The sequence below is a fragment of the Clavelina lepadiformis genome, chromosome 7, assembly GCF_947623445.1.
Source record: "Clavelina lepadiformis chromosome 7, kaClaLepa1.1, whole genome shotgun sequence".
In the NCBI taxonomy this organism is placed as follows: domain Eukaryota; kingdom Metazoa; phylum Chordata; class Ascidiacea; order Aplousobranchia; family Clavelinidae; genus Clavelina; species Clavelina lepadiformis.
Genome location: NC_135246.1, coordinates 4,370,989 through 4,510,069, shown reverse-complemented (window position 1 = coordinate 4,510,069; position 139,081 = coordinate 4,370,989). Strand labels below are relative to the sequence as shown.

Here is a 139,081-nt window from a genome sequence, read left to right as displayed (position 1 = left end):
AAACACATATGACACTACATAATAAGGGCACTAAAATTTACACAAACTGATATTCAAAAAATCATATCATATTCAAAAAATCAGTCAACCTTGACTACAATACACATACTTAATTGGCTGAGATTAAAGCTGATGCGCGACTAGATAGTGAATTAGAATTTTGACCTTCTGACGGCCAAATTGTCGCCGGTTAATTTGATTGCCGGCCAATTTATCGACGGTTAATTTCATCGCCGGCCAATTTACGTCACGGTTAATTTGATCGTCGGCCAATTTGTTGTCGGTCAGTTGTCCACTACCAGTTGTCGCTGGTTATTTTGTTCACGGTCACTTCTCGTGATCCCGTTCGAAACCATTTTTTGGATGAAAAAACTGTGGGATTCAATGGAGATTATGACCAGGGTTGTCAACTGTGTAAATTTACAGACCGTTTGTAAATTTTAATTCAGGGGAAATTATGGAGCAACTTGCGCATGACACATACCAAGAAAATAAAAAGCAAGTTCCAAATGTGAACCAGAAAGAAACACATTATACAAAGTTTTAAACAAATCAACAGTTTATTTAGATGGAGAATAATTTACATACAGTAATATGGAGCAAGTGTATAAGCTATGTGTCAGTCACAAACTAAAAACGCTTTTTAACGTATATGCTTGTAGTATATAATCACTATTTATCTGAGGAACGCTCTTAGATATGATGCAGTGACATTCGTTTTGCCTTCAAATAAAAAAAAAAACAAACTAATAAATAACAAGAAACATGGATGTGCAACATGTATTTATGCAAAGTTTTATCATTAACCACGTTAAAGTGACCGTAGTTTAAGCATCTTTAGGGTTTTATTGCTTTTTCTTGACTGTTGATTTTCATTTGTAGGAATGTTTTATTGGATAATACTATCGTACAGCATTATTAATAATAATATTTAAGCATCATAACTACTATACAAATTAAGGTTGCTTGATGTCAAAGTTTATCACAACAGGAAAACAAGAAGCTGTTTTAGGTAAGATAATGTAATTAACTCAGCCAATTGCAAAGGTTTTTCAACACAACTTGTAATACCTTAAAATTCATACATTATATACTACAGTCAAATGGGGTCAAATTTTATATGTACATGAGGTTATAGGCATTCACACCTCCCCACAACGCTTGTTACAGAGGGGCAGCCACCACATTGCTCACAGTTAAAAATTCCCTTTGCCACAGCACAACATAAAACGTAGATCAAGGTGATGCACTAATTTTGCATACCATCGGCTAAACTTCTCTTGGTGGACCAAAAATTTTGCTCGATGTTGTGACCCAGACTGCAGAGTATGACAAGGGCACAATTGAGAATTTTTTCCAAAATAGCATTGTGCACCAGGGCAAATCGAGGTCTCCTGAAAACACACAGGAAACACTAATTTCTCAAAGAGATATTCCTGATTTCTCTCATAGAGAGCTGCAACTTGCCTGCGCAGACGCTGAGCAGCCTTGGACCACAAGTCACAGTGCACATCAGCTGCTTCCTTGCAAATTGGAATTTTGCTTCTGCACAAACGAGATCTCAGCAAAAACTGCCATACTCTGCAGTCCTGGTCGTGACCGCTACTGTCAATCACTGCAATCTACAACTTTTGTCTATCCAGCTTCATATAATATTAACAAAAAAAAGATAAGTAAAATTAGACATGTCCTGGGTCTTTCGTTTTAAAACAATTGTTTTGAATGTACTTGCTATTACATGGAACATTTTAGTCGCGCTAACAAATGTGAAATACCACATACAATATTTGGATGGCGTTCAAGTACAATGAGGGAAAAAGAATGGTCTTGTATAATGTATATAAGACGAAACTTTCGTAGCAAGAAAAAAACATGAGGTAGCGAAGACAACTAGATCAACATATTTGAAAGGTGTGAAAAACTGCCCATCTTGTACAGGTGATCGCCAGCTTTAAACAGACAAGTCTGAAGAAGTCGAAAATTACACCCTTTGCAAAACATGGTTACTAGATAGCAACTTGGCTGGAAAATCTTTTTGGGGGTTGATGATAGTGTTGTTGTGTAAAATATCAACACCCATCATTATAAAACAGGTTAGGGTCAGCACGGGCATGAAAACCGAAACTACAAAACACATAGTTTACACACATTAAAATCAAACCAAGTTTAGCTGATAATTTGGCAGGAAATAAACGTTATGTCACAGACAAGATGGAACGGACCTGTGTGTCTGGATGAAAGAAGAAAAACCTCAGTAAAATGAACTTGATCAACGGGGGTCCTAGTCCTAGTGTAGGGTTGCCATATGTCAATTTAGTGTTCAAATCTGAGTCAGGGAGAAATGCTAAAATGTACTTAAAAGTCCGGGAATTTTTACAATTGTATTTTAGTCCAAATTTTTCTAGGTTGCCACCTTTTTACAAACTTCTAGGTTCTAGGTCTCGAACATTCTCAGCTCATCAAAACTGTCGGCTTTAAATCTGTCTGCAACTCGTTTATGACGTACCATATTTTCTTGAATAGAAACCGCCCTTGAATAGAAGCCGCCCTCGAACAGAAACCACACGATTTCATTAAAAATAAAAAATAGAGGCCACAGAACAAAATGATGAAATCGCTTTGGTGTAATGTAAAGGCTGTCATTGAGAGCTTGCACATGCGAAAAACAGCAGTTGTCACATTACAGTAGTGATCGGATATTAATAAAATAAAACCTTTTGTCAAAAGAGAGCGCAGAATTTTATTGTCACCTAATCAACACTACCGGTACTTCATGTAATAAAAATAGAACCCGCCTTCGAATAGAAACCGCACAAAACGTTCAAAAATAAAGAATTGTAGCCGCGGTTTCTATTCAAGAAAATACGGTAAGTTGTTTACTACCTTTTAAGATAAGATTTAAGATTTTTAAGAAAGAGATAATAGGACCATTGCGTGAATAAAAGGAATTTTAACATTTCAGTACAAAGCATGTCTTGTGGAGAATTTTATGTGCTTTTGAAGTCCAACAAGAGCTTGTTGAAAGAAATCAGATCTTCAGAAAAGTATGATTGGTATGAGGGAGCTTAGAATATTATTCATAAACTGTTATACGTTCATTACTTGTAATTACTTTGGAGCGTATTTTGTTAAAACTGTTTCGTATTTTGTTTCGTATTTTGTTAAAACCTTCGTTTTCATAAATGTTACTGTATGGAAGAAAAACTTGCATTCGTGTATTGCAATGCAACATGCTGTTTTTGTATTGTTCCGTGTTTATCCTTTTTTCACAAAAAAGCTATGGCGGCAATGTACTTTGGTAATATTCTAAAGTTGGTCAATGAAACTGAGGTAAATTTGTCAGGGATTGCGTATTATCAAATATGGTAACCCTAATCTAGTGTAGGGTTACCACATTTGAAAAAGCTAAATTCCTGACAGTCTCAATGATCAACTTTCGCAACATCAAAAAGGCGCCATATGTTATTTTACAGTATATTCTTATATCCTACCAATCCAAACGTTTATTTTTTTACAAGACTGTCACTGTCATACTGGGAAAAAAATACGAAACTGCCACATTTGTTTAGTCCAACAACTTAGTTTTATTAATATTAGAACTTTTTCCCACTTAAAAAATTAAGACCAATTTTGCTACATCCACTACTTAAAAGTTAGAAAATACGAAGATAGGTCTGGTTACTATAAAGCAAACAGCAAAATTGACCCCACAAAATAAACTAGCCAAATCAAATGACTCGAATTATTATGTCACAAAGTAAAGTTTAAAAAAAACGCTCTAGACTGGCGTTAGGGCGAGGTCTTGCAGTGTAGTTGATAGATAGACAAACAGATTACAGTGTATATATAGGCCTAGAGCCCTAGAAGGAGCTTGCCTGCATCTCGTCAGTAAATTTACATGTTCACTTAGCCATTTTCAAAAGACGAACAATAACAAATTTAATCTTTAACACTAAATAAATTCTTAATGTGAAAATAGTGCCAGTTAGATTTCACAAAATCATTCATTCAAAAATTCCTGACATTTAAGCACTTTTTAACATTTCTTCCTGACGCAGATTTTAACACTAAAACCCTGGACATGTCTGGGAAAATCTTGATGCATATTGCATGGCAACCCTAGTCTAGTGTACAAGTGCTCAACCAAAGGATACTTTTGTATACTTGCTCCAGCAATTGAAAGAGTGACGTCATCTAGTTGTGCACTTGTATACTTGACCCTACTAGGCAACTTCCGACTTCCGCTGTTTTGGAACAAAATTTTGTTGTTACTCTGTACAAAGAGATTTAAACACATGAGTAGAAACTTCTTTTTTGCGCATGACGTCATGTTTGTTTCTTTTATTCTCTTGGAGCATATTCTACTTTCTCCACGGTCACGGTTCACTACATAACAATAAACATGCAGACGACGACAATGATTTTCAGATCTGTTTGCTGCTGGAACAGATTAGTCTTATTATTAGGGTGCAGTTGTTGGGATCCATTGGGTGTTAATTTTAATTGAAATTAATTATTGAAATCAGGTGAGAGTTTTAGGTTCAGCAATTAACTTAGTTTCAGTTCCTTGAACTGATAATGCTGCTGTTCTGTATCAAGGCATGGCTTAGCCTACTTGAGTTGCGCGGGAAGATTTTTTTGTTCACCACATTTATCTTCGACCATGCAGGCAATTAGCAACTAAACTCATTAGCATAGGCCTTATGTTGCAGGTGTTGTGTCATTAAAATAGGCTACTGAAAGTCTGATTTCAGTTCTTGGGATCTAATGGATGTCAACTTGAAGTTAATTATTGAAATAGATTGTGACCCAGAAGACGATGCAGCAAACTTCATGTAAGATACGATATGCCTATTAATCAATCAGCCAACTGCTGTTGAGCTTGTCCTGTATGGCGGTCACCCAGAGTGTACGTTCTCGCCAATTTATAATAAACAGCCAAGCAAAACAACAAATTAATGTAAGTCGTAACGAATATTTGAAGTAATGCTGTACTGATATATTGATGTCATTTAATCTGATAATGAAAATATTTATTTGCAGATGTGGACAATGTTTGCGTAACTGCACAAGTAATGAAACTTTGCTGGCTCATCAAAAAACTGCTCACGGTATATTTGTTTGAAACTTATTTCTTTTTGAGCTCTATCATTGGCAGATTCCGATTAAAAAAATCAAACAAACTTAATTTTACACTTGTCTTGCAGAATCTTCTTGCAATAATGTTACAAGAGAAAAGCTGATGGAATGGTGGGAAACAGTGGGTGGCGTTAAAACAGATCTAACTGCAGATGCGGTTAACTATTTTATGAAGCTATTTTCTTCGTACAGTTCACCGGATGAACTGTTTCATAAATTCTCATGTGATGGAATTACGTGCATCCCATCACTATTTTTCTTGCCAAGAAAATTGTTACTATGTTTAACACGAAAATTGTTTGATGTATTTTTATCACACGTTACCACTGTTGCACACAACAAAAAGGGTAAACACTTGACATTACACAAGTTAACCCGAGACGAAGAATTCATAATTCAGTACATAGGTGGTTATATTTTGCAGAAACTCACTAAGCGCTGTATAAATCCGAGAGAAATAGATCTATTGTCTTGTTTAACTGATTATAGTAATGAAACCACTAATAGTTCCTTGATTTCCGCTTTAAATAATAACAATTATGGACATCTTGCAGTTCCAGCGAAATCACTAGTGAAATTGTTGATGTATGTAGAAAGTGTCTTTAGGAAACAAGACATAAAGGAGCACATCATGGAAAGTTGCATGTCTTCTTTGAGTGTTTGTAACATAAAAGATATATTTGAAAATCTTGTTTTTGATGAATGTTTGCAAAAATTGTGCATGAAAATATGTAAATTTTACGTGAAGATTAGATGCTATCAAAAAGCCAATCATTTAAATTCAGTACTGCATGTAACCTCTGATCAAAATGTAGGTCTGAGAAAATCATTAAAATGAATGTACATTACATAGTTGTCTTCTTACATGTAGTTCGTCAGTTTTAGCTCAAGAAGGATTAAGTGTTACTGTATTGTAAGCAGACTGTCAAAACACTCGAAATCAAGTTATTTTTTTCGCTTCGGCATTGGATCATCGCAAACATCACCATGTTTCCAGTCAATAACGTGATTTACATTTGACCCCTTAAGTGACTTGATATTCTTTTTACACATTATCACATTTTCAAATTGTGCATATTGGTGAATATCAGGCACTTCATTTCGACGGCCAGTTTGTCTCATATGACCGAAATAGGCCTCCAATGGGTCTTGGTTTAAGCGCTTAGTTACGACGTATGAACCTTCTGGGCTGTTCTCCAACAAGAATTTCAGCAATGGCCATGGATGTGGAAACTAAACCGTCGTAGGTTTGATGGCTCAGAAACTGCTTTGACTGTTCGGAAACGGACCCAGTTAAACTGCTTTTCCATTGTTTTAACTCTGAAAGGAATGTATTAAGCCATTTCAGACAAGGATCATCAATCGTTGTATATGGTTTCAAGTCAGGGTTGTATGAATAATTTAATCTGGTGTTCATGAGGTCAAACCACTTATTCATCAAACCAGCAAACCACGCACTCATCTTCATTTCTTCTCCACCACGACTCTTCATTAAACTGGAGACAGTTCCAGAGAGCAATTGTGCGGCATAGCAAACCCGCATTTTTGCGTAACTCTTATGGGAAAAATGGCCATCAGTCAACTTGCAACTTCTCAACTCTGAACTTTCAAATAGGTAGGGAACATGGCAAAAATGCTTCCACAAAATGAAATGTTGATTGTACTTCATCATTCTAGCTCCACCTGGACGGCTGGATCTCACACAGTTACAGGCTGTCTTCAGCAAGTGTGGAGGGTCACTAATCAAATAAATAGGCATTTCTGGCTGATAAATATTAATGCACTTGTAGGGGACGGTCAAATTGGAATTATTGAGCAATTGGAACAATTTTCGATTGCAGGATGCACCATCAGCAACAAGTGCTAAGACTGTAAAACCACATCCGGCCAAGGATTCAACCACTTCCCAGAACATGCTAACCAAGTGAAATGCGTTTGTATTCTTGGTGGCATAAAAAACAATAGGCCGGGAAAAATTGCTGAGGATACTCCTACCATAAAATTGTAGGGCATGTGTGGCAGGAGCTTCATTATTGTATTGTCTGTCGACACCCAGATCAACAAATCCTATTATTCGGTCTGTTGCTGCATTATACACAATATTTTCTTTCACTGTAAACAAAATAAGCAACAGGTTATATCTTGTGCATATACACTTAATAACTTGTGTCATTGTTTTGTCATAAAGGATGAATAAGAATCTTACACAGTGTGCTTAATAGTGTTAAAAATTCCAAGAAAAGTTTCACCTTTCATTTCATCGATTGATGTAACGAGAAATCGTTCATGTGATGCTAGACTGAGACTTTTGGATTTCAGTTCTTCTAAAACATTATCTTGAATGCCAGGTGCAGTGCAGTAAACGTTTCTGAAAACAGTACAAAAGTGAGCAAGTGAAACAATTGCTCGTAGTTAGCTTGTAGTAGCCAAATTGCAGAGAACAGAACCCATACGCTACCGGTAGTCATTTAGATTTGAAATGCAATTTTGTTTCAAAGATACGCTTCTTCGGCAGCTTTCTTGAATGTACCTGCGCCAAAGTCAGCTTAGGCAAAGACAAAGTGGGTACTGCTCCTTCACGTAATTCTTTACGGGAACCCTCTGCAAAAAAACTCTTTATTTGTGCATACATGAACATTTTCAATTTTGATACTTGTAATGGTACATATATTAATCTGAAACCACAGTGAAGGTTTGCACTAATAACTTGTTACAGATGCAGTGTTATGCTGTGCTCACTCGCTAGTAAATTTAATGAAGTTCTGCATCAAACCATCTCATGGAAAAAAAACACTGCATCAAACGCTAGATATGCCATTACATTAAATATCTTTCCTCAATACACTAGTTACACTACATGTAAGTCTATGTAGAACAAATTTTACTTAAAACAATGTCAGATCTTTCAAAATGCACTTCACACATTTTCACAGCATCTCGAGCAAATAGATTTTTTATGTGCTCGTCGCTTCTGCAAGCCAGCACGATACACTCCAACCTTTCTGCCCAGCTTTCCTTCTCCTTTTTTACAAATTTTCTCGAAGGTATCTTAAACAGAGTCACGGCAGGTGACCTGTTGTTGCACATTGGTAAACAGCACAAATTTGCCATTATTTCAGACTATTTAGCTTATTTCAATAACTTAAAGCCTGCAACATAAGACCTGTACTATTGAGTCTTAATCTGTAAAGTTTTTATTCTGTGCGTGGAGCGAAATTTTATGCGCAGATGAAACAATACAATATGACTCGGTCTATCTAAATTTTTCATCCATTCATTTTATTTTTCACCTTAAATGTGGTGAACGAAAAAATCTTCCCGCGCAACTCAAGTAGGCTAAGCCATGCCTTGATACAAAACAGCAGCATTATCAGTTCAAGGAACTGAAAATAAGTTAATTGCTGAACCTAAAACTCTCACCTGATTTCATTAATTAATTTCAATTAAAATTAACACCTATTGGATCCCAACAACTGCACCCTAATAATAAGACTAATCTGTTCCAGCAGCAAACAGATCTGAAAATCATTGTCGTCGTCTGCATGTTTATTGTTATGTAGTGAACGTAGTGTTATGTAGTGTTATGTAGTGTTCTCCACGGTCACGACCGTGGAGAAAGTAGAATATGCTCCAAGAGAATAAAAGAAACAAACATGACGTCATGCGCAAAAGAGAAGTTTCTACTCATGTGTTTAAATCTCTTTGCTCTGTATAACAAGTCATTGGAGCGGTCAATTGCGCATCATTATAATTTATGTATATAGGATGTCTATAAACTTTTCTCATTCGTCACGCATCGATGATTCTCTACATTTTTCGGTGCTTTTGTTTTGACCTTTTTCGTTAATATGATTAAGTCATGACGGAGTCCTCATGCTTCATATTTTACTTTTACGCCAAGCATTCTAGATAGACATGGATATAATCTTTAATGAAAGAATAGATTTATTATATTAAGTGGTTATTTATTTGAAATCTAACTTAAAGCTTATATAACGCCAAGAGGAGAAAAAGTGCATTTGAAATTTATCTCGGGTCTGCAGGTTCCACGAAATACAAACCGGTAGATTGCGCCAATGAAGGGAGAAAACACAGCATCGCGCTCGTGTCTCACTCTCATACCCAACCCTGGCTGACCGACCGACCGACCGGTTAAAATGCGGGTCGAATAGACCTAGACCTAGGCTAGTCAGATGTCGCTTATGTTCTGTGTTCGATACCCAGTTGCATTATACTGTTGTAATACCCATGGGCAAGGCATTAACGACGCTTTAAGTTAAAATACATACTAATTTAAAATTAAGATAGCATACTTCTTGACGCTTTAGGCCAGTGATTCTCAACCGCGGGTCTCAACTGTACATTTTGCGGCTCTCACTAACTCAGTGAAAAATTAATTAGTTGTACCAGAATTGCAACAACAACATTATTCTACCGGGATCACTTCTAATAACTAAATTGCTGGACCTGCCGACACCAAAATGGCGGCGTTCTATTGTAGGCCTTAGAGGGATAAAATGCTGAGCAGTTGCTTTAGTGAAGAAGATAAATTTATATTCTGTAATAATATGGAACAGTGGTTTTTAAACTGGGGGGCGTGTAAGATTCATAAGGGGGGCGCGAGAGATAACAAATGTGCATTATCTTCTACAAAGCCTCGAATTAAACGTTTGGTTTCCCACAAACAACTACATCCGTCACATTAATGAAAGTTAATTGAAAATAAATTGTTGACCGTGACCATGTCCTCCTCCCATCATTGCACATTAAGTTGGGATTGATGAAGCAATTTTTCAATTCATTAAAATGGTTTGAGCGCAGAAAATATTAAGCGATGAATATAAACGCATGTTTAATATTCTTCATTTTGCATACTCAGATTTACCTCATTTCGCATTTAAAGTGTTACTTTAAAGGCCAATAAACATTAAATAACTGTTTATTTGTTATCAACTTGTTAAGTACCAAACAACCTTTTTTCATAACTCAGAAATGTGCCTGGGCTTACTTCCAGCTATCTAATTAACGACACAGTGTTTAATCTATGGGTTTGCGCAAATGCGGAAAACTAATTTCATTTTATCTCACAAACTAGAGACAATTCGAAAAATTAAGTCCATTTTCATAATCAAAGGCACTAAAATATAAAACCACTCTCACATTCCGTTCAAAAAAAACTTCAATTCAATTTTACGATCTAAGCAAACCTGTATATTTCGGAGGCACAAATGCTGTGCAGCTTCGGATCACGAGTCACATTGCATACCAGCTGCTTCCATAAACAGTAGATTGGAGTGTAGTATGCAAGTGCACAACCAGATGACATCACATTTTGAGTAACTGGGGTCTGGTATACAAAGGGGTACTGCAACACTTTATCGAACGACACTTTGTCGAACTACAATTAATCGAACGACAATAAATCGAACCGACAGTTGATCGAACGGCAATTAATCTAACCGACAGTTGATCGAACGACAAACTTTGGCAATAGCTTCAAGCAAAATTTATGATATCACACAGATGAATTATATTATAGGTGTAACATCTTAAGCCTCGGATCTTAATTGCGTGTTTCTCAAACATTGAAACAATAAGCCATTGTGATGTGTGGTCTTTGTAATGGTGTGCATTAATGAATTGTGATGTATATATCATAAAGTTGACGATTTATATCTATATTTTATATTTATATCATAAAGTTGACGTTTTATATTTATATCAAAAAGTTGACAATTTCGCATGGCGGCCGGCCCGCCATGCGATATCATCCGGCCCGAAACATATTAATAAGTTATCACAAGAATACGGCCCGCCGTTTTTTATTGAGTTTCAGACTGCACTGTTTGAAAAAATTGTGGTATTGCTACGCCGCGCCCCCGCTGTGCGAAAAAACAGCTGACTGCGAGAAGAGAATAGTTAGTCAAGTTATTGGTGCGTACATGAGTACAGTCGAAATCGGTTAATCGCATAGCATTGCATAATCCCAAATCATTCCCATTCACTTGTGAAGAAAATTTAACGGTTAATCGCATAACGGTTAATCGCATAAATCGGTTAATCGAATAGAAATTCTGGATTGATTTGTAGACTTGCATCACTTAACCGCATATTTCCTTTGATGAAGTGTTAAGTGGCACGTTAATGATTTGAACAATAATGTGAAACTTCACGAAAAAAGGCCTTCTCTACTGTGATTATGAACCACAAAACTACGTTTGATTTGAGGATTGTTACATCACAATAGGACAACAAGACTAATTGTTGTTAATTACCAGGATTGTTACGTCGCAAAGCGCAAACCACTGCAGAAACATAGCGTTAATAACATAGCATAATTAAGAGTTATTTTAATAAAAATTGATTTCCGTTTTTGTTTCGTGTTTTTTTTGTTTGTTTTTTTCGTTTTTTCACGTGTCGAAATGAAAAGAAGGAAGCTCACTTGTTGCATCATAATGCAAGAATGCGTGCGCCGGTGTTTAAAAAAGAGAATAGCGGAGAAAATGTAGGAAACGCATACATCGGTTAATCGCATACATCGGTTAATCGCATAAAAAAGCTTGGCAAATTGACTATGCGATTAACCGATTTCGTCTGTAATACGCTTCAATGCGGAGAGAGAGCAAAATTATATAAATATCACAATATCTCAAAAATTACAAAATCCAACTTTATCAAACAAACATGGACAGATAGCTAAACTTTTTTTAGGAAAACTCACCGAATTTCAATTTTCTACAGCAAACAATGCAACTGTACGCCACGTTTTGCTATGACTGTGTGCGGGAGAAGCCACAGTCGATTCGATCAACTGTCGGTTCGATTACTTATCGTTTGATCAACTGTCGGTTCGATTACTTGTCGTTCGATCAACTGTCGGTTCGATCAGCTGTCGTTCGATTAAGTGTCGTTTTATAAACTGTCTTTCGATTAAGTGTCGCGTCACGATACAAAGGCATCCTTTGGTTGAGCACTTGTACACTAGACCCAAAGACTGAATAAATCAAACTGTGTACGTTACTGAGTAAGTGTGCTTCCATTGCATCTGACTATTCTTGTGCACCACAATTGTCATTTTTGGTTGTTTGGCGCAAATCTTGCTGAAAATGACCATTTTTTGCAATCCAGCTGTAAAATGAAGCTTATGATTTGCTGGTTTTCATTTTAAAACGATATACTAAATTTTCCAAAGAGTAATATAAAATGAAAATTTTTCTCAAGTCTGAATTAATTTAAAACTAATCTCCTTCATACCAAACTCCTCCTCTCATGACTAAATTATCGTATTTTACGGACCGTAAGGCGCAATTTAAATCCTTTTTTTTCCTCATAAATTGATTGTGCGCCTTATAAGCCGGTGCGCCTAATGTATGTGCGTGCGCCTAATGTATGTGCGTACGCCTAACGCCTATAATAAGGTATTAATATATAATTAAACCACCGTCTTACACAATAAACTATGGTAAAAGCAACTAGCAACTCATTTTTTCTTTTGCTCATTGTACCATTGTGAGTTGCTTACATTTATTACGTAACAAGTTACGTATGTATGAACAAAAAACTAATCAAAGCAATTTATTGACAGTGCACCTTATAATCGGGTGTGCTTTATGGTCCGTAAAATACGGTACATCAAAAATAAAATTTGGACAAAAAAAAGTCAAACAACAGCAACATTCGAACTCATAACCTCCAGCATAAGAGCCTGATTGTTGACCACTACGCCACTACATTACTTTCTTCCCCTATTTCAAAACGAGAGTGATAAACCATCAGCGAAAATCTGCCAAACAAGAAAATTAAGAGAACTGAGGAGACAGGTTTTCCAAATATATATGCTGCAATTATACCAGTACATACTGCTAAAAGTTAATGCTGATTTACCACAGTACTCAGCTAATTACTTTACCAATTATATGTCAGTTCGTAATTCTAGTTTAAGAATATTTGTAGTGATCTTTGAAGCTTTATATCTAATTTTAAACAAAACTTACAGATTTTCAACCAAACTTAGTAAAATTTTAGAATGATGGTTTTATTCAAAGAAAAAAAACTTTTTGCCAACACCCTGAAATATTGCCCCAAAGTCAAGGCATTAAAAAAATTAAAAAAAATTTTCAAACCCTTCTCATCTAAATCTTTGTTTTGGCATTATTTTAACCCCAAAAATGATAATACACATATTTTTATTGTAAAAATCCTTCAAAATTTCAAAATACTTTATCTCGGTTTCTGGTGGAGGTATTTCAAAAAAAATTTTCTATGTGCTTAATTATTTAATCTCCATTACATATACAACAACAAACAAAATCCCTTTCCAGTGGTTACAAAATTTAAAATAAAATGATGATTATAAATGAATTGACCCATACCCATTTATACCTATATGTAAATTTTTTAAACTATTAAAATGTTACAATGGTAGTGTATGGCAGAAACAATGATCGACAGTAAAAGAACAAATGCCCTGTGTCACATAGCAAGGTATGAAGGTTGGATTGCATATAATTGCAGTTTAGACACTTCGTTACCGCTCTTTTAACTATTATTTTCTAGCTTCATGGGAATTTAAACCGGTGTAAAACAATACTTTTTTTAGACTTTCTAGTGCTATTTTTTGATAATCATGACCAGTGTTTCTGATGAAGTTGCGAAGAATTTAATGTCTTCAGCTGATTCATCTGCATCTATCAGCAATGATTTACATGAAAATGCTATCACAAACTCCATGCTGGCAGAGGAAGAAAATTTACAGCACAAAGGTGAAGAAGATACCAAGACAACAAAACAGCAAGCTATTGAACAATGGTGTGAATTATCAGAAGATGTGCGAATCACACAACTGAATCATTTACTTGAGAAAAGCAGTGTTTACGCAAATTTTTTGGTGAGTGTGATAGAAAAAACTAAAGCTCGCAGAGCTCGGCGAAAGCATGTCAAAACTTCAAAAAAGTGTGTTGAAAGTAGTGAGACATCTAAAAATTCCAAGGATGTCATGTCATTAGAAAGTAGAAAAAAATCCTGTTATGCTACCAGAAAAAGAAAGCCTGAAACCGAATGTCACATCCCAAAAAAGCGTAAAAAAAAGTTTCATGGGACATGTTCTGGTGATTATGCAGAAAATTGCACTTTGTACAAAATACAGGACATTGTGCATGTTTGTAAAAATAAACAAAAAAAAGATTTTATGAGGGCAAGAATACTTGATATGAAGCACATAAAGGGAGAAGTGTTTTACTATGTTCACTACATAGGACTCCAAACATCAGATGACGATTGGATTGCCTCTTCCTTAATTGTCGCTGATACATCTGGCTCTACAGATGCATCCACAGGGGCACTTAAACACAAGAAAATATCCCTGGAAGAAGAGTCTCTTTTAAATAAAAAACTTCATACAGGGGAAGAAAATATGGAGAAAATGTTGTTTGTTAATAATGCAAGGTATTTCAAAGGAACACGTGTTCCAGATTCTCAGCCTAAGCTTTTCACGGGTGGAATTCTTAGAGAGTATCAAATTACAGGTTATGAATGGCTAAAAGTTTTGTTTGAAAACGGTGTAAATGGAATTTTAGCTGATGAAATGGGCTTAGGAAAAACTATTCAATGCATTGCCATGCTTTGTAATTTAGTCACATCTGGTTTTCATGGTCCATACCTTGTTTGTGCACCACTTTCAACCATTTCAAACTGGATTAATGAACTGAAACGTTTCGCTCCACAGCTCCCAGTCTTACTTTACCACGGTACAGCAGCTGAACGTGCTGTTCTGCGACCATGCATTGCTGATGTTCACAAAACATTGAGCTGTCATCCTGTAGTAGTAACATCATATGAGATTCTAATGAGAGATCGTAGCTTCTTGGCCAAGTACAGTTGGGATTATCTGATGGTTGATGAAGGTCATAGGTTAAAAAATATGAATTGTCGTCTGCTGAAAGAATTAAAAATGATTCAGGTTACGTGTAAAGTATTACTTACTGGAACTCCACTTCAAAATAATTTACCTGAGCTCTGGTCCATGTTGAACTTTTTGTTACCGGAAGTATTCAATGACTTAAGCTTATTTGAAGCTTGGTTTGATTTAGGTAAAATTCAGAAAACTACTGAGATTTTTTCTTCAAATAAGGAAAAAAATGTGGTTGGTATGCTGCACAAAATTCTTGCACCATTTCTTTTACGGCGAATAAAAGCTGATGTGGATATCAATCTACCTCCGAAGCGTGAGATGATCTTATTTGTACCATTAGCAGCTAGTCAGTACCAATTTTATCAAGCCATTGCTAGCAAATCTCTGCAAACATTGCTGAAAAAAGGTCATAGTGAAAATGATAAAGAAAACAGAGGAACGTGCACTTCTTATGAAACTTATAATGAAGGTCAAAACAACTGCCTTGAAAGACAAACACGAAGTTCCACCTTACAGTCAAGGATCATAAAAGAAAAGAAGAATTTCTATCAGTTAGAAAGTGATGCTGAGGTTAATGTTTCTTTGAATAATATGTTGATGCATTTGCGCAAATGTTGCAACCATCCTTACTTGATTAATTACCCTTTAGTACCTGGAACTAATATTTATAAAATTGACGATGAGTTGATCACATCATGTGGAAAAATGCAATTGTTAGATAGAATGCTTCCTGTCCTTCGCAAAAATGGGCACAAAGTATTGCTTTTCAGCCAAATGACGAGGTTATTAGACATACTTGAAGATTACTGCAGTTACAAAGATTTTACCTACTCTCGTTTAGATGGCAGCACAAAATGTGATGATCGAGAGAGGAATATAAACAAGTTTAATAGTGATAAAAACCAATTCTTATTTTTACTGTCTACGAGAGCTGGTGGTCTTGGTATTAATTTGACTGCTGCTGATACAGTAATAATCTACGACTCTGACTGGAATCCACAAAATGATTTGCAGGCTCAAGATCGTTGTCATCGTATTGGACAAGATCGGCCAGTTATTGTGTATAGATTTGTTTCAGCCAATACTGTAGATCAGTATATGGTTGAAAGAGCTGAAGCTAAGCGTGTTCTGGATTGTTTGATTCTAAATCGCTCAAAATTTAAGGGAAAGTTGGCAGAAGATATGACCTCTACCAATTCATCAGATTGCAGTGTGTCTACTACTTTACTGTCTATGTTGCAAGCCTCTGCGAATAGAAGAAAATGCATTCAGCCAATCAGTGATAACGACCTTCAAAAGGTTCTTCAAAGAAACATAGTAATGTCGTGCACTAACAAGGATATTACATGTGGAGTTTTTCAGGAGACTGGATAATGTTTTTCTTTTCTTTCATTATGGTACTGAATTTTAAAATGTAAGCATATTAGACTTGGGCACTGTTTTTTAAGGACTCAACCGAATCATATTTTGTCGTGTTTTCTTTGTGACATCTTTCGTAACATTTTTTGCTTTTCTCACAAGTTTATTAAAAAAAATTTAACTCGCCACACATGTATTCATTTAAAAATGTAATTATTGTTTCATTGCTTTTCTTTAGATTTGAAGTTTAATAATATATGATTGATAATTTACTTATGAAGCTTAACAATGAGGTTAAAACTTGTTTGGAGGATTTCTACACTGCCATTCTTTTGGAGTAATCAAAGACGATGTACTGGGACATTTTGTCGACTCAGTGGAAAAGATTTATGGAATTCTACATCACCGGAGAACAAGCGCACAGGCAGAGGAAAAAGAGCTCGCATACAAAAAAAGAAAGATTTTAGCAAAAAAGTTTTCGGTGAAGGTGATGCTGGGGTAATGTGGCCTGGTTTAAATGAAGTCCACACAGCTCAGGCACGTGTAAGAACCCCTGAAGAGCAAGCTGTATATTTGGAGGAGAGAAAAGCTTTTGAAGAAATGAGAAAAGCCACCAGAAATAACACTGTAAGAGGTTGGACTGGGGGGCATTGGGGTGGAGTGGATCTAGGTACGCCAGCTCCTTTAAATGGAATAAGTTTTGATGATTTCAAATGTACTATAATGGATGTGGCCCGAGTGTCTCATATGTCTGATAGAATAGGCCGGGTGTATGGAAATAGAGCAATGGTGGCAGTTGGAAATGGCAAAGGAATGATTGGCGTGAGCAGCTCTGTAGCAACAGACCTATCTAGCGCTCTTCGTAAAGCAAGAAACCGGGCTCTTAGTCGCCTAAAATTTGTTGAAAGGTATGTTAGCATTGATTCACAATTGAAACATGTTTATCTTACTGCGTAATTAATATATTTTATAGAAACTAATTTGGCTACTAATATTTTTTGAACCAACTTAACTTGTATTTCTTCATTTTAACATCACCAACTTGAGGCTAATACTACATTATGTTATTGTATGTAATTGCATGTTATTATTACAGGAGTCAAGTATTGGTATATTGCCTAATACTTGGCATCTTGCATAATGTTGTTATACTTTGGGTTACTGTAAACTGCCAACGTATATTTCAATTGTATGAACAAATATTTAGTTGCAAATTTATTGCCTTGCCATAAGTAATGCAAGAATATTTTTGTATTTGCACTGTGGCATGTATAGGACTTGTTGAAGTTTTTCAAAACTAGCACTGGTACTTGTTGTTTTATTGCTACAATACCGGTGGTCCAAAATCGTTATGTAAAAAATAATCACGATCCGGCAGCCTGTAGACAATAAAGAGATTTGTATGTATTGTAGCGATAGCCAATTTTTATTACAAAAACTATTTAAACATGATTACAGTTTGTATTCACACAGTTTAGTTTTTAAACACATATTAAGGAAAATTTTAGTAACATTTGTCAATCATGTACCATAATGTATTTTATTGGCCTAAGTCAACAAAAGGTATAGCCAAGTGCTAATGCTTGGGGTACCTCTATTTTATGCTTGTTCAAAGGGTGTAGTTTTGTGCAGATATGTGCTAATTTTACCAATGCTGGTTTTGAGTTCCTTAAATATTTTTGTATATAAATAAATCATATTTGATATATATTCATCATAAATGTTTTAAGTTACACTTAATTTTATTTAGTTAACAATCTTATTTTATGCATGTATTTCTCGCTATTCCTTTATTTCTCTTTATGACTTCAGTTTGATCGGAAAGAAATTATGTATCATTGATGGACAACGGTCATTCTGTTAAGTAATCAGATTTTTGAATGATGATTAAGTCCCCATATGCTAGGATAATTCCCAAGCTAGAAAAAAACCAACCATATCACCCTTGATCTATTTTAGTTGGTATGGTATCATAACTTTTATCCTTGGACTGAGCAAAGTCTTTCTCACGTGGTCATCAAGCTAGCCTTTGTGCACTAAGAGTATACGTACATGTTCTGGGGAAAATACCAAAGTGATTTATTTCGAACAAAACGTCTATTCACAACATTTAACAGGCATTTATTTTAGGTTTGAAGAAAGAACTGTATTTGAAGATATCTATGTTAATCATCACAGAACATGGATGTCTATTAGAAAACAACCTCTTGGTTATGGTCTGCGTTGTCATCGGGCTTTAGCAGATATGTGCAGACTTATCGGTACAGTTTGTAGAATTACTTACATAGATTTAGAGAGAACGATAGTGCGCTATTAAATATTACTGGCTGAAAAAATGCATCATTTGTCATGTCTATCATTTTTATTTCAGAAGGAATATTTAAAATTTGTTTCAGGTATCAGTGACATTTACATCAAAGTGTTTGGCTCTACAAGAATGCTAAATTTACTGAAATGCTTCGTAAAGGGAATGTTACTACAAGAAACCTACCAAGCCAAAGCTGATCAGCTTGGATATCACCTTGTTGAATTTGATGAACTGAATCACAATTATCCAAATGTACTTGCTTCTCCTGTGAATGGCAAAGTAAATGATCAACCGTATGATGACTACCAAGAATACTTGGATCAGGAACTAATCACGCGTGATGTTAGATATACAGAAAACCCTCCGCCTGGTTACCGAAGACCTTTGTCAAAACATAACAGAGGTATTCCGGTACCTGCCTCACCTGCAGTACCTCAATTCTTAGCAAATATTAGAAACTTTAAAATAGATTGATTTAATACAATGAATTGATGCTGTATAATATGTGTAATTTTCACTGAGTCATTGAAGCACGAACTGCTAGGGTAATCGCCAGGCTAGAAAACAACACCAACCATGCTGCCTTCTGATTGGTCTGATCAGGTTTTTTAAAGCTCTAAGTAAGACGTCCAACAAAATCATTGAGATCTTAGTTTTAAGCGTTTCATGCCTCCTTAATCGAAAAATCTCGCCTGCGGCTCCCTGAAATTTAGTATGTCTTAGTTAGGACAAGGTTATTATTTCATGAAATTGTAATAAAATCACACATCTCTAACTTATGCAATAGAATGTGAAAGTCAAGACGGCAATTTAGGGCCAAAAAAGTCAAATTTCATCAATTTTTACGTTCAATTTAAAGTAACCTAATCATACGACCTGGAAGTATTTAACGACTGTTAGCTAGGATAATAACCCCCACTGAAAAGAATATCGGCCATGCTGTCCTGGGATTGGTCTAACACACAATCATTTTATTTTTCGTCAAAATCTCGATGGGGACCAAGATTCAAGCCAGCTGCTACTAGCACGCGCCAATGAATGGGAAAAAGTGGCAAAGGCTTAAAACGTGCTCAAAAATAATCAAGGTAATTATAATCGTTGTCAACAACTAACATGGTCACTAAACACTTTTTCTAACCGTTACGTGGAACGTCCAACATTTTCATGAAAATCGAAAAATTTCAGTATATACGGCTACTTAATATCTTTCCAGATAAATATGGATAACCTAAGTTTGCTTTTGTTGGCCAGATCTTGTTCAGTGGCGAAATGGTTCGGGCACTCGACTTGCATTATTATTGCTGCGGCCCGGGTTTGATACTCACTAGCGCTCCCATTTTAATACCCTTGGTTCAGTGGTCCTCGTGATCAGTTCGGGCAATACGAATATAAAAAACACAATGTGTGTGTTTATTGGAATCTGCATAGAGACTTGCTCTGGAACTAGGTCTCGAACGATAAGGAACCTTGTGTGGTAGCTGTTTCATACAGCCCCATTTCCAGTAGCGTATTTAGGATTGCGTTGAGAGTTGACCCAAAAGTTTTAAATGCTAGGTCAAGCATCCCCGGGTTGGTCCGTAGTAGATGTAAATTTCTTGTTTTGCACTTCAAAAAAGCTTGGAAATAGTAATATGAATTGTAAAAAACGTCTATTGTTCCGAAAATTAGGATCGTGAAAGGGAGGCAAGGCCCAGTATAATTACACCTCCCAAATTCGCTAATGTTCATTTCAGCTCAAGCAAATTATAAAGCTCCGTGTTCAGACCTCATGTTTGCCACATACACCATTTTGTTCTTAAGAAGATATTGAAAATGTTACGAAGAAAGAGATTTCATTTGAAGGAAATGCGAAGCTACACACACATTCCTATCGCTTATTTTTCGTAATTGTCGTGGAGAACAAAAAGTAAAACGCTAACCAATATAGTGTGATAAATTGGAAAATTCATCAGCAAACAATATACGAGATAAAACGGCAAAGCCCAAGTGCTTGAAACATGCAAGAATAAGGCATATGCCAAGTCCAAAGGTTTCCCAAGAACGTCACCTTTTTTGTGTTCTCACGAACCACAGCTTTACTTTTGGTTTTACCGGAACGTTTGCTTTTTCCATCACAAAAAATATAAAAAATAGTAAGTCTCAATTATTGTAGCCTAGTATTTTCTACTGGGTACGGCTGGATTAAGGCCCGTTGTGGAACCGTATATGCGATTACCACGAAAAAATTGTGTAAATACTAACAACAATTTGACGATTTCCATGAAAATGCTGGACAATTTACATAATGGTCAAAAAAAGTTGTGTTAGACCAATCAGAGGCCAGCATGGCCGGTGTTGTTTTTCAGAGCGGGAATTACCCAGCAACTGGCACATTTAAAAACTCCCAGGTCGCATGTTTGGGTTAGGCCTACAGGCCCTACCCTAAACCTTAATTGAAGGTGAAAATTGACTTTTTTGACCCAAAATGGTAGTATTGACTTTAACATTTCATTGCAAGAATTATACTTAGGTTTTCATGAAATAATAGTCAAAGGCATAGTCTACTAAAGTGACATACAAAATTTTAGGGAGCCATATGCGAGATTTTTTGAAAAATTGCATTTTTAGTAATTTCACAACGTGAATAACCGTATTTTGCTTTTACAACTCGACCAAACAGTAACCAATTCCATATCAAAAACTGCAATGCTCAATTTGCATTGTTGGAAGTTGCCTCTTTAGAAACTTTCTCTCGATGCTTGATAACCAGAACCATAAGCAATCTGTCGTGTTTCATGACCAGCCAATGTTCTTCACTTTGGTCATTGTGTTCTAACAACGCTGTCTGAAGTTTTCACATCATAGCATCGTACTTAATATACAATATTGCAGTGGTTATTATAACAATATAATACGCAAAGGAAAAAAGCAATAAACAAAAAAACGTGGAAACACGTATACGTACGAGCAGTGTTATTATTTTGGAGGTATTTTTTGTGACAATGTGTAGTGAGCCAGTACAGGAAACAGTTTCACAGTTGGTTGTGTCAGCTTTTTCCAATTGCCTTCTTTTAGGTTTATTAACAAAACTATTTTAAACCATCACATGCTAACATTTGCCATTTTGATGTAACTTAAAGCTGGACACAAGTCGAACGTTTTCGGAAAATCTCGATTTCTGCAATTTAACTGCGCCTAAAACTATAATGCCATGCTTATCTAATGCCCTTGTGCAATCTTACCAGCATTACTTCGTTATATTAGCCAACATCAATATTGTTAAAACGATCATACCGATACGATTATCGTTTCAATAGTTTATTACGCACGACAAAAATAGAGGCAACGAAAAACAGCTTTCGGCAAAAACTTTTCTAAAAAATAAAAACTGCAATTGGAAAAGCGCAGGATCGCGAAAATGACACTAAAATCGAAGCAGATGGTTAGAGTTAAAAATAGACATCATATTGCGAACGTTAGCGATGGTTTAACAACAAAAATAATTTAGCGAGAAATACGATGTATATAGGGCATTAAATGAAATGATATATCCATGCCGAAACGGGATTTCAACAGCGGCCATATCGGCGAAGAGTGAAGGCGAGAAATATTGCACGGTTAAACGGCGTTGCAATCTGGAAAAGTGACTGTATACTGTTGGCACGAAAAATCGTTTAAGAAAATTGGACTGTCATCGATATAGGACATATTGACGCAGGTAAAGTGGTAAAGGTAAGCTTTGAACACGATTCAGGTTGTTTTTCCCAAGACACATTCGTATTCTTCTGCGGCAAAGCTCGTTTAACGGTAGCGGAGCAGCTAAAAATAAAAGTATTATGAAAAGATTGTTTTCAGGAGTTGATCAATGATCACATCAACGCTAAGCCTAACTTTGGACATATGTAACACATAATTTCACACATTTTCAACTTACGTTTTAAACCATTAAGGTATTTGATTCCCACTTCACAATGCCCCCAGACGCAACTGATGGTAGGATACAATGTTTTTCCTTTCAAACCGCGAAATGCAACACCGAGATATTGGTTGTCAGCCACAAAACTTAAAGTACCTTCCTCCATGTCGAGTACTACCAAAATTTTTTCAGGAACAACAAAGCTCTCGTCAGAGTTTAAAAAGGCTGGATAAGTCCTTTTCTCATTTTTGTTCCCTTTTCCGCCATGGAAAAGTTTATTTCTTCCTAAATCCCAACCCCAAGAGTTTTCGTTTTGACCGATGAGCGATTTATACCCAATGCAGGTTAAAGGAGCATCCACAGTGCACACACCTACCATTGCATGTGTGCCTCGTTGTCTTGCATTCCATGATATTTCCCAGCAATGTAAACCTTTAGAGTAACCAAATCTTCCGCGAGCACCATCGGTTGATTGAGCAACAGGATGACGATGCATAATCATGCCATCATCTTTAACGAAAACATTAACACTCTTGTCCTCCGGATTCCAACCATGTTGCATCTGGATTTCCGGCCCTACAGATGGCATGTCTAGTAAGACATCCAACCTGGAAACATTAATCCTTTTAATTGGGGCTAAATAAGTACAGTAACAAAAATCCTTATCATTATGTATTATAACTGTAATGCTTCCGCTTAGAGGGAATCAGGCTTTGAGGCTTTTAACAGCATATTTAAAACGAAAGTTAAAAGAGAACACAAGTGTAGAAACAGATCTACCGGCATGTTAGCACATTGGCAAGCGAGCTGGGCCATTATGGGTAGAGATTAACCACAATTGGCGCTATTTACAGTTAGCAAACAATCTAACAATAACCTTCTTAATACATCTGCTACAATAACATGTTATATATTCATAACCTACTCTTAAATCTTTATGGTGTACGTAGTATATACGTCAATAATTTCCCTATTCATGTAATTTAACTACACATACAATCAACAAACTAATCATTTTACTGGCTGCTGTACTTTAAAACAAACTTCATACTAACGCAAACGTTAAGTCTAACTCCAAACAACACACAAAAAAAACGATCACTTACCTATGAGGACATTCTGACACTATACCCGATGCAGAAAGACATTTTCCATGGGATCGATTACGATTAAAGCTTTGATGAAAATGGCGGTGACTTTCTCGGTCTCGATGACCAGACCTTCTATTCTTTAAAGGGGAGTTGTTTTCGCGGCGTGCACTTCGACTTCCAACCGCGCTATTTCTTGCAGTGGCTCGAGATAAGAAAGGTTCAATGAAAGACAATTGCCTCGCTGATGGATCTCTTGATACTTTTTGTCCCATTTTGATAAACTTCACAATTTCAATACAAATTTCGTTTATTTTAAGCCAACAGGCTGGTGACGTCTGCCTACGTGGCTACTCGAACGTTTTATACAGCTATGGACCCTACAGTCGAAAAAGATCTACGAAAACAAGTTTTTGTATGATTCAGCGACAAGCAATAAAGGCTTAAAGGCCCAGCGGTCTTGTTTACGTAGAGCTAGAGGTTGACGCTGTGCCATTAACGCTCGGGTGTTTTTGCCTCACGGCAGACCAACAACCCTTTTCTCAATACTTTCATATTGCGAACAACATGTGCGATTAAAGTGACGTGCTAGACGTCTTAAGCTAGCTGTCATAGTTAACAGTCTGGAACTGAATTTTCAGCTTCTGTCTTCAAATTTAAACGTGTTAGCACACTTCAACATATCTCTGCAACAAGTTCGTCAAATTATTAAAATAAATCATGCAACAGTAGATAATAAATAACGATTGTTAATTTTCTTCACTCCACCAACGTTTTGGCTGGCACATCTTTACTTCTTATTACCTTTTATGTTGTAATCAGCACTATTTGTTAAAGTAGCCAACATATCCCAGTTTTAGTTAAAAAGCTAATAACTATTTAGCTAATAACCTAAACACTTCGTTCATAGTTAATACTACAGTCAACTAAAATATCGTAGCAGAATACTGAAACAGCTTAATTAAACTTGAAAGTTTCTTGACCAATACGAAATCTGTCACACAAGGCATAAATGAACACCAGCTATGTTCGAAGATTCACTAAAAAAATAGAATCTCAAAAATGTACTGCAAGCAACTCACGCATCGAAGTTCCACCCTGTCTACAGGCTGTAATAATAAGGCACTGCGCTGCACGCGACAACAAGTCTTACATCACAACGGAATTTTCCATTACGTCAGGGAACAAATGATTCATGCGTCAAGTCTCTCAAAATCAAAACGATCATAAAGCGAAATCGACTATTTATTAAGCTGGTCGAGTTCGTGTGTTTTTCTTGTTTATTCTGATAGTAAATTGATTATATTGGAACAGGTTACTTTACACAGGTATGAGTTCTATCCTGAACAACACTTGTACAGCATACATTTATACTGACAGAAACTGGTTACGGGTTTTCTTTAACACAATCAAAACAAACCATAATAGAATACACAGAAAATAATTTAGATGGATGCTCACGTCGATTTCATCAAAGAAATTAACAACATGAGATCAAAATCAAAAATGTTAGAATAAAATTGTCAATGGATCGAATAAGACCAGGACCGTATTCAGTTGAAAGTATAGAAAAGAAACAAGAACTTTTTGTTTTGATGGAAATTTTCAGGCCTTGTTGAACTTTTTAAGCTAATAAGATGATGAAATTATTCTTTTCTTAATATTAAAAACCATTTCGATTTACTATAGATATGTCGCTCTACCGCTTTTGTACAGTATATAAGCATAAAGTAAGTAACGTTCCAATCATTAATATCTACAAAGAGGAAAAAATTACAACATGCTCGTTAAACGCACAGATAAACATGTGGCTATTAACTTGCAATGTTGTTAAACGCCATACTCTATACGTAGTAGTCTAGTAGAGAGTCTGCGGTAAAACAGCGCTTAAAAGCAAAAACATCACGTAGACAAGGTTGTGTTTTTAGTTGAGTTGTCGAATAAGACGACAAACATCGATGTTATGTTCAGAATTGCACAATATTTGCTTGTCGGAACTGAGCGCGAAACAACACACCAACTTGCACTCTGTACCACAGTAAATTGACAGCAACTACTTTAATAAGCTGTCGCTATTTCACTGGAGACAAATCTAGCGTTCCAACTTTTTTCACCGTTTCTTGTTAACGTAACTTTGAAACATAGTAACCGAACCTAACATAAATCGCTGTTCTATTTTACATCTAGCTTGTAATAAACCCTAAATAGCTATATTATCAACTTTGTGCATAGCCTACTCATTCTCCTTACTTTACCGTCTACCGTTAACTACGGGATGCGTGTGTGGGCTACTCTCGATAAAAATTCCTACCGTTTAGTCACTTGCATTTTAACAACACGATCGTGTTGTTGAATGTTACCATCACCCATGGGCGGTCATCCTGGTGTACGGTGGTCAGGAGTGGCTTTAGGGTGGGTTAGGTTAACAAGGCGGTCGCCTTCCTACCCCTTATTAAGGCCTCCCCTTTTTGTATATAAATGCTATAAAATAACAAACATTGGATACGAGCATTATTGCTAACTACTCACAGTTTTTTAGGACGGGAGTCCTTCATTGGTTTATGCTGATTAGATGCATGAATTGAATTTTGACTTGGAGAAAGTTGTATAAATCAAACCTCCGTGTGAATTAATCACTTCATGCTTAGAAATTACTTTCGTATAGCTTGATGCATAAACTGTCATTTAAATTAAAACATCATGCCAAGACCACAAAAAGCTGAGTTCTCTTCTGGCAAACGTTTCAGGTAAAAGGCGCTTGATTGCAGCAAAGAAATGAAGTGTAAGGGTGTTTGATCTTGGGGGCTACAGAGTAAAATTTAAGAAGCGAAAAACTAAAACGAAATGTACAAGATATATCGGACTGTTTGTTTTTTGAAAGAAAAGAAAACTTTATGCATTTTAAGGTATGAAAATTCAAACTTTTCCTGGGGGAACATGACCCTGGTTATTCTACTACACGGATACGTGTCATAGACAGGATAGCTATATAAAGCCACGTAATACAAAATGCGCATGTTTTGAATAGGCTAACCGATTTTTCCTAGCTGGAAAACACACAATCGCTTACTACAAACGCCAATTAATTATCTAAATTATTACAATTCACTGTTAAAATCGTCATAAACCAATCAGCAAATTCATTAATACCTCTTCGAACTTTAGCAGTTGCATTATAAGCTAATGTTTTTAAAGTTGGTGGAGATTTATTATAAGATGTTGCATGGTTTCAATACAATAGTTTTGATATCAGGAATTGATGAATCTAAAATACTTCATTGATCCATCTTTTTACATTATAACTAATAAGGTATTTTATTTTAAAGTCATTTTTATACTTTAGGAAATTATTATTTATAATTGCTAACATAATTAATAATAAGTTATAGTTTTTATATGTTTTGCTATTTCCCCAAAATACTGGAACTTTTTTCAATTCTAAATATTTAATGTGAATATGGGAGCCTGCGAGCATGAATGGCCAAAATGTCTTGGTTGCACCAAATACAATACTACTGGTATATAATCCAAGACAATGCGAACGTGAACAAAATAGAACCGTTAAGAATCCAGATGAACAGCATTCACCTGAGCAATTAATGTAAATACAAAGAAACAAGTAAGTAGCAAACAATAAAACATGTTGTGTTTCTAATCGGAAAAACGTTTCGGTGGAATGATTTTGCGACCAGTCCGAGAAGTCCTGACAGTGGCAGAAGAGGTTGTGGTGACGTCTTCATCGTCGTCTTCATCATTTCCGTCAGAAACTCAACTACTCTGAGCTGGAGCCATTGCTGTCGTTGTTGTTAAATCAACTTGTTTACAACAATAGAGTTAGCAGTAACAGCCACATTGAAACACGTCGAAAGTTTTCACTAGAAATCAAGAGGTTGTTTAGCGTTAGGCGGGGTAACACAAAGAAGAGCTGGCAGTTGCGCCCACAAGGATTGAAACAGGCCGAGATCTGTCACCAAAATGAAGAACTGCTTTTGACTTATCAAGGTATCTGACTTATCGGCATACCTGTTAAATTATCTGACTCCATTGTTACGTGCGGTTAGAATAACTCTGTGGCTGTCAATTGTCTACAGGTTGCAACGAATATGCTTATAAGTGAAGGTGTCTATTTGAAGTTATGTACACGTTTTGACCCAAGACCATTAGGCCAAGTGAGTCGCATCCTGAAAACTAACGTTCCAAAAGTTCACCCGATTCGTCTGCTGTCCTCCCGTTAAAATGGGTGAAAATGCGGTAATGTTTTCCCATTCGAATGACAGGAAGTATGCCTTTCTTACCCTAGAGTAAGATATATGCCTTTGGAATGGGGAGATGTTTACTTCGGCACAAATATGGTTTCTGGGAAACCCCATTGCTGAACGCAGGTCTATTTTAATGGGCGGAAAAATAGACGAAATGGGGTTCACAAACCATACTTGTGCCGAAGTAAAATTCTCCCCATTCCAAATGCATATATCTTACTCTAGGGTAAGAAAGGCATACTTTCAACCATTAAAATAGGAAAAAATTCCCGTACTCTAGACCATTTTAATGGGCGGAAAGTAGACGAATGGGGTGAAAAGTTTTACAAGAGTTTATTTTTACCGAATCCGACACATATTGGGTCAACGACCTCTGTCTCTCTTTGTCAGTCTGATCGCTGATAAAAGCGTGAGCGTTTATATAGTGTGTAGATAGGGAGATGGAATGTGCGACGCAGTAAACAACAGGTGTCAGGTGCATGGGGAGTTGAAATAAGATTTTTCAAAAAAACCGTATTTATAAATGCTAATCAGTAGGAAAACGCATTGCAAGAACGAGATCACCCAAGCCGCTACACTGTCGTTTTTATACTGTAAGCTCTGTGTTTTGTCTGCGTTTGCATTTCGTCGTACGGAACTTGCCTGACGGTATGTCAGTCAAGTAAAAGTTTGAAAAACAAACCACGCACTAATAAACTTTTGCGGTAAACATGCTTATCTTTTATAAAGGCGTTCTTATTCCAATGGGCCTATTTCTGCCGTTAGGGTTGGATCTGCAGCCCCATCAGCATCCTTAATCCGCTGATGGTTATAATACTTTACCTAAACCTAGCGCCACTATATACTGCAGTTACCGACGTTTCGTAGGTCGATCAATTTAACCCCAGGGTGATTCAACACAGGATGACCCAAACATCATATGTGGGGTAAACAGTCATTGGGTTAAAACGTTTGTGAGTTAAAACGACCAACTATCATGTAGGCCCCGTATATATGCTTGTAAAAATGCCTAATTTATTTGTTTATTTTATTATAAAGTGAAATTGCGACCTGAGAGTTTTTTACGCACCATTTGCTAGGATAATCCCCGCACTAGGATAATCCCATCTGATTGGTCCAACACACTTTTTTTAACAATTACGTAGTAGAACGTTTAACAAAGTTATGGAAATCGCATAATTTCAGTATATACGGCTCCTATACTGCATTTGTGCTATAGTACCGCATTATTGTCGACGATATTTTTTTCAACAAAATCACGGTTGGATTTAGGCAGTTTAGGGGCCCAGCGTGTGATATTACTGGATTCGGATACAGCTTGTTGGGACCGCGGACAAAGACCTACGAAAGTGCAACAGGACCACAGCTTTATTCCGGGACACGTTTAAGCTTAAGAAATGCTCATCGTGTAGCGGCTATTAAATATTTCTAGCTTGTCGCTGTCACTATAATTAATTATTGAATAGGATATGAGCGAAGGCAAGAGCAGCAGCCTTTAGCGTCAGATATGTCAGATCTACTTCTCGATCTGCATACAACAACCCAACCCAAACCTCGTCGTATATCTCAGTCAAACAATAGTAATAGTCAAATGAATTAATAAAAACCAGGGTGTATCCTTATTATTAGCGCACTGCAATCGCACAACTTGAATGCTGAACATATTGAAGGGTCATTATCAGACTCAAGTACGATTTATCTGGGTCTGCTGTAGCCTACATATCCGGCAGACCCATACCTGACGCCTATCATTCATGTATAACATTCTACCTGTTTTTTCCAACAAGTTCATAGAAACACTATAGATGAAGTGTATCATCAAAAAAATTATGTTTCCATTTCTCCACTTTAAAGTGTTTAATTTTGGACATAGTGGCCTACATGTGAAAAAAACGAATTGCCTCTTCTTTTGAATAACCGACAAAAGAATTTATTGATTACAAACACTGAAGCATGAAAGATTCTATAATTCCTTACGATTCAATTTTATACAAATTTTTGTCAATGTTTTCGATTTTACAGCTTTCTTTGCCAAATGCCAATATACCAAATATACATGTATCATACGAAATATCAGTGTGCTATTTTGACGCCAACCGGCATTCAAAAAAGGATGTACCTAGTGCAATTTAAGCTTTAGGCCTAGTGCACGCAGCGACTTCAGCATGTGTAACTTAAATTGCATGGGGAAAATCTGATGCACACTTAAATGCCTGAATAAAATAAAAGAAAGATAAAATAAAGATAAAAAGATAAAATAAAAAAAGAAATAAAAGAAAGTTACTTGGATGGTTACGCTTAAGCTTAAAGCAAAGTTAGGCTATAACAGAAATACTTTTCCTAATGGCCCGTACCTAACCATCGTTAATCTCGCCATTTTATTACACAAGAAACAAGACGTACTTGCAACATATCCTATCGGTAACAGATGCTTCAGTTACCGCTCGGTATCAGAGACACGTGCCAGCGACAACGCTAGGTATCTGAGACACATGCGTGACATGCCTCAAGGCAGGTGTTTTGTTACGGCTCTTCTTCGAATTTCGATTACAATTTACAACCCATGAAAATCTTCCGGAACCCCAGATAGGCAGAGCAGTGTCACCACTTTTGATGTTGCGACGCCACATTTGGTGTTTTGGGAATTTTTTTGATAGCCTACTTGTGTTTTAGACCTCAAATTTAATGTTGAAATGCCATTGGATGTTTTGTCTAAGTATATACGTTACATTACATATTTGTAAAACAGACGGTTGGGAAAAAGTACGGTATAGCCTATAAAGTGCATAGGCACAGGACAAAATTACAAAGAACTTACTCCATCTTTGCTACGTTTTTTAAAGCGAATATAAAAGAGAGACCTCATTATGCTAGGAACACAGGAATATAACTCACCTCTAGGCCACTTCACTGGAATAATCCCGGATTACTTAGGCCTTGAAATCAAAGTCATGAGCCAGGTCGGGGTGGTCCAAGTCTGCCAGCATACCATAGCGGAAAGTGCGGCACATGCATGCCAAACTTTCTTCACGCTTATATATATAACAAATAAACAAAGAAAACCTAGTTGCTTGGAGCTTTAAACACCAATCCAAGAATTGATGCTTAAAGTGCATGACATCATGCCGGCTTTGTACACACAATTTCTCGTCAAAAACTGAAGCGCTTTCCAGACAGGCAAGCATGGAGGACAACATTAACGCTTAAAGGAAAACATTGCGGGCCGCATATAGCTGTACAGGGGAAAACTTGAGTGTAGTGTAAGCAAATGACTGGGCTTACCGTACTAATCTGATAGTGGTTGACCTGTAATGCTTTGCTGTACAACTAATAACGCACTTTGTGATACTTTTTACTTGTTTGTGACTGCATCTGCAAGAAAAAGCAACAATCATCGCATGTGTGTGTCCTCACAAAATACTGTGATGTTAGCCTTTAAAAATCATTGTTACCGCATAATAGTCACATAGGCCTATTGATTTGCACTTCAATGTAAGGCTTGTAAATAAAACGTAGTTTGTAATCTAACAACTGCTGAATTTGCAACGATTGTGTTCCCTCGCCACAAAATCTATTTGGACCACACTGCGCCAGGTCATTTATATGTTGCCTGTTAGGTTGTTTTTACACCTCAGCCTTCGTTATCTTTGTTGATAGTCAGAAACGTTTACAATCAAAATGGGTAATTTGGGTCGATTTAATTTGTTTTGATTCTTTATCTGTTAATGATAATGTGTTATCATTTGTTGTATTTGCTGTCCGATCTGCGATTTTAGCGCTCCACCAGAAAAACATACAGTATCTTTTTTGAAGTTAAAGGTTATAATCGAAGTTAATGTTTCCGTATCATAAGAAACACTTGACAAAGTGCCAGCTACCCCACAGATGGCCACAAAGATTTTTGGCAAAGGTGTTGGTTTTCTGAACTTTTCTCAATTACGCGGATGGCGCTATATGAGCCTATAATGAATATCAGTACTGAAACAATCATGACATACGATAAAGCATTGAAAAACAATTTTTTGTTGTAACTGGCAATATTTCCGATACTGTAAAAAGTAAATAGACCTGCTTTGATCATCAAATTCTTAAATTAGTTACAATACATAGCATCTAGAAGACAACAAAACTAGTGCCCCTAAAATAGCCATATGATTATTGCCTGCAAGCCATGGCTTTGGAGCAGGCGTAAATGTTAAATTGCTCCAGCTCCGGAGGTCATTGATACTACTGCTCCGGCTTCAGCTCCATTACGTCAAAAACTGAGGTTTAAGGATGAACGCTCAATGTTCATCACGGAATTTCTAGCTCAATGGCTCAGTCAGTAGTCAGTACCATCAGTTGCATGTATGAACATGTGACTGCTCTGCTGTCAAATCCCCAGTAATTCTTAATTTTGTGAAGGGCTGCTGGTAAATTATGTCAATTCAGCCAATAGTAGTAGACTAGTAGCATAGAATCTTGTGAAATACATCGGAGCCGGAGCTATTTTTCAAACAACTGGCTCCAGCTCCATTTGAATTTTACGTAGAGCTCCAGCTCCGTTGAAAATGCACGGCTCCGGCACCAAACCCCTGCTGCAAGTGCAAGTCTGTGCCACCTACAGATGTCTTATATATTATATATAAATACTGTATGGGTCAATTCATTATTACATGAATATTGGTTTGAACCACCCTAGGTATTTTTTTTATTTGCTTAAATGACTCTATTCAATTTTCTAAGATGAATGAATTTGACAAAAATCAGATTAGCTGTTTTCGAGTTTGCGCAAAAATGTTTTTGACTGCAAGCTGGCTTCAAATGAAAGAGCTACCAACGAACTGAAACATTTCGAGATCCGCTCATGTATTTGGATAACTTTTTGATCTAACCCATGTTTTCAAAGATGGGCTTTATACTTATCCACATGAAAATGAGCTGCAGTCTTCACTTTTCAAGATAAAAATTTTTGACCCCCTATCTTTAAACGACAATAAAATAATGATGTTGAAATTTCTCAAAAAAAAATTTTTTTATTTAAAAAGAGGAAAGGTATATTGTTACACACTCACTCTCTTTTCACTTTATAATCATTGCAAACTACATAACATTGTCTATTTTTGTAATTTTAAGTGTCGTCTATTGTAGCAAAAAGTTTTGTTATTTTATTTTGTCCTTACGAAACAACTTCTTTTTTGTATTTGTTATTTTCATTTTTTTGTAGTTCATCTTTATATATGATGTGACCAACACTGCACCTTTCATACATCTACATTATAGTGCACAACACATTTGAAAATTTGATTTAAAATAAATTCTTACCTATATGATATCGCTTGTTTTCAGTAACAACCTATACTAGACTAGATACTCTCAGTTTCAACACTATACAGTTTCAACACTTAAACACTATACAAGCTACATTTGGTAAGAAATGCTTCAGGTATTGTTTTTAAAATTAAAAATTAAAAAAATTGTTTACATTTGACATTGTTGAAATTGAAATGCACAAGTTCGTCCAAAGGATGCAGATGTTTTGAGGATAGAAAGCATTGATGAAATGTACATAGCATCACACACACACACATCATTCTCCTCTCTGAGCCCAAAAGAAAGAATGCAAGAGCTTACCAAGATACATAAACCTTGTAATTAGTTTACTCTCATTTTGACTATTTTTTGCCACTAGTAATGAAAAATTAATTTGTGATGTTATTGAGCGAGTGATTAAGAGGAAGCTGGCCAATGAGAGTCTGGATCGCCCAAGAAGTGGGAACATACTAGCACCTGCTGATGCATATTGGCAATGGAAAAACAAAATTAAATGCATCAAGTTTTTGTTCCTTGCATGTTGACCATCATTGAGTCTATTTAAATGAAGAACGATTTTTCAAAGGCAGCAATGTTCCAGGTATCACATAGGTATCATTTTTTACTTCCCCTGAAGTTAGATCTGCTATGTTCAAACATATGTCTAATGACAACCAATTTGCTGGTGGTCTCAAGTTTTGACTGGAATCCCTGGGGTTAATATTACAAATCTAAAACTGTCAACATAAGCGTGTATGTATGGTGGGTTGGCATCGTTGAGAGAATTAATCGAGATGAGAAGGAACTTACTGGAAACTTTTTGCATCCTTATGAACCTTGTTACTCTTCTGGCCTTCGAGAGATGGCATGTGTTATGGACATTTCACCGATGCTTTCTGCCTTTGATCTGGTATCGGCCGCCGCATTAAAATAGGCCAATGCCGAAATGTAGCATAACGGCTCCTATTGTGGCCGATATAATCGGTCTATCTCTATTCAACATGAGAACAAAATCCAAACTTTTGAAATAAGATGAAAACAGTATTTAGTTATGTATGAAAAAATATATACCTGAAATGAAATAAGTCTGTGCTACACAAGTGGAATGTCAGAATCAGCATTTGTTACTGTAACAACATTTGATTCCTTTGAATCTGACTATTCCGGAAGTTGTGTGATTTTTTACTGCTTAATACATACACAGACGGACATTAACAACAAAGTAAGAAGCAGCTATAAACTCTATTTAATTGATAGAGTATGAGAAATTTTAAAAGTATGTGTTAAGAAGACAAAGAACCGTTAAGAATAATGCGTGAGCAATGAATTAGAAACTAGAAAAAATTTAAAGAAAACCCTCTTTAAAGGCATTCCACCAGTCTTCATGTGGCATGACATGACATGATCACTAGGTTGCTGTTGGATGTCTGCCAAAAGCATTTTGCTTATTACATCAGGTTTCTGTAAATTTTTTAAATTTCTGGTTTAAAATTACATCTTCACAAATACCAAGCCTTGAAATATATCTTTTTTTACTGAACAGGTAAAAAATATTACCTTTTTAAAAATATTTTTAAAACAGTTTAAAGCAGGAGTTTTGTATGGTCCATGGATCTATCAGGGAAACTTATCATTAAGGCCAGATTGGGAAGTGACATTCGGCGCATACCAATTCATAATGAAGATATTACTTATGATGAACTTATTTTAATGATGCAACGTGTTTTTCGCGACACATTGCGTCCAGATGAGGATGTCGTTTTAAAATATGCTGATGAAGGTAATAATATGCTGGCTGATATTTTACAAATATTGCTGTACTTTTTATCTGATGTATCCTTATTATATTACTGCCCAGTGAAAGCTTGTTAATTTAACTGCGCTCAAATTTTGATTTGGGATACTTAGAACTAATTTCACCACTTTTGGCAAGATGCCTATTAAAATGTGTCTAACTATCGATAACTCAAAGGTCTCCACCTCTTATGTCGTAATTAGCTCCCGTTTTCCTGTAGATAAGTGAAAAATTATTCATTGTTACAAAAACATCAATGTTGATTGATTAATAGGTTGTTCTAGGTCAGTGGTGGCCAAACCTGCTTCATGTACAAGCCACATTTAGTAAAACCAAAATTCTCTAGAGGTGCAACATGAAAAATTAACAAATATTTATTCATTAACAAACATTGAAGTTTACAATCATAGCCTAAAATATGACTTTTTCACTGCGCAGCAATCCATTTTACTACGGTGAGATCAAGGAAGACAGTTGAACTGGTGACTATCATGTACATACCTAGAGTGATCGAAAACTAGCACAATGCTTAGAGCATACATACTTTGTCTAATTTTTATATTGTGAGGTTATATATGCAACCTTGTCACAGCCAAGTGTCTAATTTGTATAATTTAGCCCCTTTAAGCAAACTGTGAAATTTTCATTAGCTCATTTTTAAGGCGTTAAGGGGATAGGCACTGATCAAGTTGTGTAATAACAATATAAACACTACACAGGTGTTTCAATAATTTTATATCATCTATTATCCCCTATTTCAGTCACTTAACATAGTCAGGAAATAAATAGCAAGGAGATAGAATAAGAGAGTAAAGCAAAAAAGAATAAAGCAAGGAGATAAGACCATTGTTTTATTATGATGTGATTTCAACATGCTATGGTACTGTTGTCTTTTATTTGCCACTATAACATTGTGCATGCTCTTCTTACTGGCCCTGTGTTATATGAAACTTTTTAATTTTATTAACCATACTGGACTTATTTGACGATCACTACAAGTTGAACATTACGGACATTACCAATGAGCATTACCAACCATCGTACAACACTAGGGAAAGCAGAAAAGCGCCAACCCCGAATCGAATGGCCAGACTTCCACAGCCAACCAGTATTGCTAAAGAATGTTTGTAAAATTAAAAGAAACTCTCAAAAACACAAGGAAAAAAATTGTTCATTAACAAAGATATATCAAAAACAAAAAATTTACATTACTGTTTAATCAAGTAGGTATCAACATTTCGAAAAGATTAACAGACAGGCAATTTATGTCCACGCAGTGTTCGTTACATGCAATACACTCGTTTTTATACGCTCTAGTGTATACAGACTCGTTTACTGGCACTGGTTCAAGCGGCAAAAACTGTTGATTACAATAAGTGTTATAGGACTGATTGCTTAAGTTATTATTTGGTTGTATTCTTTTAGATGGGGATTTGATTACAGTCTTTGATGATTCGGATATCAACTTTGCTATTCAAATGAGTCGAATTTTGAAGCTAACACTTTTCAGTAAGTTGTTTGTTTAGTTAGGTTGTAGACCTGAATAGAGTTTGCAATAACAGACTTTTATTAAACAGTATATGTCGCTTATAGGCCTATATTTTAACAAGTATCATCTATAGGTGTTGTTTCCTATAAGGAAAAACCATGCACTGTCTGGAATTCTGTCTAAATCACGCACTGGTACGGCATCATAATCTTTGTTCTCAGACTGTCTGGAAAATTTTCAGATTCGCGTTGCCTGGATTTTTTATGGCAATGATTCCTATGCCTAATATTTATAATGAAAATAAATGATATTGCATATGTGTCGTAATTTTTCAACGCTCTGACTGTACTTGGCATTAAGCCTTGTGGCAAGATTCTGACATTGCTAAAGATGAGTGTTGGTGAAGCTCATGTTTAAAAGCATAAACTTGAGCGTTATTTTTGTATGATATATTCTGCTACCTGCAGTGGACTAAGCTAAAGATAGCATGTTTAAAATATATCATACAGGTTGATTATATTACAATAACGGTCCGAGAAATAATGTGTGATAAAGGTAACCGTTTAGTATAAAAGAATTATTTTCGAAAATTTGCTTCAATATTCTGCAAAATGAATTGTGAATATGTAGTGTCCAAAAAGTTATAATAGGAAGAATATAATTTAAAAAAAAATAGAATGCTAACATTTTTAACATAACGAAATGCTTTCTTTTAGGTTTTTAACAAGGTCTATGCAATGTCTTTGCATGACAACGTAATAGCGATATTGGTTTACTCAGTGAAACGTAACAAAGACATTTTGCATCACCCTGGGTAAAGATACAATGAATATACTGTATGTTGAGTGGTTGTAAACAGCTGGACCAAAGAAAGTAAATAAAACTACCCGGATGTGTAACCAAGATTTTCTTTAGCCAGGAAACTTACGGTTTCGTACCCATGATTCCTACAGTCAGACGGGCCTTAAGCACGTGGTCTCCCATGGAGGCGATCCACGTCTCGTTGTAAAGTGTTCATTTGTGTTTTTTACTGAAGACATAGTTTTGTCAATACTGGAAATTCGGCCTTGAATACTGTGGTTAAACGATTTGATTTCGCCACTTACCTTTGCAATTTCATTCTTCATCAAAACAATCGCTTCGTCCTGGCTGCTTTCGTTTCTGTGTGAAAGTCGAGTGACGATGAACACGCCTGAACACGCAGCCTTTTCATAGACGTCCAGGGCAATGGCTCAGGCGCTGGTAGAGAAGTCTCTGCTGATTTCTAGGTCTGCGGCTAAGGTTTCCGATGATTTGCGGTTTCTCAAACCCCGGATCAGCACCAAGTAGAGTACCTCATTTTTCACAGGTGATTGATCGGCACCAACATATGCCATGTCGCCCTGCTTCCGTAAAGTGTGGACAAATGATTGTGTAGATCCCTCCGGTTCTTGTACCCTATCCAAAATGCTATTGTTTAATATGCTGATTTCAGCCTTTTATTGACCCGCTTCTGAAGCCCTTTTCACCAGCTCGTCAAACTCTAAGTCGTAGATGGAGGCATCTTTTCCTTGAATTTCTCAGATAAAATCCTTATCGAAACTTTCAACGAGGAGGTACTTCTTAAAGTCTTGATTTGCCTTAACGCTGGCGCAGTAAAAGTTAAAAACTTTTAGAAAGTCCTGAAAGTCTTCATTGGACTTATATCTCAGCTCGGTTGAGGCAACGTCACATTAAAAGCCATACCGTTAAGCAATATCTCGATACCTTTTTGGCTGCGGGACATTGGCGCGCTCGCCAATTGTAACCAAGATTTTCTTTAGCCAGGAAACAAGAAAGCTCAGATTCCATTGTTGTCACGCAATGAGAAAATAAGCGCGGGACACTAATTACCAATTAGGCCCTGGGGGTAGCGATGTAAAAGGTCACAAGAAATAGATTAAAATTATATGTACATATGAATAGGTAAAGAAATGCGGCAGCACATGAGCAAGTATCATTTTCTAGTGCTTTGCTGTTTGCAGGGATTTAGTTGCTTTGTCCAGCTCATCTATGGAAGGCAGTGTATTAACTTCGGTAGGGAATGTAGTTAGTTACTAGTAATTTCCCTAGTATTTTGTAAGGTAACCCCTGTTACAATGTTCCATTCATTATATATGCTTTTCACATTATCATGGTCAGCTTGTTTATTTTTGCAAACACCGATCCAGTAATCATAGGGACGTCTGGCAGAATGCTGCAATGTAATGCAAGTTACCAGTAAGCTCCAAATGGTCAGTTATAACCTGTTGTTTGTTGCTAAGACAATAGTTGCATTTGGAGTAGTACTCCATTGTTATTTGATGTGCAGTATTGCTTGCTTAATGTATAAAGTGAGGTTACCAAAGTTTTTGGACCGTTGGTCCTTAAACCTAAGTGATGAGAGGAAGAGGAGGAAAAAGGAAAAAAACTAAATTTAAAAAAAAGTAGCAGCTGATCAAGTGTAAAAGGTGATGAAAGTGAACAAATAAAGTTGTTAGCAAATGTCTTAACTATTGGGTTGTAGAAAGGATTTCATTAAAAAAGACCAATCGAAGTTTCAAAGCCAAATCTGTTTATTAAATATTCATTTCACCAGTAATATTATCCCGCCATACAAGTCACAGCCGGAACCACAATATAAAAGCAGTTCACTTGTGGTCAAAACGGGAAGTGTAACAAGCCCTGTTGTGGAATTGCAATCGTAATAAAAATTATTAAATGCTTCATAATCAGTGAGCGGCACCTGCTAAAACAGGTTGTATCGTGGGCTGCACTAGTTGCAGGTTGGGAATTCTGGTATAAAAAGATATATTTTGGATTCTTAGAAATGTATATTTTATAAAATGTAGCTTATTTACTTGGAATTTTTATGTATTTGTTTTTTACATTGCCTTATTATGATCTTATAGCAAAAAGCCATCCACAAGAACTGCAAATCAATAAAAATGAAAACATATGTCATGATTTAATTCAAATTCGTGACCAAGTAAATTCAATCTTGGATCGTTTGAAGCTTGATGCTACAAAGAGTGAGGATATTGAAAAAATCCCGGAAAATGCAGAAAAGAAACTTGTGGTCAACAATGCACCTGGTTAGTTTGTTTTTGTGTTGGCTTTATTATTTAATTTGCCTTTATAGACAAAAAAATATGTTTCTTTATATTTCTTCTGTATAACATGTTTAAATTATTTTTAAACATATGACTTAAGCTGCTTTTAAACATATTGATTGATGCCAGTTTTAAAAGCAGGTATCATAATGTCTACACGGAGGTTTTTGCTGGTAACCACATTAAGTATTTTCCTTTCTAACTTACCCCAACACTATTTACACACCAGTGGGTGTACAAAAGGCAATCATATAAGTTTCAATGTCATGGCAATTTATTATCGTTTGATGCATTTACTGTACAGTGTAGTACTTTCCTGGCTCTCATCAGTGTCTATGAAAACAAACTGGTAGATTTTTGACGGTTTTTCTTTTCGTCGCGTGGTCCACAGTATGATCACTGATCCTGCTTCAAAAGTTGGGACGACTCTTTCAGCTAAATAATTGTTGACTGTCGCTACGTGTCACCAAGCGCCATCAACATTCTACAGTAGGGGACATTTTTCGACCGCTTTTTTATGCAGTGCGCATTATCAGACCTGAACACCTGTGTTTTTTCTATTGGTTTGGCATAACCGTTTCTGAATCGCTGCATCAGAATTGGGCAAGGCTTCTGGGTTAAAGGGGTGATGTGCACGGGAAGAAATCTGCTGCTAACAGTTTCATGCATATTAGCAGGGATTGCGATTGTTTAGCTAAACAAAGTTTGACTGTAGTTAAATTTCATCTACAAGGTAGTTGCTAGTTGTGTAGTAAGTACTACTATGTATACTCTCCTAGTTAGTCATGTATAGTTTCAAAAATAATTTTATACCCTGAGATATACAGTGACATAATGGTGGAAGAACTTTTTACACAACCCTCTCTAAGTTAGGGACATGTCATGCAGGTTCATTTAATGTTTTTGTTATATTTGTGTAAATACCACATTTTTAAAAAAGAATGACTCAATGTAAGTCACCTAATTTATAAGTATACATTTCTTCTCCCTTTGATGCTATTTGCGTAAGTTCTGTTCATTTCTACCAAGTAGGGAAACTTGTCGAACTCAGCAACAACACTGTTCGGGTAACTTGAACATGTCATAGAATAAATTGCTAAATCAGCAAAGCTGTACGATAACTTATTTAAATCTTTTAGTGATATCTGGTCCCTCGCTCTCTTAATACTGGTAGCATCTACCCAGTAAGGGCAGTTCATGATTTAAGGTTAACTTTTTTCAACCCCCTTTAAGTGCGTCAATATGTGCCATGTAAGCGAGTCAAGTGAATGCTTGAAATCTGCTGCAACAACTTGCTTTGCTTGTTTCTAATTCTTGAAGTCAGGGAAGGTCATGTGGAACTAAGCGAGTTAACTCGCTTAAAATACATTGGATTTAATTCGCAGGTAGATAAAAAAATTAATTACCGAAAGTAGTGTTGCATGCCACTGAACTTTTTAGTTTATGTCAATTTTTAAACTCCAATATATACAAAACAAATCTGAGAGGTAAGGATGATTGAGGTTGGTTGATTTTGGATGGAATGATCCATACCCCTTGACAAGCTTAGACCACATTTTAACTATGTTATACTTGTAGCCAGGGCTGGGGAGCCGGAGCCGGAGCCTGGAGCCTTGGAGCCAAGCATTTTCTCCGGAGCTGGAGCCTTTTTAAACATTTCTTGTGGAGCCGGAGCTGGAGCTACAAAATATTTATCAGCTCCAGCTCCAGTATTGAATATAACAAACTTTAATCACTACGTAACAAAATTTAAAAAAATTTTTGTTTGGCTACATTTATTAAGTGTATCTGTATGATTTTCAAGCGCTAATTTCAAAAATGCTATTCAAATGCTTTATTCAAAAATGCTTGGAGTTTTCTGTCTACTTTGAAGTTTTTGAAGACCTTTGCTATTGCAAAGATGTAGAAGGCCTGTTTGGTGCTGTTGGGATAGATCATGATCCTACTCAGTGGTGGCGTTTCATTGACAGTTCTACCAAAAGTCTTAAAGCAGTGTTACCTCACAATGGCAACATATATCCATCAATTCCACTTGCTTATTCCTTACAGATGAAAGAAGATTATGAAAACGTCAAGCAACTGCTCATTAAAATCAATTACACTCAGTTTAAGTGGTATGTTTGTGGTGACTTTAAAATGTTGGGAATTTTGCTTGGTCTGCAGGGTGGTTACTCAAAATATTCTTACTTTCTGTGCTTGTGGAATAGTAGAACTGACGGTGAGCACTATGAGAAAATTAATGGCCGACATGGGAAAAACTAAACCCAGGAATGTACAACGTTATTAGGGAACCTCTTGTAAGCCGGGAAATAGTTTTACTGCCTCCACTTCATATCAAATTAGGTCTGGTAAAACAGTTTGTCAAAGCTTTGGATTTTCAAGGACAAGTTTTTCAAGAAATCCGTTCAATGTTTCCCCGACTATCACTTGCCAAAATAAAAGGAGGAATATTTGTTGGTCCTCAGATAAACACAATGTTAAAGTGTAAAAGCTTGGAAGAAAAAATGAATGAAACAGAAAAAGAAGCGTGGCAAGCATTTCGAGGTGTGGTTGATGGATTTTTGGGAAATAAAAGGGACCGAAATTACAAAGAGTTGGTGGAGAAACTGATCAAAAGTTACCAAAACATGGGTTGTCACATGTCTGTCAAACTTTTTTTATGTTCGCATCTGGATTTTTTTCAAGAAAATCTAGGTGACTTCAGTGAGGAGCACGGTGAGAGACTTCATCAGGATATTGAGCCAATGGAAAAATGATATAAAGGCCGCTGGTATAGTGTAATGATGGGAAACCACAATTGGTCTTTAGTAAGGCAAGACAGGAGTAGTCATAAAAGAAAAACTCGCTCAAAAGTACATTTTTGAACGACTCTTACTGTTTGACAAAACTATGTTACATTTATATTCAAGTCTTCCTTACTAACGTTTTTAAACTGGTTTTTGCGTTTAATAAACCAAACAGAACCTTGATGTGGAGCTAAAATCTACTGCAAGAGTAGAACACGATTTGCTGTACTTACAGCTATATCAAAATTTGAATATCTCAAAAAGTAACGATGGTACGAAAAAACTAACTGGATTTTTGAACTCAGCACCCAAAAATACATAAAGGGGCATTAAAAAAAGTAGCCAAACAAAAATTGTTTTACGTAGTGATAAATAATTTGTCTTAGCTGCTATTTTTAAAACCTATACCGGAGCCGGAGCTGGAGCCGGAGCCGGAGCCGCTGTTTAAAAGTTTATAGCTCCGGAGCTGGAGCTAGTGGATGAATGCTTGATAGCTCCGGAGCTGGAGTCGGAGCCTATGCTTTTTGGAGTGGCTCCCCAGCCCTGCTTGTAGCATCTGAAATTATGTGCATTATACTGTAAGCAGCATGTAAATTTAACAACATCAATTTATATTTTCAGCGTCTGATTTTGTTGCAAAAGATGTATCTTTGATGTCTTCTGTGCAACCACAGCTAAACACTTACGACAACTCATTTGATCCATTAACAGATCAAACTTCAAGCAATAGCTCAGTTCCTGCAACTCCTTTAGCAGGTATAATAAACACCCTATTCTTTTGGCTTCTACGTTTTAATATCAAAGCTATTTTGTAAAATTGTAGGCCTTAGGTCATACTGTAAAAAATATGTTAAACCAACAAAGTTAGTACCGTATCTTCTTCTTACAATTTCCAATAGAGAAAACTAAATTTATGGTGTAAAATATGAAGTAAGCATGATCAACCGCACTAAACTATAGACTAATATAACATCTTTTTTAAAAAAAAAAACATTTTAAAAAAAAGCTAAAGTTTTGAAAAACATCAAAAACAGAAATCAGCTGACAAAAGTCCTTCAAACAAGTTGAATTGATCCTACATCATTCACTTCTGTAGCACAAAACATAGATCTTTAAAGTTATTTAAACAAGACACAAATGCCAGCGTAAAATTTGAGAAACTTACAAAACTAAAACAATGTTGTCCTTGTGTTGTACAGTTAGGTAAAAGACACTGATTGTAATGAAAGTTTCAAGCATGAATCAATTAGCACAAGTTGTTTTGGTAACATTTCGATGTCATGCTTTCATTTGGCCTGTAATGATTTAGATAGTTTTTGTAGTTCCAACAAAGGTTCGACAATGTCTGCCATGTCAGGTGTAATTCACAAGCATTTTGGCTTTGGGAGCATTAAAGTTTTCAGATGAATGAACCCTTTCTACTTGTTTAAGCTCATAATTACAACCGAAAAAGAAGCACATTTATCTACTGATATTTCAGAGAGCTTGAAGTACCCACGAGAATCATTTATTATTATCACTATGTTGTGTCATGGCAGCAACAGAAACAAACTTGTTACATCCTAATGCAGCCCAATGTGTGCATTTTGTTCCCAAACAGGATGAAGTAGTCCATTGATTGATTAAATATAACATTATTGCATACCATTTCCATAAAGCTTCTACTATTTTAAGTGTCTTTTTTTGGTGAATGTAGTGATTGGAATATAACGAATGATTTCAGTACTATTGTTATTATAAATGAATTTTATTACGCAGCAGATCAAAGACCAATCACCTGCAGCGCACCAAATCCTCCAGTTAATCAAAGCATGCCCCAGTTTGCATCATCTGAAGTTTCATTTCCTATGTCTACACAATCACCTGGACATGCAGTTTCAACTAATACCGGCCATCTTTATGCTGATGCCATGAAATCCACTTCTAATCCTAATCTTTCTGCCACTACAACTGGTATTGTTGAAAGAACTTCAGTAGCAAATGTACCACTTCAGCAACAACAACAACAACAACAGTTTGTTAGCGCCTCACAGGTTACAGCTCTTGTTTTCTTGAAAATAGTCTTAAAATTATATGCAATCAGCTTATATATTGTTATGTATGTCTATTATCTAATCATTGTTCGGATGGTATTTTTGAATTAGTTCTGCTTTCACCTTTGCAGGTCCACCCTTCAGCAGCTGTTTCTTCACAATTGCCGTATAATACGCACCAAGGCCCACCACCAACAATGACTGCTTTAGGTTCTATGCCTCCTGCTTCACAAAACCACGTCCAACCAGACTCATCCCAAGCATTTAAACCCCAAATGGTAAGTTATTAAATTATTAGTGTGACATTTTAACTTCATTGTTTGCTTTTAAAGGATACTGCAAACTGCTTTCTTGCCCTAGCATAAAAAAAACTTCATCACAAAGAAAGTGCTGTTTTGTAATTATTGCCTATATATTGCTATTTATTTTTTAGTAGATAAGCGACCCTACATCTTTCTTAGTGATTGTTACTCATTAAGTTCTTTCAAACAGGTTGTTTGAAGAATTTGTGATATCTCGTTTTTGTGAAGGTTTTTAGCTGCTAAGTTTGCTACATCAGAGGCATTACCATGACAATATGGTATATTAGGCAAACAAGTTATCCTGACATCGAGCTATTGACTTACTCTATGTTGCCTCTAGTATAACAAGAACTTGCACGATGGAATTTACAGCAAAATGTGCTGTTTATTCAGAAAATTTAGCATATCTGTATGATACAACACTAACAAATAGAATAAATGCCCTCTGTCCAAAACTCACTAACAATCCACATCCCGCTGACTCAGGTTAGACCAAGGGTGTCCAAACTACATCCCATGGGTCAACTGCGGCTTGCCACTTGTTTTTTATTGGCCCACAGCCATTATTGGGCTCACTTGTGACTTTAAACCGAAGATAAAGCTAACGTTGGAAGATCATGTTTAAAAATTTTATTTCGATATGACTAACAACAAACTGCTTTACAAGTCCAAATTAATTTTTCAAGCATATAAATGATAATTGTAAACTTGCAGTAAGTTTTTGTAAGCTCACCTAAGGTACTGTACACAACGCCATCAAAGCCATTGTTAATTCTATTCACGATTTTCATTACGTTATGGGTAAAGCAGTGTAATTCACACATAATGTTTGGCCTGGCCACTGGTTAAATTTGTAGTACATGGCCCTCTATGAAAAATGTTTGGACACCTATGGGCTTGTATATGCCATTATAAAAATGTCATACGAAACAGAAAAAGTTAATGATGCGATCTCACATTGAAGGGAAAGGAATATCATGATTACTGTCTGTTAAATCGTATGCGGTACACATGATGTTGATGATGCAATGAAATGTACAAATCAGTACAAATATTTGATACTTTCCCCCATTTTCAGCAAAGTCTTTGATTAGTACCAATATATCAACAAATTTTAAAAAGACAAACACAAAAAGTAGGAACTTTAAACATAGTAAGAAAGTCTTTGAGATAAGAACAAGTACTAAGTCTAAGTCACTCTAACTGAGTACTAAGTTGTTGACAAAATTGTGATTTTGAATTTGTAAATTTGCTGAAGTGTACGGCAAGGACAACATAATTTGTGGTTTTTCATCCACTGATCAAAAATTTCAGTTAAAATTTTGAATAATTAAGAGCAACTTTTCTAATCCAATCAAAATTCTTAACTGGGTCTAACTCGAATTCTTGAGTCTCAACAACTTCAAATTCAGTCAACTGAAGTGTTTTTCTGCCCCAGGGCTTAAATAGGGTTCATTACAGCAAAAATAGTCACACTCGCACAATTCACTTACCACTTCTTGTGTTAGAGTGAATTTTTCAGAACAAAAACCTTTTTGATTCCGTTTTTGCCAATTGCTCTGTGAAGTCCGTCACAAAATGTTCAATATTCTATTTAGAATGCTGGATGTCACGGCATTTGTTACAACATTATATTTCTTGGAAAGTTTTATGGTTGTGTAGTAGATGATTAGTTTAATTGATTTGCATTAGCTCTTGTTGTGAACAGTTATCCTTTAACCAGATTAGTGTTGACATTTTGACTGCAACCTGCTACATTCCAAAACTAATCTGAAATTCCAATAGCCTTCTTGCTGCAGCATAGCAATGGGAGCTTGCTTTCTCTATGTCAAGCGGTTTTTCTTCCCGTTTTAAGGGTTCTAGCTGGGTTAGGAAAAATTGTAAACTACAGTACATACAAAATGCCCTTCCAATGTAATAATAAATGCTTTACCGATTCAAAAGTAAGGTTCATGTTGTCATAAGCCCAAGTCGTGTAATGGAGGAAATTTCCTTTCACTATGACTTTAACAAGTATAATCTTGCTTCGCATTGTGGCGACATTTAAATTATTATATGAAACAAAGTTTAGCATTGTGACTAAAAAATGTAGTCCATTGTACCCCTTTGTATGCAAATTTCACCGCCATTTGAAGGGCTAAGAACATGCCCACGCTTGAGTGCAATCACTTTAGTTCTTGTATTTTTACTGAAACCGGTCATATTCCAGCTGTTTTTATTTTTTTCTGTTGAATTGCACTGGAATTTCTCAGGACATGGTAAATCCAAGATTTAGCACTGCTTCCATCAGCAACAAAATTTCTCTGATTTAAAAGTGACATGTATTTCAGTAGTTAATAATACTTGGGCACGTGTAAACTACAAACTTACTTAAAATAAAAACTTAAGTTTTGTTAACCATGGACTATTTTTGCACAGCAAGGTGTGATGCCTGGAGTTGCCGGCCAGAATCAATATTCTCCAGACAACATTAGAATGCAAACTGCATTTCAACAACAACCTACACTGGCATACCAGCAAGCCAGTTATCCACAACCGATAAACAGCGGAAGCCAGCAGAGTTACCATCCACCTGGTATTCAAAATCCCCCTCGACCAAGTTTTTCAAATCCCCATCGTATGTTTGCCCGTGGAACATATCGTCCTCGACAGCCAGGACCTGGGTATCAATAGACATTTGAAATTGTGGGAATGGTGCAATGGTATTCTTTGATCAAGCTCTTTCATCATATGTTGATCTATTTTATTATCATCTTTCTGACGCTGTTTCAAAGATCGACTCCCGTAAATAAGATGTGCAAACGATGATTCGTTGACGAATATGAGTGTGTAATAAGTATATGTGTATAAAATTGCTCAAACAACGTTGCCTGCGTGGAATATGGCTGCCCTCCACTTCGTATCTTTTAGTGTCCTATATACGTGTGCATTTACGGTAATCTATACCAGGCTGGTGAACTGTACGCGTTGCCATTTGGATTTCGTGGTACATTAGCTTATTGTGTTGTAACGTATCCATGCGATGCGTACAGATCCATCGATGTAGGCTACCTTCTACAATTCCGATAATAATCTAATTCCTTGAAGGGCGTGTTCACAGACGGCTAAAATGCTAAAGAGGCGCGATATGAGAAAGTAATCAAAATCAAACCGGTTTTGTTGGGCTACTCTAGATTCGTGTCACGACTTAAACTCAGATTGGTTTAAAATGAAAAAGCCAGCTTAACGAAACTATCAGCACAACATAACGTAATAATACTGTTGAACACAGTTTATTAGGAGCTAGTGCTACCACGATAGAGAATAACAAGTTACACACAAATGATACTTTTTATATAGCGTAAGATTAGTCAGCGTTTTGGTCAACTTGCTTTAAATTCTACCGGATTGTATGAGAGTCTAATAATTAGACTACGTCATCGAATACCAAATTCACTTGTTGGTCCACCCCGTCCAATTGGACGATACGCCAGAATGTTTACTTTTGCACATCAAAAACTGCTATGAAATGCTTCAGAATGAAATGTCTTCTCACGTTTATATGAACAATAACTTATGATGTAGGCTACCCGGTCTATTTGCAATCAAGAAAATGGAATGAAAGAGCCGTCAAATGCCATAAAAGAATTATTCAACGACTTCACTAATAACGGAATTACTGGAAAAATTCCACATGGAAATTTCTGAAATGTTGCACATAGTTGTAACAGGCTTTGGACTAACCTTCTAAAAAATGCCATTAAAAGAACAAGTTTCTGACTTCTGTAACAGAGGCACAAAATCAACACCAGAATCTTTGGCCTAAAAACACAATTTTCGCAGCTTCCATGGCAATTTGTTATTTTTTTTTTTTTTCAGTCTGTATGCGACCTAGGAGTCTGTATGCGACCATTCAAGCACGCCAACTGGCAGAGTAATTGTTAGGCTAAAAACAAGACGAACCATACCAACCTCTGATTGGTCTAGCCAGGTATTCAAATGCTTTCGTAAGACGTCCACCATAACCATAAGATTTCAATTTTATCCTGTTTGACGGCTTCTGAAACTAAAACATTGTAAAAATTGGGTTTGTGTGTCTGTGAATATACGTATCATATTTGAAATTGTATTCTGTAAAAGCCAATAATATTTATATGAAACAAAGTTTTATAGCAAACTAGGTCGCTTTATTTGAAAATGTAATTCTAAGGTTAGAAGTTGTGCAAAAGTGTGTTTTTACGGTTTTTATTGAACGTGATAGAGACATTACTAAAATATGATAGAGACATTCTATCGTTAGTTAAAAGTGGTCACACACTCCATCCCACGTCACTGCTCTGCATTTTACAAACTGTGAAGAAGAAAGATGGATGACGTAGGTTACGTATAATGACGTCTTACTCTCGCTGAATTGCATATTGCCGGTATGCAAGATGTGCCGGAAAATAACAACAAAATAACGTTACGGTACAGTATATGGAAGCAAGAAAGAAAGAAAGAAAGAACCAGGTATATTTGCAGGAAAGTATCAGCCACTTTGCTGAATTTTACGATAAATATTGTTTATCTTGTACAATCGGCTCTGTGCTGTTATGATAACTTATAAACGTGCTGGTGCGAAATAGCAGTATAGGCTACAACTAAACGCGGACGTAACCTATATGCCTGAAACGTCGAAACTTTCTGATTGCTTCTGTTGTGGAGTGTGTCGTTAAGAATGATATAAAAAGTCACATCTTTAACGACACCGTGCATAGAGAGTTAATTAATTGCTAGTTTGCGGGCTCCAGAGAGAAAACGTCTTTCATTTATTTTCTGGTTTGTTCACCTTGTGTAGTAGGTGTACATGTAGGCCTAGGTCGCAAATTCCCAGCATTTTGCAGAAAGTTCGTAATTTTCTTAGGCAATGGACAGTGAAAATGTGTTACAACAAGAACGTGCAATTGAAGAAATGAATACGGATCAATACGCTCAACGGGAAAATTCAACACAAGGCTGTCGTTTATTCATATCTCATCAATCCGTTGACATCCTACCAGCTGCAGACGTTTATCCGCACAGAGAAGTATATCGGTTTTATTCAATAGTTTTACTGTAGTGTTGTTTAAGGCAGGGATTCTCAACCTAGAGCGTGGATAATACAAAAGGTATGATAATAATTAATCGGTATCCTCAGTCTGAGGAAATCCTTTTGAACGATATAAACTCGGGACAGTCCCTCAACGCTCAAGCCCCGGTTACCGAGATAGCCTCTGTGCAAGTTCTGCTTGGAACACATTTTTTATTTTGGTTTTATAATATTGCTCGAATTTATAACTGTCCAACAGGTCCGCTAAACAGGAGCAAGTACCGTTAATGCCTTGCCAAAGGGCATTGCAACGGTATAGCGCCACTCGGTATCGAACATGGGACACGCAGAACCACTCTACTAGCGCGCCGACATGTGGATCGTGTGGAATGCGTTCTGCAGCTCTAGCAGTGTCGAAATATTTTTTGTCCAAAAAGTTCTCGTTATTTTAGCAAATGTACGAAGCAAGATTTGATAACCTTTTCAGCTGGAAATGTAGTGCGTCTGTAAACCTTGTGCCTTCGTAATCATTCTTGAGTTAATGGTGAAAAGACTATTATCAGTACATAATAGGCCCACTCTATCTTATACACAGTTTTATTTTCACACTATATCTGACCCACGTATTGTGAAATTGCTGCAATGCTAACCTAATCATCAAGTAATTTCTTTCCTGAACCCACTTGTTACGTTCTTAAAGTTACCTTCATTGCTGGTAGGTATTGAAAACAATATAGGCCTACAGTAGGCCTAGTTTGTAATATTGCACAAACTTGACGTAAGACTAATGTTAAAGGAACCTGGCTGATTTTTCTGAAGAGATTTTGGGGTAATGGGCTCAAAAAAGGTTAAGAACCATTGATTTAATTCTATAGATTATAGACGTTTGTTGATCGTACATACCATTTAAACGGTATATTAACCACCAGTATTTAAGAAAAAATGAGGCAAAAAGTACATGAAAATGGCAGATAGCCTACGGTACACCGTAACCTCCAAATTGAGGGAATCTCTAACTTATATGACGCTAAGCGGAAAGTCACCCGTGATGAGCTATTCTGAGAAAACTGCTCTCACTCTTAAACGAGATCTACTTTTTCTAATCTTTTTATGGGTTATGTTATAGATAAGGCATTGCGTGAAATTAAGCCCATGAGTTTAATAAAATTTGTGGTTATTTGTTGAGCGACTCACAAAATAAAAATGACTTTTTTGTCCATTATCTTGGTTTTCCATGTAAAGCGCATAAATTCTTAACAGTAATACTTTGCTTTTTATTAAGCAGTAATCTTAAATAAATTGCCTTTAAAATAAAATCGCTTTACTAAAAACAAAATTTGAATTGACTTTTGCAATGTTTAAATGTCAAACGCACGAATAAATTGATTGATCGAACAAGTTGTGATAAATATATCAATTAATGTAATATAAAATTGTGTACTACATAGAATTCTCGTCTATCGAATCAGCGAAGCATAACACTGCGTGACGTAATCGATGCTTCCCCTGTGCGTGCATTTTGATTCATTCAGTCTCTTTTGGTTTCTACGTTCAACGCCGCAACATGTCTTTATGCTGTTGCTGTCACAATGTTCTATCTTGATTTATTCATTCAATGAAACTTCAATATAACCAGATTATACAGTTTTCGAGGTGTACAATTGATTCTAAGATTAAGAGAAGCGAAACAACGACCTGAGACTCATTTCATTTCGAGGACATTAAGCAATTCTACAGACAAACATTGTAATTGAAGTGGTCGTCCTTGCAGGCCAAGTAACGATAAATCACCATTTCATTACAACGTTATGGTGCCAACGAGCTCGGTGAGAACTACGCTTTTCTTTTATCGAGGAATCTATGAACAGTTACATTTGAGGTTGAGAGAAGTCTAGTGATCTCAGACTACAAGTTTCGAAGATATGTCTCATCCACAACCCATACAACACTCATTGGATCTAGCCGACAGACATCTCGACAATATGACATTCGAACAAATCAACTACAACGACGATGACGAAGAATCGCCTGGACTTCAACCAACTTCGAATGCAAGAATGACCGACGAACAAAGCACTCCAGTGAAAACACTTTGTCGGTATTTGGACATTCAGTAATGATTTTTTTGTTTGTTTTTTTCTCTATGTAGTATATATTATGGCGTTATTGTGTAGTTTACCTTAATTGATGGTGGCTTAGTTGCCATACTCTCTAACGGTTCAACCATGCCGGAGAGAAATTTTTCTTTGTGTTATTTTGTGATGCTTTAAAACATAGCGGTTGTTTTCGAAGGTTAAACAAATGCCCAAGGCTAACACCGATACACTATGTTGAATGTCAATTACAAAACGTATTTGACTAATTTTTTATATATTTTGTAATTTGATTATTTCCAAGTGAAATGTTCACACAGCTATACTGGTAAAACCAGATGCTGAAATATTATTAAATGGTCTTGTGATGATAAGACGAGATTAAACTATGCAGAAGAAATAATGTATAGAGTTTTGTTTGCGGAAATCAGCATCAAGAAACGTGAGATGAAAAATTTGCTGACGATTTCCTAACTTTGCGAATCTGCTCAAACAAGCTAATGCGTTGTGTGTCAAATGACATCCTGCGTTCTGTTTTCTATTTAAAGTCGTGACATAAATGTCATCATTGTTTGTTTTGTATACTAATTTTGAGATACAGAAAACATATTACTATCGTTTTGCGAATGTATTGCCAATATGAATTGTATTGTAACTATGTTTCAACGTTTATTGTTATGTGATCTACATTTAACGTGTTATATTGACTTTTGTTATCAACACTATTGTTTTAATTATTGCTTATCAAGAATTGTTTCTATCATGATTAGAAAATTGCTTTAAAATTGCATTTTAACGCGATTTTCTGGGGGGAGGTTATGTGATAAATATATCAATTAATGTAATATAAAATTGTGTACTACATAGAATTCTCGTCTATCGAATCAGCGAAGCATAACACTGCGTGACGTAATCGATGCTTCCCCTGTGCGTGCATTTTGATTCATTCAGTCTCTTTTGGTTTCTACGTTCAACGCCGCAACATGTCTTTATGCTGTTGCTGTCACAATGTTCTATCTTGATTTATTCATTCAATGAAACTTCAATATAACCAGATTATACAGTTTTCGAGGTGTACAATTGATTCTAAGATTAAGAGAAGCGAAACAACGACCTGAGACTCATTTCATTTCGAGGACATTAAGCAATTCTACAGACAAACATTGTAATTGAAGTGGTCGTCCTTGCAGGCCAAGTAACGATAAATCACCATTTCATTACAAAGTAATAAATATGATTTTCTAAAAATCTGTGTGGCCGTTTCTTTCCTGCATTTATCGTTATTAAACATAAAATGTAATTTGTTTTTCTTGGCGTAAGGCAAGCTTTTTTCAAATTTTGTGTGGTATACTATAAACCACTTAAAGTCAAAATATTTTGATTCCATTTCACCTATAGAATTCGAATTTAGGCTACCAACTACAATTTTGAAAGATTGTTTATTTAATGATACTGCTAATTATCTTTTGGTTGCGTTGTAAACGGATCCTTTTAAATTTTAAATCCTAAAAGATTAAACGCATGAAGCTTTGCGGATAAACAAATTTTCCATCTAATGTTTTCCATAACAAACTGAACATGGTGTTTGTTCTATGTAACCCTACGCATTTTGTATTTAATCGTTCACACCGATGGATGGATTTCGATGGATTTGTATTAAATCTGTTTTAAATACAAACGTTGCAATCCAAACTCAGTCAAAAGATATAAAGATATAACTTAGAAATCTGTCTCAACACCATAGAGGTATAACATAGCTCCTCAAGTGGAGGCAATTTGTTCCATCTTAGAGTATCCATATTATTGTCAATAAACCATTTCTATAATGACAAACCGCTACGACTGCCAATTTTTAAAATTTGGGGTCCTTTTTCTTTTTATTATATTAGCTCAAAACACAGAGTAAGCTACTTTTTTATTAGTATGTCAAAAAGAAGGCGACAATGTAACGGTTTTAATATTGCGCCACCTTGTGGCTGAAAGAAATTATCGTGCTGTCCCGTCTTGAACACAATGTCCCATCATGGGTGATTTTCGTCGAATTAAAAGGAAAATTGTTTTAGTACATTGAGTGTTATTTGTAACAAATTTAGTTGAACGCAACCTTTAACAGTACTACTAAATCTATACTCAATAAATTTACCATTTAGTATAGTTTATCTAAAAATATTAATCTAATCGAGTGTTAAATTAAAATAATCTGGCTTACTTCAGGAAATGTGTTTTTATTCCTTTGCGAACCATTGGGGATGATTAAACTTTTGTGGCATTAACAAGTTCTGTGTAAACGTCCTAAACTTTTTTTTTGCTGTAAGTTTATACTATCATGTAGTCCTACAAATAATAGTAAAACTTATTTTTTCTGCTAACTAGCAATTTCTATATAACTGATTGAATGCACCAGCATATGCTTACTTTGTACTCTTGCTATGGTTCAAATTTAAATAACCTTCTATGACGTCACAAGACATATTTTCGTTCGAAAAAAATTTGATTGATTCCTGTCGCTATATATTATTAATTTATTATCTTTCTGTAGTAATTATTTCATTCGTCATTGTTTACGGGCATTGTGCACTTGTTATATTTTTTTGATTCCATTTGGCATCATAGATCCGAAATGGATCCAAAAAATAAAGAAATTAACTATTCATTCATGACGTAATAAAGCAAATTATGATTTGGAATACCATACGCGGCGTTGATACAAATTTATTAACATGTTTGAAGCCAATAATCTGGAAATTTCAAACAGTTTCTCTGATTTAGTTCATTTGATCGGTTTCTTACAGGACCAATGATGCGAACCGAAGTCACTAAACTTTTACAACAAAGACATTATATTATTGAACTTTCTTGACGAAAATAGAAAAGTTTTGATCAAAGGAAGGTTGTCAAGAAACTTAGAAGCAAGTGCATATTCAATATAATTATTTTAAATGTTTTTTTCTGATGACTCGATTTTTTATGCTGGATCCACACTGAGATTATAAACGGATCGGGTGTTTGGTTTGTTGAGCTTAACTTGCAGGCGAACGGGTTGGTTAAGTTGCCATTAAGACTGAGCACTGCATAAAGTGAGACATTGAAAAAATTACATGTTATTCTGTTGTCCTATAGGTCATTTTAAGCAAACAAATTATGCTTTACTCTGTCACTTATTGGTCAATGAAAGAGATGAATCTCTTAGCTGATACAAAATTATGCTTACTAAAATAACTTGCAGCGATCCAGTTGTCTTTGGGATTTATTGAACAAGGGATTCAGTCCAACTTTGCTTGCAATTATCGGATATGGAAAAATAACAAAAGTGTTTGATATAATCATATACCCATATACGTTGGTCTTGGCGTTCCTCGTAGCCAAGTAGTTGACCAAGCATTTTGTCATTTATATTACAAACTGGTCAACAGGATTTTACGAAATATCACACTACGGTAATTTAGAAAAACTATAGAAAATTACGCAACATGACGAACAATGCTGAATTACCTAACACAGTATCATGTGTTTGTTTTTACACCGATTTTATATATGCCCTATTATCACGTCAGTTGGTTTCTTGTTAATTACCTTAGGTTAATCTCAAAACAATCTTTTTTTATTCCCACCATAAAATTAGCCTCAAATCAGTCAAAAAAATTTAGACGTTCAATTTAACTTAATTTTTTATGAGACTTTTTTCTATTTTGTGCTTTCATAGTGTTGATGAAAAAAAAAGAGCGACGAGCGGATAGCCCTAAAATAGGAGCGTGCTCCCGTTCAAGCTCTTAAACAATGAGCACGCTTGCGCCCATCTCTGTCCTAACGACATCCACGGCAGTGAAACCTGCGTTAAAACGAAAATTACTTGCTAAAAGTAACTAACATGGTTACAGAATTGTCAGCATTGTAATTATACAAAGATCCATAAAGCTATGTCATTTTATGCAAATATCAACGTATTTTTCAGGTGGTAAATGGTTCCAGTACAGATCGTGGTGGTCAGTTTCAACGTGCCAGAATCCGAAGATTGTGCCGAAGGTGCAAACTTTACTCGTCCATTATATGTCTAAGTTTCGGGGCAATCATGTTTGTTGCAGCTATAGTTTTCTTTACTCTTCAGTGGAACTGGATAACAGGAAGTGCTTTTGCAGTAGCGTCCATTGTTTTCATTGCATTGGGTTTCTATTTTCGCCGAAATAATGGTAAAAGTATAGCTTGCTTTGTTTTGGAATAACCTAATCTTTAGCATTAATCTTACTTTCATGTTAGTGATTTTTACCTTTACCTTTTTAGCTTTTGGAGATAAAAACTTTGCATATTTGAGATTAGGCGCTACAGCCAAGTTGTTTCACTAAAGTATTTTAAACTTTTTCTGTATATTTTGAAATTTTTGATCTTGTTTTTTTTCCTTTTGTTAGTAATATGGGTAGTTTCCATATCATCCCTTGCAAATATTTGCAAGTAATACCAGCCCATAAACTATAATTAAGTGACTTAACGCATACAACAAGGCAGGTAACTAATTTAGGTCAAAGTTAGCTATTTTAACCACTTTTCAGAAGAATGGCTTGACCGTGTCTACTCGTCAGTTTCTATTAGAAGAAGTGGGAATGTCACAAGAAGTGAAATTTTAACAAACCAACCAAATTATGAACAGTCTCGTTCGAGAAGTTTAAGGATCACTTTTCCCCTTCTTCCGAGAAGATATACTGCGACACCATCCAACGAACTGCCATCTTACAACGATGTGATCAGGTCTGACATAACGTTCAGATCTACGGAGAATGGAGAAGCTACTCGTGAGTTGTCGACAGGAAGGAGAAACAGTAGTGTTGTTGAAGATGAATTACCAGATTATCAATCCGCTGTACAAAACATCAGAAATCAGAATTCTGTTCTTGACTAACGGTTTTAGTGTAGCCTACACTGATTAATAACCATATTTAGGTCAGACTGCAGTGTTTCTCAAACTTTTTGCGATCGCGTACCACTCATTCGTTTTTTTTGCTACACTGCGTACCACCTGGCTCCTGAATGACTTATTTTACTCAAATGTACCGGTATTTATTAGTTATTACCGTTATTACTATACCATAACACCAATGAATAGCAAGAAAACACAATTTAATTTGATAGAAGCAACTGTTTCTTCTGCACAAGCTTGTCTATCCGGGGCAACACATTACTCACAGCACATCAAAAATCATGTTCAGCGGTACGCGGTACCACTTAAAAAGCTCTCGCGTACCACTAGTGGTACGCGTACCACAGTTTGAGAACCACTGGGTCAGAGGAATGCGCTATTTTTAAATTGTCTTGATATACCAAAAGTTTATTTAGTGTATAGATGATATTCCGATACCAAACCAGGATATGTTTTTTATATAACCGAAAACTGAAAATAAAACATGAATACGAACCGAATACTGAAGATAAAATGAAGTGAAGCAAATATTCAGAACAACAAGTTGCCTATAAATGATAATATAGTTGGAAAGAAATTCCACCTACGCCTCCTATATACTGTATTTATTCTTTCAAGAATTTCCGAAAAGACGCGACTTCATGGAAGAGAGCAAGTGTCCGCAATGTATCTCAGTAATGTAAAAGTTTAATGCAAATCAAGCGACTAACAACAATTAAGGACGACATATGCATTTGCTATATATCCGTTGTGCGCAGTGATTTTGCTTTCACTGTTAACTTAGAGTTGTATTGTTATTGTTAAGTACGTTATTTCTATTGATAGGCAACTTAAACTGCACTTCAGTAAAACGAAATTGTGATGCGGTAAACAAAAGATATGCCAACACTGGAGGCAGTGTGCGTACATTTCACTGGTCTTGATTTACATGGCGTTTGTTGAAAAGGAGCTGGACAGCCTGAAATTGGGATAAGTTTGGATGGTATGTGTCATATTTGATATAGTATATGATAATTTTAATCCTCGGTTTGAGGAAAGTCTTTGCTCGACTTAAACCGACAACAAATCTACATTGCTACAGCCCCAGTTACCGAGCTATACAGCCTTTGTGCAAGTTCTGATTGTCACTACAGGCCTACTTAAAGCGATAGCCAGAAATTCTGCAATGGATTTCAACCTTCTTCATCCACGTATACCTGGAAGTGCAACAAATTTATCAAGACGGGACCAGACTTGTTTACGTAAAATTGGAGGCAAAAGAAGGAAAAGTAACGAAACGCTTCTCTTATCGGCGGCTTTGATTGAAGCGTTCCTGTTGATATCAAACGCGTGTTTCCGCGATTTTAAATGTTCTTTTGAGATAAAGTCTCAATTTTTGTATCCGACTTACTTGACAAATGTACGTGATAGTGAACAAATAGAAGATGTGCAGACGCATGTGACTTCGAAACTATCATGATAACAGCTTTTACCCGTCTCAAAAAACGTTATCAGTTTTACTTGCTAACGCGTTTTGCTACCGTTTTGATAAAAGATTGATTTTGATAAAATATCAAAGGGTAAGTTCGCGAAATTTCAGTTTAGTTAGATCAAAACCTGGGTAACCCTTTTCAAATGCACTAACTTAATCGATTTTACTTCCGGTCAATTGATTTCTATTTTATGTATGCTAGGTTTCCAACAGTAAGCAAAATTAATAACTACAATAACACTAATAATAATAATTGTAATAGTTCTAAATACTTTTAATACGCCAAAATAAATAGCATGCAGCGAACAAGTTCAAAAAATTAAGCTACCATGAACCGTTATTTTCCTTATTTTGCTTGTATTATACAGTATAGCATTTTGTTAATTGATTGATGAAAACGGGATGGACTCTGTCCGTTAACACAGATTTTAGGCCCAATCGTGCACAGAAGTAAAAATGTGTGGTTTCACAATGTGTTGATAGTTATCTTGTTAGCCTGTATGCTTGAAAGTTCAACAAAATCAGCGAAATGGAACGGTTCACGTGACTAGTCACAAGAATGATGTTTTCCGACATGCGGCCCGAGCAAAGTGCTTTTCCACGTCGAAACAGGGAAACGTGACAAAGATTTAGAGGCGAAATTTCAAAGTCCAGAGCATGTAGGTTTTCGTTGGCATTTGATGAATTACTATAGCTTCTGAGAAATCGTAATGGTGTCTGTAGGGAATTACTTTTTTATGTCGAAGGCTATGACATGATGCATATTAGCATTGTACACAGGCAAATTTAAACTAGGACTTAATTTTTTTCTTTTAGTTATACCCAGTATCTACAATTTACTTCGAATATTGAAAAATAATGCAACAATCAAGAGCAAAATAGTCCTAATCAAGTTTATCTGCATAGAAAGTTACTTTAGCTTGATTTCTTCTGAAACAAAACCGTTCACAAAATTATGATTAAACATTTAATAATTAATCCAGCGCACTCGGTTGCATTTGCGGTAAAAAAATCAATACAACATAACTCCCACAAAGAAGGATTTCAAACTAATCTTTCCGCAATGGTGGCCACTTTCGTTCATTTTCATTCAGATATCGATGACGTCACAAAAAACGATGGTCAAATTTGACGCAAGGCCGATTTTGTAAAGCGGTATGCAATCGGCAAAATAAAATGCAGTCTCGCTCTCCGTATGTCAGTATGGCCGCTGCCGTTCCTATCAATGAAATAAATCCCCAGCGGGCCACGGAATAAATTACAAAATGACGATTACTTTTTTGACTTGACACGCTTTCCGCTGAAGTACTCTTTTAGGATGGGTCCACGACACATGCGTCGACCTCAACATGACATAGTTTTTATTATAACCTCTAAACCTAAATTTATGCTAATAAATTGCAGTTTCGTTTAAATACTAAATATATACTATTTGAATTCTGATCAAATTAAATATTTAATTAGCACCTGTAGATGAGGTGTCAATTAAAAGCTTTTAAACATCAATGTACCACATGTTTGCTTTTCTACAGAAAACATATGCTTTTGCAAGTTTCCTTTTATGCCCGTATTGTTAGCAAAATATCCGTGAAATTAACGAACCATATTTTGAAAAGTGCCAAACGTTTTGAGTAATTCTGCAGTTAAGATCTAAACTCTAATGCTTTGTTTGTTTTATAGAACCGTTATTAACAGTATACTATAAAACAAATGTTGCTTAGCACAGCTTTGCTTTGAACATTTCATGGCAATTTTATTCAAGAGCCTATAGTTCTAGCCTACTTTAAAACTTGGGAAGGTCAGGCTCTATACATTACTGGAGTTTTCCTTATTTAGGACTTCATATTGACGTGCATATAAACGTCCTTTATACCTTTTCGCGTAATGAATGCACAGTTACGCGCTTAAAAGTTTCTGATAACTACAAACGACTTGCTCATAAACAACAAAGTATCGCACAAAGCCCAAAAAATAGCCTGCTGCGGGTGTCTAGACTCTAGACTGTCCTAAGAAACAAGAAAACAATACTAATTGTCTAATTCCCATCCAGCAAGGTCGACTATACTTTGATATTTGCTATCAGTGATTTTGTCTTTTGACTTTGTTAATTATCCTGAGTTGATAATACCAATTTTCCATTTTCCGCCTAGCATGAAAAGTAATTTAAATAGCTTTTAAAATCGTAATCCTGTTTTATCCAGTGACTTATAATCTTCAAACTGCTGTGCTGTTAGGGTTTCCCGAAGCGTTGCGAAAAATAGCATGCCTGTATATGAGATTGGACCATTTTAAATACTAAAATACATAAAGTAACCAATGTACAGTTATTAATGTAGCCCACGTAACTGATGTATATAGTTTACTATAGTTGGGTAATATTTCTTACTTAACTATGTTAGTTGCATTAGTAAAATTTAGCAGTATTCGTTACAGTAACTGTATCAGTTTCAATAACTTCATTTTGGTATTTAGTATAACTTTATTAGTTGCAATAACTAAATTAGTTATATATATTATTGTAAGTACATTAGTTATAATAGCTGAATTTTGGCATTTAGATTGATCTCATGAGTATTCAGCTAATTTTTTGTAATGCAAAGTATATTTTTAAAACTTGTAATCAACCCATTTCTTGTATCTGGGTTAAATAAAAACTGGATGCGTTGGCTGTAGTTTGCAACAGATGTATGTATTACTCAGCCCGTTGGTTATATCCCACACGACAGAAGCCACGGCCACGGACCGTTTGAAGTGCGAGACACAAGCCGCCACAAACCACATAAGTAGACCACCCTTACGACAATCGGTACGTTCAATGTCTTTTTTCAAGCAGAACAATCGAGCTGCTGCTGCGCACGTTTCCAAACGCAAAATGTCAGCAATACCAATGGTGACAAAGCAATAAGCATCTGACAGCCACGCTCTTCGGTGTTTTGATGCGAACGAAAACAAGTCATCGGCTGATAGTTGAACTGCTAATCATGTAATCACTTTGGATTTGCTAAGGCTTGTTACAAACTTTGATGATTTGTATAGCTGCCGAAGAATTTTGTCCTTTGCTGACCTTATTCGATCATTAGCTTGTAGAGGAATTCATTACAAATAAATAAATCGTGCGGTGTACCAATCAATTTGTCTTCTTTTGTCTATGGCGCAAGATCCTTGTGCGTTAATAAAAATCGTACTTTCGACGATTGGATCAGAAACAAGTGGCGACAGGATGTTTATTAGAATTTATTAGGATTGAACGCGAAATAGGCCACCGATCTTTCGCTATTGATCCGCAACCAATATTGGTTGCAGACGAGATTCTCCTGTTACACATACTTGGTTCAAACATTTCGTTACCACCTTTCATTTGTTTTTTGCTGTTGTGAAATACTATTTACATTTAAATGTTGCTGTTTGTATGGAATTGCATATTATGTAGCCTATTATAGTTTGTTTGTTTGATGTTGGGTCAGAATTCGGCTCTATAAGATAAATAAATTTTGAGTATATCAAACTTTTCTTTTTGTTGACGATCTGATATCAATAATTTCAGAAAATAAGCCTGACCTAATTACTAGTTTAAATTCTTTTTAGGCCGAAAGATTAAGGCATATATTCCGTTATTAATTTTAACGCACGTCATCTCAAGATAGATTATGTTGTCATCAGCTTTCGGCAATCTTCTCAGGAGGGCAAAAATCTCAACTGAAGTGACACTTGCAGCGTATTCGAAGGCTTTACGTCTACCCTTGTCAGGCATTAACGCAAGGGTGCTGGGAAATGCGCTACCAAAAGGGTCAAAAACGTTTACTAGAGTTTCAGCAATTTCTGTAATTTAGCATTTATTTTATTCTTTCGGATATGTGTAACAGTTTTTATGTGTGCTCAATTTTTCGCTTTCAATCTCCTTCATTGTGTAGCGATTTACTTTTCTAAATACAAATAATTGGCGAGTCTGATTTCGCTAATGCATGGTGGAGCCTTTAACAGCCTTGATTCCACAATGAAATGGTTCGAGAAAGAAACCAGAAACTTCCTTCTGCTGTTCTGCACACTTGACGGCGTCCAATTTTCTGACGATTTATCACGCTCGTTAGTGGATCCTACACTACTTTCTCTATCATTTAGCTCGTGTTTTGCGCCATGACAAACCCATTGTCCACGCTTTCCAAGACCATACTAAGGTCAGGCACCTCTCTCAAATGCGAATAAATTTACCCATGGTCTTACAAAATCTGCATAAAAATGTCCTTCCAAAATATAAATCGGAAACATGCAAAAAGCCATTTTTAAACAATATACATACATTACTCTTATTATTCCATGTAGTCCCAATTAAAATGTGCGATCAATCTACAGCAATGGTGTCCATACCAAATGTTTGTATACTAAGTTATACGCAAAACTGATAAGATAAGTATAATAAAAATGTATTACTGTTGTAGGAGATCTTCTAGCTGCAATATAATTTATGCGCAACTTTCACATAAGCACTTTACTTTCATTTTATCTTTGTGAGTTGGTATCGTGTTATTATGAAGATATTAAAAAAAAACATAATTCAAAGTTTTTATATACTTCTGCATAATTTGTGTGAACATCAAGTTTCGATGACAAACAAAAATTCTGTGGGTATGTAGAAAAGCGTCTGATATGTATGTATTATTATTTAATCAGCATTTGTGACAAAAGACAAATTTATCAAGAGGCTACTTTAGTACTAAAAATTGTACGAGTAATATGAACATGTGCATGATTTCATGGGAAAAGCGAATGCCACAGTAAAAGCCTTTAAAATGGCTTTTTCATTGTCACTTCTGTTGTATCTCGCTTATAACAAACTATATTTATGACGTTGTTATGTAACTTCGTCATTTATCTGTGTTTTCCGTCAATCAATGTACCATCAATTGACCAGATTGTGGGAACCCAAGTCAATTCCCATAGAAAATAAGGCGCTTGATTAAATATACATCGCTCGATGAATTGTCAAAGCGAACTAATTCGGTCTATGTATAGGCGGATTCCAGTTAAAAAAAACGCAGATAAGAAATATTAAATGGTTTCTTTGTTAAAAAAATTAAATACTTAAATTTACACTTATATACTGTATGCTATCACAATTTTGGAATAAGCTAAGAGGAACACTTCTATCTTACCTGTTAAAGTATTTGCTGTGAACTCTAGCCTTTTACGTTTTACAAAAACATTTTATTTACATTATTTCCTGCAGACTGATATGGAAAATGAGTGCATGCATTTTTACAAGCATCGGAACCAAAAATAAGTCTAAAGATTATTTTATATACGCCCGCGTCTTATATCATCGTGTTCTGTATTCAGTCCATGTCCAACATAGACTTCGGTTTTTAGCTCGTGTAAGCATACGATTTAAGTCACCGTCTTTTCTGGCAAAAGAGGTGAGGCTCTACTAGACTTAGAAACAAAGCGAGTCAACCAGCGGGTATATTCTTTCTTATTGCACGCGTACAGTAAAATTGAAAATAGCAATAAATTTTATTGTTTTACGTGGACTGTGAAAGTTGGTGATTCACGTTTATAAAATTATTATTTTTGGTCCAATTTGTTGTCACTCAGTAAACATCCTGTTATCGATTATGTGAAGGAGATTATTTGGATAAGAAGAGGAAATTTGATAAAAAAATTGAATTTTTCAGTACGATCAAAACCAATTGTTCTAAGCAAAATTAAACAAATTTATCCAGAGAATGTTTCTCTCAGCAAATAAGATACCCGTTGCTAATTACCAAGCATTGTTTTTTCCGAGTTTATTTTATTTACAGTGGAGATTAAGCATTTCCGCTTTCACTGAAAATATGAAATTTCATGAAAGCATCAAAATGCTAACAGGGGTGTAGTTGTATGTATATAGATGCTTGCCAATGGCGTATTCTTAACATTGCAAGAATGTGGTGTTAGTATACTGTGGCATTTTTGTTGCACTAAAGATCCTTCGTTAATTATGGTAAATAACTGTAAACAAATAGACATCTATCGGCGTATATTCTTTGGTAATTTCCAAATCGCGATAATAATGTTTTAATACAAGCCAAGCAGAATTTTGCGATTAAGTCAAGCTTACATGAGAACAAAACCTTTCTACAAAAGCCGGTCCGTTTTGAACGAACTTTTATATTGTTTTCCAAAACCAAACTCTATTGAGTAACAAAGCGAAATCATTCGTTTCCGAAATGTGGTTGATTGTTTTTGTGCTCTTGTAAAATAAAACAACCAAACAAGGTCATTGTGCATTTCTTTGGTATCATGCCCTTACCCTGTTGTTTTCTCTTCTCTCTTTTTCGGATCAGCAGGCGATTTTCAACCTTACTGAATATCTAGGTCGTGATGTTCCTCCATTAAAATTAATTAACTACACTACGACAAGCAACCGTCTAATCTGTTTACTGAACTTTATCGCTTTTAGTGCTGGTTTGCACGCTGCCTTCGCTCAAAGAATCTAAAAAATGTTCTCATTGTTTCTTAGCCTTATAGAGGTTGTGTTAATGTATATACCCTACATGTACACATTTCTAGAATGATATCTGTATATATAAGTTATATATATATAACTTCATATAAATATATATATATATATATATATTTATACATGCTGTTATATACAAGAAAATCTAAATGTTTTGAAAATACTATGCTCCTTTGTGTATAATTGTTTGCCAGCACATTGATATCAATAGTTAAAATTACAAGAAAGAAATTGTGTCAACGTATGTTACTGTTTAATAAATTCTGAAAGGTCATCGAAGCCTTTTCAAAATTGATAAAAAATAGTTTCCTTTCTACAGTCAATATTTGGGCATCACAATTTCTATTCGCCGGAGAATTCAATCGATTTTCGCTGTCGTGAAACGGTAACAGAAATACAGTGTCCACGTTTCGTACGGGATACGTAAAATCTGGTTACAAGAATATCCCCAATAAAAGGCTAACTTGCAATGCCAGTATGACGTCTTTTATCTACAAACATGATATATCTAAAATTTCAAAAATCACAATCACATCGCTGCACATAAAATACGCTGACGCAGAGTATCGATTTTAAACAGGACGATTGGCTTTTTTGGAGACAAACGCATTAATAATTAATTACACGAATATTTTGCTTCACCACGGCTCCCAAATCCTATGTTTTGTTTCTTCTGCTTATACGTCATTTAGAAACTCTTGCCAATAATCCGTTTGAATACGATTACTGATATAGTTTCTACCATACTTTGCAAAATCTTTTAAAAGATGAAGCAGCGGCCACATCGCAACACATTAATTAATTATTTTTAGTTAAACTGCTAAATTTTCTAAGACGGAAAAATTAAACAAAGTTAAAGTATTGTAAGGCTACACTGCGCTGTATTTGCAGGAAGTATTTGGAAATGTTAGTTTTTACGCGCTAGATAAATAAGCAAATATATTTTATTTAATGTTTGTTAGTGCTGTAGGTCGGTGGTTTTCCGGCACGCGCTTAACGCGAGACCAAAGCGCGACATATGACCAACGCGACGCACGTGACTTTAAATCCACAGAGTTTCAAGAAACAAGGCTGTAAACCTTTCAGCTTGTTGAAGGCGCAATTGAAGGTCCTTGATACGGTTGCTAAGTGAATGTGAATAAAACGATATTAAATCCACCATGCCGAATGTGGTTATCTTATGTAAGACGACGAATACTTACTGAATGTTTTCAAAGCTGTGCAAAGCGTTTTGTCGCAGAGAGCATGTATTCGGTACATGCAGAGTCCGTGATGAAATTATAAGTCTGTTTTCGATAGCACCGAAATGAAAGCATTTGAACCGTTTTAGGCTTTGTATCAATAAAACTTTTTACCTAATTGGGCATGACATCACGTTAAAAGTTGGACACGCGGAAAAGATCAAAGTTGTTCAATTCACATCAGGGATTCCATAATAAGATTTGGAGCGAAGAGGCGGACAAACCTAATTTCACCGAAATGGCGTTGGAGTATTTTTGAAATTTTAGCATTTTCTTTTATGTTGGTCAAAGAGCGTTAATGCGCTCTCAAAAAGTTAATAAAATGTTTACATACAAGGGTTGAAACTAAATTTTATTGGTTAAAACAAGCCAAGAAGGCTGAACTGTTTTATGCATATATCGATAAAGTTACATTGTTGCATGTTTAAGGAACCAAGATATCTTAAGTTTGAAAAAAGTTTTTCTATGTAATAACCACAGCAAAAGCATGCAAATTTGCCTAAAATTGAACGATCGGTCGGTTTTATTTATGTACAAAGAATCTTCGTAAGATTTATCTCGCTATATGCGGTTTTTTTTGACGTTTAAGGCCAGAAAGTATTGGATTGACTAGAGAGAACCAAAATCAAACCGCCTGCTGCGAATCCCAGTCGGCGATCGACTTCGTACGTTCAATGGAATTTCTATTATACGCGTGGCCATTTTCCCAACGCTGGCGATCTAGTTTTGAGAACAAATGGATTTTCACCGTTAAAAGGGCTTTGATGTCATTTAACTTCACTCGACAAAGTTCCATGTGCCACGCGACTCAAAGCGCAGCATCCATTCAATATAACAGGCCTAAAAATACCACTTTCAAAGCATTAAGTCTCATACAGTTATGGGACCTGACTTGCTATTTTTGTTTTATAGCAGAGACGTTTCGATAACAAGACGAGGGTGTCAACTGCCAAGTAAGTAATTTTGTTCTTATAAACATCTGTTTGGTGTATTTATAACGTTTATAGAAAAATTATCTTGTGAATTGTCAAGAGCCCCAACATAAAAAAAATCAAAAACAGTAGCGTAGCTGTAACCTCAGGGAGGCACTTGCTTTATGTTGCAAAACGCCTTGTATTTCATTTCATGAAATATTTCGAAAAACAAAAGGAATTTAAATTTCAAAGAGTTTATTATTTAAAAAGGCAAAATATGTGAGCGAGAAACGTTAGCGACAATGTCGGTTTGCGGTAGTCATGCTGTAGGTATAAATATTGGCACAATTACACTATACATTTGTCGTCACAAGTTTTTAAAAAAAGGCAATACCTTTTGTAAAGAAACATGAAAGAAATTCAACACTTATTATTTTTCTTACCACCGATGTTGTGCAGAAAATATCTTCTTACAATTGAGTGAACAGTTTTTGCACGTTTTTTGCAGTTTTACTTTATTACTCTCATAGCAATTTCATTTGTGATAAATTTATCAATTTGAAGAACAAAAAATGTTGACAATTTGTAGCAGAAAAGCACATAGTAACATAAGCTTATATATAATTTATTGCATTATTTGCATTTGATATTGAAGCATGCATGAATCGAGAATGATTTTAGGAGATGGTGCTTGTTTCTGCGGGCTAGCGAAGGGCGAGCACCCGTTAATGCTTACACTTTCGCTCGGGGTTGGCGGCATCCAGAAGTGTTTGCTCGATTGTTGAGACTGATGGCCGGTAGCTACAATTGGACTTGAGCAATTGGGCGAAGTCGCTGAAAATGGCGGTGTAATCGGAGCTAAATATGGATTTGATTGAAGATTCGGGTTGGATAAAGTGATTGGCGATGTTACGTTTCTCCTTGCTAGCAACGTGTTGGAAATTGTCGCAACTGGTGGCAGTACTCTCGTGCCAACATCTTTGCTATAGTTACTGTTGTTGTTTTCGTTGCTGTTGCTGCTGTTGACGTTGGCTCCCGATGATGAGAGTTGTTCAGGAAAAAATATGCGGACCTCGCCGTCCTGAGTGTCGTCGTTCTTCAATAAATCAAATTCCGATTGTGAAGCCATAAAAGTAGTTTGAATGTTTGCAAAATCGTCGATACATTCCGCTACTTCAGTGTTGTCGATTAACGCGGAAAAACTGGATTGCATGCCACCGCAATTTTCATCTTCTGCTATCCTTGGCATGATCGGTTGAACAGAGGGCTGGTTGTAAAAATGATCGTGCTGCCCAAATGGTTGAAGGGTATTGTGGACAGACGGATTGTCAAAGTGATAGCCCAACTGACCAGTTTGCGATGGTATTGGAGTAGGAATAACCGTCAAATTTTCTTTGGGTTCGGTAGAATATTCACTGATCACGAACTCGTTTTGTAACTCTGGTCTTTGTGAACTGGGTATGGACGCCATCATTTGCTGGGCTGCAGTTTTGATATCTGCAAAATAAATCCAATAATTATAAACTTCATTGTTTAATTGAATCTGTGTTGAAACACAAAATGTATTAGGTTACTTGTCTGTACTAACTGACTAACTCTAACTTACCGCAACCATTAACAGCAGATCCATTCTTCAGCGTTTGATTCAAACACCAAATGTAGTTGTATGCAAACCTTAGGGTTTCAATTTTTGTAAGTTTTGTCTCGTCGGGATAGGTTGGTAAAACTTGTCTTCAAAGAGAAATAAAATAATTTCTATACTTACACACTGTTAGAGACATTTTGTCAGAAACTGTTAAATCAGATCCAAATGAACTGATATAAATTTCTCATGTTATAAAATACATTACAAGTAAAAGGTCAATAAATGCATTACAAAAGAAACAAAAAGGCCGACATTTACCTCAAATCTTCAAGAGCATCATTAAGCCCGTGCATTCTATTTCTTTCACGGTCGTTGGCTTTTGCTCTTCGAAGCTTCTTCAACTTTATCTCGGTAACGGGACTTCTTTCTCGCCGGCGTTTTTTCCTGATTTTGCCGGAACGAACAGCATCATTCTTGTCGTTAGTGTCCGACTTCTGAAAAAAGCAATGTTTGGCTAAATTTTGGGAAATGCTGCATGCTACGGAAATACAATGTTTGGTAATGTTGGTGATAACAGCCTGTAGATTTTAATTTATTTTGAGCTTACCTCGTTATTAACAGTCATGTTTTTCGCTGGCGTGCTGCAAGGTACGTTGCTTTCACATTTTCCGTCATAATCGGAATTTTCAGGAAAAGTCTGGGGAAACTTAATTTGCCAATTTCCATCATCGTTTGTGGGGATATTGGAAGAACTCATTGTGGGGAAGAGTTTGCACAAGCAGAATAAGTAGACAAGGCTTGTTCGCTTAAATTTGCTGGAATTTCAAGCTTAGCAAAAGGCATTTAGTTTTTACAGCACATATTAAAATTAGAAGAACCTAGAAAGAATGCAGCAAAATTTAATTGAACTAATTTAGATTTTACATCTAAATTCAATAAATATAATCTGACAATCTTGCATTTCCTCAAGTCAAGAAACAATCATTGTACATCGCATAATCAGTTTCTTTTATTTTTTCAGTAGGATGATTCATTGATTCTGATTCTCGCCTTGTCAAAAATGATAAAAATTTATGCAAAGCATATCAAGCCAGATGCTACGGTACAATTCATAAATTCCATCTTTTGCGAACTCTTCCGAACTAATTTGCGTAAACTAAAGCCCTATAATTCGTTATACTTAATATCCGGGCTCAATTTTCTTTTAGCAAGCTTGCTTCCTTATGAATGAAACCTAAACCTCTATCCCAGTCTACATTTAAATGCCAGCCCTCATCTATCGCAAAAAAGAAAAAGGGACTACCAGAAAAAAAAAGAAAAAACTACGCCAGCGCGGAACAAAGGCCGTCTCAGCTGAAAAAAAGAATGAAATAAGAGAAAGCGAACGGGCAATATCGTCAGACTATAAGACAAACTGTTTGTGCTAATCAATATGATATCGTCAACAGACGTTTAGACAAACAAAGAAACAAAAGTTTGCCGTTCAGGTTCCGACTGAACACGATGTCTGTTTCGGCAACAAAACGTTTGGCTAGCGCTTTCAGTTCAACTTCAAAACGTACCAAACAGTGCCAGCGCGCAGAAATCGCATCCGCGTCCACGACACTGTCTGATAAGGAACATGTTGCATGTGTCTCTATTGAAAACTAAAAGTACGACTAAATTTTCGAGGAATAAATACACTATACACTATAACAGAGCAAATATCAAAGACTTGCACATTTATTTGTTTACTAGGAAGGATCCTCTTTTCAATAAACAGTTTCGAATATTGAAAACGATTGCTAAATGAAATGTTGAAATATAATGTCAAACAATGTGCAGAAATAACCAGTTTATTAAGTTTTTCCTTAAATACAAAACTTCGGTATGAAACTTGCAGCAGAAATTTTACGCTCACTATATATGGTCTGTTCAGTTTGGACAAACATGCATGTGTAGTAAAATACCCTTGTAGAATTTCTTTTAACTTGTATCAAAACTTTGAGTTTGTTTTATTTACCGTAATTCATCAAAAGATCCGAATTGACAATATATTCAGCAGTTTCCAAAAATGCAAAGTGTTCGAAGTTTTGTTTCTCGGTTTCATTGAAAGGTTTCTAACAAATATTCGCAATATTTTACAAATTGATTTTCATCCAAATTCAAAATAAAGTTTCTTAATATTTACATAAAGGCTTTTGCCATGTTTTACAGAAAAAATGAATTGGTGTGAAAATTGTGAAACACATATAATTTAAAAAACATAAACAAATAACTTATAGAAAAATTACCAAACTTCAAATAACAAGTTTTCTTTTGAGATCAGAAATTGTAAAGTTATTTTTAAATTGATTGTTTAGTAAAAAATATATGCTTGCAAAACCACGCGTTGTCTTTACACACATGGTGACATCACTCGCAACTATCACTTACTGCGTATCCCTTCAAGGTTTGAATTTTATTTTTGGCTTGGGACAAACAACAACTCGAATAAACTCGTTTTTAAGGGTCAATTTTGAAATGTTTGTGAATTTTGAAAAGACTGAGAATTATTTTAATTTAAAGCATCACCAGCGCACTCGTTTACACGCGCTATACATGAGCAGGAATTTACGAAAATTAATAAAGTAGCCTATTTATTGCAATTTTGGTAATGTGAGCTTGAAATGTTTATAATAAGATAACGTGTGTTTCCGTGTTAACACTTTTATTCCGATTAAACTTTAAAGTTAGATAGCATAATGTTTATCTCTTATTAACAAGTTTGTGAGTATCGCTTATGAATGTTATTTAATTGGTAGTTTATTATTTATTAATAGCCACAATTATGACCAATACCGATCTAAAAAGAAACCTTAATGGAACATCCGAAACAATGCTGGCAGAAGGGGATCTTAAAAGAATGACTTCGAAGATGAAAGTACTTTAACGAAAATTTTAGATTTCCCACACATGCATCATGCGCACTATTTCGCAGTCCTACATGTCTGCAACTGTCGTTTGCCACCTCAACAATATGAGTTTAATTGACCCTGCCAACTTAAAAAGTGCTTGACTTTTCTTTTGATATGTTTTCCGTTTGCTCTTTGTTTCAGGGACTTCTTTGATCAACGTTTGTAATCTTTTGAAGATGCGCCGTCGGCAAAAAGTTTTCATCAAAACGGAAATGGTCAGGTAGCACTTACGTGATTGCACATAATGAGAGGCCATTGTTGCAAGTACAAGGATTAACAACACCAAAAGCAAATATAAAAGCGATGTCTTTGTTCTGTAATGATATATTTCCTATTTTTGTTGAAAGGTGCATTTAAATATTCGTTAAAATTCATCAAACATTTCCATTACCTTGATACATTTTTTTTGTTTTTGCGCCAAGTAATGAACAATAACTGTATAATCTTGACACCTCAAAACAATTTTCTAAGCTTGACTGTAAAAAATCCTCTGTTTTGTAAATCTTCAAATCCACTTCAGTGTAAACAAACTTTGCCAACTCATCGCATTAAAAATGTAAGATGTGAGACATCTAACGGCAGACAAAATGCATAAAAATCGAAATTTAGTTACGACGTTATATTATATTTTAAAAATATAAAACAACTACTGTATATCTGTTTTTATTCTGTACTTTGAAACAAACGTAGTCCCAATTTTAGAAAACGTTTTGTAGTATCTGTGCTTTTGTTAAAATTTTGTTTTTTCTTTCATAAAATCATAAAAAAGTCTTGCATATAGTTGGCCCAATACTATATTCACATATTATCAAAAGAAAATAAAAAGTTAGTTGATTACCCATTTTATTTATTTTGTATAGAATCCTTTTGAAGTTTTCTACTGATGTATAGTGAAGCGTTAAGTTTGACTTGCGTGTGATTACTACAAGTTTGTATGGTTCTGTTCGACACGCTCGTGCCTGTGCTAACAGCCCAGGACAAACACTATATATATACACAAGCGGAACATCCCCAAATTTCACCACAAAAAGGTCTCGCTCGGACGAGAACAAAAAAATGTTGTTTCGAACGACCAGGTGTTTGCTGTAACGCTCTTGGATCGTAGAAGGCGAGTGGAGAATCAACCGTAAAATCGAACAAGTGATTTATCAACGTAGCGCACGTGGATGCCACACGAACGAAAAAATTCAAACAAGGCGATCCCTGTTACAAATATGTGATTGACAGAATAGCATTGATATCACGGTTGATATTGTTGTCTCGAATGTGAAACGCTAGGTGTGAGTTTCCTTGTTGCCTTGGTACCCACATTTTCATGAGTTATTCTACACTCGGCTATTATGCTATTTAGAAGTTAAATCATTGCAAAGAAATGGGCAACTGTTATTTACAAAAGACAAGTTGAGAATTGTTTATAGCTTCCGTTGTACAAAATACAACGTTTTATTTCAATTCAGCAGTCGTTCTTGTTAATTGTTATGAGCAAGTCAATAGCCAATATCATCTACTTTCATGCAAGTTTTAAGCCTTCTGTATAATGTATAGAATTTTTTACTTTTCTGGAGAATTAGGGCATGCTATTTTCAACTAATAGACTAAGCTAGCAGCGCTGTTTTTATTGTCTCCAATAAGCAAATGAGCAAAAATAAAACTATTGCTTGTTCAAGTTCGAAAGTTTTTTTGTTAAAGTATCAGTTCTTAAGTGTGTTTCTTTTTTAAGTCGTCAAATAAAAGCTCTTTCAAACAATCCATTGTAGATTTAATTCACCATTTGCTAATGGAAATTTCCTAAAACTACATTGTTACGCAAAGATTAAGCATCATTTTATGGGTTATCGCAATATGAATTTATTGTTATTTTTCACCACATTAAACATAATGAATATGTATTGCAAGCACGCATTAAGTTACTGACGCCAGTCTTTCGCTCGTCACAATAGAACATTTACGAATTTGCTTCCTCCAACGTTTCCCTTGATGGAAATGGTAAATCGTTAATTCGGAAATGTAATCATGTCAAATCATGTAATCCTAAAATAGCAGCGCCGCTACTTCGCTTTTAGATTTAATCGTATCTTAGCTTCGATTTAGGAATTTCTAAGTGGAAAACTGATTGTATTGTTCAATTGACGAAAACAATCAACTAAGTTAAAAGCTGGAATTTAACAGAGTGTTCGTTGTCGCGTCGAACCAAAACAAAGTTATTCTGCTAACATTTTATTTTCCAGATCTCAAAAACTATATAGGTTAGTGATAAGGTTACACGAAAGTTGATGCACATAGTTTTTACTATGCGGTCTATCAAAGCTTCGTTTACATTGTGTAGAATAAGGAATACGGAAACCACAGTGTCGTGGGCTGCGGTTTATGTCAATGCAGGACCGTGTAAAGCTCAACCTGAGCTTGTGGGTTAAAAAGAAAACTTGACCTCCTACAAAAATTGTGTAAGTTCGTCAATTTGATGATTAATTTTATTAAACGATAATGAACACGTGCTTGGACCCAGTTTCTTTTTATATGTTTAATACTTTTATATATATAAATATAGCCCGACTCACCGTGCATGGCTCAAATGCAATGAGGTCTGTTTGCAGAAAGCTCATTGACAACACCGCCCCTAATCAAGCAGATTCACTCGTACCTAAACTACGTATATCTGCTCAAGTACGAATCATTTTACACGTTTATTTTTTCTCGCGAGACGCACTAATGCGTTACAGTTTGCCCATAGCTTACCATATGTTACGTGTAGATGAGTGAAATTGGCAGCAACACATGGATTCTAAGGCTATAACAGACCTGTTTTTCGAGTATTTTTAAGGGAGTCATTTTTTAACTTTGTTTTACACCGTAGTCATTAGCGTAATTGAGTATATTTTAGGCTAGCAATATTTCACTGGAAAAAAATCGTGCGCTTTGAAGCTATTTTTGACAGCTTCTTGTCAACTTAACTTAAATGTTATAACATAATAACCTAGACCTGATCTAAATCTATCTCAAGAAAAACTTAAATAATTAACATCACCCTTTTGCATACCAATTCTCCTGACCTAACCGCGTATCTTTAACAATAAGCTGCGTGAAATAGTCTGGTGAAATACGGTGAAATAGTCACTTCGTATATTTTAACAGTGCACTACTATTTCATATATACAATAAATTATATTACCACAGCGTTGTTCTTATCTTAGATGCTATTCCAATGTCTCATTTTTGTCATGGACTCGTTTCGATGTGATTTACGAAATCGATATCACTCTCTGCTTTCGTTCTTTCCACTTCTAGGAAGGGACTAGTATAACGTAGAAGTTATAGAAACATGCATATATAATATAGATAATTTAATAAATAGGCATTTTATTTGAAATCACGTAACCAAAGACATTGTGTTTATGTTATAATCACAAGACACAAGCATCCCTGAAAGTGTCGACAATAATAAACTGCAGGCCTATACATTTTCCTGTCTGGTGCAATGATGTGCACTCATAGATATCGTCTCATAGATAAGCCGATAAATGACGCTCTGCGCTTAGTGACTGGATGCCTGCGCCCCACACCAATAGACAACCTGTTTGTCCTAGCAGGTATCCACCCATCTGAGCTTCGCCGCAAGAGAGCCACACTGTCTCTAGCACGCCGAGCCCTGGAGCCTGGGCATCTTCTGCATAACCGGCTCCTGTCTCCTCCACTTAGAGGACACCGGCAGCTTAAGTCGAGGCACCCATTTGTCCCTGCTGCATTGGATTTACTGAATGAATTTAACCAGTCAAGCACCAATGTGGCAAGCTGGGTGGATTAAAAATGGAGCATGGAGTGGCAAGAAAACTCCTCCAGACTCCATGGCTACCTTTCGAAGGCCAGCACATCACCACCGGGAATGCATTTTCACAGGTGTGCTTGGACCAAGCTCAATCGCCTTAGAACTGGCGTTGGCCTCTTCCGCTCAATTATGCACAAATGGGGTACGGCTCCATCTGCGGCCTGTGAGTGTGGTGCAGAAGAGCAGACTGCAGACCACGTCATAACATCTTGTCCCACATACCGCCATCCTTGTGGAAACCGTGGTCTGACAATAATGGATGAAACCCTGGTCAGTTGGCTAACAAACACCTGCCTTACAATATGAGGTTTTTGTTCCCTCTCTGAAATTAAAGAACCATCTACTCCACACGAAGAAGATGTGCACAATTTTCATGATATAAGTATAAGCGTTCACCTGTATCACCCCTTCCAGTCTAATTTGGACTTTCATGTGTCTAGTACACAAGCCTGTGTCTTGTGATATTATTCTAATCTTTAGTGGAATTGGAATGCATTACGATGTCAATAAAATTAACATTTACATGGACATATACTTTGTTGAGTTGAATGCAAGTTCAATAATATCAGAATTCTGGCTGAGGAAGATTTCACGAACGACAGATTCGAGACTCATTGAACATAGCCAGGACAACTCAAGCTTTAACCACGTAACCACGAACCACAAATGTAACGTGGCCTATTTAGGAATAAAAATATTACAATATTTGGCTTAGCTTACACCATTTTTCAGTAACTAGAATAAAGCCAATTTCTGTTTTGCTTTTGATCTTTAAGAATAAATATACGCAAAACGTTGACTTGAGTAAATCAAGTTAAATTGAAGTTAGGTTATTTTAGATTAAGTAGTAAGAGCTAGAGGTAGGTTACGTTGACGTACTAAAAAATTGGTTATTTCGAACTTGTGATTTTCTCGAAACAAATATTGGCAGGAAAGCATATCTTGTTCAAGTATAAAACGGAACTAGCCTAATCTTTTAAAACTTTGGTAGGATTGAGCCAGACTTTACATACCAAGTTGCTGCAATGAGATCCACAAAAGCAGGTTTTAGGATTTTATTTAAAAAATGCTTACATGTTTCGAACAACATTTGTTCTTTATCAAAGCTGGGATGAAAACAATAATTGATTATCAAATTACATACTCTACAATGTTATATTAGAGCAAAAAGGGAATAGAATAAATAAATAAGAAATATGAGCTATCAGCATGCAGGAGACAAAGATAATGGTGGGAACATAATCAGTTTGTGATGATTTGTGGGACATGGTAGTTAAACAAAAAGGACATGCAAAGCGGTAAACTGCATTGTACTAGACAAGATGGGATATTGTGTCTGGACTCTAGCAAATTTTTAAAAGGAAAGTAGTGCCATTCTCGAATGGAAATTCCCCTACTTAATTACTAATAATGCTTCTTGAATTTTACTTCCACAATCGTTTCGACATTTTCGGACAATTTTGTAACGAGATATATCAATATTGTCTTCTTTGCATACTTTGCATGTTTCTATGTGTGTTTTGATCGCTGAATTGTTACATGCTTTCTTTATTTGTGTGTGCTCCGCTACTATGGTACCAAAATGTCGAAAAGTCTTTCCTATGACAGTATTATCTATATCAGGGATGTCCAACCTTTTATTATAGTGGGCCGCATTGTCACTTGAAATAATTCATTGGGCCGCAGAACCTATTAAGTTTCAAGAAAAATGGGTACATAAAGAGCTAACTGGTACATTTTAATTAGGCTAAGATTCAAAGTTCAAAATAGCCTACTACTTGGAATGAAAATGACTAGCGGGCCGCACAAAAATCTCAGGTGGGCCGCAGGTAGGATATCCCTGATCTATATCATATGGACATGAAAACTGATATACGACATTAGATAGCAAATTCATCGCAATATAGGACTTATTGTTAATATAGTTTTGTACTTTGAGTGAAGTAAACATACTTTTAAGTTCTACGTCAAATTTCGTTTTTAACGCTGCTTGTATTTTACATCTAAAGACTGAAGAAGTTTTACCGACATACGAGATTTTTAGAATAATTTAATTGGTCGTGATGGCAATTAAACCTTTCATCCATGTTGTGAGTGCATTTGGCTGAAAGTTTAATACAACATTTTTAAAACTTAGTTGGCCCTATACCTTTTCCAAAATTGTTTTGCAAATTCCTGAGAAAATCCGCCTGCAGTTAATTTCGAAGACTTTTTTGTACATAACGTTTTGTTCTACATAGAAAAGAAACAGCTTTTACTAAACATCAACAACACGATTTGCCCGAGCCCTTACGGTTTATGTCTTTATATAAACCGATTTGTTTAATATCCATCCGTCGGCCGCATGGCCTAATGGATAAGGCGTCTGACTTCGGATCAGAAGATTGGGGGTTCGAGTCCCTCTGTGGTCACACTTTTTTTCGTACTTATTACTATGTTAAAAAAGTTAGTAATGTATCTTACTATGTTGGATATTTTCTGTCGGCCGCATGGCCTAATGGATAAGGCGTCTGACTTCGAATCAGAAGATTGGGGGTTCGAGTCCCTCTGTGGTCACACTTTTTTTTCGTACTCATTACTATGTTAAAAATCATCAACACAAAAGTTTGTGGGCTCGGTGCTTTTTAAGATTCAGAAGAATTTCGTCGATAATATGAAATACTGCAACTAGGTTTAAAAAAACTAAACTACGGTATCTGTATCTGGTTAAGCTGCCACTATTTCACCAGGGAAAGTTGTCCGTTCGAAGATATTTTTCACTGCTTCTTGTTGACATGACGTAAATGAATGTAACACTGTTTTAACATAACAAATTAAAAGTTAGATTTAGAATAATTAAATTAAAATTAAAAGGTAGATTTAGTTTAGAATCTGAAAACTACATTACAAAGAAAGTAATATGTAAAAGCACAATAGGCCTATACACAGCTAACAACTTAACGTTTTTAAAACGTCACAGAGAAATTTTTAAAGCTCTCAACAACGTTTAACAGTTGCCCAGAACTTTGGTGATCCGACTAATTAAAAAAGTTTCGAGACATTCAACCGTATTAAAATCGCGATCTAAAGTAACGCGTTAAAGTGTAACTGCGTGCAGGAATAAGTAAAAACTGAAATTTCCGAAAGGTGACGAATAAGCCTACAAGTAGGCTAGTTGCGCGATATTGCAGTCTAACATAAATAACACTTTGCATAAAGTTTAAACGTGATTGCTTGAGGTAGATCAAAAACCTATTAAAAACTAATCGTAACTGAAACCGCAATTTGTCACAGAAGTCTAGATTATGTACCCAATTAAACAAGCCTGAGTGGCGATGTCCATTGTCCACCCACAATTACAGTAAATTCCTTGTGGCCAATTTGGGTAGCTTCAACACGCGACTTCATAAAGTAAATGAGACAAAACCTTTACTTTAGTATTCAATCAATGCTGTTCAATATATTTCTTTTAGTTAAGTTTTAGTATCTCTACTGCTGAGTTTCAAACGCCACACTAATTGCTAATCTTACTGTTTCAAACTACACAGCGATTTCCTTCAAAACACCGTCATCTTTTTCAGCAAATTGCATGTCTTCTTACAAGTTAATATGTCGTTTGTTTCTGATGATTATGTGCAATACACAACGCTACGTTTTGGTTACCAATTTGTTTTGTTTGCGATAGTTATTTTGCGTGTTATGTCATCAAGTTTGGTTGTTGTCTTCACAGCTATACTGAAGGATGATGACCAATTCCAAAGAATGAGTGTGTTCCGAGTGCGCGAACCAATCAAAAACACAACTCATCTAACTGCATCGCATCTCAGTTTATTTTTGTTTTTTTTTCGCTCTCGAGCTTGGCTGTTGCATGGTTGGCGACTCAGAGTTCGAGCGAACCCGAGCCCTTAAACTTAAAGCTCGTGCGTTCCCAAACCTATGACATCATATTAAAGCAAACCAGGAAACTAAATTTTGAAGGCAGAATGGTCGTCATCAATACAGTTTTGGCTACATCTCTATACATCCAAAATCTATATCTTCGATCGCTATAAATAGTCTACTACTTATAATAATAGTTGATGTGATAATAGAAGCTATATCAAAGAGAGCTTTTTTCTAGGCCATGTATTATTGTTTAAATAACATTTTCGCGTTTACGTATTTAACAAAAAGAAGAAGAGAAACATTGCAGTTCGCAGTGACACCGCCTATATGTGGGACAAATGTCATGCACTAATTTCATGAACTTAATGAAAGACACAGCGAGATTAAGAATAATTCCTAGTAAAAAATATTGCAATATTTAATATTTTTGTCGAAAAAGCAAACGCTGGAATAAAACCATGGGTAAGACTGGGTTCGCAAGAATTACGCATAAAAACGGTGACGTTCGTGCCGAGCCTTCGGGCTTGGGTTCGGCACATCCCTGTTCAGTGGAGTTTCGCTCTGGGCTATAGGTCTATATGTGAGTTGGGGTTTTGATATTCGCCCTAAAACGGCGATAACCTTGCTTTCGTAGCAAAATAAATTTTTAACTCTCTGCTGTCCGTGTGCAAATTGCGGAACAACCGAAGAGGGCAACGACTAATTGCTTTACAGGCAAAAGACTATCACGTTAATTTCATCTGGGAATTTAGCCAATTTTTGCTGTATTTCTGCGCAGCAGGGCATTTTCGTGAGACAAAGGATTACGAAAAATTTAGCACAAATTCTTTCCTATGCACGAATGTTTTCCGCTTGTAACAAATTTCTAAGTCGCTTAGTGTTTAGTTGCTGGATAATTGTACAAAACCAAGCATTAACTTATGCTTAATTTCAGTTTTATATCATATCATTCCCCATCATACCTAAAGTATCAATTGCACAAATTAGAGTTTTTTTACGATAAACCGCTACCATCAGCAAACATTTTGTTTGTGACCGCGTGGCGTGATCCAATTCCGAAAACAGCAATGTAATTTTCCAGAAGTCATATGGCAAAGCAAAGCAAACAATCTGTTTAACGTTGAATATGCAATTAACATGTCAAGAAACTCCTGACATTGTTTGCTCACTCATGTTCCTCGACCTTAAATCGTCCGTCCATATGACTTTATCATCAGCATATTTCAGCAAAATTGTCTACTAATGTTGAACGATTTACATAACAATTATTAGGTCCTTAATTGAGTGACTTTATTACATTCAGCACCTGCTGTATGTTTGCAAACGATGATAGTAAATTTCGTAAAAGTCTAAGACATGTACGCCAAACAGAATCCATTATCCAACACTTATCCATTATCCATTATCCACTATCCAAGACTTATCTATGCGAGCAGGAAATGATTGACAAATTATAGGGGATATATAAAGCAATGGTATCCAAAATCATTCTTGCGGCTAACCAAAACTTTTATTCAAAATTAATTATTTACTGAAGTAATAAATTAGTGTGTGATAGTTTTGATTAATAAGCAAAAATATATTTTTTGTTTAAGTGAATACGCCATCTAGCGATAGAAAGTAAAAACTTCACTCGTGCAGGCTATATGCAACGTTAATTATGATGTGAGTAAAGAGCACTGGCCTTAAGAAAACTTTGTTTATGAGAAAGCTTCACTGATCCTAGCAAAACATAAAGGCTACTACTATTTCACCGGAAAAAACGAGCGTTCAAAGATATTTTCACAGTTTCCTCTTCACCAACTTTACTTTATAAGACATAGCCTATAGTAGCCTAAGCCTAACCTAAATATTATACCTTCTTATCTAAATTTAACTCCAATAGAACCTTGAATAGTTAAAATCTACTTTCTCCATAGCTTTTCTTCTAACCTAACCGCCTATCTATAACAACGGGCTGCGTGACCTACATATTGTGAAACAGTCACTCTCAAAAATAAAATAAACAGGTTGTACGGCGTTACAAAATTGTTGTGTACACGGCATTTCACATTCATCCGCCATAAATTGCCCGCTGCAAAAAAGTTTGCCCCCTTTAACACTGACCTAAATGATAAACTAAGCCTGGACGTAAGGTTGCCATAGAGTATTTTTTAGAACACAATACAGTTGTTCCATTACTGGCAAATACAACAATTTATTGCGTATTATTTCAAAATATTTTGTGTGCGGTCCTGTTATTCACCTCTTTTCGGACCACTTTGTATATCAAAATGTAGCTTGTGTAACTAATGTATCTATATTAGTTACATAAGCTACATTAGCTAATACATTAGTTACATTGGCTTCATTAGCTACTATAGTTATAGCAGCTACATTTTGGTATTTAGCAGCTACATTTGCCACAGTTTGATATATCGAATGTGGTGTACTTGTGTATTTGCGTAGTTTTAGCAGGGTGTCGTTTTCTAGTAGCTGTACTTGACCAGTAGGCAGCAGCTGTAGTGAATGTTGATGTCATTGGTCTTACGATGGAAAAGTGTAACTAAAATAGTTTTGCTGCTGACCTAAGCCGTTCGGTAGGTAACGCTTTATCTTGTACCAGGATTATGTCATAACTTCAACTGTTGGTATGTTATGGCATGGTATCACATTTTTAATCCTAGGATTGAGGAAAATTTTTCCACAACCATGAACTCGCCGTTGATGACTTCTCATCGCTCGAATCCCTGTTACAGAGATTGTCTTATGACAGGTTCCTATGCATGCACATTTTCCAATTTGTTTCTTCAGATTTTACATTTTATTGCCTGAATTTGAAACTGTTCACCTGGACCACTGAACAGGAGCAAAAGTTGTTTATACCTTGCTTAAGGGTATTACGACGGTAGCCCTACTGGGACTTCCACCCGGTTCGCATTTTTACAAGGCAGGTGCTCTCAGACGCCACCGCGCAGACAACTGTAATGTTTGCCGTATTGTATCAGGCTAGTCTTAACGATTAATTTTTACTAACAAACATATTACAAATAGGGACCAACTGCTTTGGCGAGCCAGACCGTAAGAATTAAATCAACTTGGTTTTAGTATCGTAATAAAATGGATTAGTTTACCTCCTCGGTGATGTGAAACTTTACAACTGCATATATAGGACAGAACGTACTAACGCTATAATAATGTCAACATCTTCAAATATACAATATTCTATTATTAAAAACCTCACAGGAAACGCAAATTTTAACTGTTGTTTTTTTTTTAAATGCAGTCGTTATTTCTTAAACTACACAATCTAAAAATTTTGTTTACGCTTGATGAGTGGCGATTAGCATCTCTCTGTAGCCAATGGGATTAATCCACACTAATCGATTTCACTAAAATCGCTTTTTGGCCCATTCCATACCTTTCCAAGTCCCATTGTCAGTATTTGTCTCTCAGAAAGCCGTCTTCATCAACACAATGCACTTCAATGTCATTAGTTCTACAGCATTGTAATTTCATTGATCAAGTGCATGTAACTTCGGTCTTCATAACTTTTTCACAGTGTTTACAAAACGTGCGTTTAGTTTGAGACGAAATTTGACACCAACGTTTGTTTTGGTAACTGCAAAATTTCTAATACGATCGCGGCATAATAATAAAAACTCTGATTAAACTTTCAATGAAAAGTGGACTGGGTTCCGAGTTCCGACGCGGGGAAGCAATCGTAGACCAGGTCATTCTTGACCCAGAGCATCAAGGACTGCTTTAAGCTGCCCAATGAGCTGGGCATCTCAGTACGGCGCCCAAACTATAAACAATTTTTCTAAAAAATAGTCTAGCCATATAGAGCCGTATCCCGTATGGAACAAATTTAAATTTAATGCTGACTATTACTTGTCATCCCAGCACGTATAAGTTTTGCTGTTTACTATTTTAAGTGCTTTGTTTTTCGTTTATCTTTTACATCACTTGATCACTCGGTGATTGTACCTAACTCATTCACCACACTTGTTCGAGCAGAACACAGCTGTTTTGTTTACCAAAGGGGGCTAATGTATTTCATTGGTAGGCCTATATAAATTTTAGTTTTTGTAATTTTCGGTTAAGACGCTAATGCTTTTATGTTATTTTAATTGTTTTGACAGACTGATGATGCCAAACTGTCGGCGGAAAATGTTTCTGCTTTAAATCGTGCAAACCCACCCTGGTTTATTTCACTTTTTACATTAAGCTATTCTGTTCAGCAATGCAGCTCTGCTTTGCATACAGTGTGGCACTCCAGTACTGCTATGGCGAAGGTTGTTGTTGCGTTGTTCCGCTGCTGACTCCTTACCCAGAAGTCTGCTGCTTCAGTTGTCTGTTAGCTTCGCTCATATTTAAAGGAAAGAACATGACCTTCTTAGTTCAAGGATTTATTCGAACTGATGTCCTGCGCGCAGGCAGTGCAGAGAAGAAAGGGATGGTAAAACGAACGTGCAGTGCGGCAATCAACACGTGTGGGGAGCATCTCGAGGGCGCCAACCAGCGACAAACCAAAAAGCCCCCAACGGCTGCTACACCGCCTTCAGCGGCCCCGCCTGCTCCTAGGCCAGCACATGGTCCTCATGATCATGGAGATTGACTACAATCGGAGCTTTATCCCCCACCACCGGCCAGAAGCAGCGAAGCAGGCTGCGGCCCTTCAAAAATAGCGTCCCAAAAGCAGAGACTTAACTAGGGTGACTTCTGTGGCGGCAGACCGTAATTAGATCGTAATTAACGACAATACGATTTTTTCCTCAATTTCCGATTTTATTTACGTTTGACTGCGATTTTGGACATCGTTGCTCATCGAAATCTAACTTTAACATGTTAAACTTCAATTCATTTTCGATAACTTCAAATTGGTCTGCCGCCATAGAAATTACTAATTAATGTCGACAGACACGATCGTAATTAGCAGCTGTAGGATTTTTCCGCTATTTTTTAATTGCATTCATGTTAAAAAAATTTTAATGTTTTAATAATTTTTTTCGGTAGTTAATTTGTTTGGCTTTGTTATTAATATCGTATAGTATACAGTACTGTTTTTAACAAAATATCTGCTTGCTTGATTTTGTCAAGCAACCAGACAGTGTCTGCCAAAAGATATCTGATGGCTGGGCTCAGGTATCTTTGGCCTCAGCTAGGCCTATACTTGTAGTCTAAGTCTAACTACCATCGAAATCTAACTAAAAAACGCCAAAAAAACTAGCATATACCTATAAGTTACGGGCTACGCGCCTACGATTGTATACGTTAAAGGTTGCATGTTCTTCTAGCCTATTACTGGTATTAAATTACGGATCTACTGTGGTCAGGTAGGCCCATTGTGTTCTAGACCTATATAACTTAGGCATTTGTCCATTGTTTTACAGTACAATATTTTTGTCCAAAGGGACCGCATGGCATTAAAACAAAACGTCTGCTGTTAGGCCTAGTGAAAACCAAGAAATAAAAAACGAAAGCAAAAAAAAGAGGCAGAGGACCGAAAACAGTATTAAAAAATCGTACCGATTTCACCTTGTACCGATATCACTGGTAACCACTGAAAAGTAGCCTACTGGTATGATAGGCTAGTTTTCGTGCATGCAAAGATGCAAATTTTACTATGATGACGTGCACTAAAGCTTCAATTCCTTATTTATTATAAATTGACATTGGGTGCCCCTTGACAAAGTTGGATGGTCAACTCTGGTAAACTAAGCTTAATTTGTCTACAGACACAATCAAGCATGCAGGTTTTTTAGGTCTAAATTTTCGTAAAAACTCAGCTGTTTTTCTTTCAAATGGTCTGGTCACAATTGAAGGAGTTAGCCTAATTCCTGCATCTCTGAAAACAATCTTTATGCTGTGCGCATAGCAAGGTCTGGCACAGATCACACCTTAAACAATGGCGTTATCCAGACATCAGTCACATGGGCAACCTCATTGTGCAGTGAAGACCAATCATTAAAATATCAGTGGTTGCCATGGCATCGAGACACCCACTAAAATCCCACTCTGTAGAATACTTTAACTATTTTTAATAAAAAACACGAAAATTCTGTCATTCATCAATTTTCGTCGGTGGTACATTCCATGATAATTATTTCAACTACTGTGTGCTTAGCGAAGCACGATGGCTAAGTCGACATAATTAAGATTGATTCACACTGTGCCAACTCTTCCCTCGGTTGTGCCTTTGTTGATTGTTTTTGTGGTGGAAATCGGTGCATGACGTTTTAATTACAAATTATAGTTAGTGGTTGCTTTTCAAGAACCGTACTATGGATAAATATAGTTAGGTATAAGATATCATGCAAGTATTGGCGATAGGTACAAAGGCAAGCCTGTAATTGGAAAGTTTCCGAAAATTGTACATAATATACCTGACTTGCGATTCAGAGAAAAGGATTGTGATGCCAAATTAGCTGTGCCGAATTCTTTGTTCTTTTCTGCTATTTAGCGCTGATTACTTTGTTTTCTAATTCCGTGATCGCCGTTACGGGAGCTCATTGCCTCAATTTGTGATGTATTCGATAAAGAATAACTTTTCTTTGTGTTTGGTCGCTTCTCGATGTCGTCTTGACGAAACTTATTCGCTTTGGCAACTCGCAGAACTAAATTTGCTTTTCGGTTTCTGCCTTAACTTACTGAACGCATTTATATATGTTATTTCGAGGAAGCAAAAACTCGTTTGACGTTTGCATAAAACAAACCGCAGAAGAATATTCGGCCAAGTCAGCGAAATAGTTCAAGATTGCTTGAATATTCTCATCATCACGGAAATAAGTGTGTGAGAGCTGTGAGATGTTGGTATGAAATGATGTATATCTAACTCCACATGATGTTGCAGGCGGCGTGTACATTTCAACATTGCAGTGCTTAGCAGAATCGCCAACACATAGAAACTGAGAAAACTTTGTTAGCAGAAATAAACAAAGCAAACTTAATCAAACTGATAAATAATCGTAAAGTAATAAAATGCTGTGCGGTTAAAAAAACGCAAACATTTATGAAAACAGTAATCACCGAAAGAATTCAAATTAAACAGGAAAACAAAAATTTGAAATAAAATTGTCCAATGGAGTGGCCCAGCCACAAGATAAGTAACTAACAAGGACCTTTTCTAAAATCAACTCTGTACTTTATTGGTCTTTTTTCATTGTTATTCGATGCAATAATTAAAACTTTGTTTGTGATGATCTTGGCCTTTCATGAAAATTATACATCAATATAATACATACATATATTATACAGGCAATATTTTTATATTTTAAAAATTAAAACATTTCTAAAACTCTTATTATTAATTATAGTATATATATATATCCTACAGTATTTATAATATATCTATGGATTTACATTGTCGCTGAAAAGAAAGGTATGATTGCAAACCGCTGGAAATATTAGCCGCAAATGAGGTATATCCAGACAGCAAAAGAGCCAAACGACTGCAAAAGACATAAGTAGAAGGTTACACATAAATACGATTTACGTAATAAATTTTTAGTAAAATACGTAGAAATATACATGCATTAAGTAGAATAAATTTGCAATAAATCATTGAAAACATTTTTCTTCTTGGCCCATTCAAACGGTTTTTATTGGAATTTGAAGAGGAAGTGTTCTAAATGACTGCAAACCGGCCGACTAACTCTGGCCTACACAACACCTCAACCATTGAGCCGAGCATATTTTCTTTTGTGATATCGACAAAAGTTGCTTATTTGAAGTAAGACTCATTTTGTCTGGTGAAAATACCAAGTTATTTTGAAGCACTAGTCTTGCCGCTTTCTAGCTTTTCAAAATTTAGCCTTGTACATGTTTGTAAATTTTTCTTTGACATCGATATATTTTCTTGTCCCCAATAGCGTTACCGGTATGTGGGCATTGATCTTGTCAATAGCCATACTAATGTGATCACGACATATTAACCATTGACGGCAAATTGTACAGCCCGATGCCGTCGTGCAGCACTTTTTTTTCTAACAATACAATCGTTCTGGTACGACCAGGCTGGCGTCCTGCTGGGTGGACTGAATCAGTCAATGAATGTCAACACTGTGGCTGAAGCATGATCAGCCCAACTAGAAAGTATGGCAGGTTTCAGCAAGAAATTGTGATGGTGTGCTCTAAACCTAAAACTTCTTGTTCATTTGTGATAGGCTTAAATCCCCTATTGGAAAGTTTGCATTCAAATTGCCTAAAAAATTTGCCAATAAATACAATGGCTAACTTGCACCACGCCAACATAATATTTATGCTATAATGAAGGGTGCCTCCAAAATACACAGGTTTTCTTGGACCGATTAGGTCATTTTGACAACTTTTATTGCTTGTGGATGGGTTCAAACCGAAAAATTACATTGAAACGTAAGGTGAAACTATCTCACAAACTTCTACCACTTATGGACGTATTGAAATTGTAAAATTAAACTGAAACCTTGCATTAATTGGGATGCTTTGAACTCTTTTCATAACACCACCAAGAAAATGTGCCAATTGAGTCGGGTATGATCAAGCAGAGTTGCTTTACTTGAGGAAAGTACTTGACCCGAGTACTGTTTTTGTGGTACTTGAGTACTACACTTTTATTACTTGGTTGTTTTTAAAATACTTGAATTAGTACCTGTTTGTGATTATTTATTAATCTTTCTTTAATTGGTTTATTAATCTATAAGCTTAAGCTATAGTTCGTTATGACCAGTCATCTAGCCAAACTTTTTTTGCACTGTTACCCTTCAATCTTTGTATATACACGAAGGAATTAAAGTTATTCGATAATTTTATTAACAATAAAGTACTTGAGTTCCTATGCTGTGTACATGGTACTTGCCACTACGGATGGACTGATATGAAACCAAATTCGAATAGATTTGCTGAATATCACCTGTGTAGAAGATTTGATCGAGAACAAATACAATATTTCTAATAAATTTATTGACTTTGTTAAAAAATAATGATTTATTTTCCTGGCGATGCTAAAATAGAGTCAACATTTCTTACTAAAGGTCATTTACTTAAAGAGTTTGCTTTCAAATCTTCGTTTGATCTTTAATTTGTAGCAATTATGTCATGTTACAAGCAAGGTTTGGCAACGTTTTGAGGAAATCTTATCATTTGGTGCTGATACAAATAGATTTGGGATTCTTTCATGTCAAGCTTTATGATATTTAGATTCGCACGAACCTGAACAATCGTCCTTGCTCACTGGCCAAGTGCTTGTACTCGTATCTGTTCTCAAATGTTTTTTAAACTAAGTACTTGTACTCGAGTACTAAAATTAGTACCTGTATACCATTCTGTGATCAAGGCATGCACATAATACCACAAAATCTGTTAAAGATACATATAATATATATACAAACAAAAAGAATGGACAACGCAAATAATGACGGTGCAAAAAGTGCAGCCATTAACATTAACAATGCTTTAAAAAACATTCATTCGAATTTTTTTAAACATAACTCAATGTCCTTAACCTCAAAATTTCTGCTTAAAGTTTGTGAAATGTATTATCTTAGCAACCCTCTAGGCTTCAATTCAATTTTACAGTTTCAACTCATCTACAAGCGATCGAAGTTGTCAAAATGATTGAAGCAATCCAAGCAAATGGCCCGAGTGAACTTAGTAGTGAACTAGTATATTTCGGGACACCCTATAATATACAGTATAGGGAAAAAGGCAATTTTGAACCCGAAAATTGGTGTATCCTGCGTATCGTACAAATTTTACAGTAGGACTTAAATCATTGTTTAAGCAGCCAACTTTGCCTCGTTTGTTTATTTTTAATTGGTGTAAACATTTAAAAGTTTGGTTTTCATGTTAATGAGTTGGTGTGTGTGTGTGACACATTTTCCCCTTTAGACGATTAGCGTGCATTGTGGCTTGAGGCTGAAGCCAGGTTGAAAAGAGTAAGGTTTAAATTTTAGAAGAAAAAGAAGAACAAAAATCAATTTACAAAAGCTGGAAAAATTTCAGCGGTTCATAATAAAACGCCTTGTCGAGAGAAATTCAATTTATCTCAAATTAGAAATGCTGATCAGACTCTAGTGACATTTGATTTTGAACAGAAAATCTTTAAGATGAGAATGAAATGAACAACAAAAACTTTCATTTTACAGTGATGCTTTCGGTAACTGTTGATGGTGCAAAACTGCCACCATTGGTTGTATTCAAGCAAAACACTTTGCTGAAAGAGAAACTGCCAACAGGCATTGAGGTACGAGTTAACGAAGGAGAGTGGTTTGATGCCAATCTAACACAAGGTTCGATTGAAGCAGTTCGGGGTAAAGGACCAGGTGTTCAATGTAAACAGTGATCGTTGCTTGTTTAAGACGTTTCCCGATGTCAAAGAACAGTTAAAAGATATGAACTCTGACCTTACAATTATTTTCCAAGGCTTGACAAGCATGATACGTTTAGTTTGAATAAACCTTTTTAAGTCAAAATTGCGTGAACAGTGAAATTCGTAATGTCACGCAAAGCCAAGAAGTCGTTACCCAGACTGGCTGAATTCGTTGACCTACAATCGCGGTAGGGTGTCATTAGATTAAGGATGGTAAAACATGTACCTGAAGATATGGTGGCAGCATCGTTTAAAAAATGTTGTATAGCAAATGGTCTAGATGGCTCCGAAGACCATCTAATTTATGAACACACTGACTTCATTGATGATAGCGCTGACATTGAAAATAATTTAGACACCATGTGTGTGGTCAACTCAGATGAAGATATTTTAAAATCTATTTTTAAAGCAAGCAAAGTGTTTTGATTTAACAAGTTTTTTTTATGAAGTAGTTTTTTCCGTAATTATATATCCATTTTATGCATTGTTCATCGATAGAATTGATAAAAAATAAACTACAGTTTGCAAGTACTTTATTGCATGTGCTAATTGCATAAGTAAGAGTTACAAAGTGGTGATTAATTACTCGGACTATTTTTCGCCTCAAGACGAATTTCCTTTGTTTACTGATGACGATTGGGGCTCTATAGTACAATGTTGCAAGACACGGCAACAGCATGTCACATGTCAAAAGAAAAAAGTTGTCCACTGTATTTATCTGATTGTAAGCCACGGCTTGGCAGCTTACAATTGAGAGCGTCCTACATTTTTTTGTTAAATCGAATGTTTATCTGGCTTTTTTTTGTTGGCCATACTGTATCAAAAGAGCTCTTTTCTTTTTACTTTTCTGGTATCTGTGATATTGTCATAAAGAATATAATCTTATATACTATAGTCTTTTTAAATAATGGGCATCTGCTAGCAGCTAAACTGTTAAAAAACTACCCATAAAATCTTCAGTTTTTTTTTGGTTGAGTCAACTTTTTTACCAGATGCAAAAAAAGGATTTTTATATTCGACCTTTTTTTCAAATCATCCACTATTCAACGCATCATTGACCCAAGCGAGAAAAGTGACTTGTTCTGTGTCACTCATGCATCAGCATATACCTGAAATAAAACCAAGTACTCTGATAGCAAGAAGTCGCTTTGCCATATGTTTTCAAGTTTAATGAGAGGCTGTCTTACTTTTCTTACCAGTATTCAATCCTGAGCTGTGTAGTATTGAGTAACTGACATCGTTCTTGAAACCATGTTGGAGTAATGACTTAAATTACCTTAGTTTAATAGTTGTATTAGTAATTTTGTTTGTTTCCCATTTCTACTGCATGTATGGTACTGAGGTAGATGTCTGACGTCCGTATACAATATCTCACATTTCAATTTTCAGACTTTCTTAAAGTTTATTTCTTCATATTTAGTTTTTTACTAATAATAAAAAAAAGTTTTTAAACAAAGAAGCTCCACTGTTATTAAATCTGTGATAAAGCAACTTAACATTAAAAATAAACAAAGGTCCAAATTAATTCTGCATTTTGACTTGTGAAAATCATGATACAAACTATGGCACTACCTTTGGTAGAATCAGTTAAGAATTCTTTATAAAAGGAACAAAATATTTAAAATTAATCCACAGTGGTGGTGATAGTGTAACATAATCCTTCAAAATGGTAAACAAAACAATGGGTCAACATTGTAAACCTTTGTAAATAAAGGTTTCAAACATATCACATCGGAAGTGCTAAATTACTTTCTAAACTAACACCTGATCATCACATTAAAATACGCTTGGTTAAGCAAGCAATTTTCAAGTAAGAGCTGATTGATATGGCAATTAAGCAGACTTCTAGGAAAGTGAAAAGACTAAAGCTGGAACAGATGCAAACACTTTAATTGCAGATGTTTCGAGCAGTAATTAGTAGTAGCAATTGCAATCAAAATGTTTGCATCTCCTTTTTTGCTTTATATCATTCGTTTTTACAACATTTCGCTTTTAAGATCAGAGACATTTTTATTTTTGGCACTTGTAATGATGTTCAATGAATACCATAAGCCAATATTTAAGAAAAGTTAAATACAGCTAAACCATATGCAGCTTTCGTGGATTTATGCTTTATAGCAAGAAACGTACTGATACTATTCAATAGTTTATCCCAGGGCTTACCAAACTTTTTTGCTCGCGACCCTTCACGTTTAAATTGATAAGCAGTGCGAAATATACATTAGTCATTAGTGACATTTATTGAGATGCAAAGACTGAATTCAAGCCACCAGTACTCAAAGCCTACTTACTACTTTACACATATGTAGGCTACTGCAAACAAAAAAGCACACACATTTATTCAGTGTGATTGGTCCGACTGCTTTCTGCTACAAAGCAAGTCCAGCCGTGGCTCAATATCTGTTAATGCTGGTCTCAAGGCGGTTTCTATGTTTATTAGGCTGGAAGTATATTTTGTTTTGATTGTATTTTGTACTTCGTGTAAAATTGGTATACGCTCTGCGACCCCTGAAGTTCGTTACGCGACCCCCAGTTTGGGAAGCCCTGGTTTATCCCATTACAGTTCATGAGATAGCATCAATTATAATATTCCAGTTTTTACGGTCTATAGCTAGATTTTGATTAGTTTGCGGATTGTGTCTAGTAAGATCTCAAATTTTTCTTGCAAATATGGTATTCGTGGCCTTCCTTGTTTTTGCTTTCTGCCAGAAAATGTTTGTAACATGTGTGCATCATCTTTGATGACCAAGCCATGTTAACTGTCACTTGCATAGAGATATCTTGAATTTTTAACATGAAAAAACTTCTTTGAGTAGAAGGGCTTTGTAGCATGAACACGTCATTAACTGGAAGGACGGGTGTACTTTGGATTTCGAACAAGATTATTGGAAACGTAAATTTATTGAATCCTTTTTCATAAACAAACGTAATGATGGTATTAATGATAAAAAGCTTTCCCCAATTTATTCTGATTTTTTTGCGTAATTATAGTTAATTTGTATTTTATTTGTTGTTTCTTATAACTGGGTGTTTTATATTATTTTTATATTGCTGTTTTATAACCACATTAAAGTATTAGCTAAGTAATGTGGTAAATTTCTAACCTAGCAATTGTTTTTCTTTATATTTTCGCCAAATTCAAATTTCATTCCCATTACCCTGATGAAGTTAACCCGAATGGGTTAATGAAACGTTGGCAAACAGTGAAGTTCTGTATTCACCAATAGTGCCTTATATTTGATGTTGCTTGTATAGTTGGACATGAAGTAAAGTTTTCTGTGATTGAGCATAAACAATGATGTTGCTTATGTGCTGTTGCTAATGAATGTTGAGATTGCGTGTTATTGAATGCGATTGAATGCCATCTGTAAGGTGCTGCGGTTACATAGTAGGTGTCCGATTGGTGACGATGCAGATGTCAGTACAAGGCTTACCCACTCACAATCCAAGTGATTTTGTTCTTGCGTTGTAGTTGGCGGTCATCTATTTCAAGACTGTTGTCGCCTGAGAAGTTTGCCATCAAGTATTCCGTTTTTTCTTATGTTTATGTCGAGTCCAGTAACTGCAGCTAATTCTTTCAATCGACGTAAATGACCTTGTACTTCTTCAATGCTTTTATCTAGCACTGCAATATCATCTGCAAATGCTATGATGGCAATACTGTGGTTCTTGCTGATACAAAATCCCTTTGTTGCATCACAAGATTCCTTTAAGAATGAAAACCAACACAGTAATAAAAGGTATAAGTTTCAAAATCGGTACAGTATTATGAGTAACTTAAACATTTTCTAATATGAACAAATTTTGCGTTCAACATAAAGATAAAAACTGATCACTGTAAACATTGTCCAAGAAATTGTGTGGAATATTTGTGGATGGCAGTAGTAATGTGCCAGCCGGCTGTTGGTAGGTTTTTAAAATTCTGCTTACCATATCCGATTGTTTGTACATACCTGGGTAATTTGGCACGGGATACTTGGACTTAAAAAAATTACAAATTAAACTTGAGACATTAGCTCTTACATGCATAGTTGCTGAATCTTCCTTCTAATTTTACACTATTAGTAACTTTCTTCTAATTTAACACTATTCGAACCTTCTTTTTAGTAGGGTATCCTACCATTACTTTGTATGTGTATGCTAAATGTGATTTGTGTTGTTCAAGGGTGAAAGTACATTTTTAGAAAAATATTTATGCACGAATAACACAAAGTCTTACTACAGCTTGCTTTTTTTATTTAAGCCATTTTTTCTTCATTATCATATGTTGTTAGTTAGTGATGTTTTTTGATAATTGTAATACTGATACTTTCTGTTGTTGTTGCCATCCACCGTTGCGATGCCCTAATGGGTAGAGCTCTTGTCTTGACTACTGGAGATCTTCGGTTCGAATTTGGACCGGTTCATAATAAGACTTAAAATTGGTACTAACTGTCTTCTAGCCAGGCACTCGAAAGACAGTTGAAACAAGACGTCAAACACACAGAGTTATATCAATAGATTAACCCTCTGCTGCAGCTGTCACTACTTATTGAAACGGAGCTCACTGCCACCCTATGAGATTTTTGTGATTGTGAAACGCTGTGAACGCTTTGATTGTGAAACGAAACGTTCTCAAAAGATCAGATACAGTGGAGAACTCTTTTGATGCTATTCCACAGCTTGCTGCTTAACAAGATATTGAACTAAGTTGAATTGAAAACGTTTCTGTGCATTGATAAGATTGCAGTTTTTGCAATAAACTTACAAATGCTTGTTTGCACTTTTTATGAAATGTTAGGTTTGGAGATGAAATTAAAATTACTCGACTCCACCAAATCCGAACATTTATAATTTAGGTTTGGCTGGAGAATTTGGGATCGATTGGGATGGTATGTCATTTGAAATCAAACAATCGAGACACCTCAGAGTGTCATTGATAAATAGTAACATGGTGTCTTAATCTCTTTGTAAAAGACATTTAACAAAAGTTGAACGTCTGCCAAAAAACATCTCGATTACATTGACTGTCAATGGTTTTCCACAACACAGACTTGAACACTTAATTTTCATGTAAGTTTCTTCAATTTGTTTGTTTTATGGATGAGGGCATTTACTGCACAAACGAAAGTTCGGTCAATGAGACATAAAACTTTTTGATTAGAATTTAGGTCAGGCATAGAAGCCATACCGGAAGATACAGTTTAATTCTCAGAGGGAGTGTTCAAACACCTAAGCTAGATCTGCTACTGGGTATAGATATACAATTAAACCTGCTAAATAAAGTATTGGTTTATAGAGCAAGCTGCTTATTTGAGCTAAAACGAACAGCGAATGATGTTTTTGCTTAAAAATTAGCAAACAAAATCAAACAGTCAAAAATTGGCTAATTTTTTGTTCTTCAACAATGAATCTGGGCAGGAATGTACGGAAAATGCCTTGAATGAGAATAAAAAACATTCTACCGAAGCTTGTTTGACTTATTGTTTACAAATCCACTTTTGTAGGGGAAATCGCTCTTATTGTATCATAAAAAATGCTTTTTAGAGCAGGTTTTGCCATCCCTGTTAATGCTCTGTTTAGCATTCTAAGGTACTAGATGTAATCAAATCTTTTAACATTTTTTTTCTTGAATATATGATGGAGGTATTTTTGTTTAAAATAGAATATATAATTTCTGTTAAAATAAATAACAGTAAATTTATGTAAATCATGTTTTTAACAGAAGTTGGAAATTCACACAATAGTCAATAAATTAGCAAATTTTGCCTTGTGGTGGTATTAAGTTAGCATTTTAAGTTGTCAGTATGTCTCTTATGTATGTTGAAGAAGCAGAATGAATAGTTCTGGTACGGCCAATACTACTGGCAATGGTAAGTGAAAGTAACTGCTGTACTGGTAAATATCTGTGTTTGTTTACAGTATACAAACATGATTAACAGGCTTAGGCGCTAATTTTTCATAATCTTTGGAGCTGTGGAAAAATTGTGCCAAAATGATGCTGTCATTTGTTCAAAAATGTTTACTTTACAGATTTAGTGTTCACAGAAACTTTACAGATGTTTGGTCAATAACTATTAACAGAATAAAACAAAATAGCATATGTACTTAATACAGTGTAAGGAAAAGGTCTGAAAAGTTTTGCTGTCAGCTTGAAATTTGGTTAGGTTAGGTAATTCACACACAATACCACTATAGCTGTAGATAATTACATCGTACTCGCATTGATGTTAGCTGGTATTTGTGGTGTAAAGTGTTTGTTTACAACAACAGTCTCCAGGATTTATTCAGAAAAAAACATCTGTTTCAACCAGTATTCTGATGAGATGTTTTCGTGATTAGGAATTACAACGTATGAGATAAACTGTAATTAGCTTAATCTTTCAGTCATTTCCCCTCAACTAATCGCATAACTGTGACCTGTGTGACCTACTTATAAATGCGCAGAGCCAACAGCCTCTCTCACTTGCATACAGTATAACTTAATTTAACTTTTCAACTGCTTTAGTTTTCATGGCAACAGAGTGGACTAAAATTAACCACACTTTCGGCGAATATGCATTCCAAATAGATAAAGTTAATCTTGTTTGTGTGGAAAAGATTTATCCATAATTTTTTTTAATGTGATGGCATGTTTTCTATGCCTTCTATTGGTATTCAACATTTCTATATCGGTACTTGGAATTTGGCAATGACATACTTGAGCTGCTCTAGTTACTGGTGGACGCATGCGTCTCAGTGAGGTATTGTGTTGGCACAACTGACAACGCCAGTCTTTTTCCTGCTTTGGCTTAATTTGGTGTGGAACAGTGCAAAATATATTTTATGATAAGCTTTTCAAGGGATAGGACAAAACCAAAATTACTTGATCGAGTTCAAGTACTCGATCATGACATCATAATTAAGTTATAAACGTCACAAATTGCATAAGGTACCCAAGTTACTGTTTTCTGTTCCATAAATTTCAAGCATAAAATGCTTGCCTAAAAGTTCTAAAAGCTTCACAGGTTCTTATTGTTCTAAGGTATCAACAAACCATAAACGCAAGAGATTATAATTGCTGTACAAGTTGCGCAGCCTGTCTTTCATTCACCGCATTGGCACAAAGAAAATCTTGTGTCGCATATCTTAAATTACTATAGGTTTATATATATTATTAGGTAATAAATAAAAATCGTAACAATGGTGTTTCTACCAAAGTTACGTATTTCAGAGAGAAAAAGCAAGTCTCTTTTTTGTTGTGCGAATTACTGAAATTGCTTTCGTACAAACACCTTGTTTGTAGTAATATTCCGTCAAAATCCTAAATTTAATAAGTTGCTGCGGTGTGCCACTCAATGAATTCATCGTTTCAAAAATCGATTATCAACTAAACACGTAATGCTGACCCTGCAAAACCAACAGCAACAGCTTTTATGTTTTCACAAAAGCAGACATCGATGCACCGTCTAATTGTACAGAGAAGAACGCAGATTACTTCTTTGAATGAAAGTGGCCTACTAAAACAAACACATTAGTTTTGATATTTTAAAAAAATGCTTAAATGGTGAAATGGCAATCTCAGTAGCATATTGTTTAAATGGCTTTGCCATAAATTTATCGAAGTCTACCTACGCCTGAAAACTAAGATGGGTTAGTGAAGATGAACAGTAAGAGGGGTAGTATCATTGAGTATCGAGCAATACTTGGTCGAGTCCGAGTATAGGAAACATGCCAATACTCGATGGAGTAATTGCTCTCGGACTCGATTTGGTCCATCCCTAGACATTTCTGTTTGTATGGATCAATCACCTTAATAAACATCACCGACTAAAGTAACTTGTAGAATTGAAAGCTGGAATAAAGGCAAAGTTTGCTTAAAAGTTCATTGTACACTCATATAACATTCTAACACAAGACAAGTTTTTGACATTAGTATTATGACAACCTAGCATTGTAACTTATGTCTATTTTAAACTTCTATGTTTTACAATGACATCATTAAAGAGAGGTTTCACGCCAAGTAGTGTGTGGTGTGGTTTGCTTCTTGTGTGCTTTGATTGTATCGGAGAACGCTGATAACTCATATCAAAATTTATCAGAAGGTGTAAAATTGCAATTATTTAACAAGAGAGTATTTGTTTCTATTAAGGGGTGAGGCTTTTGCTTTGAAAGAGTAAAGGATGTGGCCCACCTTTATATTTGACCCCCGCCAGTGTTAGCAGTTAGGCCTATCTATATATGTATAAATATGTTTTGTGGTTAAACATATTATGGATGGGAAGAGTCCCAGTTGTCAATAATTTACACATTTCCGAATCTTGAACTATTTCAAGTATTGCCTAATACTTGGTATCATGGAAAATGTTGTATCGTGAAAAATGTTGAAAGTTTGTTGGATGATTTCAAACACTTTAAACTCTTTGTTGTAAGATTTTTTTATAAATTTGTGATGTGATTCCTGAATTCAATTCCTCAAAGTAATTTGCCTATTGTTCCAGATAGGGATACAACATCTGATTTGTATTTCTATTAGGGAATGATACTACATAAATAAGCACTTCTAGTTCAATTCAAGTATATATGGTTTAATTTTCATGACTACACCTGTTTTCATTTTAATTTTTTGTAGCAAAACAGATTTCTGCTGATATGAATTCCAAATGCATTGATCATTTGAACTACAATATTTTGTCATTTACTATCGGCGTATGTGATTTGGGTGAAACAGGTTATGTTTAAAAATTATAATTTTTTTGCGGACATTGAATAACAATAGTAATATCGGCAAGCCAGTGGGTAGCTCAAGTCATCTTAATCTTTCCAGATTCAACCAGTTTACCGATGTATTTGCCTTGTAAGTACTTAACAAAGCCACTAATGTAGTTAAAACCACAGTAAAGGTCCCAGTATGGAACCCTGGACTTCTCCATGCTGGATATTGTAAATTTTCAAAGACAAGGTGTTACCAAACAAAATGGTTTGTATCCAGCAGATAACTTTGAAATCAAGATTGTGCTGGTATCCTAACATCATAATGCTGTAATTTTTATTGTAAAATGTGATAATCTATTGCTATATATTGTTAAAAGCTTTGAAAAGGTATAGGAAAAGCCCAATACAGCATATATATTTTTTCAAAAGCTTTGTTGATTTTATCTTGAAGAACTGCTTAAAAAGTCTAGTGATTTTACGGATGCCAAACTGATTATTATCATAGAAGAAATTTTGCCCGTGAAGGAAATTTGCAAATGTGTATTATTTTTTCAAGGATTTTTGAAAAGCCAACAGCAAAATGATGGGTCGGTAATTTGTTATTTTTCTGGTTTATCTCTTTTGAATGTGGAAGTGCCTACGTTGCAGTTTAATAAATGTAAATGATAATAAAAATTGGACATGGGCTAACTAATATAACAAGAATATTACTAGGCGTTTCTTTAGCTTCTTTGATTTAACTTCAGAAAGACTTGCTCATACCTCTTGATCCCATTGATTGACCTGATCACTCTGTTGTCAGAGTTTTGTCATCTATCTTTGGCATCCTTTAAAATTATACATGTTTAAATACAAAGCAATATTTTACAGTGTTAGCAAACTATTTTTTCGTTTTTGTTTTCGTATACTTTCTTTAAACGGATTGAATCTTAAAATTTAGGCTAAAAACAAGATACAGTGTTTAAACCCACCTGAACTATCACCTTCTAATTCAAAGACTTCCGTTTTTCTTCTTTTTGGCGCTTTGTCGATTGTTGTAATGTGACATTTGAAATTGTGTAGATTAAATAAAAGTCGCATTTTCTTTTTTTGACTGTGAAGTTTTGTTAGGGACATGATTTATTTACAGTAAAATATAAATTACACAATTTTGATAAAATAGCACAACTGTAATTTTTTCGTTTGTGTGTGCAGTAGGACTTATTACCAAGCTAAATAATGTAAAGTGTTTTACCGTCGGTGTTTCCAGATTTAGCTTCACATTTGCAAACAACTTAAGGCTAGAGACAGTGACATCAATCAACATGCACTTCATTGTTATAATTGAATTTTTCTTAGATCCCATGCAGATCAGTTTCTCCAGTTATATGAAAACATTCTAATGCAGTTATCGTTTTTGTTTAAAGACAAATTTTGTTCCTATTTTTCTTACAAAAAAAAATAAGCAAATTGCGAAACTTTTTACGATATAAATAACTCTTTGTATGCAAAGTCAACATGTAAGATACAAACTTAATCGTAATATTAATAACATTCAAATGTTTTGCACTAATAACTTGCAGGTTGATATAGGTAGAGCAAAAACGGGAGTTTTAAATACAAAAATGTTATGATTTAGGTTGTAACCCTAGTTTTAATTGCAATTCTATGCTATTACCAGTTAATTGAAAGTATTTAAGACTAATTATTTAATATAAAACCATCAAGACTTGATTTTCCTGTGAAGACCTGCTAATACAAATGCTCACGTTTTTATACAACAAGGAAAACAGAAAACTGCTGGCAAAAATGTGTCATGTTGTAGAGTGTATGCGGACATTCCTTCATTATTGGCTTTAAAATGGTTAAAACACCATCCTGTGTGTTTCGCAACACTAACAGCCAGACAAGTTCAAGTTAGAAAGATGAATGAATTTGCAATTGTCATGTTAATCTTTCAAGTACTGCCTGTGTTTGCTTTTGTTCTTCAGTTCAGCCCAGACAACTTGTATTCAGTATATGTGAGCGCTCAGTGGGGTGAAGTATGTGAAGTGGTTCTTATACTGTGTTTTTGTCCAATGCAGTGTTTTTGATGAAGAGAGGTTGTTCAAATCGAACAAGGACTACATAACACATGTTGTAATAGACGGATGCTGTTGTTTTACTCGTTACCCATTTGACAAAGCAGGTCAAGCACATTGAAAATTTTGTGACACATTGGAGTACTGTTAGTTAGTTTCTTCTTATTTCAGTGTTTCAAGCATGATTAGTGCTTAAGTTGCGCTATGAAGGTATTATTGTTTAATTATGTTGACGTTTATTGTAAATGATGAAGAACAGCTAGTTGGAGATAATATCAGATGGTAGACGCGTGGTAGTTTCTTTATCCGAACATAGATCTTGGCATTATTGTGTGTGTTAGACTTGTATTTTTTATTTATTTGCTTGTTACTTACCAGATTTTTCAACATCTGATTTCAATTTAACTATTCAAAAGAAATATAAAACTCTATTTTAGTGACAATAAGATCTTGTTACATGGCCTAGTTTCAAAACCCAACAGTAATACGTATATTATTTCGATACCCTCAGGCAAGCCGTTAATGCTTGCACGAGCTTGCCTTGGCTTAATTTCTATGATTCTGGAGAACAATACTAAATTTGGGAAAGATCTCATGAAATAAAAACAAATATAATGTAGGAACGCAGGAAAATTCCAAAAAAAAATTATCTGAAACTGGGGCAAAAGTGGTAAGGGATAGTTAACGGGTGTATGTAGCACAAAGTTTAGCAAATCAGAGGAAACAGTCCAATACAATACAAATGCTTACTAGTTTATAATTTCAGTAAGTCTGCTTGTTTCAGATAGTGAAACTTAGTTGCTTTGACATACTTAATGCAGGTTACAGTGCAGTATGTGCTTCTTTGTTATCGTATATTTCGTGTTTAGGACTCATATCAACCAGTGATTCCGAAAGTCCACGATACACCAGCGTCACCTCCACTTCATTCACTATCCCACCTCTTCAGTCAGAAGTAAAAAATCTGAAGCAACAACTAGAAACTAAGGAAATGGAACTTTCTGATCTAGCTAATCGACATCAAAAAGCTGTCAGTGACCGTGAGTCGATGGAAGGACAGTTGAAAGTTATGAAGGAAAAAGTGCAGGAAACAGACAATAAGTTATCGGAAATAAAGGTAATGTTACTTGTAAGCAAAAACTTTTTTAGTAATAATTACAAACACACATACTGTACTGCAAAACCAATGAAATAAGCCCTTGCTGTGATGTATTCTAGTACTGTTGCATTTGAGCTACATAGTTGATGTGAAGTGAATAATTATGTACATATTAAAACCATAGGCAGAGTCAGAAGCGGCTATTCGACAAAATGAACGAGATCAGCAAGAGCTTGCAATGATTCGACGTCGTTCGCTTGTCGGAGGTGGAGGACAGATCATCACCCAAATGTATGAAACAATTTTGATGAGGTACATGCATTGTATGTGATTAAAAGCACTTTTCACTCTCTAGTAATTACCTTTCGTTCTATCCTTCTTAATGCAAAATTGCATGTTTGACTTGGAGCAATGTATTGATTTTTAATCCATTGACAGTTGAACTGTCAAGTCAAATTTATGTGTGTTTTGATGGGTATCGGTAGCAGTAGCAGATCCAAACTAGGCGATGTCAGGGTGTTGAGCCAAAAGTATTTTGTTATTTGCATTAAATCTGTGATAATAAGATTAACAAATTGAGAAACAACACTTGTCGAATAATGAGAGCGCATATCAAATGATAGGGGCTTTATATGCCCAACCAACATTCAAAGAAATTCATGTCAAGACATAAATCTTAGACAAAATTTCAAGCAACCACTCGGTGTATGGCTTCGAATCACCTTGGGCCATAGAACATTAATGAGACAAATCTTCCAGAAACAAAACTTGCTCCATATATGTAAATTTTTCTCCACCAAAGTCAACTAGGTCTCAAACGAATCTATATCCAAATATCGAAACATTATAATCATTAATCAATAATGGATATTACACATACAATCGACACAACTTTCTATGATTCTTCTCAATTAATCCCCTATATATCGAGTCTAATCGCAATGCTTTATTTGTCAGCGTGTTTGAAAATGCCTTTACCATTACGTCTAGCATGATTTTGGCAGAATTTGTATTAAAGAAAGTCATTAGTTCATCGACGAACAATTTTTATTTTGAGTTAGTTGTATAGTATATTTTTGTCCATGTGTGTGTCACTGACATAGTTCGCTTTCATCTGGCAGCCCGCCACACATTTGAACATAAAGAAAATACAAGTTTTGAACCCTGAAACCCATTGGCATTTGGCTGTTGTTCTATATTTTTCGCATGTAAGATTATTTACAGTCATTATGTCATGTGTTCCTTTAGAAATGTTTTATGTTGGCCTGGTCTTTACTGATGCCAATGATGGATGCTGTTCTATGCTCTAATGCACGTGTTGCAATGAATTATTGCATTTGAATTTACAAGAAGTTGAAATGATTGTCTAATTAATTTCATAAAAGCGACCAAATTGCAACCTAATCTTGGAAGTCTTAGGATCCTGGTTTGAAATATAGCGATATTGGTTTATTATAGTTGTGGACTTGTGGTTATGAATAGTTGGTTCAGGATTACATGAGGCTTGTCATGAGTTGGTTTATTGACCTGACGTATAACAAACTAAATGTGAGCTTAGTTACTTCGAATTGTTTCATTAATGAAAGTCAAGCAATACTGTATTTAAAAATCTTTAACGTAACACTTAGCGATTGCTGCATGCGTGCACAACAATAGTTACAGCAAAGCAGAGTGTGAATAAAAGCTGACTATACGCTTTACCTTTTACCTAAGCAAGTGGCTTATAAACATAGCAAATCGTTAAACAATATTTGAAACTTTTGAGTATTTTTTTTTTCAAAATGACTTTTGCATTACTTAGCATAAATGCCAGTCTTCTTCAAATGCATGTGCCATTGCACACACTCTAGCCTTCTTTTCTTTGGTCCAATAATCACTATCATAGTTAATTCATTTTAATTTCACAATAATTGGTGCATTAGTGCAAATTAGTAACCATCAGCTATAGTCAAGTGGGGCAAAAAAATGCAAAATTGACAAACTTTTGATTTTCTCGCTAAAAAATGGGCCAAAAAGTCAAGTTTTACCCTCTATTGATCAATATTAATATTCCATTGATGTATCCAAAAAATTTGGAGCATTATGTTTATTCTTTTTATTTTTATCGAATATTTTGTGTTGTTTTTTCCCCCAGTGTTTGGGGCAATAAAAACCATGCACTGGGTAAAAAAAAACAATCAATTTCGACAGCAAATTTTGTTTATTAAAAGCAACACAAAGCAGAAGAAATAGCAATATATACAGATGAGGATGAAACTGTAACATCTTGTTCAAACAAACAAAGAAGTTTATGCATTATGAAGTCCATATTTGCTTAGGAACACAAATTTTTCTTTCACTTCCTCTTCTTCGGCAAAGCCAAAATATGATTTTGCACGTCCGACAGAAGTTAACACTGCGGTTGAAGGACCCCATAAACAATTTTCAACGTTGACTATATCTATGTCCTCCTTTGTTGGCCAGTCCCAATACACTGCATCTTCTGAAGTTGATTTCTTGTCCCAAAACTCAAATTCAGCTTGCTCAATTTTTCCATCAACCTCGTCTCTGAAGACCTTCAGAAGTTTTCCCCAATAATATGTTTTTGGCTTCTCCCAAAACACTGCAAAGTACTTTCCAACTTGCTTTTTGTTTATTTCCAATTTAATTGTTCTCTTTTCTTTCTTCTGTTCATTTACACTTTCTTCAGTTACATCTCTTCTCTCTTCCTCTACATCTTCCATTCTAACAACTGTGTCTTCTCTTGTTTCGTCATTCATTTCTTCAGATTCATCGTCAGACTCTTCTACCATCTCATCCTCTACTCTCATGTATCTACTCTCCTCATGTCTTCATCCATTTGTCTTTGAATTTATCGCTCCATCCTTCTTTCTATTTCTTCCTCCTCCTCCAGGTCCAGTGAATTTATTTCTTCATCTTCGTTCCTTTTCCTTCTCCCAGCTTTTCTATTTTTTGCAATTGTTCCATTTGCTTCAAAGTTTTCAACTTGCTCGTTAAATTCTTCATTTGTTAAAATGCTTTCATTCATCTTCACTCTTTTTCTTTTTTTCTTGTCATTTGTTTGTCGTCCCCTTAATTTTAACACATTTTCTATCGAAACCGATTCATCTTTTGACACAAGCTGTATTTCATACTTCATCCCTTCGGGAGCGTGAAGTTGCAACTCATTGATGATGTCCTTTGTTGTTCTGATCCGTGATTGTACTGTGGTGCTCGTCAACGGTGTGGAAACAGCTTAAATGTTGCAGATTGATGAGGTGGATGGCATTTCTTCCACATTACTTGACCATTCAGTTTCCTGTGGACTGGTCTTTTCCAAAATTGGATTGCCTTCTTCATCTTTTGGAGAAACACAATGCTACCAGGACTGGTTAAACTAACACTGAACAGAGACTTCTGAAACTGGTAAATGCTTACAAGAAGGTTAAGCTTTTGAATGGCTACTTGGCAGGAGTTCAACAAAGTGGAATGGTACATAAATCAATTAACTATAAAGAACAACACAAGATGATTGGAGAGTGAAACTTCACGCTTAACTTCAATCGCTTAACTTAATTTCAAATGAATCATCAGTACATTAGGATTAATGTATTTACTAGAGATCAGGAAACTGAGACAATGCAAGTAAAACATTAAAATGCTAGTTTAATTCCTTATAGCAAGCAAAATCGTTTTAAAATGAAAGTTATTAAAGATGGGGTAAAACAAAACAAGCACAGGGAAAATAAAAACAACTGTCTTTTTTTGCCCCAACACATTGTGTAGTTTTGGGGTAAAAAAAGACAACATAGAAAAGAATGAAAGGTTAACAGCAATCAAAATTGAAGTACTGGAGTACAATCATACTAAAATATCATGTAGATACACATAAAAAGATTGTGATTGTCAACCATCGTTTTCGATCCACAAAAAGTTTAGTAAAGAGGAAAAAAAGTTTTTTTGGACCGTTTTTGGGTCAATTTAGTGATTTGCATAGTTCCTGAAGAGTACTTACCTCTAGACCTGTATTGTATGTTAAAAAGCTATGCAAATAAATGATGTTTCTAACCATGCAAAGCTTTTTCAAAAAAATCATTCTTAGGGGGAGTTGGGGGGGTTGTCCTTTTTTACCCCAAGTACCCCTATGTTTTTTTTTGCCCCAACTGACTATATATTGAAATTGTATATGATATATTGTCTAACAAAAATATCAGACAAAATATATCAAAAGTCTGGGGCCGATAGATTTAATCAGATTAATATCTGTTCCAAAAATGGAAACTGAATAGTTTTATATTCGTTTCTTAACGATTTTGTGTTTGTAAATCCCCATCTTGAACTAAAGTTCGATGTTTGCATGTGCGTAAGCAAATCTTTATGGAAAGAATAAAATCTCATTTATAAAATGTCACTAAGCTTTTGTTACAAATGAAGAAAAACTTGTGGGCTCTTACAACAGTAAGTACAGTACTTCCTCGATTATCCGGTCAAGTTGGGTCAATATTTTCAAAAATCTGACCGGATAAGCAAAAAAAACGGATAATTGAATTTGTATTTTTACCGAGCACGCACGCAAATCGCCGCTATGGGACGAAGCCTCGATCAGAAGGACGCGGGCGATCCGCGACGCGCGCAAGACGAATTCTATACGCCACAATTCCGGAGCGCTCCAAAAGCGACCGGATTCGGCGATGGGCTCATCCCGCTTCACTCGCCGTTACTGAGGGAATCCTCGTTAGTTTCTTTTCCTCCGCTTAGTAATATGCTTAAATTCAGCGGGTAGTCTCGTCTGACCTCAGGCCGAAATGTAAGAGACGTCGTCACACGTGCCGAGGATCGACGACGTTCGCGATCGATCGCGGCGACTTGGCGAAACGAGGACACCTCTTCGAGGTCGATCCGCCGCGCTCTCCGATCGCGTGCCGGACCCTTGCTGACTTCGACGGGACGGCGGAGACACAGGTCTCCGTCCGACTCCGCATTCGCCCAGGTGACGGGCGCGCCGGGATTGCTTTTCAGATGACCCTGAGGCGGGCGTGGTCCCGGGATTAACCCGAGGCCGCAATTCGCGTTCAGAACGTCGATGCTCAATGTGTCCTGCAATTCACACTAATTCACGCAGCTAGCTGCGTCCTTCATCGACTCGCGAGCCGAGTGATCCACCGCCAAGAGCCATCATCGTTTATCGTTTCAGCTTCTACGAAGCAGTCACAGGTTTGAATGTGAGCGCCGAGCGGACGATCTGACGACCTTCACTTGAAACCGCGGGGGTACTCGACGCCCGTGAAAGACTTGTGCCTTGTCGAGCGCCTCAACGGGCGCGTCTTGACCTCGACAAGCGCGAGAGGCGGCCGGTTTCCTGGCGACGCCGCCGCAGCTCGAGCGGGAGCCTCCGTTCGTTTCGATAATGATCCTTCCGCAGGTTCACCTACATAAACCTTGTTACGACTTTTACTTCCTCTAAATGATCAAGTTAGATCGTCTTTTCGGACACCGGTTCGGCCGTTGCCAGCCGCTCCGGGTCCAATCGGAGGACCTCACTAAACCATTCAATCGGTAGTAGCTACGGCGGCGGTTCAACGTCAATTGAAAAATAAAAACCAGAGTAATCTCACGCATATGATAGTTGCAAGTGCAATCATGCGAAGTAAAACGACCTCCCAAAGTCATTGATCACTCGGCCGGATAATCGAATGCCGGTTAAACGAGGGACGGATAATCGAGGAAGTACTGTACTTTTATATGCTCAATACACTTGCAAACAAATAACAAACATCAACATATCAAGCCTATCCACTAACAATAAACAATTTGGTCTGAATAAACATAAGCCGAAAGTAATTGTATGTTCTTAGCAATGACTGGTTTCAATTTACATCCACTGAGGTTTGCCTAAGACCGGAAAATATGTTCATTGCTGTTCCTTGTAGCTTTTTTTTTGGATTGCTATTACATTAGTTCCAGCACTCCTTATTGGAGGCCACACACTTTTGTTGCTGCCATTATTTCTTGGAGTTGTCTATAGTGGTTTATCTGCAAGATACTTGTCTAAGATACAGAGCCTGTTTCTCAACTTCTTCCACATGTTTCATTTTTTATACCAGGCCTTTGTGAAATTTTCTTTAAAAGCAAGATGTCACTTACTCACTTGTCAACTACACTCTTGCAGAACTTAGGCAGTCTGTTGTTCTTTCTATACACCAATTTGTTGTTTATTTACGAAAATGGAATAGGATATATCTAAATTATCTATGTAACTTTGATACTGGACAAAGTTGCTTACATCAGTTTATGTCTCCATAATGCTGACGTTATTGTGCACATTTCTCAAGGTTGTCATGCATTTAGTTATTTGCTATGCGTATATTCTAATGTGTGATGTGTCTATAGGTGCAAACATCATGTATATTCCATCAATCATTGATGATGAACGTAGCATTGAACATTTATGTTTTAGAGCATTCGCCATGTGACAAACAGCCATGGCATATGCTGTGTCTGGCCAAAAGCAAATAATACTGTCTCGCTTTAACAGCAAGTTTTGTTCTCGTTATGATGAAGGTAAATCAATAACAGACATTTCTCTGAACAACATGAGTGGAAAATAAAGTGCAAACAATTATGATGTGGAAGCGACCAAACTTCATATAAGACGGTTTGTTTAAGGGTTTTGATGACATTGGAGCACTTTGTTGAATCATCCATTTGCTCAAATTGCATTGTGTTTGGTGAACAGCATGGCATGATGGCCCTTGTCTGGGACATGGTTACCTCTTGCTTTTTGTAGCTGCGAGACAAACTCAAGTTTGTGTGGCTTATGTGTTTTCCTAATATATAACTGTTCAAGTGCCGCCTGTGTTTGCTTATAACGTGAAGCTGTGACGAGCTAGTGTTTGTTCTGTTATTGTTGGTGATCGTGTTCGGAAACACCCATTAATTCTGTAGGTGGTGTTTAAGTTTTTCAGTTGTTTGATAGCCACCATTAATTAATATTTTTGTATTATTGTTTAATTAATTATTTAAGGCAAAAACTACTTGCATCTGTTATGTTTCAGAGAGAAAGACAGCTGTTTATTGCTAAATTTGTTAAATATATTTGGTACCATGTTCATTTAAAATTACATGATATCAATATATTTAAACAGTAGACTAAAATGTTCTATGCTATTAGTTCGTTGAAGGAGAGAATATAAATTGTACATTACATTTTGTTTAAAATCATCTGTATTTGTGATATTAGATATTAGCTTAAGCAAGATAAATGTTAAGTAATGAACTAAATATTTTTAATTCTTTGTTCTGTCTGTCATAAAGTTTTGGCCCAAGACTGCTGCCAGTTCTTGTACTGGAGAACTTTTGATTTCTCAGGGGTAACTGTTGCATTGGTATGAAACAATAGGTATGAAAGATTGAATACATCTCATGAAGAATTGCGTCGTAAAATGAATGATGAGTCGGAGAAAAGAGTACGGTTGCAAAAGCAACTTGATGCTGCTCGACTCCGGGATTCAGGTCTTGTTTACGTTTTGTTGTCAGGAAGTTTTAGCACATCTTTTAAAAGTATTTATAAGCAGTTTAGACTCCACGATACTGGAATATGTACATTTATAAAGGTGTGATAAAATAATCTAATGGTAAAATAATCTTTTATAGGGGTGGAAAGGGAATCTTTGTTAAGACAACTTAATTCCATGACGGAAAATGTTTATCGACTTGAGGTAATCTTGCACTTCAAACTTGTGTCTGAACGTTTAGCTCAGCAGCGGTCATATTTTAATGTGTCACTGTTGTTTATCTTTTTAAATTACGGTATTGCAGCAAAGTTGTCTACTCATCGTAAAGGCTAGTTAAAGGAGTAATCTCTACATCTAAATATGAAATTCTCATACGAGTAGTAAACATTGGTTTCATTGCATCAATGCTATTGTAGAGAGATTTATCAAGAGTTCGTGAAGAGCGTACTATGATCAAAAGAGAATACTCATTAGTTATGAGTGAAAGGGATGCTGTGCATAGAGAGATGGACAAGTTACAGGATGATCTCATCCAAAAGCAAAAAGAAATGTGAGATATATTTTGAAATTTTAGATCTTTTGCAAAATTTCATTTTATACTTAAAAATATTTAGTATACAGTATACAGTAAATATAAGTTAATACGATACCTCTTGATATGTAAATAAGGTTGTAAACGTTTTTCTAAGTTACTTTTTTGTTTTACATTTTTAGTGACAAATTTACTGTCGAAAAAGCACAATTGCTGGAAGAGAAGGAAAAATTGAATAATCAGATAATTAATCTACAGCAAGGCTCAGTAATAACCACTTTTTCGTATCTATCCTAACTCACAATGTATATGTTGATAACAATATTTTGTAACACTAGTATGTGATGTGCTACCATAAGGGACCATAAACAGAACATTCATCCTTCGAACTTATATCTTACACCGGCATGTGTGTGCAAAGTAACAATTCTGCTTACTGTTGCAGACTACATCACTTGATGTTATCAGCATGCAGCAAGAACTTTATGCAGCTCAACGTGAGAGAAAGCAAGCACTGCTTGACAAGGAGGAGAAGGTGCATGAAGCATATAATGCGCATAAAGCTCACACGATTGCTAAGCAAACAATTGAGAAAATATCACGTGAGCGTGATATCTTCAAGTCCAATGTCGAATCTTTGAAACAACAGCTGAGTGATGCAGTGAAGGAAGCAAAAGATGCCACAAGGTAATCCTTTGCAAAATATTTAACATGGTGTCATCGTTTATATTGAAGTTGGCGATTTAATGCAATGTTCATTCAGCGATAGATATTTTACGTCACTGCTAAATGTTTTTGAAAAAATTAATGCTGTAAACTCAAATTGAAGCGGATTAGTATTTATTTTTTAATGGTAACACTTGGTAGTATTCGAATAAGTAACTCGTTGAGTGGCTCTTTTAAGGCATACCGATATTTTGCTTTGTTAGAGTTAGATTGGTATTTTAAGTTTAAATAAAGTGTTGTTAAATTAGGTGGAGGGAGCGTGCATTTTCAGAACGAGAACAATTACGTCTAGAATTAGAAGAGAGTCGCAAAGCATGTGATTTAATGGCAAAAGAAAGAGAGAAACTTGTAAAACAACTTGAAGAATCGGTTAAGGTATAATAATTTACTCATTCAATTACTTGTGCTAAAACAAAGAAAGATTTTATCTCACTGCAATCTACCACTCAGCCATGTACTCAAACATTCAAATTTTAATAGGTGATTAAATTTTATGTCTGCTTTTTTTGTTGACATTGTCTAGGAACATGATACAACCAAAGAAACAAAAAACAAAATTCTGGGTGAACTTCGAAAGCTACAACAACGTGAAAATACCCATAGCCATGATTCAGCTATAGATGCTGGAGAATGGGACTCAGATATGAATGATAATGCCATCAAAAAGCTGTGCATTGTCAAAGTTTCTGCACGGCCCCATGAAATTACTATTGAGAAGGGATTTTACATTAAATACAGCAGTGTACCAGGCATCTTCAGTGGAGAAAGAATAATGGCTTTGAATGACAATTCTTTAAATGATAAGTCTCTTTTCGATGTGCAAGATATTTTAAATCATACTGATACTTGCCTGCTTCAATTGGTCAGGCAAAGTGCTGGCTATGAGTCGGTGAGCAATCAAGATGTCATCATAGACAATTTGCTTCACGACTACTCATCTAATCCTGAACATAGAAATGTTCCTGAAATGTGGAATGGTGCTGAGGTTAACCTTCGAAAACGAGTTAAAGTTAGTTCCTTTAATTGTTAATTTTAATTACAACAAATTTCAAACTGGGTGGTCGCTGTTGTGCGTGTTTAGTACATTTACACGGTTAGTGGACTATTTCATTACACCCATTTTACTATATTATTGTTTACATTTGTAGGTTTTCTTAAACCATGTCATCATTTCAATATTGTTTTTCGGTGTAGTTAGGCTCTCAGACAGCCCCTTCCAATTATAGTTGCCTATAATACCGATTAGTCATTGGCTCTTTATGGTTTTGCTTCTAAAAATATTTACTTTTGTGATAACATGGTTTGTAGGCGCTCCTACTAGCAAACAAAGAACGCTCTTAACACTGTTTTATGATACAGTTTATTGATTTCTCTACTATGGAGCAAAGCATTTTGCCAGAACTTGAGTATTGTGTGTTTGTCTAAGCTGTAGTGCAACGTTTTGTCATTGGAATATCATTTTTAAATCAAATTTTTAAATACCATCTGCAGTGTACTATAAACTAAAAGATACAAGCTAAGCAACTGATTAAAATTTAATATTTTTCTGTCACAGAATGAACAACAAGCCTACAATGATCTCAGTCCAGTTTTTACCAAACAGATTGATGTAATAAACGCAATGAAAATTGGAAATCGCAATTCTGTAAGTTAAAGCCCTTACTAGTAGTAGTGATAGGTAGGTGCTAAGAATCATATTTTTTTTACAAAGTAATTTTTGTTAGTGGTAAACGTTGCAATGTATACCATCTTCTATTTTCAGGCTGTATTGCATTCTGAAGCAGGGTCACCTGTGAGCAATTGCACTGCTTCTTCTGATCCCTCACATAGTAGGTTATAAGTCATTCTGTTACTTTATTGCTGGTTTAATATAGTTGCTTACATTCGGTGTTGTATTTTGAAATGCCCGGTTGAAAATATGAAATAGAATACAAATATCTAAATAATCAAAAATACTCATACTGATTTGCTAAATGTTCAAAAACCCTTCTTCGTATTTTTACTATAATTAAAGTGCAAAAAAATAAGCTTGAAGTTCGTGTGACTGTTGTCATCAATTTAAATTAACGCATCAGATATTGATAACATAAACGTGACATATGTGCAATGAGGGCATAATTTGTGATCTCATATGTTGGTTTTAAAATATAGGCTGCATAAAGGATTGCTTGAAAGGCAAGCATATTTGTAATTCTGATTTGATATTCTGTATCCAAAAGTAATTATCCGAGAAAAATAAAAAGACTAAAATATTTGTAGAAGGGTTTCGATGTGACATGGTGCTTTTGCTAATGTTTTGTAATTTAACTTTCCTAGCTCCTCACAACAAAGAAAATGTTTTCTGTCCTGGGGAATCTGCATCATTGCCTTCAGGAAAGAGAAAAAAGGTAAATTCAAATCCTACCCCTTACAAAACATTATCAGGCACTACGTAGCGCTAAAGAAGAATGTACAGGGTGTCCACAGAGTCTTCGTAGGTAATTTAAATTTTATATAAATTTTTTGAAGACTTTGTGAACACTCTCATATGTAGTCAAAATATCTGTTGATTACTGAACCGACACATCAGATTTACTTGATTAAAAGGTTCTCTCGATTAGAAACCACTTAAACTGCTTTTAAAAAGAATAGTAGCCAGTAGGTCCGCTTCTGTTTGAACAAATATGACAACTATGCTTATCTCTGTAACAATTTTGCAAATTAGTACTGTAAGTGCATTTTACAGAATCAGTTTAACTAATGGATTTGGTGCTGGAAGTATTATTAACTGGCTTATAATAAAGTGTTAAATTAACAATCACATTCTGTTTACCATCTTTGTGGGAATTGCATTAAATCTACTGAGTCTGTAAATTGTCACAAAGATTTTGAACAAAGTGAATTAGGTTGGTTGGTGAAGCCCCTTTCCACAGAAGTCCTCGTTTTTCAAATGGCTTGCTCGAAGAATGGTAAACAATACGTTTTTTTATTGCAGCCAAAGATGACTTCTTCAAGATTTTTGTTTCGTAAAAAGAAAAGCAGGAGCGTTGTTGGTACTTCATCCACTGGAGGCAGCAATGGTGGAACATGGCCTCGTCTCGACAGTCCTTCTCTGAATAACTTAATAAGCAACGGAGGTGAAAAGTTAATTTTTTTGTATTTTTGTTGTGATACTGTGAGAATGTGCATAAAAATTTTCCTTTTAAAGCTTTCAGTCCCAGCCTGGAAAAATATCATTCTTACAATTATAAGTTTAAAAACCAGTTGTTTCACCTGGCATAAGATTGGATCTTATATATAAGTTTTAACTGATTTTAGTTCTGTTTTTAGCCGTTTTTCCTGACCTTATTTTCTAGAGATGACTTCAAATACAACTATATTGTATTTGTACTCTTCATAAGCTAATCCACATCAATTATAGATAATTTCTTTTATGTATGTTTATTTACATAAGTGAGTTATACCATATAATGTTGAAATTAGACTAAAATAAAGAAAGACCCTGTGTAGCCTAATACTAAAGTTAGAGATTGTTTGCAATTTTAGTGAACAGTGCCAGGTTCAAGCAAGACCAACTAAAAACTAGATATGAAATACATCATTGGACAGATATGCTTGATAATTAGTTTACGCTGGAACAGTGAAGAATCATAACAGCATTACTTTCTTCAGCTCAAGGATTAAGATTCCGATCCATTCCATGACGTGCAGTGTCATTATCACCTTGTTATTAAGTATATTTTAGGGTTCTCAAAAATGTTTTGTCATTGTATGATTGTTGTAGGACGTTTATCAGTATTTGTCAAGAGGAAACATCGACCTTTAATTACTTCAAATACCTTTACTCCACCTGGTGGTCATAGTGCCGGACATACTCCTCCAACAGCTTTGCGTGGTCCACAAAATATGAGTCCTGCTTCACCTAACACCTTGCATAATTCAATGTCATCTTCGTATTCTCATTCGTCACAAAGCGGTAGTGTTACCCAGTCTTCACAATCAACCAAAAAACTTCAAAGTAAAATATGCAAAAGGCTTTTTTAGCTTCGAAGTTAACGTTCAATAAAATTTTGAAAAAAGTACTTTTTGCAGCGGTTACGCGTACCAAACTTCACAAATCTGGCAGGAGAGAACGCCCTAATTCTGCCCCAATGGATGATTGCATTTTGATACCCGTGAGTTTATCTGTTTTTTGTAAGGTTTGTTCCTTAGTTAATTAAGTTATGTAGTAAAATGAAATGAAATTGTTTTATTCCAGTGGCAGCCACATTCTGTTAACAACAACAACACAACAACTTCATTGGTGAATTCTTCTGTGCAAGATAATAACAAAGGCAATGTTAGACAGATGTAAGTGATTGAAATTGTAGATAATCTCATTTAACACAAAGCAAAATATCACACAAAATCTTTTTTCTAGAAATTTCTTGTGCTTAACAAAGTTTGTTTAACAGGTATTTAGCAGGTCACAGTCAAAATAATGCAACTAACACTTCCACTGACATATGTCAGCCTAAATCTCCATCTGTAACAACTTCTTCCGATTTATTGTCACTTCCTTACTCAGCAAGGTATACAGTTGACTTTGCTATGGTTTCATTTAAGATGTTTGGAGAGATTTTTTTAAAGTTTTCAAGTAAATTATTTTGGATAGGTCACCCTACCTGCGGCAGAAGAGTGTTCCAGACTGGTCTCATGGCTCAAAGGTGACATTTTTCTGACTTTGGCACAAATACAGTAAAATTCTCATGTGCCTTACTGAAACTTTACTAAATAAAACTGAAATAATCCAAAAAACCTGAAGTTTATCTTAATTTCTGGTTGTGTATATGCAGCTATCTTCTACTCTGCCTTCTACTTTGCCCAACACTTCACTATCTTCATCATTGAATGCATCATCTTCCAGCAGTGTTGCTTTGACATCACGAGCTCGCAATGCAAATTCCCTTCCCAGGCCATCTAGTGCCAGGTGTGTATTCAGCCATTATTATATTTGAAGCTGTTTTCTCCACATGGTTTTCTGTTTCTTTTTTATCTGGCCAGGCCAACCTTCAGTGTGCCTCCATACAGTAGTAACACCGAAACAAGAAAATCTAGAACACTTGAATGTCGAAGGATTCGACTTCCCTCGGAAGTCTCGGTTGGAATCAGAATAAGTGGTCCTGACAGAGGTATTAACCACAAAATACTGTTTTCAATGCTGTTTTTTGGTTTTAAAGCCTATTTTAAGCTGTTATTTGTTTGCTATAATTGATAACCATTTTATATTAATGAATGATAATACTTATTAGTTATATTATAGTATATGCATTATGCAGTTACGTTAGTCACTTCTTTTATAGGATCAGTAAGTTTGGGTTCAGATCGTAGCACACCAGTTCTTTCCCAAACATCACACTCTCCTGATCCAGTAGAGACAACAAGTCGATCAGCATCCCAGACTGATGCATCAGTCAGTTCTTTATCAGTTGCATCAACAGTATCCTCTAGGAGCAAAAAGTAAGCCATTTTATATCAACATATCTAACATCTTTCCATAAACTCTGATCGCCTGTGTAGAAATAATTTTGATAAACCTGTTACAAGTAGCAAGATGCACGACAATCAACATCGACGAGCAGTGTTGGTATTTTGGAGGTATTTTTGTGACAATGTGTAGTGAGCCAGTTCAGGAAACGACCATTCCACAATTTGATTGTGTCGGCTTTTTCCAATTGCTTTCTTTGAGTGGCTTTTTAGGTTTATTTGCAAAACTGTTTAACACCCTCAAGTGCTTGCTAACGTTCGCCATTTTGCTTTAAGTTAAAGTGAGGGACAAATCCAAAAACATCTTGATCTTATATGAAAGAACACTTCATTCATTCACTGAATAGTGTTGTAAATGAATTCACTGAATTCTGGTAAAATAGTTTTGAAAAATAATTATCAGAAAAAGAAAGTCGAGAAATTTGCCTTAATTGTGGCGTAGATCAAGGCTTTTGTGATGTCATAACTAATCACAAACATTCGCAAGTTTATAAATTTTTCTATACTTATTGTATAAAAAAGTGATTGAATGGTATCACGTATCTGTTACAGCTGTATAGATTGCTCTAACTGCCAATAGCTTGATAGGTGACAGCCTGTAGCCCAAACACGGCAACCAGTACGTACCGGTTTGACTGGTAACCTATGCGGTCCAAAGGGTACCGTGACATAATATTGGTCATAGGCTAAATTCGTATGACCAACATTTCTGCCTTCAGTTGACCACCCCCCCCAAGAAAAGCAAGAGCAGCAACATGTTGTTAAACAACTTGACTAACCTATGACATAACAAGAGCCTTCATCTTCGTCACGATGAAAGCCAAAAACTGAGACTTTTGCGATTTCTTTTGCCGATAACTATCTAACAACGAATTATTTTTCAAAAATATTTTTCGGGAATGTTCAGTTAATAGTGTTCTTTCGTATAAGATCAACTTGTTTTTGGACTTGCCCCTCACTGTAAGAACACTGCTTTAAATTCGTAAGTAGAAGAGCTTGACACAATTGAGGGTTTTTACGTTTTAGTTTAATTTTAAGAACACAGAAAATACGGTATTAGATAATTTTGACGTTTACCGGAACACTTAGTATTCGCTTTTTTCGGGACCGAAAAGAGCCTCACACTTCGTTTTTGGCTCAACATTAACCGAAATGTCGCAGCCTTTATGCCGCTTCGTTAAACCATGTTTTCCTTGCAGGAAACTTTCACCAGATACCATGGTGCTTTGGAACCTATTTATGAAATGTAAACTAATTTTATATTTATTATATGATATAACAATTAAAATCAGTGTCTTAATTTTACGGAACCTCAATTTAATTCAACTGTCTTAAGATTTCGGTTCAGCGTTAAACCTGTTTATGATGACGTTCTGTTTTTAACAACGAGCTGCATGAACAGTTTTGGAACGTTTTTTTTTTTGTTAATTTTGTTTGGTGGCTGTCATAACCAACTCAATCGCTGATAGGTTAGCATTAATATGCGTTGTTTTAACGACTTTTACGTCACCATACAAGATGTAACACTACTACGTTTAAATGTAAACCAAACCAATCGAAATATGCCTAGAAAAGATGTGAAAGACGTGTTGACAATTGTTACGTAATTACGCAATACTGATAACTGGTAAAAAAGTTACGGCCAGTAACAAAGTTACGACCGGTAACAAAGTTACGGCTGGAGTCTGCTTAGACGTGATTCCATCGTCGAAAATTGAAAGTGCCACAGACAGAGCATGCAGCAAATGAATCAATACATGCAACAATATAGAATCAATAGAAACAGGCAATTAACTAGGATGAGTGGACACCGACAAAGTACTTTTGTCGGACATGTAATTCGCAAAGGAAGTTTGGAAAATATTATGCTTCTGCAAAAGTTCCTGGAAGATGAGAACGAGGCAAATAGAGACTTAAGAGACTCCTTGAAATTTTAACATGGACGTAAATTAACCGACAAATGTCAAAGTCGAGAAGACATCTTGTTACCTGTAAGCCTAGATCGGGCACTAGACCAATAGAAAAAGGGGAGAGAGACAGCGCGTAATCACTTAATTTGCACTTACGTAACTAACAGCGTATCCTTTGCAGTAATATTCTGCTCTAATGGATAATACTGTAGCTGAAGACTGTGTTATCTATTTTAGAATAACTTTATTATGTCCATTTAGTATGTTGCTCATTCTCGAAAAGTAACGACTAAACTATTAGCCTATAAAATAGAATGGCCAGTAAACTAGCAAAAACTCTGAAATTTGTAATTAATCAACCTGCTTCATGTCTGTTGATTAATTTAGTTTCATTTGTCGCATACTATTTGGTTTAACCCAAGTACTTTTAGCAAAACTGTACCCGTATTAGCAGTACCAACCATAGTCACAAGTAAGACAACTTTTTCGTAAGAAATTCAATTCTCTTGCTAACATGTGTTTTTATATATAAAGACCACCTGTCTCGAATGATCCTCGTTATGTAACCATGGTCAAAGGTCCGGAGCCGATTGGTATATCAATAGTCAGTGGTGGTGAAAGTGGCGGTATATTTGTGTCGCGACTTACTGAACGTAGTATCGCCGCTAAAGCAGGCCTAGAATACGGTGATCAGTTGCTAGAGGTGAGATGCTTCTACCACATAGTTGCAAAAAAAACTGTTTGCTTTAAAACTTTTCACGCACTGGTTGCATTAATTGTGTTTATATGTTTCATGCATGCACCGTGCGCCTAACTTTGGCTATGTTTTCTTAAAGTAGTTTTTTGCAGGAAATAATATTTTGTATGTTGCAGTATAATGGCGTGAACCTGAGAAACGCAAAGGAAGAACAGGCACGTGTCATTATCAGTCAGACACAACCAGGAGACAATATAAAGTTGCTGGCTCAATATAATTTAGAAAGTGAGCTTACTCAATTATGTATCTTTGCTTTGAATGACAATAACTCTAATGACAAAAAAATAAAAGCCAAATAAACTGCAAAAATTTTCTAATGACTTAGCGTTTGTCAAAAGTCCTGATTGATTCATTTCCTTATTGTACAGAGTACAAGCAAAGTATCGAGAGCAATCTATCAGACACACTTGGAATTGCTCATCCAATCAGCACTCCCATTGTAAATGAAGAAAAAGAGGAACGCACCATCACTCCTGACGCTACTCCAAGGGCAAGGTCAGTTCAAGTTTATTGTTTTGTACTGGTTTTTGTGGTTACTACTCTCGCATTGATCAATTTTAAGAAACAACTTGACAAAAAAATGAAATTTATTCAAAAATATTTACCCTGCAACACTTCGTCTTTTAACCCATATTATAATATTGCATAATGAAATTAGACCTCAGTATTCTACGAATATTGACTAATTTGAAATAAATGCAAGTGTATGGTCGGTATGATTATTGAAACGCTACTATTTTTTCAGTCCTCACGTAGAAGAAACATTGCGAAGTCAGCGAATGACTGAACCACGCTATGTATTTCTAAGCGAGGGTTGCAATCACATAAAGTTAGCAGGAGGAAATTCATTTGGTATTTACGTGGCATCTGTCCAGTCAAATGAGGACACACTGACACCTAACGGAAGTGATCTGAGAATTGGCGACAAAATTCTTGAATTTAATAGGTGTTGTGACGTATTTACGTGGAAACTTGTTATTTTGAAACAGAACTATTGCAAATGAATTGAACGAAAAATTTTTGCCCAACATGATTTCAAGAGTTAATGAAATTTTCGCGTATTCAGCGTAATGTTTGATAACACGACGTTGGAGGGGGCATCGCTGCTTTTGTCTCGTGGAGTTGCCAGCTGTTCAATGCGCGTCATCTACGAACCAAACAAGTTCAAACAGATATATGGCTTACCCGGAGATCACTTTTTCGTCAGGTTGTTCTTACTTTTTCGGTTGTTGTTCTGTTCCTCATTAACTGTTGCACGTTGCAGGGAGACTTAAACGTATCGTAATTGTTGTATTATCATAACTACCTGACTGAACTCAACTTTTTCCTGTTGTCATAATCTTCAACACAGGGCTCTTTTTGACCATCCCGTAGACAAAGAAGGAGCCTTGCGTTTCGATCGAAATTCAATCCTTTTGATCGAAAACACGTACCCCGATTACGTCACAGGGCAGTGGATTGCCTGGTTAGTTGACGAGCAGGGTCTGAAATCCACCAAGGGTAGAATTCCTAGTAAAGTGACGTAAGTTATTAGATATTAATACTGCATAATTTAAGCGAAAAATATATTTTATTGTCCAAGACTTTATATTTTCAGGGTGGAAAAAGACCGAGAAAATTCTTCCCATCCTTTAGATGATGTTACATCTTTTACGGAGTTAAATTCTGGCAAACGTCTGAGTGGTTCAGGCAGAAGAAGTTTTTTTAAAGTATTTTAAATTGTTCACTTATGTTACAAGCAAAAGGAGTAAATTTGATGCATTCTTCTTGAAAAAACGTTAAACTTATTTCCAGCGAAAAAAGCCGCATCGAACTTCATCCAGGTCAAGCGGAGATGTTCGTCTTCCAAAATCTCTCTCAGAAACTTCAATAGAGACCGTGGCAGATGTATCGTCCGAACATCTTGGTGCCTACCAGGTGGTAGAGAAGCACTCGAGCGACACCCGGCGACCAGTGATTATATTTGGTCCTCATTCCTCGTTGGTTGTCGAACGACTAACAAGAGAACACACCCAACAATTTGTGAAGTAAGTAAACTTGTAAAGCTGTACTCTCAGAGCGTAATTTCCAAGGTAGTGGTAACGAAATTGAACATTTCAGCAAGGCCGTATTACTTAGCCTACCCAACATATTCTGGTTTTAGCCTAATGTTCATTTTATTGGTAATACCTATAAATTGTGATTTAACGCCTAGATGCTGCTTGGTGCCAGTGACAAACGTAGGCTCAACAATCCAGGGATCTGTTGTGGATACTTACACACAGAACGCTGAAAATCTGGCGCTTACTGGAGATGAATTGAAGAAAACAATGGCCCAGGTTGCTATATACGCTTATACAGCCACCCATTTTTCATTTATTTCCATTCAGCTACAGAGTGTGTTGTTATGCTTGTTTTTGTATGATTGGATGAGATACATTTGTCGCATAGCATCCTGACCGGCACGTTCTGCTTGAGTTATCAATCGACGCCGTAGATCGGCTTCATTCGATGAAGTTCTATCCAATCATTTTGTTTATCAAGTATACTTCTGCAAAGAAAGTCAAGTAAGCTCAAGATGATATTGTTGTTTTAAACCCAAGTTCAGTTCGTGTAATCGTAATTAATGCAACAGAGAGGCGTTTTGTATTGCAATGTTACAGAGACTATTTTTATTTCGTTTCACAAAACTTTGCCGTCAGATCTTTGCTAGTTGTACCCTAGCGAAAAATGAACGAAATTTCGATTTCATTTGTGCAATTTGTTTCTTTTTTAAATAAAATTTGCCTCGAAATGGCAGGGAAAGCCAGGACAAGACTCCAGGACGCGAGAAGATTACAATGAAAAGATGCAAAGAAATACTTGAAAGGACAAACTCAATAGAGCGCAGACTGATGTCCAAGTATTACGGTACCGGTAAGCAAAGCCTAAATAGTAGAATTCACGTCAATTTTTGGGGTTTTTAATAGATTTTTAGTGCGAGTTATGGAGCACAAACAATAAATACTAGTATTGCGCAAAATACCGTTTATATGTTTTTGTTTTAGTGACGATCAATGGCGGTACGGCCAGCATTGTAGCAAGCAAGGTTTCTAAGGTGGTTTCACATGAACATAACAAAGTGCTTTGGCTTCCAGCTAAATCCGAATTGCTTAATTATTGATGCTGCATCTTCGTGTAGCAACTGTTATCCCGTTTGCAATGCCAAGCTCACCATAAACGTTTGTCTGCGAAATTCCAAACTAGCACGTTCACGGAGTAGGCAATGGTTGACAATTGGCAATAGCAATACCGAGAGGTGTGCTTGTTCAGATTTCTGTCAGGCTTAATATGGGATTTCGATTGTCTTCGGTTGCATACAACCAAATTATTATCAATCGTAATGATTGCCTGTAACAGGTCTTGCTATGGGTGTCGGTGCGCCTATTGATAGCATCTCATAATTCGTGCACGTGCTAAGCTTGGGAAAGGTGATATTTTATTAATCTGTAATTGTTTTAACTTTATAGTTTATAATTCGTCGCCCGTCTGGAATAAGTAGTTGCACTTCTTGAGAACTGTTTCGTATGTCAGTTTATCTCATTTGGTTGTATTCGCCATTTAACATTTAACGAATGAAATCCTTCATCTGATTAAACCTTCACAAATTTTTCCTTTTTACCTCTCTTTAAATTGAACATTGTGATGTTTATAATAATTGTGGAGTACCGTCAAAGACACGCTAATACTGTCGCTACTAAATCACTCGCTGCAAAAATTATTTTTCACTACGCTTTTTATAAAGAATACCAGGCTGTCGTTGGGCTGCTTGTTGTTCTGAACGTGAAATGTATTGTGTTGGTCTTGCTGGTACATTGCGATTAAATATGGAATGGTGCTTCGTGTAACCGTCACTTTATGGAGATCGGTAAATGCACGGTTTTGTGCATTTTCAAGTAGGTACTATTTCTGTCATACGCACGTGATCATAATTTAAAGTTCGCGCAAATTGTGTTTATGAAATGGTGCTTATCCAATTTTAATGTTGTGCTGTTACTGCTCTCGTGTCAACTGTATCGAAAATTGTGCGCAAGCCTATTATTACTTTTTTCTTACCTTTTCGTAAATGTGTTTCTGTTGTTATCAGTGTTTTCTCTTTAGCGGCTAAAGCGCGATGTAAACATTACAAATTAAAACACTGTGCCTTTACGTCATCTACTTTCATCTACTTACCAGACCGAAGGTAACAAACGCTACATACTTTGGCCTGAAGTCCTTAACACAAGATTTGAAAACAATGAACTGACGCAAACACTTTATTAATATGTATAAATAATATGTTAATAGCTGAGTAATTTTGCATAAAGAGTACACATGAAATTTAGCGCCTCGACGCTTGATCGCAAAAGCCAACGGTGGACCACGCTTTGGCAAGACTAAGAACAAGAAAGAGGATTGATTGAACATTAATGCAAAAAGCGATCACATGTTGATGGCTACACAAGTCGCTGCCTGACGAATCATTTATTATTCAATTATTGATTAAATCTGGAAAATTGCTCTTGCATAGAACTAAAAATGATAACTTTACTGGGTGCTGAAAACAAATTGTGGGCCAAAGGCAACAATATACACACTGCAGTAGAAACATTTTCTGAGAGGTTAACTAACACTCAATCAACAAGTTAGTTTAAAGTACTGAAGGCAGTGTTAGCATAAGGTCCCATTTTTTATCTACAAAAGCAAATGTAAATGAAGCAAAGGAAATGTAGAGTTCAGTTTAGGTCTTTGTACATTTCAGCGATCTCTTCTTGATATCGTACATATATCTGTGGCCGTCGATTTTTTAAGGTCGGGGTGAGTAGTTCGCTTTCGATGGTGAACAATTCCGAAGATAAGTAAAGTTTTGCAGGCTGTAAGAGAATTATAGCATTCAAAATGCTTGGTCATGAGGGGGTTACACCAGCAAAATTTACGCCTGCAACTGCACATTTCGAAGTGATAGGTTACAACTTACAACAGAAAAGTTGCTTTAATTTCAAAACGATGGATGAATGAATGACATTTCAAACGCTGGTATAGGCGCGAATAATTTGATAATTGAGAACTTAAATGTCTTATTGCCCAAAGTATATTTCATACTTTAGGTTTGTATAAAAACAATTCCACTTTATTCGGTTTACTTCAAACGTAAGAAAGATTTTTTTAATACCACCAAAATTACTAACACAAAGTCCGTCAACTACTTCGTCCTATGGCCCAACAATCATATCACTGAAGATTACAGCACTATATTTCACTGTGTAATGTCACCGCAGCATATCAGGGGCAGGGCATTTTGCCAATGATTTATGATATTCAGCGAAACTCACCAATTCGAACGATTTTAAGCCTCTGAGCTTTCCAAAAGAACGCATGTCTTCCAGCACGAGCTTATTCACTTGTTCATTGCTGCAAAGATCTTCGTACTTGGCCCCGGAGCCAACCCCTTTTTCGGAACACCATTTTTCAAAACTCTCTGGATCAGGTACTGCCACTAACACAACGGCCGATTTCAGACTTTCTCCGTACAAGAAAACCTGATTAAAAAAAGAACAATTTAATGATAAACAATTTTAGATGTCCTGGACTAAACGTTCATGATCTCTCATGTGTATGAATAGTCTTTCTAGCATGTTTCAATTAACTGTTAGCTGTTTTGTAACTACTTGCGAAACAGCAGGACTTTCCAGAAGTATTCCTTCGATCTTTTCTGGCGCTATATATTCGCCCTGAGACAGCTTGAAGATATGCTTTTTACGATCAATAATTTTCAGTGAACCATTCTGAAAAGAAACATTAGCCTCTAGATAAACTACAATAAAACCAGAGAGCCTAAACAAAATACTTTCGTCATTGTTCTGGTTAGTGGAACACGAAATTAGTTGCCTGTTACAATACATATTTCAATTATAAAAATATAATAAAATCTATTATAAAAATTTTATGAGTTTAATATTTTGACGAAATGTTACCGGCAGCCACATTCCAACATCCCCAGTATGTAGCCATCCTTCCTCATCCAATGTCTCTTTTGTCTTTTCTTCATCTTTGTAATAACCAATAAAAACGTTCGGACCTTTAGCGCAAATTTCTCCTTTACCGTCTTTTGCGAAGTAATTTTTGTCGGGTACATCAACTAGCTTCACTAAATTACATAAAACTGGTCCCCCAACGCTGCCGGTGTTGTAATCACCGGGGCATGAAGCGCATATTCCGGAGGATGATTCTGTTTGTCCGTAAGCTAATTAACCAAAACAACATCTTTTTGTACCGGATTTAGTTATTGAATTACAAATTTACAACGTAGATTTACCTTCCGTAAATGGAATTCCAAGAGCACATCTCATAAAGTTGAGGATATCAGGAGAGACGGGAGCAGCTCCAGTGACACAAACTCGAAGTCTTCCCCCCAAGGTATTTTGGATTTTTCTGTAAATAGCAGGTGAAGCTTTATCGTCAAGAACGAAAAACCGTGTTTCCGTGGGAAATGGTACGCCGCGAATCGAAGCATCATTGTTTTTTAAAAATCATTACAAATAAAACGTTATTTACAGTTTTCAAACGAAATTTTCGAGGTTTAAGCGCACAAGTTTACTTGAAAACAATTTTGTCCCAAAAACTATTTTTTGTGGTAACTCCATTGCTAAGTTTTTCTGACTTGGATTTCACTGCACGGTTTAGAAGAAAACTCTTGATAAGTGATTGCGAAGCCCCAGCCCAAACCTAAAAATTAAAAACATTAAAATATGCTGTCATGTTTCGTAAATGTTTGCGCTTTCCCTCATTATTTTACCCACATTTCCATTACCTTGTCATAAATTCTGTTAATCAGCCTTGGTACCATCGCCATTACTGTTGGACGTAGTGCGATAATATCGTCAGTCAATAGTTTGATATCACCTTGAAAAAAACCAACTCTGTAACAAAAACAAAGCGGCCTGTAAAAACTTTCGATTTTTAAAATTCTATGATAACTATGTTTACAAAACACATATAACTTTAGCAATTCAAATTAACCGTTGCAAATAAATATTTTACCTCGCCCCTTCGTAATACATTGCAACAGCCATAAGTCGTTCGAAAACATGCGCGAGCGGCAAGTAAGAAATGTACACATCTTCGGAACTGAAGTTAATATAAGTCTGAAAAGATCGGAGTTTTAATGTCAAATTTTTTGAGCGGAAAGACCAACTGAAATCAATTTATTTACTTCTTCTCCTGCAGCCAATACTCCCGCATGATCAGCAATGACGTTAGCATGTGTGAGCATGACACCTTTAGGGAAACCCGTTGTACCACTGGTGTAGCAAATTGTGTGTAGATCGTCTGCAGATGGCGGCTGTAAAAATAAGTAACATTTATAAGCGCAACAATGATATAATAAACCATGCTAATTAAGAAATTATTAATGTGCAAATTATATAAAAAATAAAGTGGACAAATGTGTATTACCGTACCACAAAATCATGAGGTTCATCTTTTCCGATATTTTCCATTTCGTTAAATGTAAAAATCTTTACATCAGTTTCGACAGCAAGTCTTTTTACTTCATCATTGGGCTCTTCCATCATCACCAGGATTGCCAAACAGTAAGTTCCTTCTTTGCACGCATTTAACAACGTTTTCGCTTTTGAGTTGACGTCAATTACAATTAACTTGAGCCCACCTAAAAGAGGTTTATCGTGAGAAATTTTGTTGTTAAAAGTTTTTGGTTTGATTAGTGTTGTTCAAAAGCATTTCATCAAATCAATTTTCGTAAGTAAATCGCTATTTATAGACATTATAAAACCAGTAAACCGATAAACAAAATTTGAATTTCTGTAATTGACATTTACATTGCGTAATAATATACTGGACAGACTGTGGTCCCAATGTATCATACAACGGTACAATAACCATTGAATATGAGTTGCAAGCTTGTTCGGCGATTTTCCATTCAACACGGTTTTGTGCAAAAATCCCAACCAATTGAGAAGTATTTGCCTTGGCCCCTTTTGCAACTAAACCCGAACCAAAGTTCTTCGCACGGTCCAAGACCTGGCAAAGCAAATAGTTTTAAGGTGAGGGCAAGTGCTAAAACATATTGATCTTAAACCAAAAGAGAGTTATGCGTAAGCATTCCGACGAAAGAATCTTTCTTAATTTTATTTCACGTAATTATCAATAGCGAAACAGGTATTGTCGAAAATGTTTGGAAAATTTGACGCTATTTATGACAAAGGTGGTGTGCAATTATGTCACGATCAACATGTTTCATGGTTTGCATGGCGTTTGAATGTCTGGTATGTTACTGCAGTAGTGTATGGTAGGCTACTAACGTGTTTTAAATGGTTTACGACTTAGCAGGTAGACGGTGAGTCGTAGTGGTTTCAGGTGATGTTTATTTTCAGCTGATGCCAGCGGTGACAGTGCACGAGCTTAAAGTGAAGCAACGAGAATTCCTTTTCATACGGGGAAATCCGAGTACCAAGCCACGCAAGTTCCAACAGCCAAGAATGGACTCAGTGAGCTGTAGTTTAATATTTACCTTCAGTGAGGATAATTACACAAACTTTAAGTTGGGTTAGAGACCAAACCAACGCAAGATATTCCTGTTACGCACGTTTAAACATGTGTGTTGTATTTTTTCGCATGCCAGAGACGGGACATCCTATTCTTACTTGGTCCAAACAAAAGCGCCAGGCATTTCGCATTCTGACTTCGTAATTATATCAATCGTATGTCGTAATTTATGTTTTAAGCGGCAAATTTATGATTTTTGAAACACATTTTTAAGCAAAAAAGGGCAATATGTTTTAACACTCTCACTTTTAGACGTAAGCTTATCAAAGCGGGTATACTGTACTTGCACGTAAGTAGGTCACGCATCCCGTTGTTAATGATAGGCGGTTAAGTTTATAAATGGGCATGTAAACAGTTTATTTTTTCTATTTAGGATTTAACTAAAGTTATAATTAAATTTGAAGGAACATTTTGGATAAGTTTAGATTAATATGTTATAGCATTTAAGTTAGATGAGAAGTTGTGAAAACTGACTTCAAACGTATAATTTATTCCGGTAAAACAGTGACAGTTTAAAGAGCATTCGTTTGATTAAGTAACATTTTATAGCTTTAACTAAATGTTAATTAGCAATATTAGATAGATCACAAACCTCTCGGTACGTAAGCCATTTAAATGGTTCCTTTGGACCTGGCCTCCACCCTACACAAGGACGGCCGTCTGTGAATACAAATAATAAAATACTGTACTGATAGAACATCACAAAGAGCTAGAATTTACCCACACTAGTGACCGGTTGCATAGTCTAAGCGTTATTTAGTGCGACAGAACTGCTTATATTCCTTCATTACTCGATCGCTTAAGACCACGAAGAAAAACGTCGTGTAGTGTTCTGGTTTCTTTTTCCATGAATGCAATTGGTTGATCGGTCGTCAACATTGGTGAGCGTCGAATGCATTCACTACCCTGAAGGCAGAATAAGATAGTATTAGATTAGGTACCCTACAGTATGTACCATGGGCCATGCCATGTGAACAGAACTGTGATTATTATTGATATGAATTTCTGAAATCATGAACAAAACCTAATAAAATTTTACTTCGATGGTTACGCTTTGCTTTTTCGCCAGTTCATCCAACGGGATCGGTTCATAGCTTGGATTTGATCGCTCGTCTTCACTCTGGTCTAGCTTTTCTTCTTTTAGCTCGGGCGCCATGCTTAATTTTCACAACAATACCTGTGTCAGGCTATTTTACACCTGCGTAGTCTAAACAGATATTTAATTTAGTTTAAACAATCACCAGCGACGCATAAACACTCAACCGACTGCACTAGCTCCTTCATCAAACTACAACTTTGTCCGGTATCGTATTTACTTACATTTAATCTGAGCAAGTGAGTGCACTACGCCCTGAATTGTCATCACGAAATGTTGTAAGCGCTGTACATAATTTCTTTAACGCGTCACGAGGCATAAAAGACATCCTGCAGGCACGTTTAGTCAGGCAAAGCACGCAATTGAGCACTTCAATCAAAGCGCAGCATTTGGAGGAAATGATTTCAGTGTGGATGGACGCAGCGCAACGCAGCATTCAGCGCGTAACTTCTAACCTAATCTAAACGTTATGAACTTATGACTAAAACGGTAAGCCGACTACTTAACAGTGTTATATACCGTGCTGTTATACTCAATGGAATGAACCTTTTGCTTCGTTTCCTGCAACCAACGCTTGATATCAAACTAAACACCAAAATGAGCAAGTGTACAGTTAAAATGCTTGTCTGAAGAAATTTCCGGCACGTATTGCATAAAATACTATTTAAGACGTGAGTGACGCCTGCCGCGCTGTAGCTGACGTTCTTCGGTATGATGAACCAGCAATATTGAGGCGAAGCGAGCTGATGGAAAATGCATTTTATCTTTTGATCATAAGAATGTGAATAATCCCGTCACTCTTGACTGAGCCTGTGAAAAAGAAAAATTTTCTGCACCACAAGTTACAGCCTGTGTCCCTTCGTGCAGAAAGTAAGCTATTTTTACAAAGTCAATTTAATGTTTTACCACGATATGCTGTCGGCCTATAGCTCTTCTTAAATAGGCTTTAGTTAAAAGCTGTAGCGGTGTAGCCTATACAAAAAGTAAAATGAAAATGGAATAGCACATTAGCACATTAGCACATTAGCACATTAGCACATTAGCACATTAGCACATTAGCACATTAGCACAACCTCGTCTGAAGAAAAACTTTCAGTGGGTTCCCATTTCCAAAGTTGACAAACTAGAGATGCAGCGCGAAAAATTATGCTTTGATAGTCTGGGCAACAAACTTAAACAAATTTTTACAATTCTTATCACGAGAATTTGAACTATTTCAGTCTTCGGATCAAATGAGCGTCCTTAGTTAACACTAGAAAGACTCAAATTTTGATTTACCTATAACGACGGAGGGTGTCATTTTGACATTAGAGTCCAACAGTCTGTTTTGTTTACGTTTTTATTTAACATAACCACACATGAGTATACTTCATTTGCAGACTTTGCACAGACGCTGTATTACTGGCAGTGCATTTTCCACATAGGGAGTTTTCGCATTTGTGGCATCTGCCAACAGAGCGGTTCTTTTCGCCTTTTTGGTCTCTGACTTGGCAGTTTCGTGTTGGTGGTTGTTGATCTCCACTAGCAGCTGCTTCTTCTGTAGAGTGAGGCATTGAGGAACGTTTTATAGAGAGCATCCCAAGTTCTTCAGCCAAGATTTGCAGAAATATCCGTCTTGGAAGTTTTACATGATTGATTTCCTTTTACAGAACCCAACCGTTTATAATACAGCAAAGTTGTTTATTTCATCACATTTTCATTTTTGCACTTTCGTGTCTGTCCTCTCCAATAATTTACACAAATTTCCGCCTCTGATATTTGCTAAGCACAAATTAGTTTTAATTTAAACTTAAATTGGTCAAATGCATGAATTGTTTTTCCTTTCTTTGCTTGGAACTTGTTACATAAGCGCACACATTTGTTTTATGATGATAAATTTAGTATTATTTCGGCTGCTAATATCCGTGTTTTGATGTTAGAGAACATATCCCCTTCATCTTCCAACAGTGTAGTTGTTTCTGTTATTTTGGCTTTAAGTTTGTTAAACTTAGGAATAATTTTGTGGGTTTGGTGACCATGCGAACCTACTATCTTATGGCACAATTGTATTATAGCTAGCTATCTTGTATGTTTTAAGTCTTTGGGCCACTTTTTCCTGTTCGTTAATTGTTCGTGAGCATGTGTTTTATTCTGCTATAACTACAACGGTTAGCATCATAACTTTCGCTCCGCACAGTTAATGGCAAAAAATAAACTATACTAATGCAAACACCAAATATTGTACATTGAAACAGCAGTGTAAGAAATGACTGCCTTTTGTCGGGCCCTACACAGCCACAGCGCCTATAAAAATGGCACTGCACCTCTGGTATGTAGTAGACATTAGTTAAGTTAATCCATGCCTCCTTGGTCAAATATCTTTGGTTTGGCGTTTCCCAGAATGCAGTCTGACACAACTTGCATACACTTACATGTGAAGAATTTGCGTATAGCACATTTCAACATACTTTAATGTAGTGCCAGGTGAAGTAATTATGCTACCAAAAACAGAAACGTAGTTGTTTCACCGTTTCCTCTACTATACGTAAGCCACATATAAAAATCCGCCACGACATACATGCATGCTACTACATGACGCAAAAGTCTACTTACTCTACTACGTCGTAATGTTAGCAAAAATAAAGCGTCATAGCATATGCGTAAATGAGATCTACGCACAGGATGTTGAGTCTGATGTCACAGGCGCGTAATAACGATGTACCTTATTATTTAATGTCTACAGTCATGATGTCATGATATTTCCGATTTATTGCGTATGACCAGCAATCATGGTGACCAATAAGCTTACTATTAACTAATAAACAGCAACACTCAATTGTTTTAGAAGTTTAATTTATTACTATTAATTTCGCTACTAAGTAAATCGGTCAAACTTACGCAAAATCCACAAAACATCGAAAAAGTACAACCGGCAAATCAATTTCAACGGCGAGCAATTGCAAACTATTAAGATTTACGCAGAGAGCTTTACACTGTACATGTCGTGGTAACAAAGATAAAGATGTCGGCAATAGATAAAGTAAGATTAGCAAGTGTAAATAATTCAAACCCATGGTTCGTATAATAATAATCAACGCAAAAATTGGGCCATCGGTCATATTCGGACATATGTCACCAAGGTAACATTAATTTCAGTCCAGGCCCTCATACATTTGGACTATCTCCTCTTCGTATCTCTTGTAAAGCTGAGGTCGTCTTGACTTAAATGTAGGTGTCAGTAAATCGTTCTCCACGGTGAACATTTCGGTCGAAAGGTGGATTTTCTTCGGCTAAAAATAAACCACTAACGTGTTACATAAACGCATAAAGCTGTGTTAAATTAAGGTATTTTCGTGCCGCGTACACTAGTAACGAGTAACCAATGTTTATCAGAAATTTAACAGTTTGTTCGTTTTAAAACATTCGCCATTACATGATCTTGCGCGTCAATAAAGCAGAAGTATTTCGCCAATCACAAGCTAGTTTTCACTGTGAAAAAGACAGAGGCTCTAAGACGTATCCACATTGTTATAAACTGTATCTAGCCATACTAACAAGCTCAAAAGAATGAAGACCACGTTTCTTGCCAACGGCACACAAGTCGTCCAAGATCAATTTTTTCACTTTTTCCTTAGTACAGAGTTCTTCGTATGATCCTTTAACGCCTTTTCCGGAGCACCACATCACCAACATTTCGGGATCAGGTATCACGATCGCAACAAGCGAAGCCTTCAAACTTTCACCGTGAAGAAAAACCTATTAATTACCACACGTTTCACTACAACGAGTCTGTTCTGCACAAAGAAAAATTACCACTTCCCACACATTTTACAAAACAGATTCCGAAGTTCCTGTTGAAGTAATTTACATAAACAAGCATTTTTAACCTGAGCAACGGAAGGACTTTGGACAAGGATACCTTCCACTTTCTCAGGGGCGATATATTCTCCTTGGGCTAACTTGAATATGTGCTTTTTGCGGTCGATAATTTTCAAAGCTCCATTCTGAGTATAAAAGTATTTGCTTAAGTCGAAACCAACAAAAACGATTACAACAAGCGGGAGTTATGTAAAACAGTGGTTAAGGTTTCACAATAGCTTAACGCTCTAGGATTGCGTAACATACGTTTGCCAGTATTGCGAAAAACACACAAAACTGAAATGATTACCGGTAACCACATTCCAACATCTCCAGTATGAAGCCATCCATCTTCGTCAACAGCTTCTTTGGTTTTGACCTCATCTTTATAATAACCTTTGAATACGTTGGTTCCTTTTGCACACACTTCGCCTTTGCCGTCTTTGGCAAAGTAATTTTTTTCAGGTACATCGACCAACTTAACAATGTTGCAAGCGACGACCGTTCCAACACTGCCAGACATATAGTCCCCGGGTACGGTGATACTGATGGGCGCTGTGGTCTCTGTCTGTCCGTAGCCTGCAATGATGGTAGCCAGGGTATACAAAACTGTTTTCCGTTGCTGTTTCGCAGCAAATGGCTGATATTTTATCAAGTGCACAAAGATGCATCTGCACGTTATACAACCACTGCGCTGGTTAAAGTGTAGACACTGCTTTGAACAGGTTGCACTAACCTTCCATAAAAGGAACACCCAATGCTGCACGCATAAAGCTGATGACTTCTAGGGATACGGGAGCCGCTCCGGTGATGCAAATTCGAAGTCTTCCTCCGAGCATATCTTGAATTTTCCTGTAAATGTACTTCATTGTCCAACAGCATGGAAACAGCAAAAAACATAAATATATTCACATTTTTTCTTCACTCGTACCAGCCTTACAAAAACAACCTGAGATTCAGCAACTGCAAGATAGGTAGCAAGTAAAAACATGGCAAAAAAAATTCGCATAGCTCAGACAATGAATGACCAATAATAACCTTTGAATGCTGTTCCGCATGACAGTGTTACTAGCGGTCACAATCCACATGACCAAGCAGCGAAATCGTGACAAAAAATTTGCAACATACATGGGTCTTTTTTTTTATCAGGGGATTCAAGACACTTACCTGAACACAAGTTTGTCCCATATCGTGTCTTTAGTTACGATGCCTTGTTGAAGTTTTGAAACCTTGGCTTTGACAGCTTGAGTTAACAAGAATTTCTTAATCGTGGACTGTGAAGCGCCCGCCCAAATCTAGCAAGATGTGTGTTTTCATTATCACCATCTTATCAATTTTAAGTGAATGATTAATGGCGTGGTTAGCATGAACTTGATGCAAATCAAGCATACCTTGTCGTACACCCGATTGATCAACCTCGGCACCATTGGAAATATGGTTGGCCGTAAGGTTTTGACGTCATCAAGTAACAGCTTTATGTCGCCTTGAAAGAATCCAACGCTAAATGACATACAGGTGTTACTTTCGTAATTTTATGAGTAGCCTATTCAGTAATACTAATAACATAGTGGTAAGCAAAATAATCAGTATACACAATTTACATACAGTACTGAATAATACGGTTCAAATTTATGTTAATCTGTGCATATATAGTGGTCTTTCAATAACGCATTAACGATTTCATACCTTGCACCAGCGAACAAGACCTGAGCTTGTACAATGCGTTCAAACATGTGGGCAAGAGGTAGATATGATATGTGAACGTCGGTAGCGGATACGTTAAGAAACGACTGAAAATTGATATAAGAACAAAATATTCAGCACACAGGCTCGTTAAAAACGCAATGCACTGCCAATGACGAGAGCGGAAACTTACATCTTTTCCTATGCAGAAGACCCCAGCAAGTGTAGCAACTACGTTCTCGTGCGTTAGCATAACTCCTTTAGGCAAGCCTGTTGTGCCGCTGGTGTAACATATTGTGTGCAAATCGTCCGCCGTTGGTGGCTATTAAGCAGGTGTATTAACAATTTTAGAAGAAATTTTAAAGCCTAAAAATTTCTTTGTATGAACATTACTAATTAAAGGATTGATTTATGCATAGAACATCACCGGTTACTCACAACAAAATCTTGTTTTTCTGTTTTTCCGATTTCTTCCAATCTATCAAAAGTAATCACTTTCACAGAAACTTCCTTGCTCAAAGACGCAACTTGATCGTTAGGAGTTTCCATAATAATGAGAACGTCGAACTTATACTTATTATCCTTCACGCCGTTTAGAAGAACGTTCGCCTTTGTGTTGGTGTCGACGACTAAAAACTTCAAATCGCCTGGAAAACAGAAACACAAGGTAAATATGTGAGTAACTAGCACTTAAGCATAAATAGCAGCATACTTACATTGGTTAATCACATGCTGAATACTCTGAGGTCCAAGAGTATCATAGAGTGGCACCACCACCATTGAATAGGAATTACAGGCTTGCTCGGCAATCTTCCAGTCAATGCAGTTTTGAGAGAAGATGCCGATAAGTTGAGTCGGCTTCGTTTCTGCGCCTTCCGCAATCAACCCCGAGCCAAAATTTTGTGCTCTGTCCAATACCTGGGCCAAAATGTCATGTAATTAACCACGCAAAAGAACCAGTACTGTCATAATCAACTAAGCTAGGCACTGGCAAGTTATACATCCAGAATATACGATATCAATTGTTTATAAGCAAAGCCAACACACCAACCTGTTGATAGCTGAGCCACTTGAATGGCTGACCAGGTCCAGGACGCCATCCCAGACAGTTGCCATTGTCTGTAACGCAAAAAGATCAAGATAAAAGTGTACGGACTGTACGCGATGCAGGCATTCTTACAAAAGTAATCAGTACAGCGTGCAGCCAGTCGTTAACGCCTGCGGCTGTGTTTGGTCTCGATAGCGTCACAAAATTTACTCAACGAAGCTTGCTTACTTGATTCCCTCAGACCACGCAGGAATATATCGTGCATAGTTCGAGTGTCCGCTTCCAAGTATTTTACCGGCTCATCAAGCATGAGTGGCGAAGCGCGCACATTGTCGTCTCCCTGTACGAGAATAGAAGAGCTACAACAGTGTGCATATGGTGATGCATTCAGCGTGGGTTATGCTGATAATTTGATAAACGTTACAAAAATCTTTCGCTGCAGTTATTGGAAAAACCTATTTTTCTCGTACCTAACTTAACTTTTGTGCTGTTTCGCACAAAAGATACCCAATTAAGTTAACTATTGAGTTAACATCACGCTTTTTTATGGTATGGTGATGAACAATACGTGATTTATTATTCGCTGTCAATCGGTTTGATTACCAGTCACCATCTGTTATGAACAATTGCTGTACTAGAAAACTGTACCATGTACAAATATCATGAGCTTTATACACAAATAGTGGAGTTTAAGTAACGGAATACGGTCAAGCGAGCACTTACACGGTAAGTCACTGACTGGCGATTTACAATATCCGCAATTAACATAGGTTTGTACTGTTGTGACTCCACAGTATTGACTGGTTCATTGTCGAGATTTTTTTCGCTCTTTAGACCTTGGGAGGGATGATCTAATTCTAAGCCATTTTGTTCCGGCGCTATCTCACTCGATGTTTCTTCGCCCTTCATTTGATCTGAGACTTCAATGACCACTTGATCAGTCATGTTTATAACAATGTCTATCAAAATTAAGCTATATGCCTGCAGAAAACACTTGAATGTCAAACTACATACATATCTTGTACTGCAACGTAACACTGCCCTTATAAAACTGGAAGTGTCGTGACAGAAGCCAAATGCAGTTTGATGACATATCTTTAAATCCTGCTGTCTCCACCGACGTACTTACCACAGACGAAATAGCACGTGACCACGCGGAAATCATGATTTTTCATCTGTAGTGAAACATTCCGCGTAATTTTGTGATGGGTCACGCGTGTTACTCAAGCCTAAACGTGCAATGACGTAATCCGAATCTGTTGTTAAGCTTCATAATAAGTCGGCATATGACTGAGCAGCAATTACTTGCGGACAACGCTAGCTGGCCTGTTGTCTGTGACACCGTTGAACTGACAAAACCGGACCATAGTTTGTTGTGTGGAACTTCGCGAACGTTTATCCACTGAAATACACCACACTGAGTTCGTTACCCTAAATACAAAAGCGCCACTAATGGAGAATGATTTCCCAAGTATTTCACACGACAAACAAAACGCGGTGTCGCCCTGGACAATACAAAGAGTTAACACGGCGAACAAAAATAAACAAGAGCAACGCCAATTTAAGGGAAAATTGTTTCGCCTGAAGGTGCACCACTTACCTTTGCGCGATTACTCTAGGTTTGACCATAGAATTGTAAACGGAAAATGCATTCTTGTAGTGAGGTTGCTCACGCCGCGATTTTATATGCACAGAAACTTTTAAACTAACGGTATTTTTGACCCACCGAATCATCCAATAATTTGGAAAGAGTTAAGGAGGATTTCAAATACCATGCGCTTGCGACGATACCAACTAAGGCAGACAAGTTCATAACCAAACATTTACTTCCACATGAAACGCTGACCGCGTCCTACTTCAGAACAAACATGCACCTCAACTCAGTTGCAAGCTTTCTTTTGAATGCCTAACATTGGGTCGCCCAAATACAGAAACAATTTTATTCGCTTCCCTTGTCTTGATCATTTTTATTTTTGATTTCAACAAGCGGGTGCGTCATCAAACTTGCAAAACTGTGAAAAAAGTCTTAAAAAATAATACGTGGGCTATTTAGCTTGACCAGGGCTGTTACTTGAATTGGTGGGTAAACAACAAATATATTCAAAGAATATTTATCATCTTTAACATATCTAAGTTGGAAGTTGGAGTAAAGTTAGTAAGTCAAAATTTAACACAACTAACTAAATTTTGACAACACACAAAGTGCTTACTTAATTCAGCAACCAACCAACCGTAAACAACCCTTCGGAAAACAATGACATCAAAGAATATCAGAAAATAAGACATAAATCCCAAGGTCAAGAAAATACCTGCACGCTCGTACAAAGGACCGAATGAGAATATCAACGTAACAAACCCCAGTATATAAATATTCTGAAATTTGTGTGTCTTTCTGTAATGACCCAAGTCGTTTCACTTTGCTGTTTCTCAGAAACTATTACATAATTTTCGCATCGTCTTAACCAAGGGTAAAAAAATACTTTCAGCAACAAGCCCTATCATATACTTGCACTTAACAATAACTAACGGCGCTTGCCTAGAGTTAAGCTGTTGCTCGGACTATTACTGCTTGTGCAGTTGTGCACCAAGACTGCAGCGTTCGTATACGCCTATCTATTCAATAGAATGTATTTCACTGCTAAATTCCAACAACAATACCTGTCTGTCAGGGTTGATCGAGGATACCTGAATGGATCCAGTGAAGCGAAGCGCTTTAAAACCGATTCAGACTTTAGTTAAATCTCATGTTTCGAACAGCAAATCGTCCAATTCCAAAAGGGAGTGTTAAGTCTTGTCATAAAATGTCTTCACGTTAATACATGAGTACATAAGAAAAGAAAGAGTACGCGCAAGGGAGACGTTAGTTGGCGATTCTTCCCATGCAAACACGTGCATCTACTACAGACATTCCCCTTTCACTACAAAACGCTTGGAAATTATGCTCCACGGTTGAAGTCATACCGATTTTGTCACGCTGTATATAATACTTGGATGCAGCTTCGCGCAAAACTAAGTTGTTCATTTTCAATGAACAATGATTTCCAAGCTTTATCGTACCGTGATCCCTTCTGAGCAACACAAATACCCGATCCAACCTAATAGACCTCGACACATTTCGATTATAACATAGGTAAAACACAATCGAGTAGGCCGTAGGGTAAACGCAATACGAGTGTGACTATTTCACCGTAAGTAAATCACGCAGCCTGTTCTTAAAGTTAAAGTTAGATTAGACGGTAGATTTAGGTTAAGTTTAGTTTACCATGTTATAACATTTAAGTTAGTATAACAAGAAAATGTGAAAATAGTTTTGAACCCAAGATTTTTCCGGTGAAATATTGGCAGCCAATAGGAAAGCATGTATAGATAATGATACTGTAAAGCTTTTTAAGGTGGTGACTATTTTACCGTAAGTAGGTCACGCAGACCACGGTTTAGGTTAGGAGAGTGGGTAATATGCAAAAAGTTGATTTTAAAAGTCGTCACAATCAATTGCGAAGAGCACAAACCTCATAGGTGATTTTAACACTTTGGTTTTCTAAATCTATTGGGTGATCCTGTTTAGACTTTTCGTTTTTATTTTTCGTTAACCAGATCAAAGCAGCCACAGCAATCGCTCCGATGCCGGCCCACGACGAAGTAGTCAGCTGTTAAAAGTGAAAACAAGGAATATTTCGATATCACAGATCAAAATTCACGTACAATGTTTACTGATTGCCACATATTTTAAATGGGTGATGACGCTTAAATCTATCTTAAATTAAAATATTTCACTGTAAAACTCAGAAAAGAAACATTACCTGCTGCAGATATTGTGAGTAAGTAGAAACATACGCGGTTAAGCTACTCATATTTCCAAGATGTAATTACTTGACCGTACAAACAGGCAAAACCAGCACCAATTCTTTAAAACAACCTAAATATTGCCTACCACTACAATTAATAATTATTCGTTACGTAGTCATAACCGACGTACCAAACTAGTCGTCAGTAATGTTATGCCAACACATATAACCATTCAAACATCCTACTTACTGTGGCACATTCAGTACGCGACGATAGTATCCCATCTTCACTCAAGGCTTTCGACGTATAACTACACTATATGCTGTTAGCGCGTGGACTTTGTACGACAGCTGAAAACTGATTTTTTAACAGCTTAGTCATAATTTGCCATCTAGTTGCGGGTCGGATTGCGAATATGGCACTTCGGGCACCTTTTTGAGTGGCTATAGACAGGTTCTGTGCTTTGTTTTGCCTTCTTTAGCATCGACCGAAAAACTCACTCTTTGTGCCAATCATTCACAACCAAGTCATAAAAAATTCTTTAATGAAAAAGCCTGTCAATAATATATTAAAAAAAACCTTGCATGTTTAAAGCTGTTTCCCCAGTTGTTTGTTAGCTTACACTTACAGGAAAGTTATAACACAGTTACGTTATCCTAACCTGCACCTATATTTTCGATGTTATCTTCAATTCGGTATGGGGATACAATTCATCTCCAGTACCTACACTTCAACCGCTTCCTACCACTACGTAAAACGGTCAATTCCAATCAGATTATGGGACGCGATCTTATTTGAAAGGAAGGAACTCGATCCACCTCCTTTACAATCTTCCAGTCA

At 36.1% G+C, this 139,081-nt stretch overlaps 11 protein-coding genes and 3 non-coding genes across 24 annotated transcripts; 8 read left to right on the top strand and 6 right to left on the bottom strand.

Annotated features, from left to right (window-relative positions):
- Nucleotides 1-4,716: 4,716 nt before the first annotated feature.
- LOC143465914 (uncharacterized) lies at nucleotides 4,717-6,008 on the top strand. 2 transcript variants are annotated; one of them, XM_076964436.1, is made up of 3 exons: nucleotides 4,717-4,835; nucleotides 5,044-5,111; nucleotides 5,208-6,008. In XM_076964436.1, the coding sequence occupies exons 1-3, from the start codon at nucleotides 4,768-4,770 to the stop codon at nucleotides 5,975-5,977; spliced, it is 906 nt and encodes a 301-aa protein (XP_076820551.1). In that variant the 5' UTR covers nucleotides 4,717-4,767; the 3' UTR covers nucleotides 5,978-6,008. The 2 variants fall into 2 exon arrangements, with proteins under 2 accessions (XP_076820551.1, XP_076820552.1); XM_076964437.1 differs by having other exon boundaries at nucleotides 4,720-4,960.
- Nucleotides 6,009-7,388: 1,380 nt separating this feature from the next.
- Nucleotides 7,389-8,602, bottom strand: LOC143465915 (uncharacterized). The gene is made up of 3 exons (XM_076964438.1): nucleotides 8,025-8,602; nucleotides 7,598-7,740; nucleotides 7,389-7,507 (listed from the first exon to the last, which is right to left on the bottom strand). The coding sequence occupies exons 1-2, from the start codon at nucleotides 8,248-8,250 to the stop codon at nucleotides 7,604-7,606; spliced, it is 363 nt and encodes a 120-aa protein (XP_076820553.1). The 5' UTR covers nucleotides 8,251-8,602; the 3' UTR covers nucleotides 7,389-7,507; nucleotides 7,598-7,603.
- A 5,088-nt stretch (nucleotides 8,603-13,690) lies between these two features.
- LOC143465265 (lymphocyte-specific helicase-like) lies at nucleotides 13,691-21,659 on the top strand. Its single transcript, XM_076963473.1, has 2 exons — nucleotides 13,691-16,417; nucleotides 20,644-21,659. Exons 1-2 carry the CDS (start codon nucleotides 13,766-13,768, stop codon nucleotides 20,866-20,868), a joined length of 2,877 nt encoding a protein of 958 aa, XP_076819588.1. The 5' UTR covers nucleotides 13,691-13,765; the 3' UTR covers nucleotides 20,869-21,659.
- LOC143464506 (small ribosomal subunit protein uS5m-like) lies at nucleotides 16,433-19,218 on the top strand. Its single transcript, XM_076962298.1, has 3 exons — nucleotides 16,433-17,316; nucleotides 18,539-18,669; nucleotides 18,805-19,218. The coding sequence occupies exons 1-3, from the start codon at nucleotides 16,697-16,699 to the stop codon at nucleotides 19,188-19,190; spliced, it is 1,137 nt and encodes a 378-aa protein (XP_076818413.1). The 5' UTR covers nucleotides 16,433-16,696; the 3' UTR covers nucleotides 19,191-19,218.
- A 338-nt stretch (nucleotides 21,660-21,997) lies between the features above and the next one.
- LOC143464507 (SPRY domain-containing SOCS box protein 1-like) lies at nucleotides 21,998-24,796 on the bottom strand. The gene is made up of 3 exons (XM_076962299.1): nucleotides 23,718-24,796; nucleotides 22,630-23,219; nucleotides 21,998-22,514 (listed from the first exon to the last, which is right to left on the bottom strand). Exons 1-3 carry the CDS (start codon nucleotides 23,972-23,974, stop codon nucleotides 22,387-22,389), a joined length of 975 nt encoding a protein of 324 aa, XP_076818414.1. The 5' UTR covers nucleotides 23,975-24,796; the 3' UTR covers nucleotides 21,998-22,386.
- Nucleotides 24,797-34,777: 9,981 nt separating this feature from the next.
- LOC143465274 (uncharacterized) lies at nucleotides 34,778-47,629 on the top strand. Of its 2 annotated transcripts, none has more exons than XM_076963491.1 (7): nucleotides 34,778-35,030; nucleotides 36,471-36,554; nucleotides 39,444-39,626; nucleotides 43,052-43,186; nucleotides 44,192-44,463; nucleotides 44,595-44,741; nucleotides 47,184-47,629. In XM_076963491.1, exons 1-7 carry the CDS (start codon nucleotides 34,859-34,861, stop codon nucleotides 47,436-47,438), a joined length of 1,248 nt encoding a protein of 415 aa, XP_076819606.1. In that variant the 5' UTR covers nucleotides 34,778-34,858; the 3' UTR covers nucleotides 47,439-47,629. The 2 variants fall into 2 exon arrangements, with proteins under 2 accessions (XP_076819606.1, XP_076819605.1); XM_076963490.1 differs by having other exon boundaries at nucleotides 34,779-35,030; nucleotides 44,189-44,463.
- A 1,567-nt stretch (nucleotides 47,630-49,196) lies between these two features.
- Nucleotides 49,197-57,266, top strand: LOC143465503 (uncharacterized). 2 transcript variants are annotated; one of them, XM_076963831.1, is made up of 4 exons: nucleotides 49,197-49,253; nucleotides 49,648-49,809; nucleotides 55,858-56,092; nucleotides 56,450-57,266. In XM_076963831.1, the coding sequence occupies exons 1-4, from the start codon at nucleotides 49,221-49,223 to the stop codon at nucleotides 56,794-56,796; spliced, it is 777 nt and encodes a 258-aa protein (XP_076819946.1). In that variant the 5' UTR covers nucleotides 49,197-49,220; the 3' UTR covers nucleotides 56,797-57,266. The 2 variants fall into 2 exon arrangements, with proteins under 2 accessions (XP_076819946.1, XP_076819947.1); XM_076963832.1 differs by having other exon boundaries at nucleotides 49,239-49,562.
- Nucleotides 57,267-67,141: 9,875 nt separating this feature from the next.
- Nucleotides 67,142-69,484, bottom strand: LOC143465284 (uncharacterized). Its single transcript, XM_076963503.1, has 4 exons — nucleotides 69,129-69,484; nucleotides 68,840-69,015; nucleotides 68,543-68,667; nucleotides 67,142-68,433 (listed from the first exon to the last, which is right to left on the bottom strand). Exons 1-4 carry the CDS (start codon nucleotides 69,276-69,278, stop codon nucleotides 67,562-67,564), a joined length of 1,323 nt encoding a protein of 440 aa, XP_076819618.1. The 5' UTR covers nucleotides 69,279-69,484; the 3' UTR covers nucleotides 67,142-67,561.
- An 8,134-nt stretch (nucleotides 69,485-77,618) lies between these two features.
- On the top strand, nucleotides 77,619-77,691 carry Trnar-ucg (transfer RNA arginine (anticodon UCG)). The gene has a single exon. It is a non-coding gene; the product is annotated as a tRNA-Arg (tRNA).
- A 72-nt stretch (nucleotides 77,692-77,763) lies between these two features.
- On the top strand, nucleotides 77,764-77,836 carry Trnar-ucg (transfer RNA arginine (anticodon UCG)). Its single transcript has one exon. It is a non-coding gene; the product is annotated as a tRNA-Arg (tRNA).
- Nucleotides 77,837-92,738: 14,902 nt separating this feature from the next.
- LOC143464722 (uncharacterized) lies at nucleotides 92,739-122,396 on the top strand. 6 transcript variants are annotated; one of them, XM_076962661.1, is made up of 34 exons: nucleotides 92,739-93,214; nucleotides 101,077-101,324; nucleotides 101,491-101,618; nucleotides 108,685-108,797; nucleotides 108,939-109,003; nucleotides 109,216-109,349; nucleotides 109,514-109,598; nucleotides 109,777-110,018; nucleotides 110,306-110,432; nucleotides 110,581-111,066; nucleotides 111,613-111,702; nucleotides 111,820-111,886; nucleotides 112,374-112,444; nucleotides 113,032-113,173; nucleotides 113,821-114,054; nucleotides 114,129-114,211; nucleotides 114,295-114,386; nucleotides 114,491-114,607; nucleotides 114,691-114,742; nucleotides 114,872-115,005; nucleotides 115,080-115,207; nucleotides 115,379-115,535; nucleotides 118,007-118,175; nucleotides 118,346-118,454; nucleotides 118,598-118,724; nucleotides 118,975-119,175; nucleotides 119,296-119,436; nucleotides 119,581-119,751; nucleotides 119,827-119,938; nucleotides 120,024-120,256; nucleotides 120,424-120,547; nucleotides 120,660-120,775; nucleotides 121,009-121,124; nucleotides 121,256-122,396. In XM_076962661.1, the coding sequence occupies exons 1-34, from the start codon at nucleotides 93,190-93,192 to the stop codon at nucleotides 121,369-121,371; spliced, it is 4,755 nt and encodes a 1,584-aa protein (XP_076818776.1). In that variant the 5' UTR covers nucleotides 92,739-93,189; the 3' UTR covers nucleotides 121,372-122,396. The 6 variants fall into 6 exon arrangements, with proteins under 6 accessions (XP_076818776.1, XP_076818777.1, XP_076818778.1 ...); XM_076962662.1 differs by lacking the exon at nucleotides 92,739-93,214 and adding an exon at nucleotides 95,183-95,326 and having other exon boundaries at nucleotides 101,491-101,597; XM_076962663.1 differs by lacking the exon at nucleotides 92,739-93,214 and adding an exon at nucleotides 95,183-95,326 and having other exon boundaries at nucleotides 113,821-114,012.
- On the bottom strand, nucleotides 106,306-106,459 carry LOC143466292 (5.8S ribosomal RNA). Its single transcript, XR_013118738.1, has one exon. It is a non-coding gene; the product is annotated as a 5.8S ribosomal RNA (ribosomal RNA).
- A 300-nt stretch (nucleotides 122,397-122,696) lies between the features above and the next one.
- LOC143464724 (long-chain-fatty-acid--CoA ligase 1-like) lies at nucleotides 122,697-128,365 on the bottom strand. Its single transcript, XM_076962669.1, has 15 exons — nucleotides 128,112-128,365; nucleotides 127,831-127,989; nucleotides 127,583-127,697; nucleotides 127,384-127,451; nucleotides 126,065-126,266; nucleotides 125,687-125,895; nucleotides 125,440-125,568; nucleotides 125,268-125,371; nucleotides 125,038-125,146; nucleotides 124,825-124,952; nucleotides 124,543-124,658; nucleotides 124,202-124,470; nucleotides 123,896-124,012; nucleotides 123,560-123,766; nucleotides 122,697-123,100 (listed from the first exon to the last, which is right to left on the bottom strand). The coding sequence occupies exons 2-15, from the start codon at nucleotides 127,945-127,947 to the stop codon at nucleotides 122,963-122,965; spliced, it is 2,028 nt and encodes a 675-aa protein (XP_076818784.1). The 5' UTR covers nucleotides 127,948-127,989; nucleotides 128,112-128,365; the 3' UTR covers nucleotides 122,697-122,962.
- A 2,337-nt stretch (nucleotides 128,366-130,702) lies between these two features.
- LOC143464723 (long-chain-fatty-acid--CoA ligase 1-like) lies at nucleotides 130,703-138,614 on the bottom strand. 3 transcript variants are annotated; one of them, XM_076962668.1, is made up of 15 exons: nucleotides 138,491-138,614; nucleotides 137,965-138,102; nucleotides 134,684-134,795; nucleotides 134,459-134,526; nucleotides 134,124-134,325; nucleotides 133,846-134,054; nucleotides 133,601-133,729; nucleotides 133,411-133,514; nucleotides 133,116-133,224; nucleotides 132,892-133,019; nucleotides 132,461-132,576; nucleotides 132,035-132,303; nucleotides 131,754-131,870; nucleotides 131,422-131,622; nucleotides 130,703-131,156 (listed from the first exon to the last, which is right to left on the bottom strand). In XM_076962668.1, exons 3-15 carry the CDS (start codon nucleotides 134,763-134,765, stop codon nucleotides 131,019-131,021), a joined length of 1,872 nt encoding a protein of 623 aa, XP_076818783.1. In that variant the 5' UTR covers nucleotides 134,766-134,795; nucleotides 137,965-138,102; nucleotides 138,491-138,614; the 3' UTR covers nucleotides 130,703-131,018. The 3 variants fall into 3 exon arrangements, with proteins under 3 accessions (XP_076818783.1, XP_076818782.1, XP_076818781.1); XM_076962667.1 differs by lacking the exon at nucleotides 138,491-138,614 and adding an exon at nucleotides 138,256-138,388; XM_076962666.1 differs by lacking the exons at nucleotides 137,965-138,102; nucleotides 138,491-138,614 and adding an exon at nucleotides 135,179-136,452.
- Nucleotides 138,615-139,081: the final 467 nt, after the last annotated feature.

Bases quoted from the DNA above. Each gene is read 5' to 3' on its own strand.
- LOC143465284 (XM_076963503.1), bottom strand. From the start codon at position 69,278: ATGAGTTCTTCCAATATCCCCACAAACGATGATGGAAATTGGCAAATT. The intron at 69,016-69,128 runs GTAAGCTCAAAA...TGCTTTTTTCAG, and splicing joins ACATGACTGTTAATAACGAG to AAGTCGGACACTAACGACAA. The intron at 68,668-68,839 runs GTAAATGTCGGC...TTCTCTTTGAAG, and splicing joins GATGCTCTTGAAGATTTGAG to ACAAGTTTTACCAACCTATC.
- LOC143464507 (XM_076962299.1), bottom strand. From the start codon at position 23,974: ATGGGACAAAAAGTATCAAGAGATCCATCAGCGAGGCAATTGTCTTTC. The intron at 23,220-23,717 runs GTAAGTGATCGT...TAATGTTTCCAG, and splicing joins GTGTCAGAATGTCCTCATAG to GTTGGATGTCTTACTAGACA. The intron at 22,515-22,629 runs GTAAGTTGAAAA...TTTTATTTTTAG, and splicing joins ATACCTTAATGGTTTAAAAC to CTGCTCCGCTACCGTTAAAC.
- LOC143464724 (XM_076962669.1), bottom strand. From the start codon at position 127,947: ATGGCGCCCGAGCTAAAAGAAGAAAAGCTAGACCAGAGTGAAGACGAG. The intron at 124,953-125,037 runs GTAATGGAAATG...TTTAATTTTTAG, and splicing joins TTAACAGAATTTATGACAAG to GTTTGGGCTGGGGCTTCGCA. The intron at 124,659-124,824 runs GTAAACTTGTGC...TGCTATTTACAG, and splicing joins TGGGACAAAATTGTTTTCAA to AAAAATCCAAAATACCTTGG.
- LOC143465915 (XM_076964438.1), bottom strand. From the start codon at position 8,250: ATGGCAAATTTGTGCTGTTTACCAATGTGCAACAACAGGTCACCTGCC. The intron at 7,741-8,024 runs GTAAAATTTGTT...GTTTTTTTGCAG, and splicing joins AAGATCTGACATTGTTTTAA to AGGGTTCCCGTAAAGAATTA.
- LOC143465265 (XM_076963473.1), top strand. From the start codon at position 13,766: ATGACCAGTGTTTCTGATGAAGTTGCGAAGAATTTAATGTCTTCAGCT. The intron at 16,418-20,643 runs GGATAATGTTTT...TAACCAATATAG, and splicing joins GTGGAGTTTTTCAGGAGACT to TGTGATAAATTGGAAAATTC.
- LOC143464723 (XM_076962666.1), bottom strand. From the start codon at position 135,400: ATGACTGATCAAGTGGTCATTGAAGTCTCAGATCAAATGAAGGGCGAA. The intron at 132,577-132,891 runs GTAAGTGTCTTG...GTACATTTACAG, and splicing joins TGGGACAAACTTGTGTTCAG to GAAAATTCAAGATATGCTCG. The intron at 131,157-131,421 runs GTTAGTATGGCT...GTTTATTTTTAG, and splicing joins GTCTTCATTCTTTTGAGCTT to CCGAAGAAAATCCACCTTTC.
- LOC143465914 (XM_076964436.1), top strand. From the start codon at position 4,768: ATGGATGTCAACTTGAAGTTAATTATTGAAATAGATTGTGACCCAGAA. The intron at 4,836-5,043 runs GTAAGATACGAT...ATTTATTTGCAG, and splicing joins GACGATGCAGCAAACTTCAT to ATGTGGACAATGTTTGCGTA. The intron at 5,112-5,207 runs GTATATTTGTTT...CTTGTCTTGCAG, and splicing joins TCATCAAAAAACTGCTCACG to AATCTTCTTGCAATAATGTT.
- LOC143464722 (XM_076962659.1), top strand. From the start codon at position 95,290: ATGAATAGTTCTGGTACGGCCAATACTACTGGCAATG. The intron at 110,433-110,580 runs GTATAATAATTT...GACATTGTCTAG, and splicing joins AACTTGAAGAATCGGTTAAG to GAACATGATACAACCAAAGA. The intron at 119,176-119,295 runs GTGTTGTGACGT...TCGCGTATTCAG, and splicing joins AAAATTCTTGAATTTAATAG to CGTAATGTTTGATAACACGA.
- LOC143464506 (XM_076962298.1), top strand. From the start codon at position 16,697: ATGAGGTTAAAACTTGTTTGGAGGATTTCTACACTGCCATTCTTTTGG. The intron at 17,317-18,538 runs GTATGTTAGCAT...CATTTATTTTAG, and splicing joins CGCCTAAAATTTGTTGAAAG to GTTTGAAGAAAGAACTGTAT. The intron at 18,670-18,804 runs GTACAGTTTGTA...AATTTGTTTCAG, and splicing joins AGATATGTGCAGACTTATCG to GTATCAGTGACATTTACATC.
- LOC143465503 (XM_076963831.1), top strand. From the start codon at position 49,221: ATGGAAGCAAGAAAGAAAGAAAGAAAGAACCAG. The intron at 49,810-55,857 runs GTATATCGGTTT...CGTATTTTTCAG, and splicing joins ACGTTTATCCGCACAGAGAA to GTGGTAAATGGTTCCAGTAC. The intron at 56,093-56,449 runs GTAAAAGTATAG...ACCACTTTTCAG, and splicing joins CTATTTTCGCCGAAATAATG to AAGAATGGCTTGACCGTGTC.
- LOC143465274 (XM_076963490.1), top strand. From the start codon at position 34,859: ATGGATCTATCAGGGAAACTTATCATTAAGGCCAGATTGGGAAGTGAC. The intron at 35,031-36,470 runs GTAATAATATGC...GTATTCTTTTAG, and splicing joins TTTAAAATATGCTGATGAAG to ATGGGGATTTGATTACAGTC. The intron at 43,187-44,188 runs GTATAATAAACA...TTTATTACGCAG, and splicing joins TCCTGCAACTCCTTTAGCAG to CAGATCAAAGACCAATCACC.